Source organism: Sus scrofa, chromosome 6, assembly GCF_054392235.1.
Source record: "Sus scrofa isolate SSC_HxYL_T2T_F1_AM1 chromosome 6, Sscrofa_HxYL_maternal_Yorkshire_Landrace_v2.0, whole genome shotgun sequence".
NCBI classification, from domain to species: Eukaryota; Metazoa; Chordata; class Mammalia; order Artiodactyla; family Suidae; genus Sus; species Sus scrofa.
In genome coordinates this window covers 2,100,391-2,233,359 of record NC_139388.1, presented here as the reverse complement: position 1 = coordinate 2,233,359, position 132,969 = coordinate 2,100,391, and the positions used below count along the sequence as shown (strand labels likewise).

General features: G+C 60.7%; 3 long non-coding RNA genes and 1 other non-coding gene across 6 annotated transcripts; 1 reads left to right on the top strand and 3 right to left on the bottom strand.

Annotated features, from left to right (window-relative positions):
• The first annotated feature begins 12,220 nt into the window (after positions 1-12,220).
• On the top strand, positions 12,221-127,412 carry LOC146402139 (uncharacterized). Of its 3 annotated transcripts, none has more exons than XR_014805282.1 (3): positions 12,221-12,525; positions 56,541-56,590; positions 122,563-127,412. It is a non-coding gene; the product is annotated as an uncharacterized LOC146402139 (long non-coding RNA). The 3 variants fall into 3 exon arrangements; XR_014805284.1 differs by lacking the exon at positions 122,563-127,412 and adding an exon at positions 115,261-115,361 and having other exon boundaries at positions 56,541-60,817; XR_014805283.1 differs by lacking the exon at positions 122,563-127,412 and adding an exon at positions 61,498-64,499.
• On the bottom strand, positions 13,304-16,580 carry LOC146402142 (uncharacterized). The gene is made up of 3 exons (XR_014805286.1): positions 16,058-16,580; positions 15,128-15,472; positions 13,304-14,592 (listed from the first exon to the last, which is right to left on the bottom strand). It is a non-coding gene; the product is annotated as an uncharacterized LOC146402142 (long non-coding RNA).
• LOC146402141 (uncharacterized) lies at positions 20,886-32,350 on the bottom strand. Its single transcript, XR_014805301.1, has 2 exons — positions 26,123-32,350; positions 20,886-23,404 (listed from the first exon to the last, which is right to left on the bottom strand). It is a non-coding gene; the product is annotated as an uncharacterized LOC146402141 (long non-coding RNA).
• Positions 98,048-98,154, bottom strand: LOC146402140 (U6 spliceosomal RNA). Its single transcript, XR_014808774.1, has one exon. It is a non-coding gene; the product is annotated as a U6 spliceosomal RNA (small nuclear RNA).
• Positions 127,413-132,969: the final 5,557 nt, after the last annotated feature.

The window sequence follows — 132,969 nt, the reverse complement described above, 5'->3', positions numbered from 1 at the left end:
CAGTACCATGCTCTTTTGATGACTACAGCTTTGTAATATCTTAGGCAATGTTGTGCCTCCAGCTTTGTTCGTCCTCGGGAGTGCTTTGGCCATTCAGGCCTTCTGTGGGTCCACAGGAATTTTAGGATTGTTTTTTCTCTGTCTGTGAAAACACCATTGGAATTTTCATGGGGGTTTCATTGAATCTGTAGATGGTTTGTGTAATAGAGACATTTTAATCATATTAATGCTTCCAACCCATGTACACAGGGTATCTTTCCAATTATTTGTGTCTTGAGTTTCTGTCATCAATGTCTTACAATTTTTTAATGTATAGATCTCTCATTTGGTTCAGTTTCTTTCTTTCTTTTTCTTTTTCTTTTTTTTTTTTTTTTTTCTTTTGCTTTTTGGGGCTGCATCCATGGCATGTGGAAGTTCCCAGGCTAGGGGTCGAATTGTAGCTGCAGCCGCCGGCCTACGCCACAGCCACACAGGATGCAAGCCGTGCCTGCGACCTGCACCGCCGCTCACAGCAACCCCGGATCCTTAACCCACTGAGTGAGGCCAGGGATCGAACCCACATCCTCATGGTTCCTAGTCGGGTTCATGACCGCTGAGCCACGACGGGAACGCCAGCATCAACTTTCCTCTACATGTTTGGTAGAATTCAGCAGTAAATTCCTCTTGCTAGGGGCTGCTCCGAGGTGGGAGGTTTTCGTTTAAGGATTCAGTCTCTTTGCTTGTTACTGGTCTGTCCAGGCTGTCTGTCTGATGATGATGCAGTCTGTGTAGGTTGTATGTTTCTAGGAATTGGTCCATCTCGGCTACCCAGTTCGTTGGTGTGTGATTGCTCGTGGTAGTTGCCTACGATCCTTTGTATTTCTGTGGTATCAGCTGGATGTCTCCTTATATTTCTGGTTTTATTTATTCGAATCTTCTTTCCAATCTACTTGGTCTAGCTAAAGGTTTGTCAGTTTTGTTTTATCTTTTCAAAAAATCAGTGCCGTGAAGTCTTTATGCATTTCCAGTTGTTGTAGCCTCTTGAAAAACTGATGAGTTGACCCCTTCATCATGATGTAACGACCTTCTTTGCCTCTTGTTGCACTTTTGACTTAGAGTCTTTTAAAAATTTTAGTTACTCTTGCGGTCTTTGCTTTCCGCTTTGCATGGAGTGTCTCTCTTCCGTCCCTCCCTCTGAGCCTGTGTGTCCTTAACGTGCGGCCGAAGTGGATCTCTTTAGACAGCATACAGCTGAGTCTTGTTTTTTATCATTTTGTGCTTTTTTTTTTTTCCTTTTTATTCTGGCCATGCCTGTAACACACAGAAATCCCAATCCTGGGCCAGGGATTGAACCTGCGTCACTGCAGTAATCCAGCCACTGCAGTGGCAATGCTGGATCCTTAACCTGCTAGGTTACCAGGGAACTCCTAATCGCTTTATCTTTTGTGTATCGCCTGTAGGTTTTTGCTTTGTGGTTTTCATAAGGCTTACATAAAATACCTTAGAGATAAAATACAGTCTTTTTTAAGCTGACAGCGGTTTTGGCCATTTACAAAATCTCTGCCCTTTAGCACTCCCTCTTTATCTATTTGATGTCACAGTGTATATCTTTTTAATTTTTTTGGCTGCACCTGCAGCACACAGAAGTTCCTGGGCCGGGGATTGAACCTGCGCCACAGCAGCAACCTGAGCTGTTGCAATGACGATACCAGATCTTTAAGCCACTGCGCCGCAAGAGAACTCCCACGCCTCACAGTTTTTAATACTGTGCAGCCATTGACAGATTAGTCATAGGTACAAGGAGCTTGATGTAGCCTCAAGCTGAATGCCTCCCAAGCAGCGGGAGAGAAGGAAGCAGAGGCTTCAGGAGTGGAAAAGGAGACACAAAGCTGGCATGATTTGAGGGGATGCCATTGTGTTCCAGAATTTTCCAGTTTCTGAAGATAGGGATCTGAACTCTTAGGGAGCTTAGCAAGGTTTGGGGTTATTGCCTTTCAACGTTCCATCAGCAATCTCTTAAGAATAAAACTTTCAAACGGCTTCATTAAAGTAGCCATAAAATAGATAAATTATCAAGAAATGAATCCAGTTAAAGATGCGTGCGATATTCATGGGGGGATCGTGTGCCTTTCTGGAAAGACATAGGGGAGACCGAGAGAGGCCTGTCTCGGGTAACATGTCGCAAGGCCCCCTGTTACCTTGGTCCTGGGGTCTCCTGGGTCTGGACCTGCTGCCCTGAGCCCAGGACTCCTTCACCTGTCAGGAGCCTCGCCCTCAAACTCTTACTCACCTGGCAAAACCCCACCCTTAGAAAAGCCCAGCCTTCTCTTACCTGCGCCTGTCGGCTGGGACGACCCACTGTGGCCTGGCTGCGTGTTTGCTGCGTGTTTGCGGGGAGAGCCCGCGCTTCCGTCCCGTGACCCCTGCTCGCCCGACGGCTCCTCCCCACCCCCCTCCGCTGCGTCGTCATCGAGGGAGGCGCCCAGGCAGGCAATTCCTGCCGGCTGCCCCGCGGCCCATCCACCGCCTCCCGGCTCAGGCTCAGCACTGGGCTCCCGCCTGGGCCCCTCAGCAGGCAGCCGCGCACAGACGGGGAGCAAACCGTGGCCTGAGGCCGGAAGCCCAGCCCGAGGAGACGGGGACGAAGGTGCGGCCGCCTGGGTCGGTGCAGGCAGGCTCCCCTCAGCTCTGGGCCTGGGTCAGGCCCTGACCACCCCCCCGCTCTGGGTTGAGGCCGTGGCACGAGAGGTGGACGGCCACTCAGCCACCAACGCAAACAAACCAAGGCCAGTGTTCCCGACGAGAAAGATGACACGTTTAAAACTTTTCTCCATGTGGGAAGGAGGCCTGTCCTGCTCACGCCTCGGCCCGGCAGGAAGGCTGAGGGGGCCTGGCCTGGGGCAGCCGTGGCCTCTCGCTCTGTCCCACCCTGAGTGGCGCTGAGCCAGAGACCGAGGAGCTGCTCCCGTGCCCGCCCCTCTGTCACTTGGCAGCGTTCCCCGTCCACTCTTCACTGGTCCTGGGGCTGCTCCCTGCTGGACGTGGCCTGGGAGGCGCTGGAGAAGGGGTCGCAGTGCCTCTTCCCGGTCTGACGATGGCCTCACTGAGGCGCAGGGCTCCGCTCTTGGACCTCTGCCCTCGCTGGTCCCGGGGCGGCCAGACTCTCAGCTTTAATGGATGAATGTTGACCTTACGTTACGATTTCCAACCCACGGGGCTCCCCTGGGATCGTGGCACAGACTTCTGCTCAGAAGACAAGCGGTCATGCCCCAGGGGTCGCAGCCCAGGGGTCACCAGCAAGCACAGGTCAGAGCAAAGCCAGAAACCTGTGCTCGCAGTGGCTATCTGGGACTCGGGGCCCTGCACTGGAGGTGACCTTGCCATCAGCCACCGTTGCTCGGCCTCAGAGCCTGGCACGCGCAGAGCTTGGCATGCTGACCCCGTCTCCCAGGCTCAGAGACACCCCGCCCCCACCCCACCTGCCTTCCCTGGCCTCCTGGAGGCTCCGCCCCCTGGGCCTGGCTGGCCCGTCTCCTGACGTGGCCCGCATGTGGCCTGATGTCCACGCGTGGCCTGGTGTGGGTGTGCCCGGGCAGTGTGGCTCGGGGACCCTGCTTGCATAGTCGTCCGTGGGACCGCCTCCCTCTCCCTCCTTCTCCCCCACACACCCTCGGGTTGCAGCACAAGCGGATGAGCCAGGAGATTCTGAGGCCGCCCGCCGGGCCTGGGATGGGTGGGCTCAGAGCTCGACGCGCCTCACCTGGATGGGCCCCCTTGTCCCCCAGCAGGTCTCATCTTCTGAAGGGCTTGTCCCCTCCCGTCCCCCGCAGCCCAGCTGTTGGACGTCGCCGGCATAACCCTGGCCCGGGTTCTGTTTTCTAGGCTCCGCCAGGAAAGGGGAGGGGAAGCGGTGTTGGCCATGCAGGGTCCAGCCCCTCACCGGAGGTGGGGGACGCCTCCCGCTGCGTCCAGAGGTGGCGGGCTCGGGATGCCCGTTCGGGATGCCCAGGGCAGCCAGGGAGGAGCGGGCCCCCAGCGCCCCCGCCCAGGCCCAGCGCTGGCCGGTCAGACTCGAGGTTTCCTGATCCCCAGTTGGGCTGCGTGCAGGCGCCCTGGAGACCCTCCCCGGCAGAGTTGGGGGCGGCGCAGCCAGAAGCTGGTTCAGGGGACAGCGGCCACAGGGCCAGTCGGATGGGACAGGAGACTGAGCGGGGTCCCGGGTGAACCGCACCTCCTCTCGTCGTTTCCTCTTCCAAGAAATTCCTTTTCCCACCGGCAGCGTCAAAGACCCCCTGATCACAGAGCGCCTGTGCTCCACCCACCCTCGCTGCTGCCTCCCTGCTGCCTCCCTGCGGACCTGGGGGAGGGAGCCGCACTGTGGCTCTGCGAGGAGTGAGAGCCGCCCAGAGCAGCAGCTCAGGCCTGGCTCCTCCTCTTGGTCGCAGCTGCTGGGAGGGGAAGGGGAGGCGGAAGGCACAGGGTCTCTGTTGCGGCTGCTGCGGGGCGGTGGTGGTGCCTGGCATCGCCCTGCCGCTTTACCACAGGCTCGTTCTGTGCGGAGGCCTGGCCAGGTCTCTAGGTCAGCTGCCCTCTTGTGGGGAGCAGGGGCCGTGATGTGGAGAGCGCCAAGGGAGGGGAGGGCGGAGGAGAGAACTGGGGGGGGGGGGGCTGGCTCTCCTGCACAGCTGGACGCAGCCTCGGGTTCCTAGAGGACGCAGCTGTTCAGGGCCACCTTGGAACCAGGCTGCAGAACCAGCTGGGCAGCCGGGAGCACTGGCTGCAGATGGCCTTGCTGCCCAGCTGGACCGGAGCCTATGCCAGACCCCAGGAGGTGCCCACAGGGGCCCCTGCCCCCCAGCTCCAGCCCCCTGAGGCCCAGTGCAGAGGCCACGACCATGGGCACAGTTTGCATGGTGATGTCTTGACTAGGTTTAGTTACGACCCCCCCTCACACACACACACGCCCCCATTACCCCGCCCCCGCCACTGGCCCTGCCGCGGCTCCAGCACTTGGGGCCTGCTTAGGGCAGTGGGCAGGGGGTTCAGAGCGTTTGGTTGGGTGGGATGTGTTTATAGCATTTTTAAAATGTATGATTTTTATTTTTGCCTTTGTAGCTGGCAGTTTACCACTGTCTGTTTACAGGTTTGCTGTGTCTTCTAGTAGAAAACTCAGCACCCCTGGCTATCCTGGGAGACCCCCAGCGGCCCCGGACCCCACACACTCTCGAGGATGCTGCCGGCACCGCACCGCCTTGCAGAGCGGGAGCCAGGTGTTGACTGCTGTGGTGATCTGGTGTCTGTGACTTGCACAGTGCTTCCTGTAAAGGACGCCCCAAAGCGACACGAGCTGTTGGCCTCATGAACCCTGGCTTTGTCCTCCAGCTCGTCCCCAGCTCCCAAATTCGCAGGAGCCGGTGGCGGAAAGGCCCAGTGGAAGGCCGGGGAGGCTGGTCTGCGGCCCATTCCCTGAGCACTGGCCCCTGGGTCGCCGGCTCCTGACCCCCAGATCAGCCTGCCTCACCTCGCTGCACCCGGAGCCACACCAGCCCGCCCAGCAGCCCTCTTCCCTCAGCCCGCCTGCCGCCTGTCATGGGTCATGGACCCAGGAGGCTCCTGGAGACCCCAGCCCAGCACTTGACTGCCCGCGTGGCAGGTCTCCCAGCCCTACCCGGCCAGCCAGGCTGCGGGAGGAGGGACTGCGGGGCCCGGCCCCTCGCTACCCGGCGCTGGCCCTGCTCCCTGTGAGGTCCGCCGGGTGTGACCGCACAGGGCCCTGGCTCCCGGCCAGGCCGAGTGGGTGGGGGTCGAGGCCTCTCCGTGCCGTCCCAGGCCCTCTCTACCCGCCCCCGGGCGCGGCGTGCCTGCGGGAGGCCCTCGTGCCGGCTCCAGGACCCCGAGCTGGGACCTCTCCAGCTTCGCCCTTTCCAGGCTGATCTCAGTGCCGTGGGTGGAGCTGACTTCAGGCCTGTGTTTGCACTTTGCTGGGGTTGAGCACAGACCCTGGGCTGGGTCGCCTGGGTCCCCAGCACAGCTGGCTTCGTTCCCGTGCTTCTCTCTCCAGCCGGGACCAGGCATGAGGCCCCGGCCCAAGTGCCTGTGGGCGCTGCCAGCCCAGCCTCCTCCCACGCACAGTGGGGCTGCCCAAGAGGGTTCACCCACCAGACTCAGGAGCCAGAGCCTCCACAGAGGGGATGAGTCAGTTCCAAGGGGGGTCCTGACCCCCAGGGGATGTTGGTCTGGGTATAGATGGCGGCGGTCGCAGCTTGCGGGGGGTGCTCCTGGCGTCTAGCAGGCGGAGGCAGGACCCGGCACCTGCAGGTGAGGAGTCAGGTGGGCGGAGGGGGGAGAAAGCACCCAGGGCCCCGTTTCCCCGCACAGCTGGCTTCCCGCCACGTGGGACCCTTTTTTCCCTCAACAGCCATGGGGGTGGCAGGGCAGCCACCTAAGGGCAGCAGGAGGGGCGCCTGGAGGGAGGGGCGCCCGTGCTGCAGGCCCGCTCAGCCTGTGTCTGCACTCAGCCTCTTCGGAGGCGGGGGCCTCCTGTGGGTGCTCTGGGCTGGGGACATGCCCATCCCCTTGGGCCTTGCTCAGACCCCAGGTCCTGGGGCCCCCCCACTGACCACACCCTCTCCCTGGAGTGCCCTGTCGTCCGTCCAGCCTGGGCGCCTGTCAGGAGGGTTCAGGTTGGATCAGGCGTGGCAGTGAGAGCCGGGCCTGCGGACAGAGCAGCCCCCACACCCAAGGAGGGGGGGTGGGAGTGTTTCCATGCCACCGCGTCCCATCATGGACCCCGCGAGCCTCCAGAGAGCACGTGAACGTGAGCCGTTTGATGAGTGTGGGTCGGGCCGACCCCGGCCCTCACAGCCACTCCTTTACTCTTTATTATGGCAGCAGTTTCGTAGGAAAGCGCATTGCGCTTGGGTGCCCTTAGCAAAGGGCTCCTGCGAATTTGGGAGCTGGGGACGAGCTGGAGGACAAAGCCAGGGTTCATGAGGCCAACAGCTCCTGTCGCTCTGGGGAAACTGCTTACTGTTGGCTCCAGGGCAGTGGGGTGGGAGGGCCCCCTGACCAGGTGGCTGGGCCCCCTGTTTCCCGGGGTCGCTGTGGCACCCCCGGCCCTGCTCGTGGTCCGTGGCGCCTTCTGCTCATGGGCCGTGTGGAGGCTGGAGGAGAGGCCGAGCAGGCAGCGCACAGGCGGGCGTGCAGGAAGCCTTTCCGCAGCCCTGACTCCCCACCCGACCGCTGTCCGTGGGGAGGAAGGGCCGGGCGCCTGGCCCCTCGAGGGCAGTACTGTGGCTCCCAGCCTCTTGGTCAGCACAGCCTTCCTGCGTTGAATCGGGGCCAGTCCCTGTGAGCAGCAGAATACGGCGGAGCAGACGGGCTTGGCTTCTGAGGCTCCGAAAGGCACTGCAGCTTCTGCCTTGGTTGCTGGTGGCAGAACCAGGCGCTGTGTTGGGTGCTCAGGCAGCCCCATGGAGAGGGCCATCTGGAGACACACGGAGGTCTCTGGCCAGCAACACCAGACGGCCAGCCGTGTGATGGAGCCACCTTGGAAGTGACCCTCCCGCCCCAGCCAAGCCTTCAGACGAGACTCCAGCCCCGGCTGACAGCAGACACAGCTGCATGAGAGACCCCAACGAGGGCCCAGGGAAAGGGGGTCCTGCTTCTATAGTCCAGCTGTGCATTGCCTGCAATGACACAGGACTTGCAGCCAGTGGGCTGAAGGGTCAAGCCGGGGGTGTGTGAGGGTGGTTGCCTCTGGCTTCTGGCTGCTCAGGATACAAGGAGAGAAGGGGACTCCTAAGGGTAAAGGAGGCGCTGTCTGTGTTTGCAAACAATGTGTGTTCTCTTTCCCAGACCCTCACTGTAGGAGGATGTGGGTCCCGCGGGGACACAGGACAGACTCCGGGGCCAGCCTCCACGATGGCTGCAGGGACCCCCCTCACCTCTCGGTATTCACGCCCTTGTGCGCTGCCACCCCCTCGCCCCCCCCACACACACACTGAGCCAGGGCTGGGCCTGCGGCATCAGTGGAACAGCCTGTGACTTCCCCTGAGCCTGGATCCCTGAAGCCTTGGTCTGGTGGGCGCTGGATCGCAGAGGAGCCAGCCGCCGTGCTTCGAGGAAGCTCAGGCAGGTGTGTGCAGGAGCTGAGGCCCCAGCCAGCAGCAGCACCAGCTCGCCTCGGACGTGCCCCTCCAGCCCCAGTCCCGCCTTCAGATGAGGCCATCTCCCTGCTGACACAGGACCACAGCTGCATGTCGTAGGCAGACTGAGAACTGCCCAGAGGCCTGGCCAACTGAAAGTGAGAGAAACGGGTGATTTTGCTGTTGGAAGTTGCCGCGTCGGGGGGGATGTATTAAAGAGACGTGCCTCGCTGGAGCCCTCGGGCCTGCACTGGGCACACAGCTGTACCCGGGACCCTTCCTACTGGTCCTTAGTGGTTGCCCTCCCATGAGCACCAGTTACCTTCTTGGGGGGGGGGGTCCCACCCCACCCCACGGGGCCACGAGCCGGCCAGGCCACCCTCACCCTCCTGTGACAACCAGCTGAGCCGTTTCACCACACGGGAGGCCACGGGAGGGTCCTGGCTTCTCTCCAGACTTGGCCGTGCTGTTAGCAGGGGGCGTGCCCCGCGTCTCCCCCGAAGGAAAGGCCTCATCTGAGATGCCCGAACCTGATCCCCTGTGGGTACACCCGAGGCGCTGAGCCCCGGCCGTGTGCTGGGAGCAGCTGGGGGGCTTGCGGGCCTGTCCGGGACTCACCGGGCACCGGAGGCTCAGACCTGCCTGGGTGTTCTGAGCGCAGCCGCAGCTGAAACCGCTGGTGCCCATCAGCCAGATTGATGCTTGCAACGTGTTCTCAGTCTGTTTACAAAATAGAGCACTTGGTCGGAAAGGGGAATTCAGCACTTGAGGCGGCCCGCAGCTTAGGAAATCATTTTTCTGGACACAGCGGTCTAGCCTGAAAGGGCTTATGTTTAATCGCATTTTCCCGCAGGAGAAAGTGCCTCTGGAGACGCTGAGAGTGGGGCAGGGTGCCCAGCGGGGCTCTCCAAGTAGAAACAGCCGCAAGCAGCCTGGTCAACAGATTATGAAAATGACCACAGAGGCTCCACCTGCCCGGAGCCCAGCTCCCCGGGGTCGCACAATGCATCTGGCTCATGTGGGTCAGGGCTGTTCCAAGGGCGCAGCCGGTAGGAGGTTTTCACACCAAAGGAGATTTATTGCAGGAACTGGGTAGGAACTGGCCCACGTGGCTGTGCTGTTGGCAGCCAGGAGCTGCAGCTGCCGCCCAAGGCAGGGCTTCTCCCTCCTCGAGAAAACCTTCGTTTGCTCCAAAAGCCTTTCCGCTGCGTGGCTGAGGCCTCCCGACCCATGGAGGGGGATCCCCTTTACCTGAATCAGATGGCCGGGGTTACCCACATCCCACAGGCGCCCTCGCAGCAGCCCGGCTTGGTGACACAGACCCAACCAGGTCCCCCTCCTGCCCCTTCCTCAGAGGGGCCTTCCTTGGATGCTCCCCCGAAGGAGCCGCCGAGTTGGCGTTCTCCGCCAGGACGCAATGCTCTGGACGCTGTGACCTGGTCCCCTGCTCCCTGCCCAGGAGACTTTGTTGAGGGAGTGGGTGCTGGTGCCCCAGATGTCCTAGGGAAGCCAGTGACTGTGGCATGGGTCACGAGGTCACCACCCCAAGGGCAATGCCCACATAAGCCCTAAAAGGGAAGCCCTGGGTGGGACGCTGCAGCTCTGCCCTGGCCCCCCGGGTGGTGGCTGGGGGCAGACGGCGTTCTCGCCTTGAAGGCTAGGGGCTCAGGCTCAAGTCCCAGCCTTGCCACCTGTTAGCCATGGGCCTTGGGCTGGTCACTGAGCCTCTCTGAGCCTCAGGTCCCCCCTGAAAGTTGGGCAGTAACACCAGGAGACCCGGGGTTTGGGGTAAGCGTGACTGCAGGCTGCGATGCTGCAGCCCACAGACCAGCCAGGGAACAGCAGGTGGCCCTTTGGACAAGGGGGTGACTTGGGCAGGCAGAGGAGAACCGAGATGGAAAAGAGGGAGCTGCGAGCGAGACATTTCCAAGGAAGAGCTGGTGACTGGAGGCGAGGGTGAGGTTAGGAATCGGCTTCTTTATTTCATGAATGTCTGCTTCCTGATTATGAAAGCAGTGCTGCTCAGCGTAGGAAGTTCAAAAATATAGACAAGCAGAAAGAACCAGGTAAAATCTACCGATAACTCTGCCATCCAGACTCTCAAGATTAAAGTTCTGGGGTATTTTAGTTCATTCATTCTTTTCTCATCACTTTCCCTACCCTAGATTCAGACTTTAGCAGCTTAAACATCAGTTAAGATGATTTAAAAATTCTAATCATTTTATTTTAATGCATTGGCCCTGCATTTGGAGACCTTTGCCTAGATTGAAGTCTATATATATATATACATATTCATAGATATGAAACCTATTAGCATTATACCTAAAAATATATGTTCAGACATAAACCCCGCGAAGGTGCCAGCCTGTCACGGAGCATGTGAGCTGCACACTAAGCCCTGTCAGGGTGTTTCCCAATTCACCAGCCCCTCTGGGTCCTCCTGCTTCCACTCAGCTGGCATCTTTGCACCATGTTTCCGGATCTTGGGTTTTTTCCCTGGAGGAGTGACTGCAGCAAAGGTTCACAGCATCTTCAGGGCTGTGTATCGGCATTGGCGAGCTGACTGTCCTCACACCTGAGTGCCTGGGGCGGGCTGTTGCTCCGGCTCTCCCCAGGGAGCCCAGAGGCAGGACCAGCAGGTGGTGGAACCTCCACTCGGGACTTCAGTAACAGCGCTTCCGAGAGCTCTACGTGTGTCCAAAGTCACTTAATCCCAAGCGGCACCCCCAGAGAGAGGTCCTGTCCTCATCTGAATTTTGTGATGCATACCCAGAAGCTCAGAGAGGTTATGCAACTTGCTTCATGTGGCCCAGTAGCGGTGGAGTCAGAGTTGAACCCAGGCAGCTGACTCCAGGATCGGGGTCCCACCTGCATGGTCAGGCCCTTCGAGGTGGCTGTTCTCTTGCTCTCTGTACAGCCCCTTGGGGACCACTGCCCACTTCTCCTCCACCCACTCAGAGCACTGACCGGCCTCCGCCCTTGCCCCGGGCCCAGCTGGTGGTGGTTCTTATCAAGGGCGTTAGGGGCGTGCCCCTTGCTGGGGTCCCCGGTAACCGAGAGCCAACCTGAGGTCCATTCCTCCTATGCCTGGGAACCCAGCCCCGGGACCGCCGCCCTATCCCGCCCACCATCTCCCGACCCTGCTTCTGACAGGCAGGACCCCGGCCATTCGACCCCTGGTGTCTCTGTGTCCGACTCCGGCTCTTGGGTCATGAAGCGGGGCGAGCAGAGGGCTTGCGGGCCTGTGGGGAGCAGCCCGAGGCCCTTTCACCCTGCTGCCTCCCGCCCGAGCCCTGGGTGCTGAGGCTGTGGCCGCCCTCCGCCCGCGTGGGAGCCGGGGGCCTGCGGACCGGAGCGCCCCCGGGGCGTCGGCCGAGTTCCGGCCCAGGCCTCACAGCCGAGCCTGGGGTGTCTTTTCAGCCCCTTCTTAGGGCTCCTGAGGGTCCTTCTGAAGGGGTCTTAGTCCAGAGAGAGGGGCCCGAGGCCCGGGGACCGTGTCACCAGTGAGCGTGTTGACCGCGCTCTTGCGGCGTCCAGGTGGGCAGACGGGAGGCGGGGCGCGAGAGCCTGTGCGTGCGTGCGCGTGCGTGCGCGTGCGTGCGTGCGCGGGCTTCTTACCCACGGCCGCTGTCGCGGGTGGGGTCGCCCTCCCCTGCACTCCGTGGGCCCCGCCGTGTTTCTGGACTGAGGCCTGGGACCTCTCGGACTCCGTGTCCAGGCAGCTGGCGACAGCCGAGGTCACCATGGCGAGGGGACAGAGGGCAGCGCGGGGGCCGGGGTGCGTGTGGCTCAGAGGAGAGGCCCCCCGGCCCCACCCCGGGGTCCTTGAGCGCTGGGCGCTGTGGACGTTGGGCAGCGAGGACGCAGGGCTCCGGAGGGAGCACGGCCAGAGCCTCCCCGGAGAGGGGCGGCCCGGGTGCCCCGGGCTGCGCGTGGGCTCTGAGCCGCTCCAGCCGCGGAGACCGCCGGCTGGGGGCCAGGGCGGCTCCCAGGGCCTGCGGGCAGGTGCGCCCCTCCTGCCCAGGGAGCGGGCCGGCGGGTTGAGAAAGCCGCCCCGGCGCTGCGCTGCGGAGACGCGCCTTCCGGCTTCTTCCACACGTGTCCGGTGGACGGAGGAGGAGCAGGAGGGACGCCAGGCGGGACCGCGCCGCTTCTCTGCCTCCGGGACTGAGCCGGTTCCTTCGGTCCGTCCAAGGCGGCAAGAGCAGGGTTAAGTGTGTGCGGAGGGAGAGGGACTCCCAGGCGCCGGAACTCGAAACTTGCAGCCAGCAGCAGCGGCAGCGCAGCCACCCCGCGGTTTCCACAGGCACCTGGCCCGCGGTGTCCGGGAGGACGCGTCAGCAGCCCTCCGGCCGCAGCCCCGCAGGCAGGACGCGCGGACACGCCGGCCGCCCCCAAGGTAAGTGCTGGCTCCCCGCGCCCGCGGGCGCTGCCGCCGGAGCATCCGAGATGAAGTGCTTCTTTGCGGGTTGGGATGCGCTGCTCCGGGCGCCTGTGTCTTCCTGTTATTAATGCCGGCAGCCCTGCAGGGGAGTCCTGGCAGCAAGTCTTCAAGGCAAAACAAAGCCCCGTGCTTTCCTGTTGAAATTCAAAGGGCTGGCCCGAGAGCAGGAGCCCGGAGCAGATGCGTTTGGGTAGAGACCCCTCTGGTCTGAGGACCCAGGCAGGGGCTCCCCCCTTCTTTAGGGCCTTCTATTCACGGCCGGAATCACTCTTTCTTCCCCCGGTCTGTGTCCCCGGTGAGAGTCTTCTGTCTCGGCGCCCAGGCTCGGGTGTGCCTGGTTGAGCTTCCCTTTCTGCCCCATGTGCCAATCCTGACGTTTCCTGACCAAGTGTGGAGTTAGGACTGGGGGCCCCCGCCCCACACCCCACTGCTGAAATGGGGAGCTTGAGGCTCACGGCCCATCTCAAGGACGCGCTTTGGGGTGACAGGCGTTGCCCAGTCTGTGGGGACCCTGGTGTCTTCAGGATGGTTTCATTTGCTCAGGTTTCAAAGCAGGTCCCCTCTGTGCCAGCTGATGATGACGCCGGGCTGTTTCTCCTTGTAAAGTCAGTTGTGCAGTGAAAGTGACAGTCGTGGTTTCGCCGCACAGACGTCCTGACCCTCCCAAGGCGCACACCGCCCTCGCTCGTGGGCCTCTGCAGGGGTGAGGGGTGGCAGCTCCAGGTCGGTTTGGTTTTGTTTTGCTTTTTTTTTTTTCTGCTTGTTAGGGCCGCACCCACAGCATGTGGAGGTTCCCAGGCTAGGGGTGGAATCGGAGCTGCAGCCGCCGGCCTACACCACAGCCACCACCATCCGGGACCTGAGCCGCATCTGCCACCTACAGCACAGAACATGGGAATGCCAGATCTTTAACCCACTGAGCGAAGCCAGGGATTGAACCCACATCCTCATGGTTCCTAGTCAGGTTTGTTAACCACTGAGCTATGAAGGGAAGTCTTGTTTGGTTTGTTTTTAAAATACAAAGCCCAGCTCGTCAGTGGAAAAGGGGGGAGGAGGAGACTTGGAAATGCTGCCCCGTGCGGAGCTGGGACAGTGACAGAATGATGACACAGTGGGAGCAGTGATAGGATAACGCGCAGCATCCGGGGCCTCGGCCTTTGTGTTGCATGTTGTGCTTTTAGTTCTTATCTTCGCATTTGTCTGGCAGCCCCTTTTGCAGGTGAGAAAACTGAGGCTCCGGGGTTCAGGGTCTTGACCAAGAACACATCCCTGGTGAGAGGCAGAGTCCCTCCCTGGGCTCTGACAGCAAGGCCCCTGTTTCGCTGCACTTGTCTGCCCCTTCGCTGTGCTTGTTCGGCTCTGCTCCTGCAGGTGCTGACCGAGAAAACCCGGCCGGGGGTGGGGAAGGCCAGGCCCGGCTGGTGGTCTGGGTGTCTCGACCCAGCAGTTCACGGGTTAGGTACTGATCCACCGTGTTCGGTGACTGCAGGGGCCTGGATGATGAGGACATCAGCCGGATGAGATCTGGAAGCAAAGAGATGCGGGCGCGTCTCGAGGGAGCCTTTCTCAGCCCTTCTCCCCCAACCGTGTGTGCTTCCATGGGCCCTGTGTCCACTCGGCTCCGTTACAGAGAAGGCCCTGGACTGTTGAAGGGAGTTCCCAGCTGGGGCTTGAGTGGCTGGACAGGAAAGGAGATGGATGAGCTAGCTCTGCCAGCTTCAGGCACCGGTTCTCCCCGAGTGTCACTTCGCAGGATCTCGGGGTCCTGTCACCCTGCCTGGGCGACTTCTCAGGCCTCCCGTGTCCTGAGCTGTAACCAAGAGAGGGTGGAGGTGGCTGCTTGGTTGCTGAAACCATGGGCAGGATTTCACGCCCCACTGAGGATGGGGCGTCGGGACGTGGGGCTTCCTGGTGCCCCTGGGCTCTCGTGGGGTCTGTCCCTGCGCGTGGTCAGGCGTCGATGCGGAAATGCGACGGTCACACCCTTTGCTTCCCAGTGTTGGGCCTGGAGCTCAGCTTAAGCTGAAAAGACAGAAACGAGGAGCTGGCGGGTGACGCCCAGCGCCGGCCACCTTCTCCTAACGTGGTAGCTGCCAGGAGCTGCATGTTTGTCCCCATGTCCCTCTGCTGGGATCCTGTCCCCAGGTTTTGTGGCCATGGCGTGTGCCTGGTGGCCACGACCTCAAGAGGGGGAACCTGCCAGGCTCGGGGTGCTTGTCCCACGGCCCTAGGGTTTCGTGCCGAGGCGGGAAGGGCCGTCGACCCTCCTCAGACCGGCTGTGCTGCCGGCGTGTTCATGTGGCTCCGTCTCCTCGTCTGCGGTTCCTCAGCCCTGAGCACAGGCGGCTTCAGGTGCCAAAAGTGTCCGCTCGCAGCCACCGGGGCTGCGTTCGGGGTGGGCCCCGCCCCGCCCCCTTCTGCGGGGCCCCCTCCTTAGGTGGTGATGGGGGGCAGTAACACCTCCATGCAGACCCGACTGTGCCCCCCACTCCCAGGCTGCCCGAGCTCCCCTGCCCCCTCCCCCGCGACCAGCCCTCCACCCAGCGCCCTGCTGCACCTGCCAGGTGGGCCCTTGCCGACGGGGGCCTGGGGGTCCGCTTCCCTTCCTCCTGCGGCTACGTGGGCCAGGGGTGGGCACAGCCCTCAGCAGCCATCGGGGGGCCTTGGCTCTGGGCTCTGGGGGCCAGGCCTGCTCCTGAAGGACCACCAGCCCGTGCCCGCCAGGCCCTCCCGGCCGTGGTTCCTAACCCGCACCCGTTCAGCGGGGTGAGTCGTCCTAACCCCACATCACAGGCTCGGGAACGGGACTCGGAGGCTCGCCCAGACCACCTGGGCCGGAAGCTCCGAGCCTGCCGGCAACCTGGGGGAGCCGAGGGCGCCCATCTGCCTCCCAGATGCTGGCCTACGAGGAAACAGACAGATCTCTTGAGATAAAACGCACGTCCCGTGCGGCTCGCGCATCCGGAGGGCGTGCAGGGAGCGGGGCGGCCCTGGGCGCTGGCCCCCGGCCCGTCTCCGCCCCGCACGAACCCTGTCCCGGCGGCGGTCCCCCCCGGCCCGGCCCCGGGCCGCCCCGGCCCTCGCTGGGCCTCTGGGGCTTTGCCTCTTCCGGACGTGTCCCGGGAGCGGAACCAGGCGGCGTGTGGCCTTCGTGTCTGGCCTCTGTCCCTCTGCGTCACGTCGTCAAGGTGTGACGAGACCCCCGCTTCGCTGCCGGGGCCTCAGCAGACGGCCGGACACACGGGCGGAGGCTGTGGCTCCCCTCGGGCACCGCCTCATGAGGCCGTGGAGACCCCGCGTGCTGCCCACGCCCCGGGTCGTGGAACGTCGCCCGTGGAGCCCGGGCGGCCCCTGGCCAGCTTCGCCGAGTCGGCGGCCCAGGCTGCCGTCGCCTTCCCCGCACGGGCTCCGTGGCTTCCCTCGCTTGGGCGCGAAGGGGGGTTCCAACCCCCGAGAGCACGAGGCAGGCCCAGGGGAGCCGGGGCACCTTTTCACAACGGCGTACGAGGGGTGTCAGCGCGCAGGCGGCCGGGAGCGCGAGCGAGGTGTGCTCGTTGCTGTCGTTTCCGAGGGGCAGAGTCCCGGGACCTGAGGCGCCGTGCGGGAAGGGCTTCTGGAGCTGAGCTGGGCTTTCGGGGATTGACCCATGATGCCCGCCGTGGGCTGGGGAAGGGGTGGCGTCGGGTTGGTGCAGGTTTACTTCGGAGGCCGAGTCGGGACCCTGGAAGCCAGGGCTGGGCACGCTGAGAAGGCAAGTCCTCACTCAGCCCGTGTGTGCGCGTGTGCATGCGTGTGTGTGTGCGTGTGTGTGGATGGAACATGTCCTCAGGCCCAGCCCGGCGCTGCCCCGGCCACGTTTCAGGCAGGTGGGGTCTGGGCCAGGCCCAGCGGCTGGTCTCAGGGCGTCCACGAGGACGTCTTCTCCCAGGTCAGCCCCCTGAGTAATCGGGGATTCAACAACCAGCATCTCTTCTCCGGCCACATCTGGCAACATTCGGCCAGCCTTGTGCGTCTCCTTCTTGGCCGGCGGGTCCCCGCGGAGGGAGCGGCGTGGACAGGCGCCAGCGCCCGGGCCGGGTTCCAGCCCCCAGCACATGCCCCCACACCTCTGAAGTCAGCGCATTGCAGAGGGATGACGAGCCCCCCGCCTCCCCGGCTTGTCATTAGTGTCCAGCCCCTGGCAGATGAGGCTCCTGAGGAGCTTGCCCCCCAGGGGACGTTGGGGACACGCTCTGTGAGTCCCCTCAGTTGCTGCTCCCTTCATTTGTTTGCAACCCCCTGCCCAATTCATCCCTCTTGGAAGGTCGGCGTTTCCCCTGGAAAAGCAATCCAGATGGCCGACGTGACCAGAGAGGGGATGCAGGCTCGCTCTGTCCCTGTCTGGGTTGACCGGCTGCTGTCCTGGGATGTCACCCACCGTGTCCGCCTCGCCCACGGTGTCCTCCTCCTCTGCTCTGCAGCAGGGGGCAGGCAGGTGGGCAGAGCTGCTCCCAGGCTTCTCCTGGTCCTGGTGAAGGGCTTGGGGGGCACTCATCCCGAGCAGGCGGGGGGTGAGGGGTGCCAGCAGCCAAGAGAGTGGACCTCGGATGGCGCCCACACCCGATTCCCAGAACTGCAGGCTGCGGCCTGACTTGAGGAAGGATTTTGCGGGTGATCGAACCAAGGATTTGATGTGGGCTCGTGCAGGAGGGCCAGGTGGAGCCGTGGGGCCTCATGAGAGGCAGGTGGCCGCAGTGACCCAGCCACAAGCCAAGGATGGCCAGCAGCCACCAGGAGCCGAGTGGCAGGGACAGCCTCCCGCAGCCCTTGTCAGACTTCCCGCCTCCAGCCTGTGAGTGAAGAAACACGTTGCTTGGAGCCACTGAGCATGTGGTCACTCGTCACAGCAGCGACAGGACAGGCACACAGCGCCTGGGGCCGAGACGGTCAGCTAGCCGCCAGGATTTGACCCCAGGGCCCAGTGCAGGTCTCGCTGACCCGGGGCCCAGGCTCCTCCCCAGGGTTTGCGTCATTGGTGATCGATGGGCGGAGGGGGGGGGCCTGGTCTCAGGGTTTTTCTCCCTTTCTCGAGTGAGAAACGAGCCTCTTTGCTTCTTTAGAAAACTCCGTGCTTTTCCCATCCTCCACTTGTGAGGTCATTGCTGGTGGGGAGCCCTGGCCGCCCCCGCTCCGCTGGGCCGTGTGAGGGGGGCGCCTGTGCTCTCCAGCCCGCATCCCTCCGGCGGGCGTGGGAGGCCCAGGCGCCCTGCAGCCCCTCCCTGGCTTCCCAGGCGTCTTGGCCGCCTGCCCCGTCAGGGTGGGGCGCCCTGGTGAGGGGGGGGAGAGCGGGCGGACGAGCCTTGGGAGGCTTACGGTCGGTCCCCCTCACATGCTGGCTCAGCGAGCGCGGCTGTCACCACAGGGAACAGCGCTTCACCTTCCCCTTCAGATCCTGGGCTGTGTGAACCCTGGTGCTCGGGGCGGTACAAGCAGAAACCAGCACGGGCAGGGCCGTGCATGTGGAGCTGGGGTGGGGGGACAGCCGAGACCTCCTACCCCGTCGTCCCCGTCACCACACCCGGCTTCCCTGGTTTGACTCAGTTTCCCAACAACAAACCCCAGGCAAGTGCTGCTTCCCCACACTTGCCAGGCCCCGAGGGTCCCCCGACGTCTCCTGGCTCTGCTCCAAGCAGGCTGGCCCCGGAATGCCCGGCAGCCGTTCCAACTGACCATCCTGCCAAAGGGATGCTGGAAACGTCCTAGCAGCTGCGGCTGTGGCAGGCCACCCCACAGCAGAGGTGTTCTCCCAGGCTCCCGGAGCCACAGTCCAAGACCAAGGTGTCTGCAGGGCCGTGTGCCTCCCACTGGCTCCAGGAGAGGGCCCCTCCTGTGTCTTCCCGCTCCTGGGGGGCCCCAGGCGTCCCTTGTCTTGCGGCCGTGTCCTCGCGTGGCTTTCCTCTGCGCGTCTCTGTTTTCTCTTATGAGGAGACCAGTCGTTGGGTTTAGGACCAAACTAACCAGATTGATGTGGTCACAAGACCCTGAGCTTGACCACGTCAGCGTAGTCCCTTCTCCCGGATGAGGGCACAGGTTCTGGGGACTAGAGCATGGCTACATTTGGGGGGAGGTGCCTGCCCCCAAGCTTGGGGTGGGAGGCCAAGTCGGGGGTGGGAGAGCCAGTGGGGGACGGGAGGCCGGGTGGGGGACGGGAGGCCGAGTGGGGGACGGGAGGCCGAGTGGGGGACGGGAGGCCGAGTGGGGTGCAGTGAGTCACGGGGAGCAGAGACTGCAAAGCAGGGCCTGGCCAGGAGGCCTCCACCATCCATCAAGAAGGACGAAGAGGGGACGTTCAGAAGGGCACAGCCACTCCCTTCTGTGTGGGTCTGGGGTGTGGGCTGTTTGCAGCCTGTCCTGGGGGCCTCTCCCATTGAAGGCCCACCAGGCCCCCCTTTCTCTCTCCTGGGGACAGTGGGGACACGGCTTCTTGAGGCCGGAGATGGACCCTGTTCAGTCCTGGCCTGTGCTCTGGGTTTCCCGTCGGTGCCCAGCCCATGTGCTGATGGCTCCTACTGGCCGTGGCCAGGGGGTGGACACAGATGCCCCCAGGGCTGCGTGGTGAGGCTACTGGGCTTCTGCCCGAGCTCCAGTCTCCTCTGCGGAACAGGCAGTAATCACGCCCATGTGAGTGTTTCAGAGTCAGCGCCTTCATGGCTGATCACAGCGCTAGCGGTGCGGAGACTCGCCCACTGGGCTGCTCAGGGCTCTCGACTGCGGCCAGCAGACCCGGGAGCAGCCTGGGCCGCGGGGTCCATGTGCATCCTGGAAACAGCTGCGACAGGGGTCTGGAGAGGGGCCTCCCCGTGTGGCCCTGGGAGCACGTGCTGGCGCTGGGAATGGGCTTTCTGAGGTGTGGGGGTGGCCCTCGCGGATGTGCAGGCGTCCTGGGCTCCAGGTGACAGGTCCTAGCTTTGGGGTGCAGACTGTTCCAGAGCCTCGTCGGCGAGGTCAGCCTTACCTGCAGACACCGGGAGGACTAGGGCAGCTGGCCGCCCACGTGCGGCGAGGGAGCACACCCTGGGCTGTGCCGCAGGGCGGGGCCTGGACCCCGTGTGAACGGTCCTGTCTTGTCCTCACCACTGTCTGTGAGGAGCAGACCCTCCGAGGAGAGCACGGCCGCTACTGCCTTAGGGTGGGAAGCGGCTCTCACAGAGGCCCAGGGCCAGCGCCTCTGGAAACCGCCGGGGCAGCACCTTGGCTCTGGCACGTCAGGACCCGGGGCAGGAAGAGCAGCGCTCAGGCCCGCCTGGGCTCTGAATCATAAGGGTTCAGTAAGACAGGCAGGTGCCACGGGTGCTGTGAGTGTCCTGGCGGCCGAGCCAATCCCTGCGGTCCTGGGGGTGGCAGCCCCAAACGCGCTCCCACAGTTCTAGGGACCAGAAGCCCCACTTCGGCCTCACAGGACTGAAACCACGGTGTCGCAGGGCGCGTTCGCTCTGGAGGGTCCCGGGCAGGCTCCTTCCTGCCTCTTCAGCCCCTGGGGGTTCCAGGCATCTGGGGCTGAGGCCGCATGGCTCCAGCCTCTGCCTCAGTGGTCACTGGGCTCTCCCCTGTGTCTGTGCCAAAGCCGTCAGGACACTTGTGACCGCAGTCAGGGTCCCCTCGGAAAGTCAGTGGCCTCCCCACGGTCAGACCCTTGGCTCAGTCACACCTGCGCGGTTCCTTCCTCCAGGTGCGCTCATGGTCCCAGGTCCCGGCATGAGGCTGCGCTCCACCGCAGGTCGTACCGTGGGCGTTTTGCTAAGAGGAGCCCGGCTGCAGCCCCTTTGCGTTTCCTGCTGTTTCTTCCTTCGGGGAGAGTGTATCAGTCACCCACAGCCCGTTAACTTTAGAAGGACCTTGCCAAAAAGTGTTTTCTCATTTCTTTAAAATAAGAAGACAGTTGTTACTTAAAAAATGTAACAGGTTTCTCAAGTGGGGTCCCCAGGCCGGCAGCAGCCCTGGAAATGCAGAGTCTCGGACCCTCCGAGCCCTCCTGACTCAGGGGTCCGGGGCGAGCTGGCCATTCACAGCAGGGGTGGGGACCACTCCCTTCCCACAGCCCCGGGGACCAGCCACCCTGCAGGGACAGGTCCTTCCTGGTTTTGTGACTACGTGGGGGGAGGGACCAGCTTCAGGGAACAGGGGAGGCTGGCCCAAAGGAGGGCCACCCAGGAGGCCACTTACGAAGTGGTACACGCTGGCGGCCAAGGACACTGAGTTCATATCCACCCGGCCTTTGGGATGCTTTTGAAGCATTGCTGGCCGGGGCTTTGCAAAAATGCCCACACGAAGGCAGATCATTGCAAATGCTTTTTTTGAAAAAGGAGAAAATAAAAAACCCAGCTTGGATTTCTGCGATGCAGACAGTTTGCTGTAGAATCTGTGTGGAAGGTGAAGAGCCTGGGTCTTTCAAGCGGGAGAATCACCCTACCCAAGGCTGACAGCTGCCGGCACCGCCGCAGGGTCCAGGCGGGGGGGTCGGGGGGGCAAAAGAGTGGGGCGCAGCAGAAGGCCTAGAAGCAGACCCCTCCGCCGCGCCTACAGATCACTCACGGCCAGTGCTGGAGCCGCTGCACATCCAGCTGCCCTGCACCGTGTGCTCACATCAGCTCACAGGTCCGGGGTCGTGGTCTCCGGTGAAAAGCGGAAAACCGCAAGACTTTAGAAAAGAGTAACCTAGGAGGTTTTCAGGGTCTGGGCCGGGGAGACGTCTCAGACTCCGCCCACAAAGGGTGCTCACGACGGCACTGACGCCCGTGACCTGGGCTCGGTGAAAAGCCCTGGCTCGTTGACAGACCCGGGGCGGGGAGGGCGGGGAGCACAGATACAGGCTGCGCGGAGATGCTGCAAAGCGCAGAGCCAGCCGGCTGGACTTGGGTCTGGAGAACACAGGTCGACATGGCAAACCAGCGATTAGAAAGTGGGCAAAAGCCACCGTCACACACCTTGCTGGAGAGCAGGGACGGCTGGCAAACAGGACATGAAAACGCGGGCACTCCTGGCTGGTGGGGAAGTGCAGATTCAATCCAGTGGGACACTGCCCACACCTGCCAGCACGGCTGCAGTGGAGTGGGTACAGGGTAACACCAAGTGCCCCAGAACGCAGAGAAACCGCGTCTCCTGTGTTGGGGGGGAGAGCTGCATGGTGCGGCCCGCCTAGTGCTTTCTTCTAAAACAAAGCATGCGCTGCATCCGCGATGCCCTGGGGGCGTTTGCCCCAGAGCCCGGAGTGGTGAAGGCCTGCGCACGGGGTGTCCTGCCGTGGGCCGAGGCCAAAACCTGGTTAGAGGCTCTGCTCTGAAACTTCCTCCTCTGTGACCTCAGATAAGCCCCTCAACCTCTCTGAGCCCAAGTCTCCAACTGGCATGCTCTGATGGGCGGCAAGTTGGGGTCAGGGCCCCCCGCCTCCTCTGCCCGCGCGGCCTGCCTGGAGGTGAGCTCTGGCACCTTCTCCTCTTGGGGAGACAGCAGCCCTTCGGGAGGGAGTCTTGTCACCTGGTCGCCTGTCCCAGCATCACGAATGGTGAGCCACGGTCAGGAGGGGAGGACAAAGGACGTGGTGTGTGTTCAGGTACCGCCCACCCCCGCGTGCTGCCGGGATCATGGCAGGAGGGGGCTGCCTTGTTGGGGGCGCATGAGGGCACCTGTGCCGGGGCTCTCGTCCCCTGCCCGGGTAGTTAGCCCTCGGCTGTGCTGCTGGTGGCCTCGGCTCAGACCGGGGCCCCTCACCCTCAGGATGCCGTGCGCCCCTTCTCAGCGTAAGAACTTTTAATGTGTAAAGTAAACGCTCTATTCTGGTCATACGAAGGAGCCCAGTTTCCTGGTGAAACAAATGAGGTGGAGGGAGGTGCCTCTGCCGTGATGCCCGGGCCGGGGAGGTGTCTGCGTGCCCTGACCCCGCCGGGGACAAACGCTCAGGTGCCTCGATTGCCCCACACGTTGAGGCCGACGTTTGAACCTGAGGGACACGCTCCGGTTTAGCTCAAGTGTAGACAGCGGAACTGGCATTTTTTTCCACCCAAGGTCGTGGAGTCCTCTATTCTTCATGGGCTGACGGATGGACCCCAGGTCAGGCTGTTTCAACCAATGACTGGACCCCCTCAAGGGAGTCAGACCTGGAATCCCTCCGGGCGGAACCCAGGACTCTGCATTTTAACCCCAGGCCTTAGGTGGTGTTTGTACACAACGTCTGGGACTATCGCGAGGGTGCAGCGAGGGTCTGATAACCAGTCTGTGTGTTTCAGCGGCAGCCCAGGAACCAGACCCCCACGCCACCGAGCAGCGGCCGCGAGAGGCCCGCCTGCCTGCGTCTTTCTCTTCTAGGCGGCCGTCCCTCTGGAAGGGTTGTCTCTGTGGCTGGCTGGGGACCCACCCACCTGCTCCTCTGTATTCACAGGTTGCCCCAGAGCTTTGGAAGGTGTGTTTCTTCCAGATGGGGCTTCTGCCGAGTCCTGGGCGGTGCTTCCGGCCTTCGGGCCGTTCACAGCAGAGCCCAGACGGGCGAGGGTCTCTGGGCTGGAGCCTCCTGTCCGCTGCCACGGCGGAGAGCCGGGGAGCCCCGGGTCTGGCCCCTGGGGTGGAGGCCTGCCCGGGGGCCGGTGACGGGTGGAGGAGCCGAGCTGTGCTTGGCCGACTGTCTGCCTCGGCCCCGTGTGAGCCGAGCAGGAGCTTCCTCATCTGAAGAAGGAGGATTAAATGAGATGCAGATGTCAGACGCGGTACCAGTGCGCCAGGAGGCTCGCTTCCTCTTTCTTCTGCCCCGAGTGGGCTGATCTGGGCTCGGATCCACACCCGGCCTCTTCCTGGCAGTGAGACCCTGGTGGAAGAGGATCGTTTTAAACAGCAGATAAACTTGTGACTCTGACCAATACACAATGCACACGTTGGAGAGTCTGTTTAATGCCTGAACCAATGAGGGAACCGGGAAGCCGTTGAGGCGGTTTCAGAGAACCACACACGCGGGCAGCAAGGCAGCCGGCGGGTTGACGGGTGGCCTCGCCGCCCGCCGCGGCATTCTGCTGGCGATGCACGGGTCTCCCTGTGGCCGGGAGTCCCTGGGCCGTGACCACTGTCCTGCGGGCACAGAGCTGGCCCCGTGGGTGGAGTGGGAGCTGGACTCTGTCCACTTCAAGTCTTTGCACGTTTTCCTGACGCTGGTCACTGCTGAATTGCAATGACCTTCCCGCAACCCCCGAAGTGTCCTGAGAGTGAAGGAGAGAGATGGGGGCGGAGGCTTCTGTGCAGCGGGCTCACGGGCTGAGGGGCTTGAGGATGCGGCACAGGCTGTGGTTTCATGTCAGCTCCGTCTGTGGTGCTTCTCCCCCCTCCCATGGCATAGGCCTCCTCGGAGGCTCGCTCCCTGGCCCGGCCCACACCCTGGCACGTGGGCACCCTCGTTGGCCATCACAGTCCATCCCTGGTCCCTGGCTCCTCTCCAAGCCAACCACACACCCCTGTTTTCAGCTGAGTCCCTCCGTCCGTGTGCAGAGGGGGACACCACGTGTTGTTGGCAGGGCCCACAGCTTGGAGACCGTGTCCGCAGAGGGTGGCGGAGATGGGGAAACGCGTGGGGGAGCGGCTCCTGGCCGGCTGGCCATCGGGCCTGGACATTGGGGTAAACGTTCTGCTCCCAGCAGCCGGGAGCACTTTGCAGAAGGAGCTTCTACCCCCTGCCCACACCCCGGTCTCTGTTAGCTGGGGGACGTCAGGGTGCGTGAGGGCCTGTGGGTGCCTGCACCTGCTCTGACCTTGCTGTGAGGGGATGGGTTTGCAGGAGCGCAGCGGGCTTGGCGAAGCCGTGGTGGTTTCCCTGTCCTGACCACGCCGCTCCGCTGGCGGCTGGGGAAGTGGTTCCTGCCGGGGCGGGGGAGGGGCACTCACAGAGTCAGGGGCCTGGGTCTGCCACTGACAAAGGGGAGAAGCCCCCCCAGGTCCCCATGGGGTTCTGGAGAGAGAGCTGGCTCTGCTGGTGCCGGGCCCCCGCAGCCGGGCGTCTGCTCTGCGCTGTCCCCAGCTCCCTCCTCCAAGGGGCGCTAGGCTGGCCTGGCTTTCTGAGGATGGGAGGGCTTGGAGGGGGCGGCGCAGGCCCAGGGCCGGGGCCTCCACACAGAGCCTCGCTCCGGGTTCAGAAAGGAGGTCGAGCGTGCGTCCTTCTGCTCCGTGCAAGTCACAGAAACAGCAGATGATGAATTAATCTGTGCCTCTGAGCTTTGCTTCCATTTCACAGGGTGATGTCATCGGCCCTTTCGGGAGGGGCTGGGAAAGGCGGCCGAGGGGCTCCCCAGAACCCAGGCAGCCGGGGAGGCCGTGGGATGAGTCATGAGGTCATCTGAAAACTCATCAGTGGCAGGAGCGGGGCTGGAGGCTGGGCGTCCCCAGGCCTGAACCCCGAGGTGGGCGGCCGAGTGGAGGCGGGCGACCACTCCCAGGGGTGGGCACCGCCCAGGTCCAGGGAGCTCGGCTGGGCCGGCAGTGCTGGCGGCGCCTAACTCTCCAGGAAGCGTGAGTCACTGTGGCTCTGGTGGACCTCGCGGGCCAGGACAGATGGTTCCCACGCACCCGCTCCTGTGGCTCCGGCAGGCAGAGGGCACGGGCAGTGGAGCCCAGCCTTATCCAGGGTGACAGAGGCCAGACCTAAGGGCCAAGTCAGTCCCACAGCAGCCACGTGGCGTCAGCCTGGGCTGGAAGCTGGTGTGGCCCTTCCAGGACCTGACACAGGAGTTGGAAACTCTAGGTGAGGTGAAGGGTTTTGGTCCCTGGGCTTCACTGCTGCTCTGTGGCCAGACGCCTGCTGAGCGCTGCGCTGGGATCTGTGCGATGCTGCCCCACAGGACCCCCCGCTCATCAAGGCCCCTGAGAGGTTAAACCCAAACAAAGATTTAAAAAAGAGGCAGGAGTTCCCGTCCTGGCGCAGTGGTTAACGAATCTGACTAGGAACCATGAGGTTGTGGGTTCGATCCCTGGCCTCGCTCCGTGGGTTAGGGATCCGGAGTTGCCGTGAGCTGTGGTGTAGGTCGCAGATGCCGCTTGGATTCCGCGTTGCTGTGGCTGTGGTGTAGGCTGGCAGCTACAGCTCCGATTCGACCCTTAGCCTGGAAATCTCCATATGCTGTGGGTGCGGCTCTAAAAAGACAAAAAAAAAAAAAAAATAAAAATAAAAGATGAACTCAGAGAATTTGCAATCTGTCCAAATTCAGGCAGAAACCAGAAGCTAAGCTGGCACTTCCAAAGCCACACCACAGGCTGAAACTGTCAGAACTATCGATTACTGATGTGCTATGAAAGGCACTTACGGGAGTTCTCTGATGGCCTAGCGGGTTGAGGCTCCTGCGTTCTCACTGATGTGGCTCTGGTTGCTGCTGTGCAGCGTAGGTTCAATCCCTGGCCCAGGAATTCCCACATACTGCCTGTGTGGCAAAAAAGAAAAAAAAAAAAAAAAAAAAAAAAAAAAAAAACCCAAGAGAGAACCTGAAATAAACGTTGCAACTTTCATTAAAAAAAAAAAAAAAAAAAAAAAAAAAAGAAAGGCACTTACCGTTCGGAAGGACATTAGAAGAGAAATGAAATCGTCCTCGAAAGGAATTCAGCTTTGGCCGCGTGGCCCTTGACCTCGGCCGTCAGACGGCAGTGCCGGCTCGCCCGCCCCGATCTGGCCGTGGGCCCGCCTGAGAGTGAGTAGGTGAAATTCCACGAATATTTAAGCCTATCTATACTTTATTCCAATGACCTAAGAATAATAAATCATTTTGTCTGTTGTTCAGTAACCTTTAAGTCTCGCCGTCCTAATCCCTAATTGGCAAAGCCGTTGCAACACCAAATCGCATAGTTCTGATGTAACTGTGTAAATATGAACGTGCTAGGGCCCAGCTCTGGGCGAGTTTACTCCTTACAGTTCAGGCTTTGTTTTGTCCAAATACGCTCTCCTTTGGGGCGCACTGGCCGCCCGCGGTTCCTTAAGACGCGGAGAGAACGGGGGCGGGCTCTGTCCCCGCAGAGCCTCTGGCCTCCCACAGGGAAGCAGAGGAGCGGGTAAATGAACCCACAGCTTTGGCAGCATTTCGCAGCTTCGTTTCAATTCTTCCCACCCGAGCCCACCCCGCCCCCGCTGGCCGGGCACCTAAAGCCCAGGTGAGCAGGGTGGCCCGGGGCTTCGGCCCCTCCGCCTGCTGTCAGCGCCCCAGTTGCCTTCCGCCTGGGGCTTCCTCCGAGGCTGCCCGAGCCTGGGTGCGAGGCTGCGTCAGGACTGGCTGTGCTTCCTCCCCTTTCTCGGTGGTGCTTCTTTCCGGAAGGGGACTGTCCTGGTGCTCAGAAGGCTCACGGTGCTGAGTAAACCAGGGAGCGGGCACCCGAGCCCGCGTCCCGATGAAGCAGCAGCCCCCCAGGAGCCACGCACAGGTTTTCGTGAGATTCTGACGTGAGGGTTGCGCACAGGCTTCTGGGCTTTTCTCCCCGTGGTCAGGGTGCTCCTGACGGTCCCATTACTCCATCCCTGGCCGGAGCGCCACCGCCACGATGCCCCCGAGTCCTTTTCACTTCTGATTTGCTTTCTTCTCACGCGAGATACTTTTAATCGTTGGAATTTTACGTGGTGACGGGTTTGGACACGTTTGCATGGGCTTGTAGCCAACGTCACAGGGGAGAAGAACGGCCCAGTCTCACCACCCGCCTCACCGGCTTCCTCTCGCAGAGACGGGCCGTGTGTTTTCCAGCATTTCATCCAGAGGGGGTGGCGGAGTGTGTGCCTTCTGTGCCTCTGGCTGCACTCGCGGCGCGGGGTTACTGAGCGCCATCCGTGCGGTGGTGGGTGTTGGAGGTTCGCCCCTTCATGTCAGCAGGGGCTCGTGTTGGGTGTCCGGTGCTCCGCTTCTGTCCACACATGTTGGTGGGTTCTGGTTTGGGGCAGGTGTGAACAGAGCTCCTGCGCGTGGTCACAGGCCAGCCCTGGTATGCACCCGTCCTTCTGCTTTTTGGGGTGAGTGCCTCGGACTGGAATTGCTGGTCTCAGGTAAGGGTGGGTGCAACCTCAGAAGCGACTGCCGAGGCGTTTTCCAACCTGCCGCCCCTTGTGCACGCCGGCCAGCGAGGCTCCTGAGTTCCAGGGGGCAGGGCTGGGAGGAGGCTGAAGCGAGTGAGAGCCCCCCTCTCGGGTCCCCCAGGGCCTGGCCTGCGTGCCCCCTGGAGAGGGCACCCTCAGATGTTCCCCTGTGCGCCTCGTTCTCCTCCGCCCCCTCAGCACTTGGTGTTGGCTGCCTTTCTTTTTGGCCGTGGTAACAGGTGTGCAGCGGTACGTCTTGTGGTTTTCGTTTTCCCAGGGACCAATGATTTCGAGCATCTTTTCACGGGCCTATCTGCAATCTCTGAGGAAGTGTCTACTTCACTTTTTTAACCCATTTTTAAACTGGGGTATTTTTCTTCTTATGACTGAGTTTCGAGAGCTTTTAAATGTAGTCTGGACACAAGTCCTCTATGAGATATGTATTTTGTGAATATTTTTCCCCCTGTCTTGGCTTGCTTTTTCATTTTCTTAATAATGAAGTTCGTGAGGTTCATGTGTCAAATTTTGTTACGGCTCACGCTTTTTCTGTGTCCTCTCCAAGAACTATTCGTCCGTCCCGAGGTCGTGAATAATTTTCCTGACGTTTTCATCCAGAAGTCTTATTGCTTTAGTTCTTCCGTGTAGAGCATTGGTCCACATCAGGACAATGTTTGTACAGGGTCTGGAGTAAAGGTTGCAGTTCACATTTTTTTTCATGTGGACGCATACACACAGTGGAATATTACTAAGCCATGAAAAGAATGAAATGCTGCCCTTTGCCATGACGTGGGTGCACCCAGAAGTGATCACGCTAAGTGAAGAAAGTCAGGAGGGCAGATGCCATGTGTGCTCCCGCTGATACGTGGACTCTGAAACATGGCTGCGGTGAAGTAGGGACAGACCCACGGACACGGAGAGGGTGCCGAGGGGGGTCGGGGAGGGACGGACTGGGAATTTGGGGTTGGCAGAGGCGAGCTATTACACCCGGGCTGGATGGACAGCAAGGCAGCACCGTAGAGCACGGGGAACCGTGTTCCATGTCCTGTGACAAGACGTGATGGAAAAGGATATTTAAAAGAAAGTGTCATACGTATAATGGAATTTTTAAAAAAATGCCCGATTGGCTCATTCTGCCGGGAGCTTGCTGGCGTGACACCTGCGTCGTGCCCAGCTCTGCCACACCCCGAGCTCATCTGCACAAGTCCTCCACCCTCCCTGAGCCTCAGATCCCGCTCAGGCTGCCTGGGGACTCCAGCGGGGCTCGTAGGGTGAACGGTGGGTGGCGCCTGCTGGGGGCCCCCCCTCCGCCGCCCTTGTTCCTCGCCGCCTCTGTGAGCCTGGGACGCGGAGGGGGCCGGGGCCCTCCTCTGCACAGGCCTCCGCTGTTGAGGACGCTGCGCGGTGTTACACTGACTGATGCAGGCGCCTGTTTCTGTCTGGAGTCTGGTTTGGTTTGATGACGGCTGCTTAGAGACACAGCAGGTGACGAGTAGATTCTTGTTCAAGTGCTTGCTTAGCCAGCTGCTGAAGTGGCTCTGAGGGAACCTGAGGTCCTTTGGTCTTTGGGGCTGAGCTCCTGTGGTCAGAGCCCTGGCGTGCTGCAGGCGGACGTCTGGTGCGCGCCTCGTGGTCCCGCATGACCCGAACGCCAAACCCCAGGCGCAGTCGTTCTCGGCAGAGCTGAACGCACTGCCAGAGGGAGCCGTGTCTGCCTGCCCCCCGGAGATGGGCCCGGGCTGTTTGGGGTCTGGGGGAGGAAGCGAGGGCAGACGGGGGCCGCACAGTAGGCACAGGTGTCCTCCGGAAAAACTGCCCATCACAGGTAACGTGGGTGATTCCGCTGTGATGTAGTGTGTGTTCCCCAGAGTCACAGCACTGCGACTCAGTCACGCAAAACCGAAGGCTTGTGGGGCAGATGGGGCGAGGGGCACAGCCTCCCAAACTCCATCAGGGACCCGTGAAGAAAGGGCACTGTTTCCTGTGTTCAGTCGCACTGGTGACCCGGCGCCTGACGAGGACTGGAGTTTGCAGGGACTGGGGGGCAGGTGTGCCCAATGGGGGAGGGGTGGGTGTGCCCAGAGGGGGAGGGGCGGGTGTGCCCAACGCGGGGGCAGGGGCATGGTGGGCTGCGGGTGTCCGCCTGTCTGTGCTTCCGCATGGCTCGATTCAGCAGGGAGCCCCCGTTCACCAGAGGTTCTGGCAGATAACATGGCGCGTGGGGCAGCAGGCAGTTTGTCTTACGTTCAGGCCGTTTCCGCACACATCAATCGTGTTGAACAAATCCGTGTTTTCCCAAGGCGCATTGCTGTGGGGCTGTGCTGGGAGCTGTCTGGTGCCCGTGTGGTGTCTTGCAAAGTGAAAAGTCGGTGCGTGTAGTCGTACGCCATTGAATATATTAAAAAAGGACCACTTTCCTCGGCCAGAGACTGTTGGCAAAATGAAAAGCAAAACAAAAGAAGGCGAAACAAGCAGACTTGGTGCACCGGCTAAGTCCGTGGCCTGTCTGGATGCGGACGGAGGCCAGTGCGGGTCCCCAGCTCCCCCTCAGGCACAGTCCTTTCCTGAGCGGCCTCCTGGGTCTTCTAACTCTTGAGCAAGGAAGGAAGTGTGTTTTCACGTTTCTGCGGAGCACGCCAGGGCCCTGCCGGCACGAGTGTCCTCCAGATGCAGGAGAGCTCAAGCTGGTGAGACCGCGAGGAGGGGTAGTGGGGCACGCGTGCCCGGCGGGGCGTGGGAGGCAGAGCCGTCTTCATGGGGCGTCGTGGTGGGTGCTCCCTCCAGGAGGGGGCATGTGATGGGGTTGCCCCATCGACAGCTGATGGACACGTGTGCCCCTCTTGGACACAGCTGGGGGTGGCTTCACTTCTGTGACCTCCTGCGGGTGGCTTGGGGTCCCTGGTTGCCCACACAGGACGTGCCTCGGGCAGACAGGACGCAGTGGGCAGGGTCCCCCGTCTGTCACAGGGGTGCTTGCCCTCAGCCCCTGACCCAGGGGGATGGCCCAGCCTCTCCGCCGCTCAGCGTTGTGGCCTGGAGTCCGACGCGTCACTGTCGCCCTCGGCTCGTGTTTGGGAGCAGACCCTCCGCAGCCCAGCCTCGTGATGACGCCAGCGGCTCACACTCCCTTGCGGTCACACCACGGACCACGGCCGGCGTCCCGGCCCCCTCGGAGCTGGGCGGCTCTCGGGGACGGGGGCCTCTGGTCCTCACTTTGCCCTGACCTCCGGCCACCCCGGCTGGAGCAGCTGCCGCCTGTCACTCATTCCTTCAGGGGCTCGCGGCCTGCGTTGCGAAGAGGGCGGGGCCCGGCTGGCCTTCCGCCTCCATCCCCTGACCCCGACGGCCCCTGTGAACGGCGTGGCCTTTCCCCGGGGCTCTTTCTTGGTGAAAGCGGGCACAGCAGCGGTGGGCACTCGGGAGCTCGGTGAGTGTTACTGTTACGTCTAGTGTCTCCGTGTGCGTGCGTGCTCTTCCCCGACGGCCCCAGGGCGAGCTGGGGTCCGGTCCCGACCCAGCCTGGCACTGGGCTGTGGCCGACCTGGGCACTCGGGTGGGGCGGCAGCACCATGTCGGGGAAGACTGGGCTCTGGCCTCCTGGACGTGCCCACGCGCCCCGGACTTACCTGACTCTGCGGCTGGACCGGCACCTGGCGGGCAGCAGTTTGTGGACAGGTCTAATCCCTGCCTGGGGGTCCTGCTCCGGGGCTGGCAGAGTAATGAGCCCCAAAGATGTCTGCGTCCTGACCCCCGAAATCTGTGGGCATGCCGTGGGGTCTTTGCGGGTGTGGTTAAGTCAGATGGCGATGGCGGGTCCCCGCGGGCTCAGGTCCTCGCAGGCCTCACGGGAGGGCAGGTCAGACAGGAGAGGAGATGGGGTCGCAGGAGAAGGGGCATCCGAAGGAGACTGGGGGCTGCGGTGCTGCCGCGTGAGGGCGGAGGCGAGAACACGGCTCCCCACAGAGCCTCTAGCGGGGCAGCCCCGAGACGCCGGGCCCGACTTCTGAGCTCCTGTTCCGGGAGTCAGTGTGCGAGGCTTCATGTCACCAGGGTCCACGTTCACGGCTGTCTGTTGCGGCCGCCACGGGCCTCCAGACACCGCCGTGCCCTGCCCGTCCCTCCTCCGGGCGGCGCGAACTGACAAAGGCGAATCCTGCGAGGACTGGCCGGCTCCGCGCTGTGGCCGCGGGCTCGGCCGAGACTGGGCGCCCGCAGCCCGCTTGGGTGGACGGGTGGCAGCGCTGTGGCTGGTGCTGGGGTTGCTCCCAGGCCCCTGGAGCAGGGCCCGTCCCGTGGCATGGGCTCGCCAGTACTTGGGTCACCAGAGGATGCAGCCAGCCCGCGCTGGCTCTGCTGCCCCGTCTCAGAGTGTGTTTGGAGCGTCTGTGTCTCATCCGCTTGGACACTCTTGGTGGCGACAAACCTTTAACTTGCAAGAATGGATTCAAATTTCAGGACAAGAAGGGAGTTCCTGTTGTGCGCAGTGGAAACAAATCCAACCAGGAACCATGAGGTTGCGGGTTCGATCCCGGGCCTGGCTCAGTGGGTTAAGGATCTGGTGTTGCTGTGAGCTGTGGTGTAGGTCACAGACACGGCTCGGATTCCGCGTTGCTGTGGCTGTGGTGTAAGCTGGTGGCTACAGCTGCGATTAGACCTCTAGCCTGGGAACCTCCTTATGCCACAGGTGCAGCACTAAAAAGACCAAAAAAAAAAAAAAAAAAAAAAAAAAAAAAAAGAAAAGAAAGATGATAAATTTCACGACAAATGGAAGCGGCTGGAACGGAGACATGCTGTGTCCTTGACAAACGACTGTCCAGCCTGTTGGCCCAAGTTTCTCTGTAAGTGAGGCTGGAAGGCCACCCTGCTCACGCAGAGGCGGGAGGAAATGAGTTAGGCCACGTCAGCGGGGGTGGTCAGCGTGGATGCCTGGGCCTGGGCCTGTGGATGCCTCGAGAGGCCCCCGTGCGGTGGGCGCTCTGGGCAAACGCACAGAGGCCCTGAGCTGGGTTCCAGCCGAGGGCTCCTGGGCCTCTGGGTGGCGGCAATGCCCAGGAAGGCCACGCATGGCGTGTGTTCTCCCCGCGGAGCTCGCAGGAGGGTGCCGGGCACTGGGTGCCCCCTGTGGGGTTTCCCACCACACCCTGTCTTCACCTGCCCTCCTCTGTAACTGCTGTTCAGGCCCTGGGAGACGGCCTGGGGGTGAGGTCGCCCATCAGGAGAATCCGAGCAATTCCTGCAAAGCCTGCTGGCCCAGGTCCCTGCTGCCGCCAGGCGTCCCCAGGCCCCCACCCCCTGGGGCTCTATGCCCCCTCGGGCAGGGCTGCGGCTGCCTGCACTTCTCCTGGCTTTGCTTTGAGGGGCTACAGGGGCCCCGGGCCCCATGGGAGGTAGAGCGTGGGGTGGGGGGCTTGGCCATTCCCGAGGGCAGGGCTACAGAGGAACCTTCTAGACCCCCCCCCGGCGGTGTCCCCATTGCTCCCCCCCTTCACCTCCTTATCCTGAGACCACACCTGCTGGCGAATCCCCCAGCACATGCCGCCTACCACCCCTGCCGCAGGTTCCAGCTTGCTCACGTGGCACCTGGTCCGACTGCTGTCACTGTCACCGCTGGGGAGGTGACCAGGTGGGGTGCGGCTGGGAGGATCACAGGCCAGCCCGAGGCCTGCCGCTGATGGGAACTCTGCCCAGTGAGGGGTCCACGGGGCCGGGGCTGGGCTCCCCTGCTTCGGGTCTGCTTATTCCTGCCACTCAGAGCAGCTGACGCCACGTGGGACCACAGCCACGGAACCTACAGCCACATCATTGTAGGGGAGCTGGGACAGAGGCTGGAGCCCTCCTGGGCCACTCACAGCCTCAAGGAGCTTCGACACCACGAGACGTGGCCTGGAAACTTTTGACCTGGTCTGGAACAGTGAGGGAGCTGCGGCTTTCTGTCCAAGGATTTGAGCAGAGAAGGAAGTTTGCCCTGGAAAATAAGCTGAAGCCTTTACCACCTGTGGGTCTGGGGACTGCGTTTTTACTGTCTGCGAGGCACAGAGTCCAGCAGATGTGGCTTCAGGCCAGGACCAGGGGCTGGTGAATGCAGGGTGCCCAGACATGACCAGAAAAACAACTCCTGCCCTAGGTGTGCACGGAGCAGAAGACCGCATTCGGAAATAAGCTCTCCTGGGGGGTGATGACCACCTTAGAACGAGCCTCTGTCAACCAGAAGTAATAGGACAAAAACGAAACGTGCTTTTACTTAAAATTAGGAAAGGTATGAGTTCCCAATGTGGTGCAGCAGAAGCAAATCCGACTAGGATCCAAGAGGATGCGGGTTTGATCCCTGGCCTTGCTCCGTGGCTCAGGGATCCGGTGTTGCCGTGAACTGTGGTGTAGGTTGCAGGCATGGCTTGGATCCCCTGTTGCTGTGGCTGTGGTGTAGGCCGGCGGCTATGGCTCCGATTCAATCCCTAGCCTGGGAACTTCCATATCCCGCAGGTGCGGCCCTAAAAAAAGCAAAAAAAAAAAAAAAAAAAAAAAAAAAAGGCAAAAAATAAAGTAAAATTAGGAAATGAAAGGGAGGTTTGGGATGAAAGACCAGACAAGAGAGGGGTTAGGAATTAAACCTGCAGAGCTTACTGAAAGGAAACACGTGGCCTTTAAAATAAAAGGAATCACGGGATAAAGAGTGGATAAAACCTGACAAAACCAGTGAGAAAAGTAGCCCCTTGGAGAAAGGAAGAGGGAAAACCAGGGGGCAGAGAAAGGAGGAAACAGGCGGCAGCAGGCCCAGGGCCACCCCGGGCTCGCGGGGCGGCGGAGCGGAGCAGCTGGGAGAGAGGCGGCCGGCAAGGCGGGCAGAGCCGGGTGACCCCCCTCCTCGCGGAGGGACACGCTGTAAAGTGGGGGACAGGGATGGGCGAGTGACGGTCTGAATAAATGAGCAGTGTGGGCTTTACATGTGAATTAAGAAAGCTGGAAACCTTTCAAACAGAGGAAAGAAGCATTGAAAAGTATTATCAGTACATTTTTTTTTTATTTTTTAGGGCTGCACCTGCGGCATATGGAGGTTCCCAGCCTGGGGGTCGAATCAGAGCTGCAGCTCCTGGGCTACACCACAGCCACAGCAACGCGGGATCCTTAACCCACTGAGCAAGGCCGGGGGCTGAACCTGCATCCTCACAGAGACTCTGCTGGGTCCTTCACTCGCTGAGCCATGATGGGAACTCCATATTGTTGGTACAGTTAATTTAGTTTTGGAAAATAAAGCTAGAGCCCTACTTCATGTACAAAATAAAGCTTATGTGGACTGAATAGGAGAATGGCCAAACAGAAAGCACTGGAAGAGCACAGACTGTCTGCATTCTGGTGTAGGAAAGATTTTCACATCCACAAAGGACAAGATGGACAGAAGCAGTGACGTAAAAAGTCAGACTCTGGTAGAACACAGGCCTGAAAGCAGAGTGTCTTTCTTCTTGCAGCCCGTGGAGAAGGCAGCGTGGCGGACAGAGCAAGGGCCCCCGGAGAGCCCGCCCGCGCGCCGATGCCGGGGAGGCCCCCCCCGGGTCAGCAGCCCAGCCTCCCCTCAAAGGGACTCTGCAGGTGCAGCGAAGGCAGAGCTCCGGAGATGACATCACCCTGGGTCAGGGGGGACCTGGTGTCATCACCACGTCCCTGTGGGGGGCAGAGGGGAAGAGGAGGGTCCCCGTCAGAGCATATGACCAGGAGTGAAGGTCACGTTGACGCGGGGCCGTGGGCCAAGGGACGCGAGCGCCTCTGACAGCTGGAAAAGGAAGGAGACAGATTCTCCCTCAGAGCCTCCAGAAGGAACCAGCTGTGTGACCCCCTGACTTCAGCTCAGTGAGCCCCGTTTTGGACGCCTTTCCTCCGCAGCAGAGAGAACCTCCTCGTGCTGTGAGCTGATGAGTTTGTGGTGACTTGTTCCGGCAGCAGCAGCAGCACAGCCCTAGATGTTCAGGCCAGGTCTGAGGCCCAGAGGTCCGGCTGTGCGTTCAGATCAGACCTTCCACAGACTGTGGGAGAGGGACCCAAATGGGGGTGTCCGGGACCCGAAGGGAGGGCTTCTGGAAGAAGAAATGCGGGTGAGTCTGAGGGCGCCTTCTCAGCAGGGGACAAGGAGTCCGCCACTGAGAGTCTGAGGCCCAGGCCAGGGAGGGGCGGGGCGGGGGCACGGCCAGGCCGGGCGGAGGGGGACGTGCCAGCCCAGCCTGGCAGGTGTGTCAGCAGCCCTGCCTCCCCGCTTCCCCCCCATACCCCACCCCCGTTGCACCCTGACTGTGCCCGCCCCTCGTCATCCTTGCCCAGGACAGCTCTCTGAGCCAGCCTCACTGGGATGCCCTGTGACCAGAGCAGGCTCTGCCGCCTCTGGCAGGTTTGCGTCTCCACCTGATGCCAGGTGGCCTGGCGCGGGTCGCTGTGGGCGGGCTTCCTGCCTTACCTCGTGGGCTGTTCTGAGGGCTCCGGGCCCGGCCGACTCTGCCAGGGGCTCTTGCTCAGTGTGTTCTGGTGCGGGGAGCACCTGCCCCAGAGGGTGTGAAGTTTCCTTCTTTGGCAGAATGTGCCGACGGCCACCAGGCCGGATCACGTGCCGAGCGTGGGCAGGGCCACTCTCCCCGACGTGCGGCGTGACTCGGTTAGGAGACCACTGCTTTACCATCTCCAGGGCCGGGCGGCCTTTGATCAGAAGATCTCTGTTTATTCTGTGATATAAATATGGAAGAAGTCCATTTGTTCCAAAGTGGATGCAGTAAATCCAGCGGATGTGCTGCCCGCCAAGCTGCCAGGAGCTCAGAGGGGAGGGGCCCGGGCTGGTCGGGGCTGATGGTCCAGGTCACCCCGGAGCTGTGACTCCGAAAGGGCGCAGTTGGGGTCCGGACAGAGTCTGGGTCCTGGTTGGAGTGAGTACGCTGCTATTTCCCGGCGTGTGTGGCTGCCCTAGTCTTCCCAGGGCCTCCCATGCTCCTGGCTTCTTGCCTCCCATCGCAAACGTTTACCAAGAGCCAGCCGTGCCGCACGCTGGGGAAACCGCAGGGGGTTCCAAGCAGAGCCGGGCATCTGGGGAGAGAGGAGGCCACGCAGGAGGAGGAGATGCCAGGGGTGGAGCAGGGGCAGCCGAGGAGTGTCTGTCCCGCCTGTGGAGCAAGGGGCAGCAGCGGGCAGGGGGCTTCAGGGCGCAAAGGCAGAAGGGCAGACAGGAAGTGGGAACAGTTGCGCCCGAAGTGCCGCGTGAAGGACAGAGCAGGGACCTTGCAGGCTCCAGTGGCAGGACGCCCAGGCTTTGTCTGCTGGGCTCCGAGGACTTCGCTGTCTGTCACTCACGCTTCAGGGTGAGTTTAAGCCAGAGTCGTACTTCCTGGGGGCCGCGTCTAGTTTGACATTTGGTTTCTGTTTATGGAATGAAAGCTCTGTGCTCTCAGAAAGGGTTCCGACCCCTTGGGTCTGGAGGAGTGGCACTTGGAAGAAGGCGAGGGCGGGGGACCCACGCTTTGGACCGTGGGCCATGTGTCTGGGCTGGCGCACCTTCGGGGCACCGAGACCGCACCCAGCTCCCTGGGGTGGTCCAGGCCAGGCCTTCCCCCGGGGGGCTGCGTCTTTGTGAGGGGCTGTAAGTCCGGAACCCTGCACACAGAGGAAAGGGCTCTGAGGGCCTGTCGGGAGGCAGTGGGCAGCTGAGGGTCCCGTGGGACGGGTGCCGGCCGGCCGCGGTGGCTCTGACGAGGCGTCGGAAGTGCCCCTCTCCCTCCACCGCTGCCCTGGGCGTGTTTTAGGTTAATTTTTGTCTTTGACCCTAAGACGCTGAGGCCACGCGTGTGCTCAGCCCTCTTCCGAGGAGCTCGCCCGTGGGGCCAGGAAAACCTGCTCATTTTGATGAGCAGACAAAGGGCATAATGAAACCAGGAGGCCACACAGGGGCCTTCGCAGCCGTTGTCGTGTGACTTTCTGGCCGTGTCCCTGAATCTTGGGCTGGAGCCTGTCACCGGAGGCATTGGTTAAATGCCTTTGTTGCCTTTTCAAAGATCTGTAACCTCAAGCGACCTGAGTTGGGGTGTGTGAGTGTGTGTGTGTGTGTGTGTGTGTGTGTGTGTGTGTGTGACTTTGCAGGGGAGCAGGTGGCAGTGCCATCAATCCATCAGGGTCAGGAAGCAGTGATTCGGGTGAGTTTCAAATGTGTGCACCCAGACCGCATGCTCCCTCCGTCTGCTTGGCTGCTGGGCTGGCCCCTCGCACCCCCTCCCCACCTCAAGCCCCTCCCCCGCCCCCCCCCCAGCTCCTGTCCACTGGGCTGTTTGGAGGCAAGTCCCAGACACCCTTCCCAAAATAACTCACTGACATCCGGGCTTCTCGGGCAGCCCGGGGTTAGGGCTTCTGGCCTCCAGATCACGACGGCACAGATGTGAGGTGTCCTGAGCCACTGCATTGTGGTTGCCTGTGATGTCAGCCCCAGAAACTCCCACAGTGGAAAAATACCGCTGCCCCCAAGCCCCACACATGTGGGGTTCGTAGACCACCTATCAATTGAGCAGAAGAGGGGGTGCTGACCCCTCCAAGCTGGTGGTCTCCTGGGGACCTGGCCCCCGCTCTCCCAGGAGCACAGCCTTCCAGAGCAGAGCTGGGGATGGGGGGGTGCCCCGCCCACCCAGGCCTGGCATCGGGGCGGGAGCAGCGGCCGGCCCCCTGCACTGCCTCTTCCTCCTCCTCGCTGCCTCAGGTTGCACGCAGGGCCCGCTGGCTCCTGGCCGGCTGGGTCTCTGGGTGTGTTTCTCGCCACAGGGGAGGGGCAGCCCTTGGTGAGCAGCCTGCTGGCCAGCATCCCCCAGGTCTGGCCATGGGCCCCGAGGCTGACCGTGCCTGGCTGGCCGCCTCCCAACCTCCGGCCCACGTGTCCCCCTCCTGGGCGGGCGTGGGTGGACGGACGCGGAGCTGCATCGAGCAGAGACTCACATGGAAAGGAACGGGGGCCCTGGGGCCACCATGGTCCCGGCAGCAGGGCTGTGACCTGGGGTCGTCATTGGGCCCCAGCTCTGCACCGGCGGCCTGGGTGGCCGCCCCGGCCAGTGAGGGTGGGGCTTTATTGGTCCCTGCTGAAAACCCCAGCTTCTGTAACTTCTCCCGGTTCATGGCTGTTTGGGGGTCACCTCTAGATTAACACCTTTTTAAAAAGCTGGGGGAGATCTGGGGACTTGAAATATTACAAACCGTGCTTGTGAAAATCAGCGTCCCCCCTGGAATTCAGTCCAAGCTTTGAGCTGGGTTTTGTTTTTTCGGTCGTTTTGAAGGGCGATCTGAAGCCTCCCGGGGAAGGACCGACCTGGCTCCTGTGCTGGTCTGACGTTTCTGTGGGCGTGAGACTCGGGGTGGGGGGGGCAGGCTGCTAGGGTTCAAGTGACTGCACCCCCTCCCCTCGAGCTCTGTCCAGAGCCTGGACCAGTGCCCAGGAATCTGCATTGTGAATGGGCCCCCAGACGCCTCGCTGTAGGTGGGCTCCCGACCACACAGCGACCGCGCTGCCCGGAGCCACTGGGGGGGCGACTCTAAACGGCAGGGTGGACCCACGCGGGCTCAGGGGTCCAGGTTGGAACCCGCAGGACCCAGGAGAGGCCCAGGAGAGGCTTTGGGGGAAGGACTCCGTCTGGACTCTCGGTTTATTTACGTATTCGCTTTTATGGTTGTTAAATACACACACCGTAAAATTTACCATCCTAAGCGATTTTAAGTGCCCGGCTCCGAGGCACTGAGAATTTTTATATTGTTGTGCCACCACCACCTGCGCCACCGCAGAGCTTTCTCATCCCCCCGAACCGACACCCTGTCCCCATCGAGGCTCGCCCCCGCCCCCTCCCCACCCCTGGCGCCCACCCTCCCGTCCGGTCTGTGGCACTTTGTCTGCTCCGGGACCTCGTGTAAGCGGCGTCGCACGGGGTTTGTCCTTTGTGACCGGCTTCGTTCGCTCCACATCACAGCTTCCAGCCTCTTCTGTGGTGCAGCATGAGTCAATTTCCTTCCTTCATGAAGCCAAACACTGTTCCTCCCTGTGGAAGTGTCTGTCCGTCACCCACCGCGGGCCCGGGGCGCCCCCCACCTTGGCTCTTGCGAACAGCGCTTCTGTGAACATGGGGTACACATGTCTCCACAGGACCCTACTCTCACTCTTTTGGGGGCGGGTGTGTACCCCGAAGTGAAATGGCTGGATCTGATGGAAAGTCTGCTTGAATTTTTTTCACTTCGTTTTTTAAATTATAGTTGATTTACAGTGTTGTGCCAGTTGCTTCTGTACAGCAAAGTGACCTAGACACACACACACACACACACACACACACACACACACACACATTCTTTTTCTCGTATTGCCTTCCACCATGGTCTGTCCCAGGAGGCTGGGTGTAGTCCCCTGGGCTGTGCAGCAGGACCTCATTGCTTCCCCATCCTAAATGTAATAGTTGCATCTATGAACCCCCGGCCCCCGGGCACCAAGAGTCTGCTCTCCCTGTGTGGGATCTCTTTCTGTTTCGCAGAAGACTACTCGAATTTTTATTTTTCCTTTTTAGGACCGTAGCACGGCATATGGAGGTTCCCAGGCCAGGGGTCAAATCAGAGCTGTAGCCACTGGCCTACACCACAGCCACAGCAACGTGGGATCTGGACCACATCTGCGACCTACACCATAGCTCACACCACACCAGATCCTCAACCCACTGAGTGGGGCCAGGGATCGAACCTGTGTCCTCATGGATGCTAGTCAGGTTTGTACCACTGAGCCGCAACGGGAACTCCCAGACGACTACTTTAATTTCTGATGGAGCTGGATTCTTGCTTTATTCGACAGCACGCCCTGGACACAGCAGGCTTCCCTGCTCTGCGTCGGAGCAGCGCTTCCTGGATTCATAGCTAGTTCTTCATGTCCCTCTTGCCTCCGGGCCCCAGGTGTTAGGCTTTGAGGTTCAGAGCTGTGAGCACAGCCTCGGGCTCCCCAGGGTCCTCCCTGCCCCACCTCGGCAGACGTCCCTGGGAAGGGGTGGGGGGCTTAACACACCCTGCCCCGTGGATTTGGGTTGAGAGTGTGCGAAAACCAGACAAGCTGTCACATGCGCAGAGCGGGGCTAGAGGGAGTGCAGGAGGTTCCCTGTGGGGACAGGGAGGGGCTGCTTGTGTGGAAGTGACATGTGGGCCAGGATGTGAGGTGGGCTCACGTGCACAAGCGCCGGTTTTGGGGGGAGCGCTGGAGTCCCGCGCCCCAGAGCTGTGGGGCAGCTGCTAAGGGTCCGGATCTCGCAGGCCCCGGAGGCAGCTGCAGGAGGAAAGTGGTTTGCAAAGAGCTCGTGACTCATTCCAGGAGCGCGGACCTCGTGCTGCCTCCTGACCCAGCGTCCGGCAGCGGGAACCCAGATGGCAACTCAGCTGTCGGGCCTGGCGCAGACCCACAGGGACGCTGTGCTCCCTGGACGTGGCGTGCGGGGGACAGCGCCTGCCACCTGTGGCTGAGCTGCAAGTCAGGCTGAGCAGGGTCGCGTCACTGCCACCTCACTGCCAGCTTCAGTGCTTTTCTAAATAAGATAAAAAGGACACTCGTGGAGAAAAAACCAACTCATCTTCACGGTGTTTACAAAACTGATGGCTGTGAGTCTGGATGTTCTCGTAATCTAACGAGGAAAACGAGGAAGGAAGCGGAGGTCTCTTCTGCCCGAGTCCTTCACCCAGTCTCTCGGCCCCGCTCACCCTCCAGAGTTTTCCTGAGAACTGGCTCAGGGAGCCGTGGTCGCACGGAAGGGCCATGTGTCCCTCAGCCTGATTTATTCAGTTCCTTAGCAACAGCTCAGAACACAAAACCAGAGCGCTGGGAGTTGGGAAGTGTGTGTGTGTGTGTGTGTGTGTGTGTGTGTGTCCACGAAGGAGCCGTGACACAGACCTGGCCACACTCGGCCCTGCTTGCCTAGGTCTGGGCCGGCGCCGGGCGCCGGGCTCCGGGCTCCGGCGGGGCGACGCACAGTCCGTGGGGGCGTGTTTCCAAGTGGGCTCTGCCCAAGTCCCTTGGCAGCCGCGTCTGTCACACCAGAGCCCGAGCGGCCTCCCGGTGCTCGTGGGCGTCCACGCGAAGCCCCTGCGCCCCCCGCCCCCGGCTCGTGCCTCACAAACAAGACGTTACCCCGCTTGGGTCCGGCGCACGGTCCCAGGGCCCAGACCCGCTCTGGCCGAAGAACCCGCCTTCTGGCCGCTCCAGCGTCAGAGACGTGCGTTCACGGGAAACGGGTCCTCGTCGTCCTCCAGGCCCCGTCGCGGGGGTGTCCGTGCGGTCGTCACCGCCGAAGCACGGGAGCGGCTTCCGTAACGGAGCCGGGGGACCCTAGAAACGCGGGGTGGCTTTCGTCTCCCGGCGGGACTGCCGTCCCCGTCGCGCCCTCGTGCAGGGAAGAGGGAACATCTCTGCTTCCCCAGCTCGTGGGGCCGCGGGCGGGGGCGGCGAGGGCGAGCCCGGCCCGGCGCTGGCTTCACAGAAAGAAAGCTGGGGCCGAGCCGGGGAGCAGGCCGGGGCCCTGACGGGTGGGAGCAGCGGTTCTGGAGAGCTCAGGGAGGGGGTTCACTTCCAACTGGGTCGAAAAGAATGACCCCTTGGCTGAAATTCCGCACCAGGCACCGCTTCGCCCCAGAGCTCGCAGAGAAACGTCTTTGGCGATGGAAGAAGAGCCCGCTGCCCGCGAGCCGACCGCAGGCAGGGGCTCCAGTTTCCACGGGGTTTCCTCCCGTGGGCTCTGCCTTCCCGGGGCTGCCGGGGCTGGGCCTGGGCAGTGCTGGATGGCATCTGGCCGGCCGGGGGTCTCCTGGCCCGTGGCTGGTGCCAGCCCCACGGCGTCACAGGGTCACCCTCGGATACTTTCTCCCCCGCATCTGTGCTGATCGGAAAAAACCATTAATCTCTACTTGTGTCTCTGGCGGGAGTTTTTGTTTTTTTTTAAATGCCAGAATTACTTAGCAATTGGTAAATCCCTTCCCTCCTTGGAAGCAGCTTGATTTCCAGAGAAGGGATCCCAGAGACCCCCAGCAGCCCTGGGAACGGGCCTCGCGGTGCACCTCCGTCCCACGCTTCCTGCACGGAGGGCCTCCGAGGAGCTGCCGCAGTCAGGCTGTTTGTTTTTCACTGATGACTCCGGCTACGGGCAGCGTTCTGTCTAGAGGTTTGCCCCACATCCGGTCTCTCCACCCCTCTCGCTGGGAGGGCGCCCGGTGGGTACCTGCCCTGTGCTGGGGGGTGAGGGGGTCCAGGAGCCCCCAGCAGAGGGGGCTTCATCCCCGGGCTCCTGCTGCACCGAGCATAGAGGACACCTGTGCGTCAGCCAGCCGTCGGGGGACGAGTCCCTCACAGTCTGGTTCCTGCTCCCCCTTCCCCACCCCCGGGGACCTGGGCGAGGGCGCCGTGCCAGCCGGTCCAGGCTGGCCCTCTCCAGTGGGGCTCTCTCTCTGTCGCTGTCATGGGAGAGCCGCAAGCTCCTCCCTGAGCCCCATGGATGCCATCAGGCCAGACGAAGGGGTTCCCTGCTGTCTCTGGCACCAGCAGTGCCTTGGGGGTGGTGAGGCTGCCCGGGCTTTGCAGGCTGCGTTTCCTGAGTGGCCAGGGGGTGGCCTCCTGCCCAGGAAGGTCGGCCCCGCCAGGTGTGTGAATGACGCAGGCGGGGGTGGACGGTGACCAGGGCTGTGGACAGGTCCCAGACCAGAGGCTTAGGGACGCCTCCTCTTAGTGGCGGGGCTGCAAGCAGAGAACCCTGGGCTTCCATCCCAGGCAGTCCTGGAGGCGGGAGGTCGTCTCTGCGCGGCCGGAGCGCCGGCCCTGGGGTCTCTTCCTCTTCTTATGAAGACGCGGGTCCTGTGGGGTCAGGGCCCGACCCTCACAACCTCGATGAACCCGGATACCTCCGCGTGCCCAGGCCCAGATGCACACGTGGAGGCTTAGGGGTCACGTCCCGGACACAGGTCTGTCCCTGACACTCGAGAATTTGTGGCCCTCTCCTCTGTCCCATCCAGAGGCCAGGCTTTCTGCTTTTCTAAGTCTCCCGACAAAACCGTCCAAGCCGAGGTGCCCTGGAGAGATGGGCTTCTTTCCCCTGAGGCCTGGCAGCCTCCCCCAAGGATGCAAGGCGTGGGGACCCTTGTTCTTGGTTCCAATAGGTGTACACACCCAGAAGGAAGTCCTGGCACAGCGGAAGGGCACTGGGCGGAGGCGGGCACCCTCTCCTTCCGCAGCCCCTGCCCTCCCAGTCCTGTCTTGCAGCTCCGTGCACGCGCCGCCCTGCCCAGGGCAGACACGCTTGTTCCCCGTGCCGGCTGTGTGCCAGTCTGAGTCGTCCCATCAGAAGTGCAGCCAGGCCCCTTCTGGGAACAGCTGCACGGCCTCCCGGAGCGGGGGAGGCCGCCACGTAAGCTGTCCCCGCCAATGACAGACGCTGTTTCCCACGTCTGCGCCCACACCGCTCGGAGCGCGCTGCTGCGGCCGGTGCCCGTTAAGAGTGGGCGTGTGCGTTGAGATGCCCGCTTTCCAGGGACCCACACTTTGGCCGATGCTGTGTTAACGTTCCTTCTGCCCTCGTTCACCTGACGGCTCACGTGGCCCCTCCTGACCCTGGTTTGCTCAGCTCTGGTGCCTGGGGAAGGCGGAGTCCTGTCCTCACCGAGCTGGCTGCCCCTCCTGAGACTTACTCTCCAAGGAGGCTGAGGGCTGGCTGGCTGTGCCCAGGATCAGGGAGGCCTCCTTGCCCCACCTGTGCCAAGGGTCCTGCTCCAGGAGGCAGGAGAGCACGGGGGGCCTTCCTGGTCCAGGGAGAGCGGGACTGAGAGCTTCGTGGTCTAGTGACAAAGCAGGGCCTGGAGCGTGACAGCAGAGGGCGGCTCGGGGACCTGTGGACGCATGGACAGGGCAGCCTCTTCCTCTGTGGACGTGGAAGAGGCTGCTTCTGACCTTGAACTCCCCAGGGAGGTCAGACGCAGAGACACAGGAGGCAGGCCTGTGTTCAGGGGCGGTCACGTGGGCTCTCCAACCTCTCTGCTGCTGGTTTGTCCTTCCCTCTTCTGTTCCATTCATGTGATGCACAGACGGGGACCAAGCTTCTGCCATGTGTTAGGAACAGGGGCGGAGAGACGCCTCCCCTGGAATAGCCACTGGTTTCCAAGGAAAAGGGTGGAATCTGCTGGAAGAAACAGACTGATCCCTCTGTTTTCAAGGACTGTGAATGCCTGACACACAGCAGGGCCCCTGCCCAGCTAAGTTCCAGGTTGTAGGACACAGCTCTTTCTTTCCATCCTCTCCGGGCTCCACGGCTGTTCCTGCGCCGGAGCCAGCAGAGCGAGGCTGCGGGTGAGCAGGACGCGAGGGTTCTTGTCCTCACTCCGCCCCCCACCACCCGCGGTCTTTCTTCTTGGGGTTGGCCAGTCTCCTCCGAAAGGAAAGGCCTGAAGGCCACGCTGGCTTGTCCCCGTTGCTCTGGGTCCATCCTTCCCCCGGCCTGTGGGTCTCCACCTTCAGGGGGTAGGACTGCTGTCAGGGCTGTGCACCCAGCCTGTGTGCCCCACAAGGACAAAGGAAGGGTTTCCAAGAGGCACTGTGGCTATACAACTGCAGCTTCACAACTGTGACTCCGCACCTATGGCTACATAGCTGTGGCTTGACTTTAAGAGGCACTGTGGCTATACAACTGCAGCTTCACAACTGTGACTCCACACCTATGGCTACATAGCTGTGGCTTGACTTTAAAACCTCACGTGTAGGATGTGACTGTGGCTTTGGATCAAGGTGAGAGGAACAAAACGTCACCCGTTTCCTCTCTCACGTGTCTTTTGTTCTCCACGTGGGGTGAATTCAGTTCATGTAAACACCCATCTGCAGCACCCACCTCTGAGGGTCAGAGCTGTGCATTTGTGTGGGCGCGAGGTGGGTGCCTGGCCGGCACCAGGGGCACAGGATGGAATAGCTTCTGAATTGAGCCTTGAGAGGGGACCAGGAGGAACGGACCAGATCAAAAAGGGGATGAGCGAGCAGCACCGATCCAGTTCTCACATGGTGGTAACAGGAACACCCGCCGTTTATTGCCTGTTCGTTGTGCGTGATGTGCTTCCATTACTTTATCCCTCAACACCTCGTGGAGGTGGGGACCATTATCCCATTTTCCAGACGAGGAAACTGAAGTCCAGGGAGATGGAGGGAATGACTCCCCCTGAGTTGAGTCCCATACGTGTCAGGACTCCAACCTGGGCACCTCCAGAGTTTGGGACGTCATTCCAGAGGTGAGGGCGGACAAGCCCTGAGAACTGCAAAGGGAGACCGCAGTGGAATCAGACCTGACTTTACAAACACCGTATTTCAAGGATCTCGACAAGTAGAAGCGATAGCCTTTCTTTGCGGAGGGGAATCTGTCTGGCAGCATAAACTAACTTTTAAGTAGCACACCAGTCTGTCGGCAGTGATTAGCAGGCATCTCCAACTAAGGGAACGTGGATTTGCAGCTTGCCTCTCTCTGTGTCGTGACAATGGGAGATGGACAAATAGAAAGTCATTGGTTTGCATGAAAAGTTATATTTTCCCGTTGACGGAAGATGCCATTTTTATCTTTCAAAATGAATATTTAGTCTGCTTCCATTTAATGTGATGACTAATATATCTGGGTGTCATCTCACAGTCCCCTCTAGGGTACTGTGTGTTTTTTATTTATTCTGATTATTCTGTCACTTTTTCTCTCCTTTCTTGCCTTTGTAAAATGATTGTTTCTATTATTTTATACCCCCCTTGTTAGTTTGAAAGTTATAAATATGTTTGTTGTTGTTTTAGGTTACCATAGAAATTAAAATATGCATCTAGGAGTTGTCAAACTCTAATAAAGATGAGTAGTTCTAAAAATGATAGATAACCCAATATTCTAAATATGCAAAATTTTGGAATAGGCACTTCTTTAAAAAAAGTCTCCAGGAGTTCCCACTGTGGTGCAGTGGGTTCAGAATCTGGCATTATCTCTGAGGTGGCACAGGTTTGATCCCTGGCCTGGCACAGTGGGTTAAGGATCTGCAGCTGTGGCATAGGTTGCAGCTGCAGCTCGGATTCAATCCCTGGCCCCAGGAACTTTCATATGCCGTGAGTGTATCTAGAAAAAGAGAAAGAGAAATTCCTGATAGCGTGTAAGTGTATGAAAAGGTGTGCCACGTGATTAGTCATTAGGAAAATGCAAATTTAAACCACAAGGGCCAAATAGATTCCCCAGAATAGCTAAAGTAATGATTTTCATCGGCAAAATTTCTTTTGATTTATCTTCCAGTTTACTAATTCTTTCTTCAGTCAGATCTAATCCGTTAAGGTCTAAATTCCAGTTATTATATTTCTCAGTTCTAGAACTTTTCTCTGACTCCTTATTATAGTTTCCATTGTACCAAAATTCTCAATCTTGTCTTTCGTTTCACTGAATATTTTAGGGGGTTATTGAAAGTTCATATCCTGAAAAGTCCACGGCTCTGTTTCTGTTGTCTGTTGTTTCTCTTGAGTTTGGATCATGCCGTCCCATCTCCTTAGGTGCCCTGTCCGCTCTGGTGATGCGCCAGATACTGTTCCTGAAACAGTGTGGAGCTAACTCAAGGCCTAGGACAGTGTCGTCTTCCCCCCTGAGAGGATGTATGTGAGCTTCGGGCAGGCAGCTGGAGCGCTGGGGGTGCCGCTGTCCCTGTGACCCAGTCAGGGATTGAGCGCCACAGTGACAGGTCCCACCTAACAACGCAGCGAGACGGCGGGTGAGGTAAGGCGCCTGACTGGGGGAGATCGGATGGCCCTGTGGGGAAGTCGAGAGAGAGTCTCTGCTGGGAGGTGGAGGCTGGTTCGAGGGTTCTTACTGTCCTGTCTAACACAGTGCCTTGGCGTTGGTCTGCCTGCGACGCGGAGTTTCAGGTTCCACCCCAGACATGTGGCTCAGAGCCTGTGTTTTAACTAGATCCACCGGGAATTCATGTCTGCTTTAAGGCGCTGGGGTTCTGTCTCTGAAGGTGGCTGCTTCCGTGGTCCCGTGGGAGTGGGAGGGGGCGGCAGAGGCTGGCCTCCGGCTTTGGGAGTGAGAGGCAGCTGCTGCCCCAGTTCTGGGCTCCGACGGGAGCCCCTCGTCCATGTGGTGCGGGAGCTGGGGGCACAGGACGCATGTCCTACGCGGGAGCCAGAACCCCTGTGTTACTAACGAGCACCCAGCTGCCACTGATGCCGCCGGCTCCGGGGCCACACTTGGAGTAGCAGCGGGCCTCCGCAGTGAGGCCTCCAGAGGGGGGCGAGACATACCCAAGCTGGAAATCCAGAGGAGGTGACCGGACATGCAGGGAAGAGCTTCGACCTGAAGCTGCCGAGTTCAAGTCCTGCCTCTGCCCTTTAAGTGCAACACGACCCATCTGTTTCTGCCCCGGGCCTCGGCTGTTCTTAACACAGCCTTATTGAGATGTGATTCGTGTGCTGTGCAGTTCACTCATCTGAAGTGTACGACTACGTGTGTTTGGGGTGTTCACAGAATTGCACACCCACCGCCCTGGCAGATTTAGAGCTACGCTGTCCTCCCCAAAGGAGACCTGGTCCCGCTAGCAGTCCGTGTCGCTTCTCCCTCTTCCGGCCCCTGGGCCGTGCTGTCTCGGGCGCTTCCCTGACGGCTAAGGGTGGACAAGGGCTCCGTGCTTATGCTCATTTGTTTACCTTCCTTGTCATTTCATTATTGAATTTAGGATTTTTAAAATATATTCTTTTTTTTTTTTTTTTTTTTTTTTAAGGCCTCACCTGAGGCACATGGAAGTTTCCAGGCTAGCTGCCGCAATGCCAGATCTGAGCCACGTCTGTGACCTGCGCCACAGCTTGTGGCAATGCCAGATCCTTAGCCCACTGAGTGAGGCCAGGGGTTGGACCTGCATCCTCAGGGATGCTAGTCGGGTTCTTAGCCGTCTGCCCCACAGCAGGAGCTCCCTTTACATTCTAGACCAAGTCCTTTATCAGGGATGCGGTTTACAGGTATTTCCTCTCATTCTTTGTCTTTTCACTTTCTTTTTCTTTCTTTTGTTTCGTTTTTTCTTTCTTTTGCTGCACCTGCTTCATGTGGAAATTCCTGGGCCTAGGATTGAGCCTGAGCTGCAGCTGCAGCATGCTGGCTCCCTTAACTCCCTGCCAGGCCGGGTATCAAACCCACACCTCTATGGTGGCCTGAACCGCTGCAGCTGGATCCTTAACCCACCGAGCCACAGTGGACTCCCTCTTTTCACTTTCTTGATGATGTCTTTTGCATCACAAAAATTGTTAACTGTGATTAAGCACAGTTTATCCATTTGTGAATTTTCTTGCTGTGCCTTTGGTGTTAGAGCTGAGAAATCATTGTCTAATCTGAGGTCGCAAATCGTCGCCCTTTCACCGCCTGAGACTTACAGTTTTGGCTCTTGCACTTAGGTCTTTGAGCCTCTTGGAGTTAATTTCCGTGTAAGTGGCTTTGCAGGGGTCCGACTTCCTTCTTTTGCATGTGGGGGTCCAGTTGTTCTTCCCTCGGTGAAAGTCTTGGCACCTGGTTGAACACCCACCGACCACAGGTGCGGGTGTGTGGCGTGTCCGATTTTAATCTTTAGACTCGGGTTACCAGTGCCTGCTTCGTGTAGCTGCTGTGCGGGTTAAGTGAAGCAGGGCAGGTGAGGAGAGGCGCCCACGTGGCCTGGCACCTGACGGACGCGGGAAGGGGGTGTCCACCCTGGAAGGGCTGCCCTGCTGCAGAGGCACAGGCTGGGAGGGAGGGGGCAGCGCTTCCCTCCTCCCAGCCTCTCGTTGCCAGTGCGACCTGGCTGCGCGCGCCCAACCTGGCCAGCAGGGGTGGAAAGAATGATCTGACTTTTCCCGGAGATGGACCGAGATCCCAGGTGAGGGCAAGGAGTTGGAACAAAACGTCCCTGGTAACGAGGCGTCAAAGGCTTGGAGCAAACATGGCCCCAAACAGCAGTTTCCAGGGAGCTGCTTTGCCCAGATTTCCGGGCTGGGCCCCGCTGCCTGGGGAGCAGCTGCAGGAGGCTCCCTCCCCTGCAGGGCTGGCTTACCCTCCAGCTCTCAAGCCCCCTGTGAGGGGCCGGGGCACCCAGAGGTCAGCATGTGGGCGTTGACTGCAACTGGTGCCACTTGGGGCCACGTTGGTCTCACCCTGCAAGGGCTGGGTTTGAAGCGAAGACACCACCCCTGGGCTTGCCCAGCCGTGTCTGCCCAGAGGACCTGCTGGGGTGTTTTTTTTGTTGTGGCTTTTTTGTTTTTGTTTTTGTTTTTGTTTTTGCCTTTTTAGGGCCGTACTAGTGGCACATGGAGGTTCCCAGGCTAGGGGTCTAATCGGAGCTGCAGCCACAGCCACAGCCACAGCCACAGCCACGTGGGATCTGAGCCACATCTGCGACCTACACCACAGCTCACAGCAACGCCGGATCCCCAGCCCACTGAGTGAGGTCAGGGATTGAACCTGCGTCCTCATGGATGCTAGTCGGGTTCGTTGACCGCTGGGCTGCGCCGAGAGCTCTGAGGGTCTGCCCTTCGGGTATTCTTTCTACCGGCATGTTCTGTGCCACTGGCTCCAGCTTGGGTGTGCAGTGGGGCCTCGTCATTTCCAGGGCGCTCGGGGTGGACTGGGGTTCTGAGCTGCTCTCACACTCTGGCCCTGTGTGCCACTTTGAGACAAAATCCAGCAGAATCCGTCGACCGGCTGCTGCTGACAGTTCCTCTGCCTCAGTGGCTGCTCATGGGGCGGCCGTTCCCCTCAAGGGGCAGGTGCTGTCCCCTTCTGTCTCTCAGGCCTCCCCTCTCGGGGTCCCCAGAGCCCGCTGTCAGTGACCACGCCATGCAGCCCCACTGGGGGATTAGAAATGTGGAAGTGGGGGGTACTGTAGGGAAGGCTGATTTGGTCCAAAGTGGGGCTCACGAGGAGACGCCCAGATTCTCCCGTGGGCCGCCCTCCCCGACGGGAGCCCCCTGCGCCAGTGCCGGGCAGCGGCCATTCGGCTCAGGCCCTCTTCCCTGCTGCACCCTGCAGCCCCTGTCAGCATCTCCAGGCTCTTCTCATCATTGTGTGACCGTCCATTCCCTCCTGGTCACTGCTGAGTGCTGGCAGGCAGTGGACACTCCTAGGGCCTTGCTGGGTGACAGGCTGGTCAGTGGGAGGTGTGGCCCCAGACCCAGGTCCCCTGCTCACTCTGATCCCAGCCACCCTCCCTCTGCCACAAAGGACTTTTCCAGCACCTGCCCAGAGGCGCCTGGCTCCATCCTCCTCCAGGAGAAGGCACAGCCCTCTGCTGCCTCCCGCCAGCCTGACCCCCCCCCCACCAGCCCAGGAGCCACTCCTGCCGCCCCGTCCAGTCGGCCTGTCCCGGCTTCTCCGCAGGCTGGCCCCCCACCCTGCCCTGTCAGGAGGTGGGCCCTCGGCCTCGGCTTGGACTGGAGCTGAGAGCAAGGGTGCCCGCGTTCCAGTGTGATGCTGGGCCGGGCACTCGGGCACAGCAGTGCTGGCCTCCGGGAGGCCCGTTCTTGCTGGGGGAGGGCTGGGCTCTTCTTGAGCTCCTGGGTGGCAGGCCTGTTTACTGACTGTGTCCTCCACTGTCCGCGAAGCACTGGAGTCTGGGCGGGGGCTGGAGAGAGGCCGCCAGGGGAGGGGGTGCCTCGGGACCCTGGCACCCCGGGCCGCGGTACGAGACACAGTCTCCCCATGGGGTCTTGTATCTAACGCAGCTGGTGGAGGTGAAAACAGCAGTTGAGCCTGTGTTTCTGACCTTTCATGTTCCTTTGAAACAGCTGCATTCCTCTGAAGCCTCTAAAGGTTTGTCTTAACCGTCTTCCTATAATTTAAAATTATTTGCCATGTTCTAGGGATGTGTCATGTTTCCTGTTGTGCAAGCGCTTTCTCGTGCTCACAGACATGAGCCCAGTGGTCTCTGCACCTTGTCCCGGGCGGTGTGACCAGCAGGGAAGTGGAGCCCACGCCCTGCTCCCCCTTCTAAGCCAAGACAGCAGACGCCAGGCTGGAGGTTTCGGTGGGCAAGAGAATCGAGCTAGAATTTAAAAAGAGTTTAAAAATGGATTTATTTTTAAGACGTGGAGCCTGCTTCCCTGCCAGCCTCTGGCTTTCAGCCTCTGTGCCATCCCCACCTGCGGCCATCAGGACTCGCGGAGGCCCAGGCCACCAGCTGCCAGCAGGGCAGCGGGTGGTGTAGAATGTACCAGAAGGGCTTTCCCTGATTCAGTTTAAAAGTTCAAAGTTGAAGGTACAGTGGTTCGTTTTTGCAGTGATAACACAAATTCAGATTCTGGCGGAACATACATCATGCTACGAACAAGGTTTTTGCCAAATCGATGGAGCAGAAGTCTGCTTGGAATCCACAGTCTGCGCCGCGCAGCGCATCCTGAGCCTGGCAGAGCGTCCTGCCAGTCTCGTGAGGCCGCTGCCGTCCGGACGCACAGGGACGGGGTCGCAGGGCCAAGAGGCCACGTGATGAGGCAGGTGTCAGGTCAGAAAACGAAAGACACTTCAGCGGGGTGTCCCCAGAAGGGGGGGCCGCCTGCCATGGGCCCAACGGCTCAGGTGTGTGGCAGCCTTTGCAAATAGAGTGATCCTGGTGGCAGGAGACTGTCGTGCAAACAAAAGCCCCTTGGGGGTGAGATGCACTTAATTCACAGTCCATGGAAACGTTACATTTTCAGCAAATCCTGTGCCAGAGAACTTGAGTTTGTGAAGGCTTTGGTGAAGCACAGTTATCCCAGAGTAGGCTCAGGCTCAGAATGAAGCTGCCGGCCTGCCTGCAAAAGCCAGGGACGGCCCGGGTGTCGCAGGCCACGGTCCCGGTGCGGGGGACGGCAGGAACAATGCTGTCATGTTCCTGAGGAATGTTCTGGACTAGCGAAGAATCTCCTGATGAGCTCCACATTTTAAAATTGGATATATTTATATTCTCTACCCAGATGGAATGTACTTGAGACAGTCTAAGATTTTTGAAGCATTTAAATTTGGTGAAACAGTTGAAAAGCATCATAAAAAGAGACCATTTGTTTGATGAATTTCGGCTTGTAAAATATTCATTGATGAGAAGTTCCCTGACCAGAGGCAAAAACACAGACCCTGCCCAGAAATCCAGGCTGAAAGAGACACAATTTCCACATGGACAAATTAGAACCCAGAAAATCCTCCACGCGGCCAAGCTTGCTCCTGTTTTCCAGGTCTCACAGCACCTGTAGGAAGAGAATTTTCTTAATGAAATATTAACTTTACAGACTCAGTCAAAGGAGCCAACAGTTCTGAATTTTATCCGTCCTGAAGTTTGACACTGAGTGAGGATGATTTATAAACAAACAACACTAGTAACTAACGAAAAAAGACAGTCTTCACAAAGAAGTCCGTGACATTGTAGTAGAGCCAGAGGTACCTCAGAAACTAATTAAAGGCTGTGAATACGGAGCGGGGGCAGTGACTCTGCCTCGTTTTAAAGTTCAGATCATCAATATAGAGATTTTTTTAAGTTTGGAATAATTTATTTTGATAATAGATTTTAAACAGAACTATTTCGTAGACCCACCCTTAAAAAAGTAGAAACGAGAACTAGGTATTTCGAAGAAGAATGTATTTTAGAAATGATTTTCCACCCCCTCTCTTACTCGCTCCAGTGGCTCAGTCTGCTTGTTAAACTGTCACCCTGACAATATTTCATAACATCCCATTTTTGGCAATGACAGTTTTGTTTTCCTTGCTGCTTAAGGGGACAAATGATGTCCAGTTTGTTTTGTACAATTTCCTTAATCCAGCTGCACAAAATACTTAGTGCCTCTTCTATCTTCTTTAAAGTTGGACAGATGAATGCCTGAATGGGTGGGTGGAATGTTGGGGTAATGGATGATGGATGAATGATGGATGGATGAGAGGATGGACAGGTGGATGGGTGGGTAGATGGGTAGATGGATGAGCAGGTGGGTAGATGAATGGAGGGAGTGTGGTGGGTTAATCGATGGGTGGATGGTTGGGTGGCTGGATGGGTGAATGGGTGGGTGGAAGGATGGATGGGTGGATGGATGGGTGGGTAGATGGATGGATGGGTGGGTGAATGGTTGGGTGGGTGGATGGATGGGTGGGTGAATGGTTGGGTGGGTGGATGGATGGGTGGATGGATGGGTGGATAGAAGGGTGGATGGGTGGGTGGATGGATGGGTGGGTGGGTGGATGGGTGGGTGGAAGGATGGATGGGTGGATGGATGGGTGAATGGATGGGTGGATAGAAGGGTGGATGGGTGGGTGGATGGATGGGTGGGTGGGTGGATGAATAGGTGGGTGGATGGATGGATGGGTGGGCGGATGGGTGGATGGATGGGTGAATGGTTGGGTGGGTGGATGGATGGCTGGGTGGATGGGTAGGTGGATGGCTGGGTGGATGGGTGGATGAATAGGTGGGTGGATGGATGGGTGGGCGGATGGGTGGGTGGATGGCTGGGTGGATGGGTGGGTGGATGAATAGGTGGGTGGATGGATGGATGGGTGGGCGGATGAGTGGATGGATGGGTAGGTGGATGGGTAGGTGGATGGCTGGGTGGTTGGGTGAATGGATGGGTGGGTGGATGAATAGGTGGGTGGATGGCTGGATGGGTGGGCGGATGGGTGGATGGATGGATGGGTGAATGGATGGGTGGATGGATGAGTGGGTGGATGGGGGTAGTTTAAACTTCGCTGTAAATAAGAGCATTGCTGATTCTTTGGAGGTGAGTTTTCTTCCTTTCTCAGTCTGAAGCATGTTCCCTTGGTTCATTATAACACAGTCTCCTTATTGGCCATATCCTTTCATGCTATTTCCTGGCTCTGTGAGCCCCTGGTCATCAGGGGAAATGGCAAGAAAACAGGACTGGGTCAGTCCCTTGCTGGGAAGCAGCTAGACTTTGGGTTTCCAGGTGGTGGTTTATGGAAAATCCTTTCTGATTGGACCGTGCATTTGTCCCTTGGAGGCTGGGAGGGGCCAGAGACCCTTTTAGTGAGTCAGGACCACGTTCAGCACCCAGTGTGGCTTTCAGGATGGCTCGGGCCAGTTGGCTGGCCGACGAGACCTACCGCCCGTGTAGTCCTGTGGTCCACAGAGAACCACCGTGGACCAGAATGTTACATCAGAGGGCGTCTTTTATCCACCCTGAGGTCCATGTCCATCCGCTGGCGTCCTGCCCACTTGGAATACCTTCTCCAGGAGGCCTCCCATCTCCTCTCCACATAGAACTCCTCTCTGCCGGCTCCAGGCACCCTGTACACAGCCTGGAAAGATAAACTCATTTTACCACTGACACCCACATATCCCCCACCTGTTTCCCCCGTTAACACGCCACTGCGCACCCTTCGTCAGGCATCTGTCCCTCTCCCCACCCTCTTTTGTCTATTTTTGTATGCATTTCAAAAACAACTGCAAACAGCAGAATGCTTCACCCGCAAATACTCGTGCTCACGTTCCATCAGCTCGAGTTCAGTGTTTATGTTCTGCAGTAAACTTTCCAGGTACAAACTGAGGATGTACCATTTGCAGAATTTTAACGGCAGGGCGCACCTGTGAGCCCCTCCCATCGGGATGTGAAATTTCCCATCCCCCAGGCAGTCCCCGCTTCCCAGACAATCCTTGCCTGCTCCCCTTCAGACAAACACTGATTTTTTTCATCATGAATTAGCTTCTCCTCTTCCAGAATTTCGCATGAACCAGAGTCGGCATTTTTAACTACGGGTCTGTGCTGCTGCCGGGGTGAGGGGTTTTCAAGGGTGGGGCCCTCCGGACAATCGGAACCCACAGGGTATCCCTCCCCTGCCTCTCTGTTATCTATCAAATTGATCTACGGATCTGCAGAGAGAGGGGGTATTTTTAGTCCAAGCACTGTGCGGTTGACAGGTCTAAGCTCGCAGGGCAGGTGGCGGGCTGGAAAGCCAGCCCGGGGTCTGTTACGGTCACGAGGCAGAGTGGTTTCCTCTGGGAGAAGGAACTCGGACTGCTTAGGGGAGGCCACGCGCCTTAGAAGAGTGACCCTACTCCGAGCCAGCTAGCTGGTGGCACACGCCAGCCACATGGACGGAATTCATGGCAACACCCACGCTGGCTCTTGACCAGGCGGTGCGCACCAGGGCCCAGCCGAGCTGACACGCACAGCCAGCCTCGTGCTGAGACCTCCCGCTCCTGGCCTGGTTGAGGATGGGGAAGGCAGTGTCCACGCGTGGGGGAGACCCCCTGAAGGGAGGGCCAGGACCCGGGCTGAGCGCCTCGCCACGGTCACTGGGAGCCCTGCTGGCGGGGACCAGACTGGGGTGGTGGCGCCTGGGCCCCGGGCGCGGCCCGACTGCGTGCAACACCAGGGCTTCTCCGGGCCGCTCTCCTCCGTGAGCCTCCTCCCAGCAGACAATCTGATGATGTTTTAATGAGAATAATATTTGCTTCAAGGACGGACGAACCCAGCCGTGTTTTATATCAGCCCCATGTCTTCCACTGTCCCCCCTCGCTCCACGAGGAGTCTGACAAAACCTGTGATGCCTTTTGGCCCCAAAGGTCCCCCTCCCTGGGCCCCACCCCTCCCAGCCACTTTCATTCTCAGCCCCGTGGGTGTTCCCAGGGGCATGGCAGCCACGGGGAGCTGATTCATATCCAGGGCCAGCATCGAAATACAGTTTTGTAAAAGCAAATGGCCAGTGGGTCGTCTTTCAAATCTTTTTTATAAACCTCCTGCTGACCCTGTTGTTTGAGCCCAGGCTTAACAGAGCCTCGACTTCAAAAGACCAGTGTTTGGTCTGAGACGCAGAAGCTCTGGTGTTGAAGTGGGCACCAGACTTGGTCGAACCCTTCCTGCTGATTTTCAGCTGAGCAGAGCCAGGCGGTGGGGAGACTCAGCTCTGGCAAAGCCGTTAACCGTTTTTTCCCTTTTGTTTTTCAGGCTGACCACAAGCCCTTAGCTGGGACTCCGGGGACCTGCCACTGTGACAGGTAGGGCTCCATGCCTCCCTGCGCCTCCGCCAGTCTTCGATGGCCCAGGGTGTGGCCGTGTCACTTTGTCCAGGGTCCTTTCTCGTTGGTGTTTTCCTCTGCAAAAAAATGGGTGTTGAGAAGGTACTTTGTCTGTCTCCTTCTCCTAGAACTTCATTCATTCAGTCACTCATTCTCTTATTCAGTAGCATTTATTGGGCACCTGCTGTGTAACAGGCTTGTACCAAGGGTTGGGCATGGGAGATGCGAGAATGACACTGCCCCTCGTGGAGAGCCAGGCACACAGCTGTGAGAATACGACTGCAGCTTGTGCTGGAGGGAGGAGACTGTGGGCAGCACCCTGTGTGCTTCCTCTGGCAGGTGGTGGGGACGGAGGTCTGAAGCTTGAGAAGGAAGGGGTGGGGGTAGGGGGGCAGGGGGCGGGGCAGAAGGAAGAGCATCTGGGGCGAGGAACAGAGTGTGCGGGGTCCCTGAGGACCAGGAAGTCAGTGTGGGAGGGTCGACGGGGCGGGAAGACGAGGAGGGCAGGGCCGGCCCAAGCAGGGCTCAGAGGCCCAGGACAGGGCTTGGGTTCCATCTGAAGAGTCAGGAGAAGATGCTGGCCCGTCGGCAGGAGGAGAGGGGCCTGGTCCGGCCGTTGCTGGTGTTGTTGAAGTCAGGTTTGGGGCGTCGTCTCCGTCCGTTAAAGCCTCCCTTCGTGTTGCCCTGTCCTGGGTTGGGCCAGACGCGTGCAGTTGTGTAACCACCACAGCTGAGATACAGAATGGTCCCACTGCCACGCGTCTCTCCCAGAAGTCCCTTCCGACCGCCAGCCCCCGTCTGACTCCTGTCCCTGGAGACGAGTTGGGCCTTTTCCAGTGTCCCCAAAGTGGAAGCAGTGGATGTCCCTGTGTTCTCGTTTGTCCTGGTGCAGCTGACAGGCATGTTGTCACAGGTCCTGGTCGTGCTCCCTGCACGGCCGGGTGGCTTTCCGTCCACCTGCGGAGCATGTCCGGGCGATGCCAGTCCTGGGCGGCCCCCTGAGCGCTGCCAGGAGCCCTTGTGCAGCAGCTGGTCTGCCCCTCTCCCCCCAGCGCCCAGCTGGAGCTCCGTGCGTGTTCGTGGGGACTTCTGGGCTCTACCGTCAGAGCGGACGTGCCGTCGTCCGAAGAGGATCCGCAGCATGTGCACCGCGAGGTGCGGCGGCCCCGTCCGCGTGCGCAAGGCGACCTCGGCGGACCAGGCGGGCGTGCAGAGCCTCCCTGGGCTGGCGTCGCGTCCCTCAGGACAGCCTTGAGCGTCTTCCGTGGCGCAGGTGGCGGGGCCCGGGCTGGGCGCCGGGGCTCCGCGTCCTGCTTCAGCTCAGCTGCCAGCTCGCTGGCAGCCCTGGGCGGGGCCCTGCCCTCTCTTGCCTCCATTCCTGCGGCCGTCGGGGCGTCATGCCTCTGCTGGGCAGAGGGGGCTGAGGCCACAGGGGCAGGTGCCGTGGGGTCGCCGGTCCACCCCGTGGTCCCCGTCCTGGTTCCTGCGGGTTGAGCAACACGCCGTCCTCTTTCACTCTCCGCGCAGCCACCGCGCACCCGGCAGCCAGGCCGACCGTGGCGCATTCGCTGTGACCCCGTTGGTGAGCGGGTTGCTGTCACCCACGCGGCTGCCGTAGTTTCTGTGCTGAGGGCGGGCAGGCGGACGCACGTGCGTCCTTTCTGGAAGACAGGTTTCCAGTCGCCGTCCTCCCGTCCTGCCTCCGCCCGCCCGGCCCCTCCCACAAGCTCCCCGGAGCCTCCAGGCAGTGCTGTTCCCACTTTTTTGCACAAGAGCCTTCGCGTCGTCCTGCGCTCACTCCAGCCACCGGCTGGCCCGGGGCACCTCCTCAGACAGATGCACAGCCTTGCCGTCCCCCGCCACGTGCTCCGGGTCCAAGCCGCGCCTCTCTCACCTGGACAGCAGCAGCGTCTCCCCTTCCCCCTGCCCGGGCCTGAGGTTTATTCCCCAAAGAGTGGCCAGAGTCGTCCTGCGCCCCCTCTCGGAGCCGCCCGCCCCCTGCCCGCCCTGCGCCAGCATCCTGGCTCCCGCCACAGGACCTTCTGGCCCTGACCCCTCTGTGCCCGGCTCTGCTCTCCATGTGCCTCTGCCCCAAGGCCACCTCCTCGGTCGCCTCTGTCCCTGCGCCCTCGTGACCTCCCTTCATGGCACATTGTGCACGTGTTTAGCTTTTATGTCTGGCACCTCTGGAAGGTCACCCTGGGGTTGCAGCGGGTTTGTGGGTCTGGATCCCAGGACCTGGCCTTGGGTCTGCGGGTCTGTGAACCCCTGCTGGACGGAGGGCACGTGGCTGAGGGCGAGAGCTGCAGCGCTTCTGCCCAACCATGGAAAGTGGGTGGGAGGGCAGTGGGTTTTCTGAAACCCCCAGAGGCTCAGCGGGTGGCCCTGGAGGGCACATGTGTCCAGTGGTGAGTGGACTTATACGCGGCTTCTTGAGCCGGGGGCTCCACATGGGGTGGATGAGGGGACCCTTGGTGTGAGAAGAAAATCTGAAACTGCTATGGATTCCTGAATACCAGTCCTAAAATTTCAGGGTATGTGTGTTTAACAACATTGGCAATATAGTGACAGGACAACGTGTGCACTTTATCAAGCAAACGAAATTATTTACAGCTGGAGACGTGCAATGAGAAAAGCAGACTTACCCTAGAGCTGTGCTTCCTAACTGGGGGCGACTTTGCTGCCCAGCTAGGGGTGTCAGGAAAATCCAGAATGCCTGGTGACATAGGCATTTTGGAATTTTGGTTAAACAAATAGGGTTTTTTAAGAGTGTAACTATATCCCAAATATTACTTGGGACATACTTATATGGAAAAATTATTGATTGCTTATCTGAAATACAGTTGGCCTGGGCATTCCGTATTTTTATTTGCTGATTCTCGCAGCCCTGTCTCGGGGGGGGGGGGAGACAGGCCAGTGTCTGGAGCAGGTTTGCTGCCGGCCTGAGGGGGTGCTCCTGGCATCTAGTGGGAGGAGGGGTGCTGCTCAACCCCCCACAATGTTCAGGACGGCCCCTCCCAATACAGAAGGAGTCGCCCCAAGTGTCGTTTGTGTCCACATTGAGAATCCGGGGGGGTGTGGGGGGACTTGGTCGTGGTGCCGGTGGCCCCCCGATCCTTGGGATCCTGGTCTGCTCCGGAACCCCCGCCCGCGAGCACCCCCGGTCACAGTGTTCATGGAAAGTGGCATCAGGGACCCCTTGGTGAGTGGTCCCCACAGGCTGGCCAGGGGACCCAGGGTCTGGCGAGGCGACGGCCATCACAAGAGGCCATTCCGTCCTCTTCCTGTCTCTTAGTTTTCACCCTCCTTTCCCCCCAGAGCGCTCCGTCCACGAGGGTGGAGAGTCCGGGGGGACGCGTCGTCCCCCGAAGGCCGCCCTGCCTCTCCTCCCACCGCAGACCCTTCCGCCCAGACGGGCGCCTCCTCCCCTCGTCCTCGCAGCTTCTGAGTCTTTTTCACTCAATCTAAGTGTCCGGCTTTGATCGCTGCTGGGGTCTGATCTTCTCCACTCGAAGATGCATTTTGTCCGTCGTGCTCCCTGCCGTCGGGTCGCCCTCGGTCACAGCAGGGTCCGGCGTGGGAACGAACGGCGAGGGTTCGGGGCGGCGCCGGCGCTGTTCACATGGAGCCGCGCGGCGTGTTGGATTCCGTTTCTGTTCTGTTTGTTTTCTCTGGGAGTGCGGGGTTTTCTGTGGCTGGTCCCCTGCTTTCCCCCCGAGCCCGCTGTCTGCGTGGGGGGCATCCAGGCGGGAGACACCCCGTGGCCAGGGCTGCCCCCCCGGCCCCCTCCACGCCTCCCTCCGCTGCTCCCCGCGGCCCCTGCCTCGCCCCCCAGACGGAAGCGCCCTTTGTGGAGTCTCTTTCTCCCCTTGGTGCTGCCCTGCCCTTCGCAGCCGCCCAGGGAACAGCACACGGCAGGTAAGGCGCGGGGGCCGCGGGTCTGACCGTGTCCACCTGCCCTCGCGCCCTGCGGCGTGTCCGGCTCTGACACAGTTCCCCTCCAGAGGCTAAAGGCGCCTCCTCGTGGTGCCAGCAGCTGGGTTGCCCCTGTGCCAGACGCCGCCTGATTCCCCATCTTCGTGATGTTCTGGAAACCTCAAGGACCCGTCTTTTCTGACGCCTCACGTGCCAGGCTGCAGCCTGGGTCTCTTCTGAGGAACGCAGCTGCATCTTCCACTGCGACGATTCACAGCTCATTTCTGGGAAGTTAGTTCTAACTGTAACTTTAATTCTTTTTTTTTTTTTTTTTTTTTTTTTTTTTGCCTTTTTAAGGCTGCACCCGCGGCGTATGGAAGTTCCCAGGCCAGGGGTCGAATCGGAGCTACAGCCGCCGGCCTACACCACAGCCACGGCAACGGTGGATCCTTAACCCACTGAGCGAGGCCAGGGATCAAACCTGCGTCCTCATGGATGCCAGTCAGATTCATTTCTGCTGCGCCATGACAGGAACTCCTGTAAATTTAACTTAAAATGTCACTATTTTTGCCTCCGTCTTGTGTGTTCTTCTCTTGGTCAGATTTGGGGCTTTTTGGGTCTGTCCTTTGATTTTAGTATCTTTTCTCACTTTTGTATGTCAATCTCCTTATTTTTAATTCTCTCTTTCTCTTTAAGCTGTTCAACTTTTTGGGAAATTGGCTCAAACAATTTCTTCCTAATTTTCCAGGATACGTTTGGTTTTTGTCTTACAAATACATTTTAAATGTCCAAGTTTTTTTCTTATTATTTGAATAATTCTTCCTTTCTCATAGCAGCCTGTTCTTATCTCATTGATACATCCTTCCCTTCCTGGAAGATGTTAACACTTCCCTCTCTGGAGCGCTCTTCTCTTCCTCGAGTATTTTCCTTCTTGAGGAACCCCTTTTTTTTTTCCCCTTCTCGTCTTCCAGTTTTGGGGTTCGAGTTCCGTCTCTGTTGTGAGGATGTCCTCTCAGTGTTGGGGTTCGGCTGACCACCATTCTTAGGTGATCTGAGCCAGGCCTGGCAAGGATCTGCCCAGGAGGGCAGTGACCCAGGAGCCAGCTCTTTCACGGGAGGGGTCCCCACGTCAGCACCTGTCACCTGAGGTCACCTGGGGTGAGTGTTTTTCTGGAGGTGGGGGGTTCTCCGGTTTCCAGCTGGGTGAGGAGGCTGCCGGCCAGTGAGTGGGGGAAGGGCTGCAGGTCTTGAGCGGGGCAGGCAGCCCAGCACGCCCCTCGCGTTGGCTCTGGGTTCCCCGACTGGGGAACATCCCCTGCTCGTGCTGTGTCTCCACGGATGGGACGTTGGGAGGAAAGGGGACAGAGGGGCTCCCCATCTCCCCCCACACCCCCACCCTGGGAGGGGGGCTCCTGGGTCTTCACTTCCTGAGCCACTGGCAGGCTCCCTATGTGAGCGGTACCCCCTCTGTGGGCGCTGGAGGTTTGAGCCTCCCAGTGCCGTTCTCGGCTGCTCGCACCCCTGCCTTCTCTCTCGTGCTCCGTCTTCCGACGGCCGAACCGCCTCTTGCCTCTGCTGCTCCTGCCGGGCTCGAACCACCCTGTCCTCTGCCTGCGCTCTGCTCTCAGTAAAGGGCCGAGAAAGATGGTGTGCGTTTGGTCAGCCACGTGTAGCTGGACGCTGCAGAATGCTTTCCCGCATTCCCAGTTCCAGCTCAGAGAGGGTCTCATCAGTTCCGCTCGACTCCAGCACCTCCCGCAGCTGCTGGTGTCTGTCCGCTGGAGGAGGAGGAAGTCCTGGGCGGCAGCACCTAGCGTCGGACCACAGTGTGTCCTTGTCACCTTTAATCACAGTGTGTCCTTGTCACCTTTAGCCACAGTGTGTCCTTGTCACCTTTAGCCACAGTGTGTCCTTGTCACGTGTAACCACAGTGTGTCCTTGTCACGTTTAGCCACAGTGTGTCCTTGTCACGTGTAATCACCGTGTGTCCTTGTCACGTGTAATCACAGTGTGTCCTTTTCACGTGTAATCACCGTGTGTCCTTTTCACCTTTAATCACAGTGTGTCCTTTTCATGTGTAATCACCGTGTGTCCTTTTCACGTTTAGCCACAGTGTGTCCTTTCCACGTGTAATCACCGTGTGTCCTTTTCACGTGTAACCACAGTGTGTCCTTTTCACCTTTAATCACAGTGTGTCCTTTTCACGTGTAATCACCGTGTGTCCTTTTCACGTTTAGCCACAGTGTGTCCTTTCCACGTGTAATCACCGTGTGTCCTTTTCACGTGTAACCACAGTGTGTCCTTTTCACCTTTAATCACAGTGTGTCCTTTTCACGTGTAATCACAGTGTGTCCTTTTCACCTTTAATCACAGTGTGTCCTTTTCACGTATGATCTCATTGTGTCCTTTTCACGCTCCCTGAGGATGGGTTTTTTTGTTTGTTTGTTTGTTTGTTTTAAGCAAATGATACTGGTTTCCTACTGGAGGCAGTGATGCCAATTTCTTTTTAAAATAAATTTAGGTATTTTTAAGAAGTGAATTGATTCTGGAGAGGGAGGTTAAGGGAATGACAGGGTAGGTGTTGTGGAGGGTTGGCAGAGGTCACGAGGGAGGTCGTGACCAGCTGGTGTTCGGAAACCACCTTGACCAGAGGCTGGGCAGACCTGGCTCCTGCCCTGGCTCCACCTCTCAGGGTGGCGAGCCCACCTGCCTCCTGTCCCAGGGTCGCCATGAGAAGTAAGTACAGAATTGATACGAAGTGCTGAGCTGGGTGCATCTGGAGGTGTGGGGGTGAGTTTTAGCGATCACTGCCCTGCGAGCTTGGCGACAAGTACCCGTGCCCATGCCACCCCTGACTTCCGAAGCAGGACACCTGCCCAAACTCCCCAGGGGGAGGTCGGACTCACAGTGTCGGCTTCACATGCGCACACCTAATGATGCTCAGAGCAGTGTGCCCGACTCCTGTCACCAGGCACAGCGTCTCCATCACCCCTGCTCACTGTGGCCCTCAGGTGGGCCTCGGAAAAGCAGTCACCGTCTGTGGTTAAGGGAGCAATTGCAGGCCGTTTACAAGCTGGGGTAAGACCTGCAGCTGTCCTACTTCGGGGAAAAAGCCCCTTTATCCTGAGTTTGTGTCCCTTTTATTATTTGATGAAATGACAATGACAGTAGAAGGTCATGGATTTTAAGACTTTTATTTAAAGTGTAGAAATAAAAAATGATCAACTCTACATTAGACCAAAAAAAACCTCTCCTGAAAATGTTATTGACCCTTGGTCAGCATCTGATTCTGGCCCATGTAGAGTAAGAGGAAAGGGAAGGGCCTTCCTGCTGCAGACAACTTGGGAACTGGGTGGAGTGGAGCAAGCACAGCTCTCACACGCTGGCTGACAGATGGTGCAGGGACACACAGGGCCTGTGACAGCGGCAGCTCACGGCAGGGAGGGGACGGGAAGTAGAGGTGACGAGGGAGAGACCCTGGTGTTGGGGGAAGCCAAAGTGGCACGACGTTCAGGGCAGGGTCCTGGGGCAGAGAGAGCTGCCGAGCCCCGGGGTCGGGGCCGAGAGCGGGTGCGTGCGCGTGTGCAAGGGCGTGACAGGCGGCTGGGGGAAGATCTGCCCGAAGGAGCCGGCAGAACCGTCCTTGGCGCCCTTACCAGGCTGAGGACAGTTTGTGTTCACAACAGTCAGGGTGGAAAGACCTTAGAATACGCTGGGCGTCGGTGGAATCCTCCAAGTCCTTTCTGAATAATGGTGATATGTTAGTTTTAGCCTAAGTCCGTTCTGCACCCACCCTGACAACACTGAAGCCTAAGAAGAGCCTAACTGATTCCAAATAACTCAAAACAGCACACCAGAGTGAAATCCAAGACTGTTTAAAGGAGCCCCACAAAAGCCAGGAAGCAGCATTGAGCAGTCACAATGCCTGGCATTCAGTCAAAATTAACCATGCATGCAAAAAAAAAAAAAAAAATCAGAAAATTCAGACCCCAAATCGGGGGTGGGGGTGGGGCTCAATCCGTAGGAAGGTACCCAGACGTGGCAGAGATGATGGGATTCACAGACAAGGACGTTACAGTAGCTACTAAAAAGTGTTCCATACACTCAAGAGAGAAGGATGACAAATAAGAAGAGAAATGAAAGAAAGAAAAAAGTCACAAATGGAACTTTGAATTGAAAATTTTGCATCTGAAGGGAAACGTACGCTGGATAGAATTCACAGCGAACATTGCAGAATCAAAGACGAGTGAGCATGAAGCCATAGAAACGATTTAGCTCAGAGCACTGAGAGAAAAAGACAGAAAACAAAATAACAGAACCATGGTGACCCACGGGATAGCGTGCAGTCTGCTGGCCTCGGTGTCGGGGGAGTTCCAGAAGGACGAGAGGCGGGGACGAAACCTGTTTTGAAGCAATGCCCAAAAGCTTTCTGAATTTGGTGGAAATTAGAAGCCCACAGATCCAAGGAGCTAAATAAGCCCTCTGTGGAATAAACACTGAGAAAGCCACATCAAAGCTTATTATAAACAAATTGCTGGAAACCAGTAATAAAAAGAAATCTTAGAAACAGCCAGATAAAAATGACACATTGTGGACAAAGATCCAGAACCACGAGGGACAGCAGACCTCTTGCCAGAAACCATGCAATCCAGAAAACAGTGGGGAGGAGTTCCCGTCGTGGCGCAGTGGTTAATGCGTCCGACTAGGAACCATGAGGTTGTGGGTTTGATCCCTGGCCTTGCTCAGTGGATTGAGGATCAGGCGTTGCTGTGAGCTGTGGTGTAGGGTGCAGACACAACTCGGATCCCTTGTTGCTGTGGCTCTGGTGTAGGCCGGTGGCTACAGCTCCAGTTGGACCCCTGGCCTGGGAACCTCCATGTGCTGCGGGTGCAGCCCTAGAAAAGGCAAAAAGAAGGAAGGAAGGGAAGAAAGAAAACAATGGGGAAGCATCTTCTCAGTGCCGAAGGCGGGGCGGGGCTGTCAGCAGTGTTATTAGACAGTGGGAATATCGTTTGACGTTGGAAAAAAGTGGAGACTGTTTCAGACCAACAAAACTGGTAGAATTCATTGTCAGCAAATATGCTTTACAAGAAATGTGAAAGGAAGTTTTCCAGCAGAAAAAAAAAAAGGATCCCAGATGGAGATTTAGGTCTTCACAAAGCAAGGAAGAGGGCCAGAAATAGTAATTAAAGAGGAAAATGTAGAAGATAGTCTTCTCATTTTCACATCGCCTGCAATGGTATTTCACTGTATAGAGCAAGAAGAAGAAGAACATGGTTAGGGGAGTTCCCGTCGTGGCGCAGTGGTTAACGAATCCGACTAGGAACCATGAGGTTGCAGGTTCGATCCCTGGCCTCGCCCAGTGGGTCAGGGACCCGGCGTTGCCCTGAGCTGTGGTGTAGGTCACAGACGTGGCTCGGATCCCCGCGTGGCTGCGGCTCTGGCGTAGGCCAGTGGCTACAGCTCTGATTGGACCCCTGGCCTGGGAAGCTCCATATGCCACAGGTGCGGCTCTAGAAAAAGGCAAAAAGACCAAAAAAACAAAAAACAAACAAAAAAGAATATAGTTAGGGTTTATAGTTCACGTGGCAGAAAAACCCATGACAATAGTGGAGGAGAGAAGGGGGGTCCCAGGAGTATACGGTCGCGTGATTCTTCCAGCTCGTGTGACACGGGATCGCGTTATGGAAGGTGGCCAAGTGAAGAACATCCAGTGCAAACCGAACAGTTAAGGGGCGACTGACAAGCCCATAGTGGGGATCAAGGAGGGTAACTGGTACGAAACCCTCAACTCATCTGAAAGGAAGGCGCATTAAAGGGCACACGGGCAAGTCGGACCAACACGGAGGCAGCTCTGAGCAGCCGTAGCAAGATGACGTTAAATGTAGCCTAACGTTCGGAGTGAGGACGGAGACTGCGAGATCGCAGAGACGCGAGGCCAGGGAAGTGCTGCCCGAAAGGAGCTCAGTTTAAACAGAGAGCCGCAAGCAGGCTGACGTGAAGAGGGTGGGAAGAGATGGGCCCCAACCAAGGGAGAGGGCAGAGGCTGTACCAACACCAGACAAAGCAGATGTCACAGGTAAGAGGAGTTCCAGGGACACAGACGTCTGCTCACCCAGATAACGGCACCAGTTCATCAGGAGGACACGCGTTCTGAAGGTGTGTGCCCCCACAGCCGCGTCCGGGCACAGGGCGGAAGAACTGGCACAGCCAAAAGGAAGATGCAGACATGGCAGTTGTTGCTGGCGGCTTCCTTCTGGGGCCCTCGGGGTCCAGCCCCAGCAGAACCCACAGGAGGTGTGTTCTTAGCGTGAGGATGAGACGTCCATTCATGCAGCTGTGGGGGCTGCAAAGCAAGGGTGGCAACAGGTGGACGGGGGCGCAGGCAGTGCTGCCCCTCACGGGACGGATTCCTTCTCTCCCTGGGGACGGCTCCGCCCAGCTTTTACGGTCTTCTACGTCAGGAATCATCTGGAAGTCAGCTGATTAGGGACCGTGAGCCCTTGTGCACCATGCACCCCAGCAGCATGCAGAGGAGTGTTTGACTGGTTGGCTGGGGAGTGAATCCCAGCAACGCAGACGTGCCAGGAAGAAGCATCACAACCCTCCCCCAACAACCAAGCAAACAAGTAGAAAATCAGGGACACGGAGCCCTTGGGAAACGTCATTGGTTACTTTCACCTAGTTGGCACCTGCAAAACTCTGTACCCAACGGTGGTAGAGCGCAGCTGGACCACATGCTGGGCCGTAAAATAGATCTCAAGACATTTAAGAGGATTAAAACCAGGACTCCCGTCATAGCGCAGTGGAAACGAATCTGACTAGGAACCATGAGGTTGCAGGTTCGATCCCTGGCCTCGTTCAGTGGGTTAAGGATCCGGTGTCGGTGTGGCTGTGGCTGTGGTGTAGGCCGGTGGCTACAGCTCCGATTAGACTCCTAGCCTGGGAACCCCCATATGCCGCTGGTGTGGCCCTAAAAGGACAAAAGACAAAAAAAATTTTTTTTTAATTAAGATTAAAACCATACAAAGTATGTTTTCTGATCACGAGGGGTTAGTTGCAGAGGGGTCAGGAGACTTCGCCAAGACCAGGCAGCTGGGAAGTGGTGGAGGGAGGGTTTGAACAGAGCCCTTTCTCGCTTTTAACGATGCTCCACTTCCTACTAACCCAGGCTGCCTACTCAGCCCCGGGGATGCCAGAAACGCTGGCACCTAGCACCGATTGCGTCGCGTCAAATGCTTGCGGTTGCTGAACAGAGTTCAGACCCACGTCTGTCACCACACGGGGCCTTGTGTGCTCCACCCCTGGAGGTTTTGTCTGCAGAGGCGCCAGGATGAACTGACCCGGCTGGCGTGTCTCTCCGAGAACACGGTCGATTAGACCTGGCACCTCACAGGGGCTGGCTGGGGAGCCGGTGTCCTGTCCATCAAGCTTCAGAGGCGTCAGAGACTTTGTTCCGAGATGCCGAGGAGCAAGTCCCAGGGCCGTCCTGTCCCCTCCCGGCACTGCCACAACCTCTCCAACAGAACCTGGGTCGGTGGAGGCGGCAGTGCCCGAGCCAGGCAGGGAGGTTCCCACATGTCCGTCCCTTACGGAGTAACAGAGCACGTCCTGCTCCAGAAGGTCCTGGGCTTGGCCCTCACAGCCAGAGCTGAGGGAGGAGGGAGACGGGGAGACTGACTGTTGTCACTGCGTCCCTGAGCCCTGGCCGGCTTCTGAGCTGCCTGCTGGCGGTCCAGCCGTGAGCTACCAGTCCAAAGTCTGGCACGCATCTCCAGCCTCACCGTCTTGCTTACACTCCTCTGCTTTTGTAGTGAGCTTGGGGCAGGAGCAGCTTTGGAGAAAAGAGTCGATTAAATCCAAACAGATGTGACGTGCAGTACACATCTGACCCGTGGGCGATGAGATGGTGGGTTGCCAGGCGCTGCCCTGAAAGTGCTGGCGCATCGGGGCCTAGCTCGTGCCCATGCAGCCTGTGGCAAAGGAGGTCTAATTTTGGAACCGTGCGAGCGTTTCCGAGGCCACAGAAGTGGCAAAGCAAAGGAGAGGCCTTCCTGGTGCTTATCTGGTGATTGACAGGTGATAATGTTTTGCTGGAGCAGAAACATTTCCGGACTAATTTATTCCTCCAGTCATCTGGGTTAAAAGGGGGGCGCGGGCCGAGGGCGAGAAGGGAGCCCACCGAGAGGGCTCCGCTGAGCTCGTTCGCCAAACCGCACACGCCGTGTGCCCAGCTCTCACAGCGAAAACGAGACGTTGAACAAATCACAACAAATGCTCACACTGTTTACTGGGCGATGGAGGGTCCGACTCGGTGTAACTCGTGGAATTTCCTCTCTCCCTCCTGTCTCCCTCTCCCGCTCCCCAGCCTCCTCCCCGCTGGCAGACGAGCTTGTTTTTCTTGCCATGTGAGTCCATCGAAATCAGAACGCTGCTCGCTCGCTCGAGACAGGAAGCCACGTGTTCCCGGGGGCCTCCGGGGGCGGGGAGGTGTCGTGGCCGTGCTGGCTCTCGGCACCCAGCGGCGGGCTGTGCCCCCACACCCCGCTTTCACGCCTCCCGCCAAGGCGGGGCTTTTTCATTCCAGGGACGCGAACCCACTCGCTGAATCCTTTCGGCACTTAAACCGAGTTTAAACTGCTGCCTGGCGCGCGCCTCACGGAGACGGGCTCAATGGTTGGCATCCTCCACTTCTGCGGCACCACAGTCTATCACCTGGGCCGCAGGGGAACTCGATGCTGTCTCTTCTCTCGGAGGAATCTGCGACGTTTCGGTCCTGTTCCGTGGACCGAGCCCTCCCCCCGCCACCCCTCCCTGAGCCGCGGGACGCAGCAGTGGAGATGGGGGGGGTGCAGGATGGGCCTCCGGCCTGGGCGGGAGGAGGGAGGGACTTGGGGGAGACAGCCGGGGGAGGGATGGGGAAGTCTGGGGGGGTTCTGGGGGGTGGGCTGTGACCCCCGGGCAGGGAGAGGCGGCCAGTTGTGGCTCTGAAGGCTGGGGGGAAGGAGCTGTGCCCCGGGCGGCACCAGCTCCCAGGACGGGTGGGCCCCGCACGAGGGCACCACCGTGGCACAGGAGCACCATGGCCTGCTTCCCACCCTTAAGCGGGCGCCCCAGTTCACCACCAGCGGGTAGAGTGTGAGATGAGCTTCTCCTTCCGCCTGTGTTCAGCTGACCCGGCGCCTGGTTTCTCAGGAAGCGCATAGACCTGCCGAGTCACAGAAGCAGACACAGTGACGTCTTGTAAAACACTCTCGACAGTGTTTCGTGTGGACGGGTTTTCCCGCGTGTTGGGTTTGCCTGGAACGGAGATGGACCACGAGAAGCGGTGTTGGGCCAGACCTGCCGGCTCGGCTTGGCCCAACGGGGGCGCTGACCGCTGTCATCAGACGCCACCTTGCCGCGGTCACACCCAGGTGGCCTCTGTCTCCGCAGACCCGCTCGCTCAGACGCTTGCGGTGCGTCAGGGCTGCTCCTTGAAGCCCACCCCCCACCGTGGCACATCCACCTGAGTGTTAGCTCCATGGCCTCGTTGGCAGGTGTGTTCACGGCAGCGGTTCTTGGCGCGGTGGGCATCACCTGGGAACTTGTTGGGAATGCAGATTCTCAGGCTCTGCCCCAGATTGGCTGAGTCGGAAACTCGAGGGGGGAGGGGCCAGGCCGCCTGCCTTTTAACGAGGCCCCCATGTGACTCCGACACCGTTCGGGAACCTCTGAGGGCTTTTGGAGCCCTCGGCTTGAGGTGGGTGAGTTTTATGGAGGTGAATTACATCTCGATAAAGATCTCAGACATACGCACACGGAAACAGACGACGTGAAGCAAAAACTGTAACTGTCTGTGGGGTTTATAGCATGTCGAAGTCAAAATGTGACAACAGAGCAACAAGGACAGAGGAGGAAATGGGAGCATCTCTGTTTCAGTGAAGTCACTCCACTGCGTGTGACAGGATCCGAAGACAGACTCTAACAAGTTCAAACGACGTGTTTTAAGCCCTAGTGCAACCACTTGACAATAGAAGAAGGGGCATAAACAGTAAGGCTGTAGCAGAGATAAAACAGGATCGTAAAAATTACTCAGTTCTGTAGAGCGAGGAAAATGGCCGCAGAGTTTTAAGAACAGATAAGACAAATTGGAAAATTAGTCGTGAGACGATAGATTTAAGGTCAACTTCCCAATGAAGAGGCAGACATTATAAGACTGCCCAAGAAGTTCCCTTGTGGCTCAGTGGTTAACAAACCCAGCTAGTATCCAAGAGGACACGGGTTCCATCCCTGGCCTCACTCAGTGGGTTGAGGATCTGGCATTGCTGTGGGCTGTGGTGTAGTTTGCAGATGTGGCTCGGATCCACATCGCTGTGGCTGTGGCTGTGGTGGAGGCCAGGAGCTGTATCTCCAATTTGACCCCTCGCCTGGGAACCTCCATATGCTGCACATGTTGCCCCAAATAAGCAAAAAACAAAGAAAGAAAGAAAGAGTTTAACATAACGTAGGTGGAATGAAAGTACATACAGACAGAGCTATACATGAAAATGCAAATCAAAAGCCGGCCAGCGTAAAGAGGTCAGCCTCGAGTGAAGCGGACAGCAGAACAGGGAGTGTGAGCAGAGGTGAAGACGGACATTTGATGGTGATTCACGGGTCACCTGCAGGAAGACGTCGCACCTGGACGTGCACACACACAAGGAAGGACAAGTAAAGCAGGACGAGAGGGGCCCGGAGGCTGGGGGACCCGGCATGGTCATCGCTGCAGTGCGGCCTCAGTTCCGGGCCTGGGAACCTCCGCATGCCGTGGGCACAGCCAAAAATAATAACAATAAAACATTTAAGAAATAAAAGCGAAAAGCATACGGTAGAAATAGAACAGCCCACAAGTGTAGTTGGAAACTTCAGCGTGTGCGTCTGTGAGTTCTGGAGCAAGTAGACAGAACATCCGTCCGGCCCCGAAATCCCCCGAAATCCCGGTCACAGCGTCATCCGCGCTGATCGGGTCGACACTTACCCAACAGTCTCCCCGGCGCCAGCAGAAGACACCTTTTTTTTTTTACGTACACACGTAAATATACGGGTGGATATTAGACAACTCCTAGAGCAAATCATAGGCTGAACAAAGTTTGACGTAAATCACAGCGGTATCTTTTTGGATCCATCTCCTGAGTAATGTAAATAAAAACAAAAATTAACCAATGGGACCTAATGAAACTTAAAAGCTTTTGCACAGCTAAGGAAACCATAAGCAAAATGAAAAGACTGCCTATGGACTGGGGGACAATATTTGCAAGCAATTAATTTCCAAAATATACAAACAGCTCATGTGGCTTAATATCAAAAAACCAAACAACCCAATCAAAAAATAGGCAGAAGACCTCCGTGTCCAAAGAAGACAAAGAAGTGGCCAAAAAGCACATGAAAAGATGCTCAGCATCACTAGTGATTAGAGAGATGCCAATTAAAACCACCGTAAGGGGCCCCGTGACACCGGCCAGCATGGCCGTCATCAAAAAGTCCACACACAATAAATGCTGGAGAGGGTGTGGGGAAAAGGGAACCCTCCTACTCTGCTGGTGGGAACGTCATCTGGTGCAGCCACTACGGGAAGCAGTATGGAGGTCCCTTAAAAATCTAAGTACCGAGTTGCCATGTGATCCTGCAATCCCACTGCCAGGCGTCTGTCTGGAGAAAACCATTCAAAAGGATGCAGGCACCCCCGCATCGACAGCTGCACTCTCTACAGTGGGCAGAGCTGGAAAGAGCCTCAGCGCCCACCTGTGGAGGGCCACACAAGACGTGGTCCATGCACACACTGCGAAGTGAGCCGCTTCGACCCGCTCTCCTAGTCACATGTACACTTAACATGGGATCCAGCAGCTCTGCCTCTTGACGGCTGCTGGGGAGAAACGGAAACTTATCTTCCTGCAAAACCTGCGCAGATGTTTATAACAGCTTTGTTCGTACTTGGCGGAGACTGGAACCGACCCAGTGCCCATCAGCTGGTGCCCAGATGACCATGGAAGTAGGAGGGACGGCACGTGGGTGTGCCCGCGTGGGTCTCAGGGGTGCTGTGCCGCGTGGCCCAGACCAGAATTCCCACACCAGAGCGTCTCACCTGGGACGGTGAGAGCCCAGGGACGGCAGAGAGGGACCTGAAGTCCCCCAGGTGGCAGGGCCCGTGTGCCAGGGGCAGGTGTTCTATGTCCGGGCTGCGGCGGGATAGCCTCGCCATGCACACTCGGTGAAATTTACCGTATGCGGATCCACCTCGTGAGACCTGGGTTTAATCACGGCATGTAGTGTTAGCAGAGGACCTGGCTGTAGGTGTTTGGTCAAAAGGGGCCCAGCCCTGCAGCCCACCTGTCTGTTTGGGGAGGAGGGAGAGTCGTCCCTCAGGAGGCGGGGACCCGTGGGCTTGGCTGGAAGGGGGCACGCCGGGCAGAAGCCCTGCCTCCCCCAGGTGCTTGCGCTGCTGCCTGGAGCCGGCGCTCTGCCCCAGGCCCTGTGCCCCAGAACTTCCTTCTGCAGGTGCCACCCCTCTGCCCTGCCTGCGAGGCTGCACGAGGCGCCAAGAGCGAAGGGGCCCAGCTCCTGAGCCTGTCGTCGCAGGCAGCATGGAGGTCGGAGGCTGGCGGCGTTGGGGGAGGGACTGAGTGTTTGAGGTTTTGTCCACCTGCCTGCCCCTGAGGGCTCACCTGTTATCATGCCAACTTGTTTTCCCAAAAGTGCCAGCCCTTCTCCCCTCCTGCCCAACTCTGGGGCATACACGGTGCCATGTGGGAAGCAGGGCTCGCCCTGTACCACCGTCAGACCACCATGTCACGTGTCCACAGGGGGACAAGCCCGTGCCAGGTGGCCGTCCTCCCTGCCCACCAGGGGGAGCCGCAGGCCTCCATGCCCCACTCCCTCCTGGGACCCAGGCCATTCTATGGTGGCCCTGCCACCTCGTGGGGCCCCAGCCCGGCAGCGGGGGGAAAAGGGCCCCGTCTCCCTGCCATGCAGGATCGGAGGGTTGACATCCCCAGTGGAGCCGCGGTCCCACTGGAAGCTCCCTTTGGAAAGTGGGAGGCATCAGCTCTTGAACGTATGCTCTCTGCCACCCCCCAGAGGTGCAGCCACCTAGAGAGCTCTTCTAGCAGGAGCCTGGAAAGAAAAGGGCAGTTTTCCTTGGCCGTGAGCTCTCAGTTTCCTCTGCTTTGGCTTCGGCGGGTCTCCCTGCCCTCCACTCGCTGCCCAGCCCGGTGTGGGTGCTCAGGCCGTGGTCCTGCTGCAGCAGGCAGGGCTGGCACCCCTGTCACCTCCCCAGCTCAGGTTGCAGGCACCTCTCACATCTGCAATAAAGCGCCACTGTTTACACAAACAAAATGACCAGTGATGAAAGAAAAACCCCTGCCAGCACACAGACAGCATTTCTGAGCGTGTGCAGAGCGCCCGAGGCCTCCTTCAGCGATGCTGTGAACAGAATCTTGTCCTTAAGCAAGAGCTGCTGATGGCGTGTGGAGGGGACGCCTCTCTCGCTGGCCCTCGGCTCCTGCCTGCCTGGGGCTGGGTTTGTGCCAGGTGTGCATGCGTGCGCGCACACACACACATGCACAGTGCCCGATGCTCATGCATACACACGACACACACACACAGACCTGTGGACACACACTCGCTCCCACGCCCACTCTCGCTGGAGTGGCCCTCGGATTGGAGGAGCCCTGCAAGCCGCCTGGACTCAGAAGCGGCTCCGCCCACGGCAGATGCAGTTGTGCTTGTTTTCTGCTGTTGAGATGGTGATGATGAAAGCGGATCAGACTCCAGGGCCCAGAGGCAGGAGTCCGGGCTGGCCGGGGACCCCCTCCTGCGAGGACCAGCTCCCACTCCAGGCCCCTCGGGGTTCCACATCCCAGGGCGTCTCTCCGGGTGGGATGCGGGATCTGCCAGACTGGGTCATGCTGACCGGTGTCCAAGCTTGGCCTCTGCCCCGTCCTTATGAATCAGCCCGTAATGGGAGGCCCTGTGCTTCACCACAAGCCCCTGGAAACCAGAGCTGCGGTTCCCTGGTGGCCCGGGAGCCAGCATGTTTGCAGGGAGGTGAGCCAGGCGTGTGTCACGTGCCACAGAGCCGTTTCTGGCCCCGACCGCTCGTGGAGTGCTTGCCGTGGGCTTGCCGGCTGCCTTTCTCCCAAAGCGCACTGGGTGAAGAGGCAATGGCTCTGAAATGTAAGGGCGAGCCCCGCCACACCGCAGACACGCCAGGGGCCCCTTCTACCAGTGCAAAGGCATGGGCTCCTGGCAGTGCCTGCCGGGGTGCAGGGGCTGCGTGCAGCCGGGGCCCCTGCTGGCAAGAGCAGCAGTGGAATGCACTCCTCCCTGGTCGGGCTGGCCATGCGGTGGCCCGAGGACTGCAGGAAGCGGCTGTGACAGAGTCCAGGGGAGCTGCTGGTCCCACCAGCTGTGGGGGAGCCTGGACTTTGGACATGCAGTGTGACTGCCCAGGGCAGGGTGGGGGCTCCCGGGGGGGCAGGGCGTGGGAGGCGCCCTCCGTCGTGGGGAGGAACCCGTGGATGTCTGGCCCAAGCTCAGCTCCAGCTGAGGCCTCTGCGTGAGGCGCCCGGGCGCCCGGCCCTCCCTGTAGGAGAGCCATCACAAGGGGCGGGTGTGGGCGCCCCGTGGGCTCGCGCTGGCCTGGCGTTGCCCGGGGGGTGCAGGCCTCAAAGCTGGGAGCCTCTCCGTGCTTTCTGGGCTCCCCGGAATCCCAGCATGCTTGGTGCCCCTGGGGCACATGGAGCCTGGCATCGCTGCAGGCGCCCGTGCAGCCTGAGAGCCCACGCGCTCTGTTAGCAGCCAAGCTGTCTTCGGTGCGACCAGGTCGCGTGAGCGCGGGAGGAATCTCCAGGTCTCCTAAGGGCAGGGCCAGGTCATGCCAGTTAAAGGCACGCCTGCCTCACTCGGTCGGGCGAGGCTTTCCGTGGAAGCTGATTACCTATCATCACCCCAACAAGGACCCCCCGAGTTTATTGAGGGTTTTTTGGTCTTGAAGACGTCTCTGTAAATTGAACCTCAGAAATGCTGAGCGAATCCCAAATGTGGTTTATAGAAGTTTGAAGTAGTCCAGCTTAATTCCAGATTGCCTGCGCTGTTTTTTTTTTAATGTCTGTGAAATTAAAACCAGACAGATGCTTTATTAAAATGCAGTGCCCAGTGCTCATTTTTTTCCCAGGGCTGGTGTAAGCGGTCCCGACCCTGCTGGTTTCCCCGCGTGTTTGTCTTGGAGCGCCTCGGATCCGCGCATCCTCTTCCCTCCCCCCCCCCCGGGGCCCGGCCCCCTTCTCCCCAGCAGGGTCTCGGGAGGGGGCCTGGGCCGGGAGGCAGGGGCGGGGGTGCCGCTGGGGTCTGTTTCCCAGACCGTCCTGCCGGGGCCGCGGCCTCCAGCCCGCTGGGCTCTGCCTCTCGCCGTCCCACGTGGTAGCGCCGGTCGGCTGATTCCCTCTCACTGTGGCCGAGCAAACCCTGAGGGCTCGCAACCCCGCTCCCCTGCCTTGGTGCAGCTGCTGCCTGTCCCCACCGGCCCCAGGCCCCCGCCCCGCCCTCGCGAGGCCTGTTCCTGTCGCAGGGCTTCTGGGACACTGCCCCCACCCCGGACACCGAGGCTCGCCGGCTCCCCGAGCTCCCGTGTCTCTGTGTGGCTTCGGTCTCTTCCCCGGGGGACCATCTGTTGCCTGTTTGGTGCAGACCTGGGGGTCAGGCCGTCGTCCTGAGCGCTGACTCGGGGGCTGCTGTGCCGACAAGGATGCGGGGGCCTGAGCGCTGACTCACGGGGACCGGCATTCCTGTGTGGGGGTGTCATCGTGTGCAGGAAGGGGGAGGGCCAGCTCCTGGCAGGCGTCTGCCAAACATGGCCCGGTCCCCTCGGCGGCAGAAAACTGCTCGAGCCTCAGAACCCCTGGGGGCTCGTTAGGCATGGGCCCCGACCTGGAGCTCCTGACGGGAGGTGGGGACACACGGAGGCAGCCTCGGCCTTGCTGGGACCCATTGTCCATGCGGACCCCGCGCTGCCCAGTCCTGTGGCGTGAGGATCTGCGTGAGAAGGACCCCCGGGGCCCTGGGTGCCGACGTTGGAGAGGTCTGGTCCGTCGCAGCTTCCTGGAGCCGGGACCCCACGTCCTGTGCCGCTGGCAGCCTCTGCACGTGCTCGTAGCACGAGTGCTTGGTGAGCCAGGTCGTGCCGCGTTATTCTCACCTGCAAAGGAAGATGCTTCTTTCCCAACCTTGTCCCCAGAGAGGGGAGGGTACCCTGTTGAAAGCCCTGGGATGGTGTCCCATACACAGCAGCCCTTCATGGAGCTTCTGGAGGTTCCAGGACACTCACCTGCAGCAAACACACGTGACGAGGGGCTGTACCCGTCCCCTCGTGCCTTCGTGTGACTGCCCTGCGCTTCTGACAGCCGCTGCATCTGAGCGCGTCTCACAGCAGCCCCGGGGAGCAGAGCCAGCAGGTCTGGACGCGCATTTGGGGAGGAGCGGGAGTTGGAGGGGCTGGGCCACGGGCATCTGCGTGCCTGCAGCCTGGGGTCCTCTCTGGAAAGCGGGGCGCACGCCCAGCGTCTCCGCACGTGTCACCTGTTCTCCTGCCACGTGCGGGGTGCTGGCCAGTCTAGGGGAAGTGCTGCCCCAGGACAGGCGGTTCCCGTGCTGGTCGCCACTGCAGAGAAAGGCACAGGGACACTACCGAGCAGGACAAAGCAGACTCCGGGAACTTTCGAGAGCCTCGCGCAGCTCCTGACCCCCACCCTGAAGCCGACGTTGTTGCGAGATGGCGCCTCACACCTGGGGCTTTGGGCTTTGGATTGGCTGGTGGGTCTGAATCCACATACACAGCTAATGCAGGTCCCTCAGACCAAAGCCATCCCCCTTTTCTGAGTATCTCTTTTTTTCCCGTGGTCCGAATCACTCTAACTAGTGTAGACTCACGAGTGGGCGAGACCTCGGAAGGCTGGCCTCAGGTCCAGCACGGCCGTGTCTTAGAGGAGAAAAGAGCGATCCTTGGGCACCTGCCCAGGTCGTGGCTGAACCAGCACCCACACCTTTCCATCCGTGGCCCCACCCCAGGCATACAGGGCGTTTGCGTGCCTCTCACTCCTTTTCTCGTGGAGTAGAAGCAGTGACAGCCTCGTGAGGTGAACAGAGGCTCGTGCTACCTGGAGGTGGGAGAAGGTGGCAGAGACTGAGCTGCAGGAGTGGGGCGGGACGAGATCACAGAGCCCTGTGGTGCGGGCTGGGGACTCGTCTTTGTTCTGGGGGCCATAGGGAGCCACTGAAGACTCCAGGTCGGGAGCAGCACAAGCAAAACTGTGCTTTATAAGCCTCCCCGTTGGGTTTGGCAGGGCTGCGTGGAGGCTGAGGGAGCTGGCGGCAGACCCAGAAGGATGGTGCAGCCCGAACAAGGCAGCGTGGGTACAGATGCGCACGTGGGGTTTTGTAAATTGTTGCAGTCGTAACTCCCAGTTGCCTCGTGTGGAATGTTAACTTCCTGTTGCCTCTGCCTCTGCGGAGGACCACAGACTCGGGGCTTTAAGCAATGCAAGTGTGTCCTCTCCCAAACCTGGAGGAGCCCCCAGATCTCGGCGTCGCAGGGCCACGTCCCTCTGGAGGTTCCCGGGGAGGGTGCTTCCTGCCTCTTCCGGCTCCTGGGGCTCCAGGCCTCCCTGGGCTGGTGGCCGCCTCCCTCCCCCTCTGCCTCCCCTGTGTCTGTCACCTTGTCTCAGGAGCGGATCCCCAACTCACACCTGTCTGCACGTAGAATGGTGTTTATAGGTTTTGGGGATCAGGACCCGGCATCTCTGGGGTCACGGTCAGCGCCTCACACGTGGCCAAGGGCTCACCTCCATTTGCTGGCTCGCCGCCAGCTGCACGTGGCATCCATGGTCTCAGGCCTTATCTGGACCTGCCCTGGGGAATTGCTTCATTATCCGTGACCTCTGACCCTCCCAGGAACGCGCAGTGGGGCAGGCAGCTGCACTCCTGCCAGACAGAGGAAGGACAGGCTCAGAGAGAGTGAGTGGCTTGCCCCAGGCTGCCCAGCCAGAGCTGCTTACGGCGGTGGAGGAAGAGGCTAAAGCCAGGAGGACGGGCAGGCCCAGCCAAGCGGGGAGGCATTGCAAGGAGCCAGGCAGCCCCCTGTGTTGTGGAAGCTGGAGAAGCTTACACCTGGGGTCCTTTTGCTGCAAGGACAGAAACCGAGCCTGGCTGCCCTACGCGAGTGAAAGTGCTGGCTGGACCCGGACCTCGGACCTCAGAGGCCGAGCCTGCTGGAGGCCCCGCGTCCTTTCTCTCGGGGGCTGGCCCTCACAGCAGCAGGGGGGTCTCCGGAAGGTTCTGGCGGGGCACACGTGCCTTTCTCCAAGGCTCCCAGCCACATCCCAGGACCTCACCTCAGGGCCCTGACTCAGCCTACTGCCCCCTGGACCCGTCCCTGAAACCAAGTGAGGGACGTGCTGGTGGGCTGGATCCTAGGGCCCTTCTGGGTGCTGGCCAGCTCTGCCCAGACCCCCTGACCTGCGGAGGGACAGGGCGGGGTGGGGTGGGGACAGCTAAGACGCCGTCACCGGGAGTCGAGGCCTGGACCCCGGCCAGCAGGCCATCCAACGGACGTCGGGTCCTGAGACCCAGGTTGGCGGAGCCTGTGCAGAACCCGCCTCTGACCACGGCACAGGGCGACTCCCCGGCCTGCCATGGCGTCAGCACGAAGCTGCCGGCAGGGTGCACGAAGCTGCCGGCAGGGTGCATGCGAAGCCGGGGCCGCAGGCTCAGCTTCCCTTTAGCCCTCCCTCCTAAGCCTGGGGACAGAAGCACGTTTGCAAACAGCTGTAAACATTCACGTCTCCAGGGACCACATCACACGTGCACTGGGGGAAAAGGGAGAAGGCGCTTCGTGCGAGTAGAACGGCCCGTCCGCCCTCGGCTCGTGTGTCTCCCTGAGACCAGGGACGTCCTGAGCCTGACGGGGAGAAGCCCCAGCTGTTGGCACTGTCCTTGCTGCCCCGCACGCGGCCGTTCACGCCCTCACATCACACGCAGGGCGGGATGTTGCCGGGGCCTCGACTACGTGCTGGGCGCTGCGCTCAGCCCCAGATGCCTGCTCTGCAGGCCTCCCTCCCCCGCCCTGAGGAGGACACCGGGGCTCGGAGGGGTCCAGAGACGTGTCCCAGGATGCCCAGCGGGGGGCGCCAGGGCGGGGCCGAGTCCAGGGGACGCGTGCGAGCATTTGGGGTGTCTCTTCTTGATGGAGAGGTTTTCTTTTCTGTGTCCTCACGTGCTGGTCGGTTGGAATGTCGTCGTGTTCCAGACAAGGTCCCATGTGCAGAGGGGACCGCGGGCAGGACGGACGAGCCTCCGGCTTCCCGTGGACGCTGGCGGGAGCTGCGGGCTCAGCTCACGGCGGCTTTGAGGCGCTCTCCCGCGTGACAGGTCTGGATCGCCCGGACCTGTCCCCAGAGGCTTCGGGGAGGATCGTCACGCGCGGAGTCCGTGCGCCGTCACAGCCGCGGCGAGGGCGGGAGGACCGCGTGCCCTGCACCCGCTCTGGCCGGGCCCACCTCGGTTCCCTGCTAGGTTCACAGAACGGGGGATGGGAGCGGCGGGCCCACCATCCCTCACAGCGGGTGCCGGCCGCTCCGTTTCCCACGTGCTGACCCCGAAGTCAGGTCCCAGCACTGGAAGGGCTCAGATCCGAAGCCAGGTCCTCCAGTCCCTGGGTCGCCCCCCGTTGCTAACGCGCGTGGCGTCAGGTCTGCGTGTCTGCTTTGCTGTGTAGTCCCAGGCGGAGATCGCCTCCTCCCCCGTGTAATCAGCGCCCTCGCACCAGGCCTGGGCCCCCGGCGGCTCTGTGGGCCCCGGAGGGCAGAGGAAGTGAGGTTAGAGGCTGGCTTGCCGTGCACACGCCCTGGACCCGCACCCTTTAAGGGCCGGCACCCTTACCTCCAGTGCAGGCGGGACCCCGAGGCCCGGAGAGCTCAGGCCCAGCCCCTCACCCGGGCCACGCCGCTCCTGCTCCTTTCCAGGCCCTGCGCGGTCCATGGCCTGGACCCCCCTGTGCTGCGTGGGGCTGCTGTCTGGACCCCGGCTTCCGGGCAGGGTCTCCGTGCCCTCCAGGTGTTTAGCGGCCCTGGGCAGGTGGGCACAGGTCACACCGGGGTCGTTGCTGGAGGCGGCTGTGTCATCACCCGAGCAGACACGCCGTTGTGACCCCCCACCCCGGGCCCCCCACCCCGAGGACAAGGGGCGGGTCCCTGCTTGCAGGGGGTGAGTGTGCCCTGGCAGGTTGTCCTGTTGTGAAATCCGCTTGCTTGGCAACGGTGCGGCTGCTGCTGTCCAGCTCATCCTTCATGACGTCAGGGTTTGCGCCAAGCCCGGCGTGGCGCTGGCAGTCCTGCAGAGCGAGAGAGCCGCGGACAGCTGGGTGGTGTGGGTCCGAGAGGCATCAGGGCAAGGAGTTGGTGGGGCTGTCTGCTGCTGGGCGAGCGCACCGCCTGCCTGGACATGGGGTTCTGCGGACTGTGTCTGCTCGTGCTGGGAAGCCGTTGCGAGTGGACTGGGGACAGTGAGCAAGTCACCAGCCCTGGCCCTGAGAGGTCATTGGCTTTTGCTCTGGGTCCTTCTCTCCACCTGACTGCAAGCCCCTGAGGGCTCCTGTCCTCTGAAGTCTCCTGTCCTGACTTCCCCAGGGCTCCTGTCCGGCTTCCCCTGAGCCAGTAGGGCAGTGTTCGGGAGCCGCTTTAAGAAGAGGTTTCAGGAGTTCCCATCGTGGAGCAGTGGTTAACGAATCCGACTAGGAACCATGAGGTTGCGGGTTCGGTCCCTGCCCTTGCTCAGTGGGTTAACGATCCGGCGTTGCCGTGAGCTGTGATGTAGGTTGCAGACACGGCTCGGATCCCGCGTTGCTGTGGCCCTGGCGTAGGTCAGTGGCTACAGCTCCAATTCGACCCCTAGCCTGGGAACCTCCATGTGCCGCAGGAGCGGCCCAAGAAATAGCAAAAAGACAAAAAAAAAAAAAAAAAAAAAAAAAAAAAAGAAGAGGTTTCAGACAGGATGAGTGAGGACTGCCCACTGTACGGCGAGAGTCGGTGTCTCAGCTGCCCTCCCTGAGTTCTTGCTATTCTGAAAGGATGTCTCTTCACAGGTACCAGGTCACCAGCAGGACTCATGAAACCCAGTCCAGTCCTGGGACCTGCAGGTGCCGGGGCCTTGAGAGTCGCTCCCTCTCAGCTCGAACACTCAGCTGTGGTTGGACCCTGGGTGTGGGGAATGGGACCGAGACGGGGGCTCTGGGCAGGTTGGACCATAATGAAGGATCCTGAATGCCCCCCTAGAGCCTCCATCCTGCTGAAAACCCAGCGCCCAACAGAAGCTGCTTGACCCTCAGGATGCCCGTGGTCTCGGGAGAGGCACGAAGGCGCGCAGTCCTAGGGTTGGCCAGCAGCCCCCCAGAGGCACTGGGCCCGGCTTGTCCCCTGAGTCCTTAGCAGCTCCTGTAGCCGCGTTCTGTGGACTCCGGGCAGCAGGCCAGCTGCTTTCTGGAGAACACAGCGGCGGCCGGAGTTCCAGCGGGTCTGTGAACACACCGGAGGCATCCTGCAGTCGGGCGGCCCGGGCTCCACCGCGTCTGGGGCTCCCAGGCGGGGGACCCACCGGAGGCATCCTGCAGTCGGCAGGCGCTGGACTCCGGTTCTGAAAATTGGACTTGAGATCGCAAACCGCCACGACAGCGCGACCTCGCCTGACTTCTGGCAGATGTGGCCGTGATGTCACCGCCCTGAGGGCTTCGGGAGGATCACAGACAAGCTGCATCTGAAGGTACCTTGAAGGCGTCTGCGTGTGTTTGTTTCTCTTGGGTCCGTCAGAGAAGAGAGAGATCGCAGAGGTCCAGGGGGCGGAGAGACAGGGAGGAAGGCAGGCCGGCCGAGGAGGCGAGGCGGGGAGTGGGGCCAAGGCCGGAACCCACCCATGCGGCCCGGGCGCCACGTGACGGGCCTCGCGCATTCGTTTGTCTGTCTGTCTGCCCCCCAAGTGCCAAGACGTGGCCGTGGGCCCTGTCGACAATTTTAAAAGGAGTAGTGATCCCTGCTCTCTCGGATGGGAGAGCCGATGGGAAGGAAGGGTTGTGTCTGAGGCGAGTTCCCGGTCAGTTTTGTGAGGACTTGTGGCGGGGAAGGCGGGTGTGGGGCGCAGCTCCTGTCTCAGGCCGCCTGTTACGGATTGAATGTTCGCAACCCCCAGAGGTCACACGCGGAAGCCGTCAGCCTTCGCGGGATGGGTTCGGAGTGGGGGCTCTGGAAGCTGGCGCGAGCTGGTCATGGTGATGCTGACGATGCTGACGATGCTGGTGGCGCTGAGGGCGTGGGTGGCGGTGGTCCTGGAGATGGTAGCACTGCTGGTGAGGTGGGCACCTGCAGAGCCTCTCAAGCTCCTGACCGCGACTATCTGGTTATCTCCCTCACAGATGAGCAAGGGTGGGGAACTGGCCCTCCTCCTCTCCAGGGAGGCATGAGGGACCCGGAGAGGAAGAGACGTGCCCAGGCCAGTGGCCAGCAGATGGCACACAGTGGCCAGCGGCAGAGCTCCCTCTCACGCCCCTCAGCATCCTGAAAGGAGGACGGAGCTGGCCTCACGGCGCGGGGCCTGCAGTGCCGCACGCTCCCCTTCCCTGGCCTGCTGTGATTTGCTCTGGGGCAGCGCGCAGCCGTTCTTCGTGCTTCAGGCCGGTGGGCTGCCAACGTTTCAGCAGACGTGCCTAAGTCCACCTTCCGGTGCCAGCCCAGCGTGGCCGACAGGGACACGCAGGCTCCTCCGTCCTTTGCAAGGCGGTGAAAGGACACAGCGGGTCGGGTTTCTCGAGTCAGAGGGAGCCTGCGGAGCGCCGACGCGCACAGAAGCCTTGGTCGGGAAGCCACGGCTGCTCTGCGGGGAGGTGCTGGCCTCTAGCTTGAGCCCTGGTGGGGCCGGCTCGGCGGGCGAGGGGGCCCGGCTTCCGGGCGTGGCGGTCTTGTTGCCAACTGTCTGTTCTCGGAACACAGCTGGGCTGCGTTGTGGTCACCCACAGGCCTCGGCAATGACTGCCACGGGCGAGGATGTGCTTTGAGATGAGAGTGGACTCCCGCGAGTGTGCAAACAAGCCTTGGGAAAGTGGGGGGGAGCCGAGAGAGAGAGGGGCAGGCCCGCCTCCCTGGTCCCGGGCCACGGGTGGCATGGGGACCAGGCGGTGTGGCTGCTGTGGGGCCCCGGGGAGTGCCTTTTGAAGATCCGCGATTTGGTTCACACTGATGGTTTAGTAGGAGGGTGGGGAGAGTGGATTTGTGGCCGCTGCTCACCGTGGTCCAGCCGTGAGGCTGCAGGTTCATTCTGAAGGCAGGCCTGCTTCCCTGCGTCCCTGGCCCGTCCCCAGGGCTTGGCATACAGCGGGTGACTGTGAGTGGCGAGCCCAGCAGGCAGTGGCGGCGTGTGGAATTTCATTTAGAAGAAGGGTAGAAATGAGCAGTTGCTCTGAGACTTGGGGCGTCTGGAGCCGGGGAGTGACGGAAGGGCCCAGCGGCTCGCCTCCCAGTTTTCCTGCCCTGAGTTGTCGAAGAGGAAACCTCTCCCGCAGCGATTTAAATTCTGAGCCAGCTGGCCGGGGACCCGCTGTGGGTTTGGGAAGACGGGATGGAGCTCCCGAGAGGGTGATCTGGCGTCCAGATAGCTGGTCCCACGACGGCTGGCCTGGGACGCTGGAACGGTCCCACCAGAGGAAGCAGTGGCGCCGTCCCCAGCGTCTCCAGGCGGCTCGAGCTAGATCCGCAGCATGCTGTTTGCACCTGAGCTCTGTGCTCTGCCTCACTCCCGTGTGCCCAGCTGCATCTGCAGTGTTGGCACCTCCAGGGCCAGCCCTACCCTTTCAGGCTGGGGGACACTGAGGCCCAGCACAGGCTGGGGCTTGGACGCCAAGCACCCTGACTCGAGCCATGGTTCGTCTCGAGGGCGCCCAGCCTTGTCGGCCGCCAGCCCAGCGGGGCTGCCCAGGGTTGGGGCCACTGCCTGGACCAGGTGAGGGGCTGGCAGAGGAGCAGCCTTTGTGACTCCGGGGCAGGGCCACCCACCCAGCTCTCCCTGGGCCACCAGTGCCATGACTGTGAAGCACCAGCTCTGCCCATGGCTTTAAACAGGAGAAGGAGGGCTTGGTGGAGTGGCGTCCACTGAGAATTAGCTGGACAGAGGCCACAGCGGCGGCAGGGAGGGAGGCAGTCACCTGCTCTGGACCCCGAGCTGTCTTCTCTTCCTGGGTTTTCATGACGGCCTTTTGCCTCCTGGTGTCACCCACCCGTCCTAGAGAGGCAGGTGAGGCTCAGAGAGGGCAGCCAGTCCCCCGAGGCCACACAGTGGGAAGGCAGGCTCGGGACTTGAGCTCTGCCCCTGGGTCTCTGCCACCCCCATGGCCATCCGCCCTGCCTGCGCCTCTGGCGGGACATCTCGGAAGGGACACATCGGAAGGGACATCTCCGGAGGGACAGCTGGCTCTTGAGCAACACTTCTCATTTGGGTCACAGTCCACATGCTTCTCCAGGGGAGACACGGCTCGTTCATAATTTGCCTCCGGTGTCTGCCTCGCGGCTGCCGCCCATCTCATCCTAAGGCCCAGGCCTTGCACGGCAGCAGCGCGGGTCCAGTGGAGGAGGCAGGCTGTTCCCTCGCCCGAGGCCTCGGGGCGGGCCGTGCTGGGGGAGAGCTGCCTGGGCCCTGCAGGGAGCGGACATGTCAGGGAGAGGCTGCAGGGATGGGGAGAAGGTGGCCCAGACCGGACCTCGGCCTCGGGGGCCCTGCCTCCTGTGCAGAGAGCCGGGGAGGGCTGGGCCCTGGGCAGAAGCTGGGGAGACGGCCCCCTCACGCTGACCGCCCGCGTCTGGACACTCCTCTTCCTGTGTTCGGTGCCGGGGACACAGCCGGTGCTCAGTGGACGGCTGTCGCGGCAGCAAGGTGCAAAGCCAGTGTCTTTCCCAAGGGTGCGCGGGCCAGTGTTCTGGGGTGACGTGACCAGCTTTGCTTTTCAGAGAAACCTCTCCCATTGTGTTAGTTGTCACTGCTGTGTAACAAATGACCTGGGACCGTGATGGCTGGGCGCCATCTCAGTTTCTGCCCAGGAATTGGGGGCCACTGAGCAGGCTGGCGCTGGCTTCGCGGGCTCTCGGTCACACTCTGGGCTTGGGCCGCAGTCGCCTGGGGAGTTCAGGCTGGCTGCAGTCCGGGACCTTGGTTGCCTGGCCCGCGGGCCTCCCTGCAGGGCTGCTCGGGCTTCCTCACAGCCTGGCTGCTGACAGGCCCCAGAGCTGTGGTTTGGGGGCAGGCTGGTGCCTGCCGTGCCTTTTGACCTGGTAAGGGGTACGTCGCCCCGTCTACAGCCTCAATCCGTGAGAACCGAGTCTCCAAGCCCAGCCCCCACCTGAAGGGCAGGGACGTAGGCTCCCCCTTGCGAAGGGAGGAGTGTCCACAAATTCAGAGCATCTTTTAAAACCAGCATGTCCATCAGAGCTGGGTAGGCCCGGTGTTCAGTCCCTTGAGACGTATTTAGTGAGCGCCGGCCGTGTCCTGAGCTCCGGCGACAGAGTCGATGCAAGTGGCCTTCGTGCACGGACTTGCCAGTGGGTGACGGGCAGCACGTGGGTGTGTCCGCCGTGTGGGCTTCAGAGGATCAAGACGAGGTGGGATTCCGTCCCGGGAGGGGAAGGCAGGGCGCCCCTGACAGGTGACCTCAGGGCAAGAGCCTCGGCAGGTCTCTCAGCGGCCCGCTCTGGCTGCCGGTGGAGGGGAGGCTGGGAGGGGCTCCGTGCGCCCCTGGCAGCGGCAGCAGGCGGGGGGCGTCCAGACCGGCCCGTCCGGCAGCAGGTTCTGTTGGCGGCGATGCTCTGCCTGTGTGGCCACCAGGCACGTGTGGCCTTGACCACTTGAGATGGTCTCGTGCAGTCAAGGAGCTGGACTTTAAATACATTCTATCACTTTCCTTTCAGAGAGCGCCTGTGGCCAGCAGTGACCATAGAGGGCAGTCGGGCCCAGACGGCAGTGGCTCGGGCACAGGCCCAGCACAGCAGGAGGGGAGTGGCCAGGGCCTGTGTGTATTTTGAGGGTGGGACTGACGGGTATCTTGATGGATTTGGTCATGAGCAGGTGGTTGCCAGGTGCCCAGGCCGGTTGTGAAACCCGGGTTCCAGTTTGGGCTTTGCGGGCCAGGTCCAGTCCCCAAACTCGCCAAGTCTCAGTCTCCTGAAGCTAGGGTCTCTCCCAGTGCTGGCTTCGTGGGGGCGCCGTGAGCGCAGCCGTGACAGCGATGAGCCCGTGTGGCTGGGATCCTGAAAGAGTCACCTTGGGGCGCGCACGTGGCCGAGGAGAGAGCGCCCTCTTTTTTGCTCATTCTGCTCAGCGAGGAGAACCGCTGCCTCCCAGCCTCCTCTGGGTGACCGACCGGGGTTGACCAAGACTCTGCCGGGGCGGCCTGAGTGTGTTTGTGGCTCAGCGAGTGCTTCACTGGGGTCCTGATGGCCCAGCTCTGGCCTCAGCCTCCCCGAAAGTACCTCCCAGGGTTCCTGCTCTGGCTTCTTGGGGGACGTGCAGGCTGCACATGGAAGCCTCTCGGCAGCGGCTGCAGTTAAGTCAGCGGCTGAGCACCTGCTGGTCACGTAGACAGGCCCAGGTTGCACACCCCGTGGGTTCGTGGTCACAGCACAGCGGCCCCGGGGCCCCATGGTCTGGCAGTCTCCCTGCCCCGGCAGCTCTGCGTCTGTGACCTTGTCCCCAGCGGCCTCCCTGGCAGCCGGCTGCCCCAGGATGGACGGCCCACGCGACTGTGCGCAGTGGAGCTTTTCGTTATGAAAAAAGGTGTTTTCAGAGGAAAAATTCGGCCAGCACCAGGCAAGCATCTGACAGAGGAGAGCAGGTCAGGACTCCGGTGGCGGCTGGAATCCGCCCAGCCCCTCGGTGCCCGGTCTCTGGTGGGGGCGGACTGACTGGGACAGACCCGCCTGAGCCTCAGGCCTCCGAGGCTGCCGGGAGGCTGTGGAGCTGGGCCACCGTCCCAGGCCTCCGGTGCCAGCTGCGAGCGAGTGCAGGCGGGCTGGCCCCCCGGACAGCCTTCCGTGAGCCACCCGTCTCGTTCTCAGGCCCCCTGGACCACCCAGCTTGTCACAGCAGAGCAGGGGCTGCCTGCAGGGGCCCTGCCTCCCACCAGAGGCACAGGGGTCGGGGTGTCTGCAGAGGGGACGGTGGCCCCAGCAAGGTGCAGGCGGTGGAGCAGGAGGCGCCCGCAGGCCCTGGAAACCCTCCGGCACCCCGTCCCTCCTGCTGCTTCGCCAACCCTCGGAAACCGCGGAGGCCCAGGAGCGCAGAGGAGCCGCGTGGCCCTGGGTCAGCGGGGCGGCCGCGAGCCAGCCCACGGGCTTGTTCTCGGCTGCCCAGCGTGAGCTCTCAGAGGCCTCGTGTCTCGTTGGAAAACCCACGAGGGAGACGGGCAGAGGGTGCGAGGGGCCAGGCTGAATCGCCAGGGGAGGGCGCTTCTGGCCCCCGCAGCTCTTCGGTCTCCACGAGGCTGATCCAGGACAATGCATACGCGGGGCTCACCCCGCAGCCTCTTCCCTGTCACTCTCGGCCGGCTGCTCCCCCAGCCCCTCCAGGTCCCAGCCCCAGCACTGGGGACTGCTTGCAAGCAGGGGAGGTGTTTCCATCCTGTGGGGAGGGTGACGATGAAGGGACACGTGTTCACTGTCAGTGGGGGGTCAGTAATGGGGCAGCCGTGCAGTGGTAGCACCACCGAACCCTGGCGGGCTTCCCGGAGGAGATGGCATAGGGGGACAGGTAGAAGGAGCAGGCCCGTGCCTGGTTCTCAATGGAGTCCCGGGAAGAGGGACACCTTTGTGTCCAGGAACTGTCCCCGGGGCTTGGGAAAAGCCTTCCCGGGGGTGGGGTGCCGCTAAGAAACCACAACCCTGACTCCCAGATGAGAGGGCAGCCACCTGCCTCTGCCACCTGCCCTGAAGGCCAGCACGGGCAAGAGAGCGCCCCGCGTTCCCAGGTCCCCCGTCTCCCAGCTGAGCTGGCAGGAAGACGGACCACTCCCTGTCCCTGGACTGGGGTCTACGAGACAGATGAGTCGTTTTGAACGGCCCATCATCTGCATGGGCCTGGGTGGGTGTCACAAGCACGGCTGGGTGAGGGCAGCTTGGACGGGTGGCCGGTAGCTGGCTCATGTTGCCCGGCCTCATGGTCAAAGCCGCTGCCTTGAATGAAGCGGCCTCAACAAGACGCCCTAGGAGCCTGACCGCACATGTGAACCGCCACCCGCTCCTCACGCCTCCCTCGGAGGCCCGTCCCCGCGCCTGGGCCGCACCCGTGACGTGGCCTTCAGCAGCTCCAGATGCAGGAGCGGGACAGGTGGCTCTGGCCTTGGGGACAGAGTAACCCCCTCGTGTGTGTGTGGTGAGGTGGCCGGGCCCCCCGAGCACTGTCACGGGGCCTGCACAGTTCTGTGCGGCAGGGGAGGTAGGCTCAGACCCAGCCCTGTGTCGTGGGAGCCCAGCTCCCCTGGCCCCTCCGCACCCCGGCCTGCCCGTCCGGACCCAGGCAGCAGCTCCTTTCTGAAAAGAGCCGGATGGCAACCGTGTGATTGCTGCCCGTTCTTGCTTTGCGGCGTCTCTTCTACCCCTTCGGGAGCGCAGGGCTGAGGACCAGCCTCGGCACTCAGGGCGGAGGCCTGCAGGCGGCGGTTTGCAGGCCCTGGAGTGGACCATGGGGGTGGAAGCGGCGCCTGCCTCGGGGGCGCCCAGAGAGGCCCCGGGCCGCACTGGGTGCCTGGCGGGCCTGGCGGGTGTTGGCTCCCGTCATCACTTGCACGGGCCCCACATTTTGGCAAAAAGGACACTGAGGCTCGGAAACCTGAGAACCTCCCCAGCGCTGGCGCCCTGGCTGCTGGTCGGCGGGGGCTCTCCGTGAGCCCAGCCCGCTCCCCTCACAGCGGGCTCATGACCGACCCACCGGCCAGGTCGTGCAGGGCCTGCCCGCCGCACTCGCCCCTCCCCCTCCCCTCCAGAAGGAACCCAGTCCCCAAACCAGTGGCCCCCAGAGGGCGACGCCTGACACAGGGAAGGGTGTCCTCAGGGAGCCCCAGAGGGCGCAAGTCCCGGGGCCAAAGGGGCCACAGGGTGCACTGGCTGCTTCTCACTCAGAGCTGAGGGTCAGGTGGCATTGTCCCTATGCGCGCCCTTGGAGCCACCCGGAAGCTCGGCGCCCACAGCCCCGTGTTCCTGGAGGGCCTAAGCTCCCTGAACCGCTGGAGGCACACAGCCTGTCCAGCTCTGCGCAGGCACCAGGGCCCCAAGGGAGCCCTGCCCACCGTCCTTCAGGTTCCTGGGGTCAGGTCAGGTCGGCCGTGCGGGCGAGCTGGGCTGGGTCCCTGGTGTACCTGGCTCAGGTGGCTTCTCGTCCTCCGCCTGGTCGCCCTTGTCCCAGATGGAGCCACCGGCAGGACATATTTGCTGCTGCAGCAAGGGTCCAGGATCATCTCTTAGAACTGGGGCTCTGGGTGCAGAACGGGCTTTGTGGCTCTGGGGGGAGCTTGGGGTGTGTGGCCAAGCTGGCAGCTCAGGTGCCCTGTCATTCCTCACCTCCTGCCACTCACAAGTCCTCAGGCCCCACACTGTCCCTAGGGAGTCCCTCTGGGCCCACGCCTGGGGTACAGAGCTGGCGGGGGCTGGGGTGTGAGGCACGGAAGGGCTCAGGTCCAGAAACTTCGGTGTGATGACGGCCCTGGTGGGCTCAGCGCCGGAGAGGATCTGTGTCCAGGCCGCCTGTGGTGGGCAGCATGTGGCCACATGGCCTGTCCTGCCACAGCCTCGCTGAGCAGAGTGGACAGCGTGGGACACTTTGGGGACAAAAAGAGGGTTCAAATCAGCCACCAGGAAGTTGGAGCTGAGCGGGAGAGCAGAGGTGGGCAGCTGCCCGGGGATGGAGCCCCCAGCCCACGGGCCCTCAGCCTCGGGGTCACGGAGAGCTGGGCGCCGGAGACGGGGTCCTCAGGACCTCCCGCCTGCTCTGTTCCCTGGAGCCTCCCCCACAGCCTGCTGTCCAGGCGGGCAGGTCCTCCGTGTCGGGACCAACGGAGCAGGTCCTGGGGCTGCGGTAAAACGACCGTGAGCCGGCGCTAAGCGTCAGTCCGGCGTCTCACGGTCCCGCGGCCGGAGTCCAGAGTCACAGCGTGTGCGGGGCCGAGGGTGCGCTGCAGGCCAGGGGGAGGTCCCTGCTGCCCCTGCCAGCCCCCGGGGGCGCTCGGTCGTGGCCGCTTCCCTCCCGCCTGCAGCCCATCCTCACGAGGCCTCCTTGTCCACGTCTGTGTGTGTCACGCCGTCTCCGGGTCTCCTCCCATAAGGACACCGGTCCTGGGTGGGCCTCCTCACGACCTCATCTTCCTCCCTCACGTCCTCAGAGGCCCTGTTCCAAACCAGGCCACAGACAAGGGCGCTGGGCCCAGGTCGTCCGCATCTGTGTGGGGGGGGATTCAACCCACAGTAGGCATGCGTTTTGCAGTAAGAAGCGTCCCGGCCCTTCCCGTGGCCACAAGTGACCCGAGCAGGGTTTGGTTGGCCCGCGTGCCGGGCGCCGCCCCTCCGTGCCCCACTCTGCTCCTTCCACGGCATCCATCGGGCCCCTCCCCCTCGTCCAGGGGGAGGAGGGGAGGGCAAAGGTGCCCAGCCTGGGGCTCCTGAGGGGTTTTCTCCGGCAGACCCAGGAGGCACGGGAGGGGCTGGAGGCCGTGTTGTCCGGAACTCTGGGTGACCTTTGTAAGAGGAAACCAGGGGCCAGGTGCAGACACAGCAGGGGTGGCCCGGCCACCTCGGGCGGGGGGTTGGGGAGGGTCGGACAGCTCCGCTCCCGCTGCCCCAGACTCCCGATTGCATGTGGCGGCCCAGCAGCTGGCGCTTGTGGGGCATGGCGTGCCCTGGGTTTTCCTTGAGAAGCCTGCATCTGGTCGTCATCACCCTGCAGGCCTGGGCCTCGGACGGTGGGGACGGGGTGGCTGCTGTGACGCGGAGCTGGGGCTCCCGCTTGGGCGCCGGCAGCCTGGCTCCCAGCATCCAGGATGCTGGCAGGCGGCAGGCGGCAGGCGTCCAGCCGAGACTGGAGCGGGGCCAGCACGTCACTCCTGCTGCTGAAAGTGGCGAGCATGCTCAGAGGGCTCGTAGGGCCCAGAGCCCTGCTGTGTCCTACTGAGGGTGACATGCCACCAGGCCAGCGCCCGATGTGGCTCCTGGAAGCTCCGCCCCAAGAGTCCGAGGGAGCTCGCTGTTTTAGGGACGCGGTGAGGGAGGGGAATGAGCGTGCAGCTCAGACCCAGAGGGAGCCGTTTCCCGACGCACCTGCTCCCGCTTCCTCGAGATTCTGGGCCCCCAGGGAGGGGCGAGCCGAGGAAGCGTTCCTGAGACTGTCTCCGGGATTCTGGCTCCAAGCACACGTCCCATTTGCGCTGCGTCGAAAGCGCCGTTTTTCAGGATTCTGATCCTCAGGTCAGACGCAATCAGCAGCCGACCAGCTACCTGGCAGGCTTCCTAGCACCAGCTTAATGGGCTGCGCTGCCACGGGGCGACCCCAGAGGTGGACTGGAGGCCCGGGTGTCACGCTGGAATGCCCCGTAAAGCTTGCACAAGCAGAGGACAGGCCCGGAGCCAGCTCCACGAGTCACATGGAGCGAGCCACCGACAGGTGGTCACGACGGCCACTCCCTTGACAGCGCCGGCCCCCGGGGAGAGTCAGGGCTGCACAGTCACGCAGCCTCGGTGAAGAGGGAGCTGCCTTTCCCAGCCGTCTTGGAGGGAAGGGTGTGTGTGAGGGTGCCCAAGGCCAGAAAAATGACGGGTTTAACAGGGACCTGGAAAGAAATCCTGAAAGCCAAGGAAAGCCGCGGCAGGGCCAGGCCTGGAGCATTCCAGGAGGAAGGGGGCCGGGCTGTGGAGGGTTGTGGGGGCAGGAAGACACGGGGTGGCCGAGGGGCACCAGCCCCCACAGCCCGAGGGACGGCGGGGGGGCGGGGGGGCGGGGGGCTGGGATCTGTAAGAGGCCCCGGGGAGCATCCGCTGCCATCGGATGCAGAGGCCCAGTGGAGACGGTTCTCCTTCAGGCTGCGAAGAAGGACCCAGACTCGCGTCGGCCGTGACCCCAGCTCTGGTGCTGGCGGGCGGCGGGCTGGGGACGGCGTCCCAGGCAGCGGGACAAGAGTCACGTCGGGCCTCCTCTGGGACTTTTCCTGTACTTACTGATTTTCACCCCCAAATACTTGAGGTGTGTTTCCTTGTCCTTGGCCACAGCTCAACTTTTGAGACCAGAAAATTAACGTGAATGCACTATTATTACCTATAGACTGAATTCAATTTCTGCCTATTTTCCCAATAAGATACTTTGCAGCAAAAAAAAAGGTTACTCCTGGTGCAGGAACCAGCCTGGAGCTTGTTGGGTTCTTTGGCCTCTGTCAGCCTCGGTCTGCCCTTGACCCCTCGGGGCAGCCGGGGGCTGCGGGCCAGCCATCTGGCAGGACGCCCCTCGCTGGGCTGCTTGGCGCCTCCTGGAGCTGAAGTTGCAATGGGGCAGCAGTGGCAGGAACAGCAGGTGCGGCAGGAACAGCAGGTGTGGCAGGCGGTGCCCTCCATGCCTCTGGACCAGAGGCGCCAGAAGCCAGTGGGCCCCTCGCCTGATGGAAACTGACCACCTGGGGGGCCCGGGGGCAGCAGCTGGTTGTACTAGATTCCTGCAGCTGCTGTAACAAAGCACCATGGACAGGGTGGGGGTGTCCCAAACAACCGAAGTGTCCCCCTGAGTCCTGGAGGCCCAGGGAGGGGCCTTCTTGCCCCTTCCGGCTCCCAGTCCAGGTGTCCCTGGGCGTGAGGCCGCATCTCCCTGGCCTGCCCCACCTGCCCCTGGCTGCCGCCTCTTCTGTCTGAAACGTGCTTCTGCCTCCTTCTCACAGGGATGCACGTGACTGCGGGCAGTGCCAAGAAACTCGCCTGGTCTCCAGGTCACTCGCTCAGCCACATGGCAAAGACCCTCCTGGGTGAGGGTGTTCGGGGCCTGTGTGTGTCTCTGGAGCCAGTCTTGTCGCCCACGGTGACTGCAGCGGTCGCTAACGCTCCGTGCGTGCCCGGGAATGTGCAGGGTCCTGCACATCGTTGGGCTCCAGTTACCACACTGCCTTGGTCCGCCGCTGTCATTTCTCCTGCCCGGACCCGTGGGAATTCTGCCTCGGAGAGTGGTTCTTTGCTTCTCCCGTTTACTTACGGGGTGTGTGTGTGTGTGTGCACGCGCACGTGCCTCGGAGAGTGTTTCTTTGCTTCTCCCATTTACTTACAGGGTGTGTGTGTGTGTGTGTGTGTGTGTGTGGCCTTTTAGGGCTGTACCTGTGGCACATGGAAGTTCCCAGGCTAGAGGTTGAATCGGAGCTACAGCTGCCGGTCTACACCACAGCCACAGCAACATGGGATCCATGCAGTGTCTGTGACCTACACCACAGCTCACGGCAACGCCGGATCCTTCGCCCACTGAGCGAGGCCAGGGATCGAACCCACATCCTCATGGCTACGGGTCAGACTCGTTCCGACTGAGCCACAGTGGGAGCCCCTGTTTTCCTGTGTATGTTTGTGTCAGCTGACCTCATGGGTCTTTTTATTTGTGGGTTGGAATCACTGCTGTCGTTAGATATTCCGATGCCCTAATTGTCCCACATTTGGCCGGTGGGACCCCTTCCACCTGACTTCCCCTGTCCTTTTGACATGGCCCCGTCTTTCTTCGAGCGCTCCTGTGCTTCTGTCAGAAAGGGAACTTCCAGGCTCATCCTATGCATCCTGCAACCCGGCGCTTTGCCCAAGAAGCCCCTTTTACTGGTGAAAGGACCGGTGCTCCCAGGCCCAGTGCTCCCAGGACCTTTCGGGGGCAGGGGCGGCCGGGGGCGGGGAGCAGCGTGGAGGAGAGGGAGGAAGGCAAACACCAGACACGCCCACCTCCGGGGCTCCCCGAGCTGATGCGCACACGTCCCGTGGACCACCTGCGCTCCCACCGCCTGCTCCGTCCCCGAGCGCCCGGCTCACACCTGTTCCCCGCTTTCCACGCTCGCTGCTCCCTCCTCCCACAGCGAGAAACCTGGCTTCCAGAGCTCCCGTCGTGGCTCAAAGGCTAAGGAACCCAACTAGCATCTGTGAGGATGCGGGTTCAACCCCTGGCCTCGCTCCGTGGGTCAAGGATCCGGCGTGACTGTGGCTGTGGTGTCGGCAGCTGCATCTCCGATTTGACCCTTAGCCTGGGAACTTCCATATGCTTTGAGTGCAGCCCTGAAAAGGCAAAAGACGACAAAGGAGGAAACCTGGCTGCCCTTCTCTTCCGCGTTCCCTTATTTGCTCAACCCTCGAATAAACAGAAAATAGTTTCAGACGCGCTAACGCAGGGCGCGCGGGAAACAGACCTATTAACCGGGTGTTACAGGCTTACGCGTCCCCTTGCCTTTGATCACACTGCTGTCCCCAAGGACGGGCGTGCGTCCTCTCTCCCCAGCTGTTCCGCCTGCGAGGTACAGTTAGGGTCCTTTGTTTCTGTCTGTGACCCGTTGGGAGTCCCCCCCTCTGTCTTGTTTGTTGAGGGTGCAAAATACCACCGTGGGTCCGCCAAAGTGCAGGTGCCGTGCTGGGGGACGTTGCCGAGGGGGCGCTGCCCGGCCCAGGCCAGCCGTCATGTCCCCAGAGCCCGCAGCGGCGGGACGGCGTCTCGGGACTGTGCATCCGCCGGGTTCTGGTACACGTGTAATGACGTGTGTCCCTCGTGACAGGGCGTGCAGAGCGGTTTCACGGCCCTCAGGTCCTCGGGACTCCGCCTGCTCTTCCTCCCTCCCCGCGCCCTCAACCCGACCTTTTCGCCGCCTGCCTCCACAGCTCTGCCTTTTCCAGAATGTCCTGTGGTTGGAGTCAGGACGGAGCCGTTTCGCACCAGCGTCTGTCACGTGGTAACACGCGTGTAAGGTGCTTCCACATCTTTTCATGGCTCGACAGCTCATTTTTTTTGTCTTTTCTCTTCTTTTTTTGGTCTTTTTAGGGCCGCACCTGCAGCCTATGGAGGTTCCCAGGCGAGGGGTCCAATCAGAGCTGCGGCTGCCGGCCTCCCCCACAGCCACGGCCACGGCCACGGCCACGGCCACGCCGGATCCTTAACCCACCGAGCAAGGCCAGGGATTAAACCCGCATCTTCATGGATACTAGTTGGGTTCTTAGCCCACTGAGCCACGACGGGAACTCCCACAGCTCATTTCTTTTGAGTGGCGAATAATATTCCGCTGCCTGGAGGTTCGGTGTTTCTTCACTTTCTGCAGGACCTCCGGTGGCTTACAGGTTTTAGCCGTGATGTCCACAGCGGCTGCAGACATCCAAGTGCAGGGTTTTCTGTGGGTCTTTTCACCTCCCTTGAGTCAGCCCCGAGGCGCGCAGCTGAGCCCCTCGGAGGATGTGCGCATCTGTAAGAAGTGGCCAGACTGTCCCCCAAAGTGGCCTCCCTGCTGCATCTGAGCAGCGGGAGGAGAGCTCCCGCGTCCTCCCAGCCTCGCCCGCACTGGGTGACGTGGGTGTGCTGGGGGGGGCCGTTCTGATGGGAGTGTGGTGGTGTCTCGTTGTGGTTCTAACGAGCACTTGCCTGATGCCGTGATGGTGGATGATGGAGGCCTTTTCAGATGCTTATTTGCCATCCACACATCTTCTTGGGGGGGGGGCGTCTGTTCAGGTCTTTTTGCCAATTTTTAGTTGAATTATCTTCTTATCGCTGAATTGTGAGGCTCCTTGTATGTTTTGAATAACAGGCCTTTGTCAGAGGAGCCTTTTGCCCATCTTTTGTCCCAATCCGGGCTTGTCGCCTTCTGCGACGGTGTCTTTCACAGAACAGAGGTTCCTGATGCCATGAAGTCCAGCTGGTGATTGTATTTCTCGTGGGTCGTTCCTTTGGTGTCGCATCGGGATCATCTGGGTTTTCTCCCGTGTCATCTTCAAGAAGGTCTTGAGTTCTGTATGTTGCATTTGGGTCTGTGATCCAGCACGAGCTAATTCTTGCAAAGAGTGTAAGGTTTGTGTCCAGGTTGCTCTTTTGCGTGTGGACGTCCAGGTGTTCCAGCACCGCGTGCTGAAGAGACTCTCTTTGCTGCCGGGCGTTGCCTTTGCTCCTTGGCTAGAGGCCAGTTGACCGTATTTATGGGGCCTGATTTGGGTCTCTGTTTTATCCGTTGATCCCTTTGTCTGTTCTTTTGCCAGTACCGCACTGTCTTGATGACTGTAGCCTTATCGCGAGTCATAAATTGGGGCAAGCTCAGCTTTTTGTTCCCCTTCATATGGAGCTGGCTATTCTGGGTCTTTTGCCTTTCCGTATTAACGTTATTATTAGTTTTTCAATATCCATAAAATAACTTTCTAGGATTTTTTTCCCCTCTTTTTATGCTCACATCTGCAACATATGGAAGTTCCTAGGCTGGGGATCGAATTGGAGTTGCAGCCGAGGCCTGCACCACAGCTTGCAGCAACAGCAGATCCTTAACCCACCGAGTGAGGCCAGGTGTGAGACCACATCTTCATGGCGACTACGTCGGGTCCTTAACCGCCGAGCCGCAGTGGAAACTCCAGCCTTCTAGGATTTTAGTTGGAATTGCATTGAATCTATACATCAACTTGGGAAGAACTGACAGCTTTACTGTATTGAGTTCCCTATCCATGAACATGGAATATCTTTTCATTTATTTAGTTCTTTCATTTGGTTCATCAGAGTTTTGTGGTTTTTCTCAGAGCATATACGAATTTTGTTAGATTTATACCTCAGTATTTCATTTTGGGGGTGCTAATGTAAATTGCATTGTGTTTTTAATTTCAAATTCCACTTGTTTGTTGCTAGTTTCTTCTTGTTTTGCTTTTAATTTCCATGGGATCTGATTCACTCCTCATACTGTAAATTGCGTTCTCTCTCTTTTCCTTAGTTAGCTTGACTATGATTTTATTGATCTTTATAAGCAATGATCATGCTTTTGATTTGTTGATTTTTCTCTGTTGATGTCGTTTCCAATTTCATTGATTTCTGCTGAATTCTTATTATTTCTTTTCTTCTGTTTCCTTTGGGTTTAATGTACTTTTCCTTTTCTAGCTTCCTAAGGTGGAAACATAAATGATCGATTTTAGGCCTTTCTTCAAATCTATAAATTTCCGTCCAAGCATTGCTTTTGCTGCCTCCTACAGTTTTTTTTTGTTTGTTTTCATTTTCATTTAGTTCAAAATATTTTAAAATTTCTCTTGAGATTTCTTTGTTGACCCACGTGTTATTTAGAAGTGTGTCGTTCTTTTTGAACTTTTTAAAAAATTATTTTTAGGGCCACGCCCACAGCATATGGATGTTCTCAGGCTAGGGGTCGAATCAGAGCTACAGCTGTTGGCCCGCGCCATAGCCACAGCAACTCCAGATTCGAGCCGCATCTGCGACCTACACAAAAATATGAAACGTGTTACGAATTTGCGTGTCATCCTTGCACAGGGGCCATGCTAATCTTCTCTGCATCATTCCAATTTTCGTGTATGTGCTGCCGAAGCGAGCCCTAGAAGTATGTTGTTTAATCTCCATATATCTTTGAATCATCAAGTTATCTTTCTGTTCCTGATTCCTGGTTTAATTCCATTGTGGGCTGTATTTTTAAATTTTTGAAATATTTAAAATGTGACTGCTCGGGAGTTCTCTGCTGGCCTAGTGGGTTAAGGATCCGGTGTTATCACTGCTGTGGCACGGGGTCCTGCCATGGTGCAGGTTTAATTGCTGGCCTGGGAACTTCCCCATGCCACAGATGAGGCCAAAAAAAAATGTGACTACTCTGCCGTATAGCTTTTGGATTCTGTAATGTTCCTTTGGTATGTATTGATTTCGTGTGTGTGTGTGTGTCTGTTTTATTGGCCAATTCACTTAGCTTAATAAATGCATGCGCAGTTCAAAGTCAGATAGGATTTGGGCAGAGTTTCTGCAGAGAATTTTGTCTTCTCAGTTTTACCTCTTCCTGACTTACCTCCTTCTTTCCGGCTCTGTGACCTCCACAAGTGCTGTCCTTGGCTTCTTCAGCTCAGTGGGATCGGCCGTCTCCTGTTAAAATGTTAGCCGTGTATTTGGTCTTGGCCCCAAGACAGAACACCATCAAGATGGGAATATACCCGGCGTCATATTCTTTTTCTGTCTGTAGACACGCTTCCATTTTCTGCCTGCTTTTAGATGCTTTCGTGTTCCTTCGGGCATTGTTTTTTCGTATTTTGTCTCGGGTTTATGTTACTTGTAGGGGAACCAACTTTCCAGGGATTAATTCTCCATTACTGTAAAAGGAACTTCAGTTGCCTTGCTTTGCATATTGGTCGGTGTTCGTCTAATTTACTTATTTGTTTAGCCTTTTCAGGCTCTCTGCTGCTTTTGCCCAGAGGACCGGAGGAGTTGATCTGCAAGGTCTCAGAGTTTCACTGAGCTGTGTCTCCGAGCTCTTTACCCAAGTGCACGTTCTCAGGTCGCCGCTGGTGCCATCCAGGTGTGGGGACCCAGATCTTCTGCTCCTGGAAGGTTTGGTCGCGTCTCCGTCTTTCTTTCCGCGCCTCTCACTGCACAGCCTTGGCTCTCTTTGCCTGTCTCCGATTTCCGTCTCCTTTCCTCTGAGGTTTTGCGTTTTTCCCTTGGTCTTACGTTCAGTCCCGCGCGTGCTTTTCTGCCTTCTTCAGGAGCGTCATCACATTTTCATTCAAGCCATTTCTCTGGGGCAGCTTTTAGTTTAGTCTTCACTTTTCAGCACACTTTTGTCTCTCTGTTTCTTTCTCGAGTCCAAGCAGTGTTAATTTATTTCTTCCTGGGGTTGTGTGTGCGTGCGGGCGCGGGCGTGTGTCCCTTTCTGTTCTTAGTCTTTGAATGCACATTTCAAGGCGACTCTTATTGGCGAAAGGGAGTGTTTGGGACTCTGATGGGTTGGGGGCGTTATGTTCCTGGGGTCCTCTGCTCGTGTGGATTGGAGGTGGAGGGTCACAGTTCTTAGGGACCGGAAGTGTTTGGATCCTCATGTTCTGTTTGTCTTTTACAGCAGCTCCTCCCTCTTCGGCTGCGTCCTCCCTCAGTCCCAGGCCCTCCATCTCATAGTGTGTGTGTGTGTGTGTGCGCGCGCGCGCACGTGTACGTACACATGTGGTCACACACACACAGACACAACCCATGAAGAGAGAGAGCTGTATTTCTGTTTGATGGCTCTGAACGTAGCTGAGCCAGGAGGAGACTGGAAAATCGAGAAGCTTGGACGATTCCTGTTTTGTTTTTTTGACCCCCTTCAGAGCTGGCAAATCCTTTATTTTGTAGATGAAGACTTCGTATGTGTCTGTGTTTCGTGGGCAGGGTTGGCAAGTGGAGGGGTTTGCAGAGCTCCAAGCCCGGGAGTGCTCTCTGTTCAGGAAGGCAGGAGCCTGTGGGGTGAGGGTGGCCCTTTTCCATGGGTTCGTGTCTCGGGTCCCACACTTCTCTCCTGATTCTCTCCCTGTCACCCTCACTCTCGAAGAGCGCCTTCTCTTCTCCCCCAGAAGAGCCGTCTTCCCGAGACGGCCTCCCGCAAGGCCACGTGCACGTCTAAGAGCCTTGCCTGTAGGCAGCGTTCTGGTTTCTTAGGACTCGTCTTCTATTTTCGTATTTGCAATAGATGTTCCCTTTCTGGGAGTGCTCTTAGCTCGGTCTCTGCTTCTATTTTCCAGACTTTTTGTACTTCCCCCCGGATTGCTGCAGTGGGAGCTCAAGAAATAGCTCTGTCTGAAATTATTGTTTATTTTTTCTATCAACAGACAATGTACCATTTTTAGCATTCTTTGTCATGTAGCTATGTGGAAGGCATGGCATTTGTGTGGTTTTTCTCCTGTTGATCTGCATAATTTTATTTTATTTTAAACATTTTTTTAATTTATTTTTTGCTTTTTAAGGTCACAACGCCTACGGCATATGGAGGTTCCCAGGCTAGGGGTCGAATCGGAGCTACAGCTGCCGGCCTACACCACAGCCACAGCCACGCCGGATCCTTAACCCATTGAGTGAGGCCAGGAATGCAGGGATCGAACCTGCAACCTCATGGTCAGATTCATTTCCACTGTGCCACAATGGGAACTCCTGATCTGCATCATTTTAAGGTATGTTTGGAAAGAGCCCACATCAGGTGCCACTATTATCTTGGCTGCTGGGAAGGCCCAGCCTCTGCCCCACGGCTTTTTAATAGGGAACTGTTCATACATTGAAATGAGTTACCTTGAGGACATACTGAGGTTACTTTTGAATGACAAGAGCCAAGAATTTGGGCAGAGGAATTAAATACAAGGGAGCATGTGTCCACTCAGAACTGGCCTGCTCCAGAGAGGCTGTGCTCCCTCCGAAAGGATGCACTGCTCGGCTCGTGACGAGAGTGCGCCCAGGACTCTCTGTGATCCTGTCTGGACTTGGCCGCTGGTCGGGGTTTGGACAAAGCGGGTGCTTTCCCAAAGGCCCGGTTAGCCTTTTGCTTAGTCTTTTTAGACATTTTTTTTTTTTAAAGCCACACCCACGGCATATGGAGGTTCCCAGGCGAGGGGCCAAATCGGAGCTGTAGCTGCCGGCCTACACCGCAGCCACAGCCATGCGGGATCTGAGCCACATCTGCGACCTACACCACAGCTCATGGCAACGCCAGATCCTTAACCCACTGGGCGAGGCCAGGGGTTAGACCTGCATCCTCCTGGATCCTAGTCGGGTTTGTTACGGCTGCACCCTAGCGGGCACTCCTGCCTCCTTAGACCTTTTGATGTGCATTTCTACGTGAAAGCAACCAGGCCCACTCTCGCGATCCTGAAAGCGGTGTGTTACTGTCCCCCACTGTGACTGTAGGTTTTTTTTACCCTCTGCTTTTAGTTCTGTTGACTTTTTAAGGAATAAACGTGATCTTAGGAGTCTAATATTTTTCTGATGCATTAACCATTTCATCATTAGGAAACCTCTCTGTGTCTCTGGTAATGCTTCCTTTTCGGAAGTTTCATTTATGTGATGTTAGTGTAGCTTTTGTTTTGGCTGCTGTGTGAATGGTTTCGTACTCCATATTTTGGTTTTTCCGACTTCCTCCCTGTGATTAAGACACGTCTGTTGTCATCAGCATTTAGGTGGGTTTAGGTGTTTGTACCTGGTCTCTAATCATCGTGAAGGACAGCAGCCTGTCTGCGTTTAATGCATGGCTGAGGTGTCTGGACATATACCTACCGTAATTCTTCTATTTGACCATGTCTTACATGTTCTTTCTTTCGTGGTTTGCTCTTTTGGGGGGGTCAATAAAAATTGTTACTATTTCTCTACTTCCGCTAACTTTGCTGTCTTCCCGTGGTCCCTCCAGAGATTAAATCAGGCGCCCGGATCTGCCGCAGTCGCATACAAATCATTCCCTCTCCACGGCCTGGTGACGCAGGAGACGTGGAGCGCTTGAGGCCTCAGTCAGCGCTCCTGCCTCCTGTGTCTCTGCGGCCCTGCCTCTTCCCCCTGCGTGTGCTCCAAACCCTGCAGCCCACGCCCGGGGCTGCCGTGCGTCAGTGCCCAGGGGGCCTCACGGCCGTTTCCCCACAGAGGCACCTGGCTCTGGCGTCTCTGTTGCTTTCTGCGGTCCTGTCTCTCTCTCTGTGGTCCCGGCCCGTCTGTGGGAAGGCCTCTCTTTCTTTTCCTGCCCGCACGTGTCTGTCTTTCGCCCTCGCTTCCGAAGGGACTTCAGGCGGGCACAGAGCTCTGGGCTGGCGGGTGCTCGCTTTCACAGCTGTCACCTTGTCGCCCAGGCGCCTGCGTCGTTTCTGCTGAGAAGTCGGCGCTCGGTCTCACTGCTCCTTGGCTGTAGGAGATGCGTTTTCCGCTGGCTACTTCCCAGGTTTCGTCTTGGGTTTAAGAGGTCCTTCTTACTGTTCTGTGCCAGGTGGGACTTTTCTGGTTATTCGTTGTGGTTCTGATTTCGTGAGGTTTGGAGTGTTGATTCCTTTTCGTATCTTTTCAGATAATGAAAATAAGGGTTTGCGTTGGCCTTTGTTAGCGCTTCTCCTGAGGCTCCAATGACGCCTCTTAACGTTTCGGCCATCGCCCACTTGTGGTCTGCAGGCTTTTCTGTATTTCATTGCTTTTTCTCTGGCCTCAATCTGGTTGTGTCCTCGAGGCCTGTCTTCCAGTCTGCCACTCTGCCTCCCGCTTCGTCCAGCAGGTGTTCTTCCTTTTCCGATATTTTCCCCATATTTTCCCCTTCGGTTCTAGAACGCTGTCTGGGGAATTTCCCCATCGCTCCATTTTTTGTAACTTAGTCAGCGTGGTTATTTTTAAAGTCTTTGCCTGATAAATCTGATACCCGGCCCCTCCTGGGTCTCTTTCTGAGACCGGTGTTTCCTCCCGTCTTGGGCTGTGTGGCCCTGTCCTTTGTCATGACAAGGAGTTTGACTGAAAAGCGAACACTGCATAAAGCACATTGTGAGGCCCCTGTTGGTGTGAACTCCTCTGGGAGGGTCAACCTTCCCTTCTCCCGGAAGCTCTGTGTCCCCCTAGATGCCCTCTGGTCCTTTAGGGTGTCAGCAGAGACCCTGATGTGCTCCTTGGCTTTCCCTTTCGTGGGTCCTAAAGTCTAAACTTTGCCGTGACTTTTCTTTTCGTGGGCCGTCTGTAAATCCCTTTGCCACCTAACCCCAGAATTCACCCCATGACCCCAAGGGGAAACTGGTCAGGCCCTGAGACACCCCCTCCAAGTCGCTACCAAGAGCTCTGCTGATGCTCTGCCCCCCGCAGTGGCCCCTGGGTAGAAAGCCACGTAATTCTCAGCCTCCTCCAAGTGCCTGCCATCACAGAGCCCCCCCCCAAGAAAAAGGAGCTTTAGGAGGGAGCCCACCTTCATGGCCCGCCCTCCCCAAAGTCTTCTTCCCGCTTGGCAGTTCCTGATGCCTCCCCAAAGGCAGCTGCGTGTCTCGAGGTTTCTAGTCATTCTCAGTGGGAGCGATGGTCTCGTGCTGGCTCCTGTTCCTCCTGGAGTCTGTTGGAATCCGCCGCAGGCCGGCTCGTGGGCTCCCTCCGATGGGTGCGTCCTCCGGCAAGAGCAGGAAGACACCTGCTCGTGGCCAGATGCCAGCCCCTCCCCACCTGCGCTGCAAGACCTGGGGCAGGGCTCGAACGTGGAAAGCCCACGGGGCCTTGGCTCTGCTGCGATGCTCTGGGGATTTGCATAGGGAAGCAAGCACCACACATACAACTTCCACTGTAAGAGCAGCACGGCCGCTTCCCGTCCGGCCAGGGTGCGCTAGAGGCAAACGGCAAGCAGAGGAAAGAATTTGCCATTCATGACTCGGGGAAGCGGGGTTCCTGGTCAGTGCAGGGGCCCCGAGAGTCCTTGATTTGTGTGACTCACCTCGTTAGCCCCCAGGACAGCCCAGCCGTCAGGCCATTCCTTTGCGGCCCCATCTCATGGAGAGGAGATGAGCGCGGGGCCGCATGGCCACCGTCAGGGCGAGGCTGGACTCGCAAGCAGGTCTGCTGTTCCAGGGCCCAAGTTCTGAACCCCTGCAGCGCACGCCTCCTGGCTCCATGTGGGCCACGAGCTGCCCGCGACCTGTCCACCGGGAGCCCTTCCTGCCTGCCCCACCCCGAGGGCAGCTCTTGCCTCCTCCGCCTCCAAAGCTCTGCTGGGATCTGGCCCTGGTGCAGCCCTGTCCCCGCCTGTCCGGGCCCGACTCCTGGGGAGGGTATCCGTCTGGGGTCCAGACTTGCCGAGTACCCGCTGGGTGTGGCCCTGGGACACGCAGACACAGTGCCCAGGCCCGGACCCCCTCCTGCGCTGTGGATAAAGCGGGGTCACGGCAGGGCACTGGGGCTTTGTGTGGGGGGGAGGCTGACTCGAGGACGCCGTCTCCTTCTCCTCCTGGCCTTGGTTTCTTCGTCCTGGGATCTATCAAACCAGCTTCCCGTGGCTGCAGGGGCCCCCGTGAGATGACTGAGAGGAAATGCTGTGTCACTTGGACAGCGCTTCCCGGGCTACTCTCTGCTCTGGCCGCTGGGCCTCCCCTCTGCCCAGCACAGGCCCCCTGGTCACATGGGTAGTTCCCCTGACCGGCTGGTCAGCCAAGAGCCAGGGCTTCGCTGAAGAGCCGGGCGGGGGGCAGTCTTGGAGGGAAGGGACGCCTCCAGACTGTGGAACAGAAGGGGCCTTGCCGGCCCTCTGCCCAGGCGATGGCCACTGTCCAGCCCGCTGCGTGCCAGCCGGTACCCTCCGAGGTCACCTAGTGTCCAGGCAGCCCTTTCCCGTGCCGAGCACAAGCTGGGGGCTTAAACAACAGGAGGACCCCTCTCCCAGCCCTGGAGGCCAGTCTGAGGTCCAGACGTGCCGTCTCGGCTGTGGTCCCGCGGGAGGACGGCTCGGGCCTCTCCGGGCCCTGGGGGCTGTGGTGCAGCTTGGCGTAGACACCTCTCTCCACTGTCGGCTCCATCGTCGCGGGGCCTCTGTCCCTCCCCTGCCCACTCTTCTGAGGGCCCCCCTTGCTCCGACGGCCCTTCCCAGCAGCCTTGGCTAAGCACCCTGCACAGACCCTTTCAGGGTCACATTGACCCCTTCTGGGCGTGGGCTTTTCTTTAGGGGGGGGGTCACTCCTCAATGCCCGCCAAGGTTTTTGTTTTTGTCCTTTTAGGGCCACACCCGCGGCACGTGGAGGTTCCCAGGCTAGGGGTCGAATCGGAGCTACAGCTGCCGGCCTGCAGCACAGCCACGGCGACACGGAGTCCGAGCCGCGTCTGCAACCTGCACCACAGCTCACGGCAGCGTCCCATCCTTAACCCACTGAGCGAGGCCAGGGACCTAACCCGCAACCTCATGGTCGGTAGCTGGATTTGTTTTCACTGCGCCACAGTGGGAACTCCTCTCCAAGCTTTTTGACTGAGTCCACAGCCAGGACTCTGTTCTTTCCATCTTGATCCTAGACACACACTCAGACACACACACACATAGATACACACAGTCACACACTCACACTCACATTGAGTTAAAACAGCTTCACACCAGCCTGTTTTGTGTGATGCAGGGTTCTCTCCCACTCCTGCTCCTCTTCCATCCGGTTGCAAACTCCCAGAATGATTCCTGCTGAACCAGTGAACCAGAGGCTCTGCCTGTGGCTCCCCGGCTCTTGGCTGCATCGGGGGTCACACTGGGGAGAAGGGGGGAGCTGGCTGCAGAGACCTCGTGAGGCTGGTAAACCCCTCAGCACGAAGCTTCCAGGCAGTGGTCGTTGTACCAGGGCCGGGCTGGAGGCCGAGTCAGCAGGGGCTTGTTCCCGTAGAGACGCCACCGCCAGGACGACCGCAGTTAGAAATGGGTTAGAAACGCAGAGAAGCGTCAGACATGGCTGCGTGGACAACTTGGCAGAGGAGGTTGGCTAGAGCCAGGCCGTGGCTGCGGTGGAGGGTCTCTGTGTCTGCTGATGACCGAGGGGACAGCTCAGGGAAGGGTGGAGGGGCCCCCGCGTTTCCCGGCCAGGGCTCTGCGCCCCGCCCTTCTCCCCCGCCCCTCTGGGGCTCAGTTCCCCGCACGTGGGCGCCTGAATGTGCCAGGCTGGTGTGTCCTCGGGGGCCACACCAGAACCCTGCACATGCCCAGACCAGAAGCAGTGCCCGGAGGGGGGTGTCTGTAGAGGGCGTGTCTGTAGATGGGGGGTGTCTCTAGATGGCGAGTGAGGGATGGCGGGGTGCCCCTGCCCCAGGCAAATGCGGGGGGTTACTGTCCCTGGGGGCACCTGTCCTCATGCACTCACTCACCAGCAGTGATACACAAGCCGACCTTGGGGAAGGGGCCTCCCGGGGGGCATGGGGTGGGGCGAGTGGCAGGTGACACTGAGGCGGGGGCCTGCAGCTGCCCCTGCCCAGCCCAGCGTCTCAGCCGTTCAGTCCAGGCTGCAGACAATGCAGCCTGTGGCCCAGCCACACCTCGCCTGAAAGCAGAGGCCGTGCGCGGCGCGCCCGAGATCCAGTGCGCCTGCACCCCGTCCTTAAACCCACCAGCCCGCACCACAGGCAGCCATTCTGGCGGGACTGGGACGGGCAAGGGACAAGGACAGTCTGCGGCTCCTGGAGGGTTCGGTTCCACCCCTGGAACTCAGCCTGCAGCTGTACCAGGAGAGGAGAAAAGAGGGCATTTTAGGAAAAATGGGCAGCGTTGCAGGGACAATCGTAACGATGGGACAGGTGGGGGCAGGAGAGAGCCTCTGTTCATGTGCACGTGTGTGAATGTTTGTGTGCAGATGCCTGCACGTGTGTGACCACGCATGTCTGTACATGTGTGTGTGACCATGTATGCATGTGTGCATATGTGTGACTGACTGTGCATGTGTCTGAACACGTGTGTGTGACTGTGCGTGCATGCCTGCACATGTGTGTGTGTGTGTGTGTGTGTGTGTGTGTGTGTGTGTGTGTGTGTGGTCCTCAGGCCTTCTGCCTCCTCCTCTGGCCGTGGTCACTTCCAGGAGCTGGGCTGAGAGCAGGTAGCTCCACCGTCAGTACCGCTGGCCCCCTTGGCGCCCGCTTGCAAGCCGCACCTCAGGGCCCAGGGCTGTCATGGAGGGGCCCTGACTCCTGGCAGTGTCACCCCCACTCCCACTCCCTGCTGGCTTCCCCTTACCCCAGACCTCTGGAGTTCCTTTAAATGTTTTTAAAATCGCTTTTGATGGCAGCCTGGCGAGGCTCTGCTCCAGGACTCTGTGCCCACAGAGGCCAGACTCAGATTTCCCCGAGGCCTGAACTGGAGCCTCATTCTTCACCCTTATCCTAGGATCTCGCACCGTGTAGGCGCTTCAAGGGAGCGCTCAGATAAAAGGCCCGTTTCTAGTTGAAAGAAGAAATTGCGGGCAGGGAGGGTCAGGGATGAGCTGGGAGAGTCCCTGGGCAGGGGCCGGCGTCCGCTCCGGCCTTTGGGGGATGAGATGAGTGGAAGGGGTGAGGACGGCGGCCGTGCTCTCCCTGAGGGGCACGGGGGCCTCTGGGAGGCAGAGCGGGCTGCTCTCCGGCCTGGCGATGGGGCGCCCAGAGCTGTAGCGCCTCTGCTGCGGGTCCTCCTTCAGGGGCGGCGATACGCCTGTGGACCCAGGACCAGAGGGTCTCCCGGCAAGGGTGTGTGGGTGCGTGAGCGTGCTCGTGCGTGTGCAGGCTTCTTCCAGCCTGTTAGAGTCTGGGCTCCTTCGGGACAGTGGTTGTGGGTCGATCTGTGTCCCTGAAGGTCAAGTCCCAGCAGCCCCTTCCTGTGCCCGAGACTGTGTTTGGGAAGAGGGTCCTGCAGGCGTTCCTCCCTCAAGGAAAGGAGACCATCACGGGGCGGGGGCGTCGATGCAGAGGGTGGGGCGCTGGGTCTACCAGCCCCGGGTCCCAGGGTCCCACCACCACTGCCCACCGGCTTTCTTCCTGTTGCTGCTCCTTCCTCTGGCCTTTGGTTACTTCACGTCCTCACTTCTCATCCCTGCTCACCTCACCTTTTTGGTCAGAAGTGTGCTTTTCAGAGCAAAGGAGCTTTGGGAAGCAGTTCCTCTGTGGGCTGCAAGTTGGGATCCAGGCCCTCAGACTCTGGAGGGGTCCCCTCACCAGCCCCTCCCTTGTCCCTGGGGCCCCCACACTTTGCCGTGACAGCCCGGGAGACAGTAGCCAGGTCGTGTTGTGGGTGTTTCTCAAACCCACTTGTGTTCTTCACCACTAAGGCCTGGGACGGCACCCAACCCACAGCTGGAGGGGTGCGGGTGCCCGTGGGCCAGGGAGGCTGCCGTGGGCCCCTGGACTCTGGGCTGCCCCTTCCTGGCTGTCCCCATCGCATGCAGCCCAGGTATCCACGCGGGCCCCAGTCTCCCACCTGCCTGAGGTCCCTCCCTCCCAGATGCCCAGAGATGTGGGGAGTGTGCGTTTCCTGGGGCACCGGGAACAAAGGCCCCCGTATTCCCTCCCAGTTCTGGGGCAGAAATCGAAAATCAGGGTGCCGGTGGGGGGCGCTGTTCCCTGGGGATTTCCCCGGGAGGGTCCTCCTGTCGCTCCCGCTCCTGTGACCCCATCCCCTGGTCTTGGGCTCCGCAGCCTGGCCCCGGCACGCGGGAGCCCTGCGAGTTCGGCGATGTGCCTTGGCGCCGCACTTTCCGATTATGAAGCTGAGGCTCAACCGCGTGAATGTCGCAGGATTCCCGGGGGCAGGGCCACGGTGGGACGGGCCCCAGGCAGGGGGTGGAGCCAAGTGGGATGGACACCAGGGAGGAGGCGGGGCAAATAGGGCGCGCCCCGGGCATGGGTGGGGCCACGGTGGGGCGGGGTCCCGGCGGGGGTGGGGCCAAGGTGGGCGGGGCCCAGGCGGGGTGCGGCCACGGTGGGGCGGGGCCCAGGCGGGGGTGGGGCCAAGGTGGGGTGGGGCCCAGGCGGGGCAGGGCTGAGACCTTATGACTCTTACTCTCTCAGCGGAGGGTCTGAGCAGAGAACTGCTCTCTGGGAACAGACATTTTGTAGCACGTTTTGGAGGCTGACCCTGAACTTTCTGAATCTGCAGCTTCTGTTGTTGTTTTTTTTTTTTGGTAACATTCTCATCAAGAAATTTTGAAAACACAGAAAAGTAGATAAATGAGCAAAAAGACACCCAAAGGCAACTATTACTCATGTTTTGGCATATTTATTTTACCCCTTTTTTTTCCTCCTATAAATTGTTTTAATAGTTGAGATTGACCTGGAAAACAATTTTTATCAAGCCCGCGGGCGGCTTGGCTGGGTCAGATATCCTAAGTGGGCCTTATTTTCAGCGTAGGATGTGAGAGTTTGGCAGTGAGTACCGGTGAGCTGAGGGACAGGGTCTGAGTTTGCCCTGAGGACGGGTGTGCACGTGGGCCGCCCTGTCTGGGTGCGAGCTGCCTGTGCCCAGGTGTCTGCGGGGATGCATTCGTCTCCAAGACTCACACACAGACTGACTGCGGCTCCCTGAAATGAATCAGCCAAGAGAGGGACGCAGAGTCCACCAGGACGGAGAGGGAGTGGACGTACATTCTCTCCAGTGTCCCCCAAGAGGACAAGACTTGCGAGACTCTGCTGAGGGCCTTGACTGGACAGCGTTTGCCCAAGTCCCCAGCCCTTCCTAAGACCACCGACCTGTGGACAAGTGGCCCTTGAAGCCAGTGCCCTGCCGGTGGGAACGGCCAGCTTCTGCGGACCCAGGGCCGCTGCCTCGCCCGGCAGGGACTGGGACGAGTAGGATGCAGAAGGCGGGCCGGGCAGTTTGCTTCCCCTCCTGCCCAGACGGGAGGCGAGCGGACACCCATCCACAGAACAGCGGCGGCGGCGGCACACGCAGTTCCCGCTGCTGGTTCTGACTGAGCTGTCTTTGCGTGAAAGGAGTTGATCCTGCACGAGCCGCGGCCGCTCCGCGTGGGGCTGGCGGGAACGCTCCCAGGTGGATGGTGGGGCTCCAGGCGCCTCTGGGGGCAGAGCCTGTGCCCGAGTGGGGGGGAGCGTGTGCACGAGGCAGGGGTGCTGCGAGGCAGGGTTTCAGGCTCCCCTCCCCCCGCCCCCAACACACGGCTTCCTGCAACCGTGGCGTCTGTACATTTTCCCTGTCACTGTGGGGGCCAAGGGGTCCTGTCCGGTCACACCCGCCCTGATGTGCCGTCCGTGGTGGGTCCCTGGTGGGAGCGGGTAGGCTGGGGCCCTTTCCCCAGTGGCATGCTGTTCTGGAGGCTCTGGGCTGTGCTGGTTGACTGTGGGACCCAGAGCCACAGCTGTGCTTTTCGGGGCCCCTCCACCCTGTCCTGCTCTGCTCCTCCCATCTGTGCTTCCAGGTTCCAGGTGCCGTCCGTGGTGACAGGGCGGCGGTTCTGGTTTCAGTCCCACTGTTTTTCCCCACGGTCGCCGCAGAGAGGGGAGTGCAGCAGCGTTGTGGTCACGCTTCCCACGGGAACCTGGAGGTGGTCAGGCGAGGGCTGTCGGCCCTTTGCAGGAGCTGGCCCCAGGCAGGCCCCGGGATGAGGACTGGGAGCGAGGTGTATTTGGGAAGGTGGCTCTGGGAAGAGAAGGAGCCAGCACAGCCGAGGGGACGCCCAGGATCTGGGGGTGGCCGCTGGGGACCCCAAGGTGGTGCAGAGCGTTTGTCCTCAACTCCCCTCCTTGCAGACAGGACGGCCTGTCCTGTGGGGAGCACCGCAGGGGCAGCCCAGATCCCGGAGGCCTGCCTTCCTCCCGGCACCAGCGAGGGGTGGGGTTTAAGCCCTGCTCCTGTGGCCGTCGCGTCTGTGTCGGTTGTTATCGGGATGCTTAAAACGCAGAGTTTGAGACCCCACGATCTGTCGACCGGTGGGAGGGTCGGATCAGAACCTTGTCCTCCTTTCACGAGGCCTCTGCGCCCCTTGACCAGCGCCCGGGTCCCAGGACATCGGGGTGCCCAGGCCGCGTCCCCACCGTGTCGGGAAGGAGCGCCGTGAACCCATAGCCACCCTCAGTCTTCGCAAAGAGTAAGAACGGTCCCTGTCCGCAGTCCTCGCCATGACAAGAGGGGACCCTGGGTGCGACCACATGCCCCTTGCCGGCCGGCCGGTGCCTCTCCCCAGTGGGGCGTGGGTTGGCCTCTCAACTTCTCAGGCCCTTTGGGGGATCACAGCGCTTTCCAGAGCATGGACAGGGCACGGCGGTTTGTGTTGGCCCCTGAGCAGGCCCTTCTCAGCAGTAGGGCATGACCTCGGGCAAGGGAATCGGGGTTTGCCCCGCTGACCTCTTGACGTGTGACCGGAGCTGCTTCTCTGCGCTCTAGGCAACTCACTGACGGGTGTCCAAGCCCTTCTGAGATCGGTGATAGCCAGGAGCTGGGGGCACAGGGCTCAGGGTCTGGCCTCCCGGCAGGCGGGGTGGCCCCTCCCAGCCAAGGGCAGGATGGCTGGAGCTGGACCTGGCCTCCATCCTGTCCTCTGCTGGACCCGAGAGGTGCTGGCCTCCTGAAGCCCTGCCTCTCCAGCCATCCAAGGAGGAGGCTGCTGGCCCGTCCCAGAAGCCTGGACAGGCCACTCATGCTGCCAGGCAACAGAGTGGCAGAGGGTGTGTGGAGCTGCAGCCTGGGGAGCCTGGCCCTTTGCCTGCAGTGTCCCCCCCAACCCCTTACCTGGAGCCCGGCTGCTCCTGTTCCCATCGTGTGGCCTCGGGAGAAGCCCCAACCTTCTCTTCTTACTGGGACGACCCCACGAGGTGAGCCGTCGGTTAACCCCTTCTCTCCCTGCCTGTGTCCCGACGATGAGGCTGCCTGGGGCCGAGTCCACCAGTAGCTTGGCCTCACTCTCTGCCCAGCCTGGGTCTTGGGATATCCTTGGAAAGCCTTTTGGAAAATTGGTCACAGCCACCTTGGAAGGGCCCCTCAGCAGTGGGAGGCGCTGAACGCCTCGTTCCGGAGGTTTCTGCGGGAGGGAGGGCCGTGTGCACAGGCGTGCAGTACAGCGGGCAGGCGCCCCAGTGACCAGTGACTTCAGAGTCTGGTGCGATGAGAGAGTTTGCTTAGGCTTTAAAAATCCACCAGGCCACACATGAAATCGGAGTGCACCCCGAGCCTCTGACGGGCCCCTCCTCCCCGGGGAATGTGGGCTTGTGAGCCCAGACACTGGGGACACAAAGCAGCTTTCGGGGAACGGCTCCACCGACTCTGGGATGGTGCCTGACGTGGAGGTGGGACGCAGAGCGAGCCTGGCGTTGGGGGCGCTGCCCCGCTGTCACCTGCGTTTTGGGGGTCCCTCCGCCTCCACGCCCTGTTCTCTGCCACCCACCCCCAAGCCCCCTGAGAATCCTCAGCAGTTTTGAACCTTGGTTTGGAGATTTGGCCCCATTGGTCAGTGGGTTTCCACGTGTGGTTTCTGCAGGAACTTTGCTGTTTAAGTGATTTTTCTGAAATATGAAATTATCTTTTTCCTTTCCGAGTGAGCTCACCCACTGGTTTTGGTGGGGGCGGGTTCAAGGCGGGGTGGTGGGGGTACCCCTGAACCGAGAGGAGAACGCTGGGACCCGCCATGGACACGGGCTGCTGAGTCTCGGGTGCCTCAGTGACAGAGGGTCCCGCCCCCTCCCGTCCCCCGTGAGCCAAAGGATTTCAGAACATCTTCTTTCATCAGCACCCCCGGGCCGGGCTTACCTCCCTCGGGACCAGCTGTCCCGGGAGCCAGGAGCCCTGTGACGCGGGGCAGGGAGCCCGCTGGTCCCAGGGGCGCCGAGGAGCCCGGCGGGGGCTGGGCCCAGCTCGGGGCATCTACTGGGGCCACCGGAGGGCCTCGCCTCGCAGGCCCCGCGCTCCTGTGTTGGGAGGAGGTGGGAGGAAGCCCCGCTGGCTGACTTGGCGGTTGTTTTCTGAGGAACCGCAGCCTGGACGGGAGGTCGAGCCGTGTCCGGATGGTGTTTATCTTTCCCGTGTCCTGGAGCCTCAGAATCCCTACCTGGCTGGAAGCAGAGCCCCGTTCCGCACAGGCTGGGGCGGGCTGGACGGAGGGCACTCCGCCGCCTGACTCACGAGGTGGGCGTGAGGCAGGGCTGCTCCCCTCCCGCCTCCGGGGCCTGGGAGAGGGTTTACCACGCGGCCCTGGGCAAGCCTGCCTCAGGCCGTGCACCTGCCCTCCCTCCCCTGCCCCAGCCCGGACCCTGGGAGGGAAAGAGGGTCAGCCAGGGTCCCAGGTCCCCACTTGGCCCAGGGACACGGGTGAGTGGTGGGGGTGGGGGGAGCACCTAGGGTGACACGTTGCTGCCCTGCCTCCAAAATCCTGGTCTTCAGGGGCCCAGGTGCTCAGCCTGCACCATAGGTGACAGCGCTGCCCCCGAGGCCCCCTGGCCTCAGAACTGGGGTTTAACGGCTTGTTTCTGGGGGTTTGCCTCTCATCACCACCGGCTTCCAAGCAGGCCTGGTACCCCAGGTCCCTCCTTTTCCACAGACACCCTCGTGTGAGTTACACGATCCCCCCAGCACACACTGGGGCTGGGAGGTGGTGCCCGCAGACCTGCCCCAGCAGCCTCCCCTGCCGGGCCAGGCCTCTCCTGGGACCCCGACCCACCTCAAAGCTGGCTTTGCAACCAGCCCTGCTGGCTTCCAACGCAGCTGTTCCTTCCACTGTGTCGTGAGGTTTTCAGCCGAGGGGGCGCTCGCCCCGACCTGAACTTCTACCCCCTGCGCTGGCGTCCTGGCGAGCAGCCTCTCCCGCCACCTGGGGCTGAGGCGGAACGACCCCAGTTCGCCCTTCGGACTCGTGAGATGAGGCGGTCTACGTCGGCTTCCCTCGTCAGGGCACGTTTAGGTTTCCAGAAAAGCGAGCCGTGAGGACAGCGGTGACCCTCTGCCGCCGCGTCCCCCATTGTTAGCGTTGGGCCGTGTGGCGCGGGTTCGGGCCCGGGGCCCTCACCATCCTCCCTGCCCCCTCCCCCCCATCCTTTTCCTGTCTCCCTCCTCCTGCCTTTTCCAGAAGGTCCCGTGGCTCACGCAGCCTTCTCGGGCCCTTCCACCTAGCAGTGTGTGTTGCAGGCCCCCATGTCTTTTCACGTTTTCACATCATTTCTCGTGCTGAGTGCCGTCCACTGTCCGGTGTGAATTTACTCACCCGTCCTGCCTGGAGGGCGTCTCAGTCGCTTCAGGTTTGGGACAGGTATGCAGGAAGCTCCCCCGCCGCCCCCAGTGTCCATCCATCTGCCCCCGTGGTCCACTCCAGGCCACTTGGCATCCACGAGCCCAGCAGTGCCCGCAGGTGGGGAGGGAAGGAGAGGGCAGAGTGAGGAGGGAGAGGATTCGGCCCTGTGTCCCCACGTGGGGACAGAGCCGCATGGGTGACGCGTGCTGGGGAGGCGGGGGAGGCTGCCCTGGCCCACCTCAGGCAGCTGCCAGGGCCTCTGGAGGCCCAAACCGCCCCTGGAGATGCCAGGTCCACCCAATTTAAACTCTTAAAAATGCACATATCTGAACAGTTGGGGCCCACGGGGTGCAAAGTGAGGTTGGTATTTCCTGTTGTCCCCTCAGACCCCTCAGACCCCAGTCTTCTCCAGGAACGGGGCAGGGCCATGGCCTGGATGGGACTGGGGCAGCCTTTGCTGTTTCCACCCCCCCAGAGCCTCTACAAGCCCATTGTCCTTTGTCGAGAGAAGCCAGCCGCTCTGCTTTGTAGCAGAATTGTTGGGTAAAGACCCCTCGGCCGAGGGATCATGTGGTCGGTCTTCCACAGACCTGGCACCACACCCCCTGCAGCCCTCGCCCTTGGCTGGGCATCAGGAGTCAGGTCCAGCCCCTTGCAGTGAGTCCCCTTCCCTTCCTGCCCTGGGTTGACTCTGGACCAAATGATGCATGAGTGACAGTTTCCATCTTGCAAGTCAGCTGGGATTGATTGGTAATGGCTGCCTGGAGTGCTGGATCCATACTCCGTGGTGGATTGGGCAGGTCTGACCGGGTGCGGTAGTGGGGAGTGGCGTTGCATTCAAGACTCTGCCATCTTGGAGTTCCCGTCGTGGCGCAGTGGTTAACGAATCCGACTAGGAACCATGAGGTTGCGGGTTCGGTCCCTGCCCTTGCTCAGTGGGTTAACGATCTGGCGTTGCCGTGAGCTGTGGTGTAGGTTGCAGACGCGGCTCGGATCCCGCGTTGCTGTGGCTCTGGCATAGGCCGGTGGCTACAGCTCCGATTGGACCCCTAGCCTGGGAACCTCCATATGCCGCGGGAGCAGTCCAAGAAATAGCAACAACAACAAAAAGACAAAAGACAAAAAAAAAAAAAAAAAAAAAAAAAAGACTCTGCCATCTGGTGCTCCAGGTCTTGGGGCCTTTCTACGCATCTCTGTGATTTTTGTACGTAATCCAGAATTATGAGTTGGTTGAACAGGCCAGGGAAAGATTGAAGACTGGTCGGGTTGATTTCATTTTTTCCTTTTATGTGGCTAAGAAGAGGAAGAGAATTCTTTAGGTTTTTGACCCTGACCTGTGACACAGGTGTGCAGGGAACTGCAGGGTTCTTTGGTCTGCTGCTTTGCCTTTGGAGAAGGCCTGGAATGGGCCAGGGTGTCCTGGCCTAGAAAGGCCAGGTGGGCGGCAGGGGCTGAGGAGGCACCAGTTCTGGAGCCATGGCCCCCTGTCCCACCCTCCCAGCCACCTGCTCCCCTGCACAGTGGAGCTGAAGGCCGGTGCCCGCTGCCCACCTGGCCCGGCGGTCTGGTTGGAGGGGCGGGTCTCAGCAGCTGGCCCGCCCAGCCTGTCCCAGTGCCCGGAGGAGGCACTGACGCTGAGGACCCTGAGGGCAGATTCGTCGTTCCTCTACCACCTGTGACGGCAGAGGAAGGGTTGCAGCTGGCAGTGGGCGGGGGGCGGGCTGGGTTTTCCATGTGCAGCTCAGGCGTGGAGGGCGTGCTGACCACCTGGCCCCCACATCCATGCCCGCTGCAGGGGACCCAGGGGCCTGTAGTGATGAGGGCTGCTCGGAACTTGGGGTCTGTGTAGAGACACCAACCGGGAAGCGTAAGGAAGTGTCTTCAGAGCTGAGACAGGCCAGCAACGAGGGGCAGCCCGGGGGTGGGGGTGGGGTCTCTGCAGACACAGAGCCCTCGGCGGAGGGGGCTCTCTGCCTTTAGGGGGCACTGCCATGCCCGGACCTGGCTCGGGGCTGTCGGAACCAAAAGGGCACTGGTGGTGTGAAAAGCCCCCAGGCCTCGGCCCCTCCCGAGTCTGCACCTGGGACCCTCAGCATGTCCGTGGCAGGGGACCCCTCCTCCTGCGGCCCCAGCTGGCCGCAGCGTCCTCACGGCCTCGGCACAGCTGTCCCCACGCACATGCACACCCACACTTCCCACGCACGCGGCACGCACACACTCCCGTGCACACACGCCTCACCCATGCTCACGTCCACGTCCACATCTGCACACCACATGTCGGCTCACACGCTCAGCTGGTGGACGGGCATGGTGGGGCCGTGGTGGGGGTTAAAGGCGCTTCCGTGGCTTTGTGAGCGGTTCCTGTGCTGGGCCCTGAGCGGCCCAGGAGACGGGGCCCCCGAGGTCGTGCATCCTCTGCCTGAGGCCGAGTCCGTGGCGACAGCGGTGAGCGGGTCCTCTCGTCAGGGCCCAGGGGCGCGACCGGAGGACGGACGTGTCCGGCACAGTGGTCTCTGTGTTGCGCTGTGCGGACTGGGGCTCCCAGAGGGTCTGTGCCCGAGCCCCCAGGGCAGGGACGGGTGGCACCAGGTCACCCTGATCTCCTGGCTGGCATCCCACTGGGCAGCCCGGGAGCCAGGGCAGGGCCCGGGGAGGACGCTGTTCCTGAGGTGGATGAGGTGACATGGAGGGCGTGCTGGGGCACATCCACCACTGACCAGGAGCCCGGCCACCCCCACCTGCCCCCGGGAGGCAGGCCAGTAAGGGACCTGGAGCCACAGGCTACCCGCTTCATTTGGAGGGTGGCGAGGCCAGGGTGAGGGCGCCCAGCAAGCCCACCCAGACGCTGCCGGCAGGGGAGGACGGGCTGCCATCGTGCCCTAGAACTGCCCGGGAGTGGGAACCCGGGGACTTTCACATGCCAGGCCCTTCCGTGCCGCGTCCACACGGCCTATAGAAGGGGAGCTGTCTGCGTGTTTTCAGATCCCAGCCGCCCTAAGCCCCAGCAACTCCCTCCCCGTGTCCTTCTGCCTGTCCACTCAGGGTGGATCCACCTGGGTGGACGACACAGACTCAGGGGCTAAGCCCTGCCCCCGCCCCCGCTCCGGGCCAGCCCACCGCCTCAGCTCCCCAGACCCCCCTCGAAGGCTCCCTTCTTACCCCAGGCCCCGAGTGACACCCGGGAGGTGAGCACAAGGGCTTTCAGAGCTCTTGTTCGACTGCATGGACGTGCAGACACACTCACAGCCACACTCGCATGTGCACAGGCTTAATACACACACTGACGCACACACACCCTCACCCACACGATACACTCAGACCACGCAGAGTCCGCAGCCCGACCAGTAGGAGCGTTAGGAGGGCTGTTGGCACGGTGTTGGGCGGGCAGCGTGGAGATGAGGCGCGCACGCCTGGCGGAGCCCGGGGCTTCGGAGGAGGCCGCCGTTCGCGTGGGTTTGGGAGGATGAGTAGGAGTTTGCTGGGCAGCGAGCAGGGGACGGCCAGAGCAGGATGTGCGCGGCGAAGGTGAGCAGCTTGTTCTGGCTGGTGCCTGGGGCGTGTCGCCCCGGCCTGCACGGGCGCAGGGATGCCGGGGGAGCTTGCTGAATGCAAGTTCAAGGTCAGTTCCCCCACTGGGGTGACTGAGGTGGGACCCCGGAGTCAGCACCTGGGCAGCTGTGATACAGGGTGTGCCCTGAGCACACGAGAGACAGGCCTGGGGGGGCCGGGAGGGCTGAGGGAGAGGAGGGGCTGGAAGGCCGTGGGCAGGCCTGACCCGCCACCTGCCCTGAGGGCTGTGCACCCCTTCTGCGGCCACAGGGAAGAGGGGGACACGGGCCTGCCACTGCCGGGATGACCACCTGGACCAGGTGGCCAGACCCCCATAGCAGGCGCTGCCCAAGGGTGGAGCGAGAGCAGGACATGTGTCCTCAGGGAGCCCAGTCTGGGCACAGGTGTCCCCAGATCCATGTGCTGTCACCCTAGGACAGAGGGCTCTTCACAGAAAGCGGGGGCCCAGCACTGGGCTCGACCTGCCCTGGAGGAGGTGGGCTGGTCCAGACCTTGAAAGATGGCGCCCGTGCTGGCAGGCGGCTTTCTTCTCTGCCCGGGGGTCCCCACCCAGGGGCAGCTTTGCCCCCAGGACACTTGGCGATGTCTGGACACGTTTCTATTGTCACACCTTGGCAGGGGAGGCGGCACTGGCATCTAACAGGTGGGGCCAGGGATGCCGCTGAGCACTCCCAGTGCGAGGACGCCCCCCAGGGGGTTACGCATTTCCTGCAGCTGCTGCAAAGGACCACGACCTGGGGCTTCAAACCGCAGAATTTATCCCCACCCTGGAGGCCAGAGTCGAGTGCGGGCGGGTCCACCATCCGGGCAGAGGCCCTGCGGGAGGCTCCTTCCTTTGTCTTCCCCAAGTTCAGTGCCTGTCTTCTGGGGACACGGTTTATGTCGGGCCCCAAATGGTGGTAGCGCCGAGGGTGGGAAGCCCTGCACCATGTGCAAAGCCTGTCGCCGGGTCGACCCGGATGGCCACCCCTGGGCGCCTGCCCTCCTGGGGCTGCAGACCCTGCCCTGACCCGCAGGGCCCCCACCCGCAGCTCCCCCGCCGCGGAGGGCCTGCCAGCCCTCCCTCTGTGGCTTTCACCAGGAGGGTTAGGGGACACCAGTTCGGCTGTCTGGGCTTCGTGGCTGTCACAGCCGTGGGCCGCGTCCTGGCGGGGAGGGTGCTGTGTTCTCCTCGTGGAGCGCCTCACCCTGGGCCGGGTGACCGGCCGAGCCAGAGCCGGGAGGGTCCCTCCGGGGGCGGGCCCCACGCAGCAGGTGGGCCGGTGGCCGGCGCCTGTTCTCGTGGGGGCTGCGCTGGGCCCCGGCCTCCTGCGCCCTCTGCTCCTCCTGGCCCCGCCGCAGAGCTGTCTGAACCGAGTGCAGGGGCCACTCGGGGGTCGGTGGCCATGGGCACAGAGGCGGGGAGGCGGGCGCGGGGCTCTGCTCACGGCGGTTCTGAGGCTGGGAGGCAGCTCCGGGGGTGGGCAGGGCCGGGCTCTCCCGCGGCCGCTCTCTGGCCGTGCGGACGGCCGCTGTCTCTGTGTCCTCGCGTGGCTGTCCCTCTGTGTCCGTGTCCTGACCTGGTCTTAGGAGGTCGCCAGCCATGTTGGGTCGGGGCCCGCCCGTGACCTCATGAACGGCCTCTCTCAAGACCACAGGTCCAGTAACAGGCACACGAGGTCCCGGAGCTTAGGGCTCCAACACAGGCATTTGGGAGGGTCGCAGTTCATCTGTATGAGATGGATCCGAGGTTCCAGCGTGGGCGCCCCCCTCTCCCCGGCCAGGGTCCGGGACGGCTTGCTGAGGGTCGGCCTCCCGAAAGGGTCAGCCCGGTTCCCCGGCGAGGATGCCAGCCATTGCCCGAAAGCATGAGCCGTCTGTCACACACGAGGCTTGGCAACTCGTCTGAAGACTCGGGGTGTTTACACGTTCCCGGGATGAAGGGCAAAGCCAAGAGGCAGAAAGCCGCGCAGCTCTTCCCTCCTGCTCTCTCAAGCTGCGGCCGGGCCGGCTGGGAATCATGAGTCAGGGAAAATCCTTTCTGAAGGAGCAAAACAAAAGGAACAAAGGCCATTTGACTTGCTGGCTGAGCCCCGGGGGAGACGCCGACTGTCTGCGCTGAGAATGTTTACTGTCCTCGCCCCCAGCTCGGGGCCCCCTGGCCAGCGTCTGCATTCCCCTGTGTCCGCTCCCCAGATGCTGAAGTCACTGCTTATAATGGCACAGGATGTCAGGAGGTGGCTCTCAGAAGCTGGAAAAACAGTGACGCGGCCTCAGCCGGCACTGACTCATTGGCTCCACGCGGAAGCTCCATCCCCGGGCACCCACCTGAGGCGGTCTGCTGGTTCCCTGGACACCAGTGTGGGCCCGTCCATTCACAGCCTGCCAACAACACTGAGCGGTCCTGTGCCCTCCAGACGGCATCCAGGCCCTGTCTGCAAACGGCTTCAGACCTCAGTGGGGAAGCAAGGCAAACACAACACCTGGATATTTCTCTCTGGGCAGAGTGGGCGCCCCTCAATGGTGGTCACACTTGGTGCTTGTCCCCTCCTCTGTAGCTGTCTGCTGATGGACCCCCAAAGGCTGCACTTCTCAGGGAAAGTCATACCTCATGCCACCTGTGTTTCAGGTGAACATGGGAGAAGGAGCATTTCAGAACCTCACGCTCCTCGGAGAGGTTGTAGGGGGTGCTAGAGAGTAGCTGCTGCACTGCGTTTTTGGATGGATGGGTGGATGGATGGATGGGTGGATGGATGGTTGGGTGGATGGATGGGTGGATGGATGGATAGTGGATGGGTGGATTGGTGGATGGATGGGTGGATGGATGGATGGTGGATGGTCGATGGGTGGATGGGTGAATGGATGGTGGATGGGTGAATGGATGGATGGATGGATGGATGGGTGGTGGATGGGTGGATGGGTGAACAGGTAGTGGACGGATAGTGGATGATGGGATGGGTGGATGGGCAGGTGATGGATGAATGGATGACGGATGGTGGATGGGTGGATGGATTGTTGGGTGGATGGGTGGATGGATGGTGGATGGGTGGATGGTGGATGGATGGATGGATGGATAGATGGGTGGATGGGTGGATGGATGGATGGATAGATGGGTGGTTGGGTGAATGGATGGTGGATGGGTGGATGGATGGTTGGGTGGATGGGTGAATGGTGGTGGATGGATGGATGGATGGGTGGATGGATGGATAGATGGGTGGATGGTGGTGGATGGATGGATGGATGGTGGATGGGTGGATGGATGGATGGATGGGTGGATGGTGGATGGTCGATGGATGGATGGATGGTGGATGGTGGATGGGTGGATGGTGGTGGGTGGATGGATGGATGAACAGATAAGGTGTGGGTGGATGGACGTGTGATGAGGGGTGAGCCTAAAGTAGCACCTACCTGTGACATCAGGGTCATGTCATGTGCTCAGGGATGTGGCTCAGAAAGCCCAAGATGGGAAAAGTGGAGAAACGGGTCTTCCCCGGGAGACCTGGAGTTTGTTGCCATGACCAGAAGAGGTGCCCTGCCAGCCCGCCACTGCCAAAGGGAAGACGCAGACCACCGAGGACCCCCCGGAGACTAGGCTTGCCCTCCCGCCCCAGGCTCTTGGTCTCTGGGCTGCCTCACCGAGCCTTGCTGCTGTGAGGGAGGAGCAGGCGGGGCGCGCCCGGGGCGGTGCCTTTCTGATGAGGATGTCCCCGGGTCGGCAGAGGCGCGGTCGTGGGCACAGGCCGCCACAGCACGAGGCACGCAGGGCAGACCCCGTCAGGATGTCAGCAGCAGGGTGACTCAGCGGCAGGGACAACTGCGACCGTCTCTGCAGGTTCGCAGGCCGCGCGGGTTCTCTGGCCCAGAAGCGGGGAGGATGTGTCAGCTCCGGGCCTTTCCCACCCCGGTCCAGCCCCTCCCACGCTCCCCGCGGCTCATGGAACCGTGACTGAGGCTGGGAGGTCAGTGGCCTGGGACAGTCAAAGGCCGACTGGCAGTGGTCACCGCTGAGCGTTCCCAGATGAGTCACCGCGTGACGGTCCCCTTCCTCACCCCCGCACCCTCCCGTGAGTCAGGCCTCCTGGCCTCTTTTCAGGCCTTGTCTCGGGATTGTTGCGGCTTGTTTACCCCAGAGAGGCCGCTCCAGGAACCCCCCATCCAACCACCAGCCAAGACGAGCGCAGAGTCCGCCTGCTCGGTGACCATGACACCGGGCTGGGTGGGAGCAGTGTGCGACGGCTGGACGTCCTCCAGCCTGTCCACAGGCCAGGTGGTGGCTCTGGCTCACACAGCAAAAGCGGTCGGGGGGGAAGACCACTGGGCGCGGAGGGTCAGTGCTGCTCGTGGCCTGCCCTCTGCGCCATCAGCCGGGCCTGCAGCCCCCCAGGCCCGTCCCATCCCATCCTCCTGGGCCTCCCGCGGGACTGTGAGCTCCACCTCGCTTACACCTACAGCCCCGCGGCTGCACCCTAAGAGGTTCGGAAAGGTGTGCGTTCGTCTCCTCGCTGCTTCCTCCAGCATCCCTTGTGTAGCTGCAGGGCCGGGTACAGCGTCCACCTTCAGACGAGCAGAAGCAGGAGCCACAGGGATGGGGGAGGCAGGCACGGCCGGGGCAGTGGTCATGGAGGACTGCCTGGAGGAGGGGAGTGTGGCGGTGAGACGTGTCGGCTGGCAGAGGAGCCGGGAGGAGATGTCTGGCACTGGGGTCCCCACTTCAGCGTGTATCCGATTCTGCTGGAGCCACTGTTAACACACAGGCGGCTGGGCCCCCCACCAAAGCTTCTGATCACGAATTACGTTTCTAACCAGTTTCCCATGGTGCTGATGCTGCGTCTCCGTGTGAGGACTGCTGCTCTGGGGAGAGCGAGCTGCCCCTTCAAAGGATGGAGGTGACCGTGTGAGTGAGTGAGGCCTGCCTGGCGTCGCTTTCCCTGGCGGAGCTGGGCCGACGTGGACGAATCTCTGGTGTACCCGGTGGACGAGGACACGTCGGCCGGGCCCGAGGCTGACTCCGCGTCGGTCCTGCACTTGAAGATCAGCGCTGACTGGGTCCCCGGACGCCGTGGCTAAGGCCGGGCGGCTCCGCAGGAGGAGGAGCGGGAAGGAGCACGCCTGTCTGTGGCACCCGGAGAGGACCACAGTGGGGTGACCCTGCAGACACGCGGCCTTGCTGGGTCTCCTTCCTCCCGACTCTGGCCCCTGTTCATCCGTCGCCCACCGAAGGCTCCGCTCGCAGCTGCTGCCCCTGGGCCTTGGTTCCCCTCCCAGGTCGCTCGATGAGGGTCCCCAGAACCAAGGGGACCCCACCAGCGGGGGAGGAGCTGCTCGTCTCTGTGGAGGATCAGGCCTGGACTGACGCGTTCCTGCCTCTGTCTACCCCCTGCACCTGCAGGCTCATGGGGAAGGGAGCCAGGGAGAACCCCATCACCTGCCAGCCGCAGCGGCCACTCCGAGGCCCACGATTCTGAGCTGGGACTCCGCTCGTCAGGACACAGGGTCTCAGCACATCAGCTGAGACCTGGAGGGGGAGCAGGAGGGGGTGAAAGTGGAGGGGGGGGAGCATCTGCGGAGCTGGGCATGTTGTCATGGACGTGCAGCCTGGAGCTGTCTGGGACGTGTTGCAGGGTCCCTGGGTGGCGGGGGAGCCGGGCAGTTAGTCTGGGCGCTTTCTGTAGCCTCAAGAGGAAGCCGCCAGTCAGATGCCCCACTTGCTTTCCCCAGCCTGGCCGTCTGGCTCTCCCCCCTTGACCCTGAAAGAGCGCCTTTCCCCTTCAGCAGAATACAGCGGGAAAGCCGCAGCTGGCCCCTGAGGCTGGGCAGAAAGGCTGCATTCTCCCGCTTGCTGGAGGTCTTGGGCGGGGCTGCACGTGCCGGTGTGGGAGCACGGCTGGCCTACTCGCTGCCCTAGTGGGCGAGGGTCCAGGTCCAGCTCCAGACGCAGAAAAGGGACCCCACCCCGATGATACCAGCCCCACCCCAGTCGAGGCCCAGACACCCACCTCTTGACGTCAGCATCCATGGGCCTCTTTCGGGGCAGGTTCCAGACCGTGACGTAGCGTGGACAGAGCACCACTGCAGCTGTAGAGTCTTGACCAGTGGGGAGGCCACTTGCCCTGCCCAGGGGGATCAGAACTGTCCATTCAACGGCCGGGTCCAAGTCCAGATGAGGCCCGGTGCTGGATGCGGCAGCTTATGGGCAGAAGAGAATATGATTGGCCACTTCTCGGGGGTCAGAGAAAGCCCTTTCTGGGGGAGGAACATCACTGAGATAAGGAGAAGCACTTAGAAGCCACCGCGGACATTGTCAAGAAAATGAGTCGGTCAGGCCAGCCGAGGCCAAATGTGGACGCGTGGGCTCCTGGATTTGCGTCTGAGCCAAGCCTGGCGGGGAGGATGTCCTTGGATCCTCAGCATCCCTCCCGCCGCGCCCGCTTCAAATCTAGAGGCGCTGTGACAGCATGGAAGTCCCCCCAGTTAGTTGTAGTGGATGTTAAAGCCGGGAGTGCGCTCGAGGGCCGGGGCGGGGTGGGGTGGGGAGAGGGGTCGGCTGTGAAGCCGGATGAGAGAGAGAGTGCTGCTGTAGCAAGTTTATGAACTGAGTACAGCAGATCTTTGGAGCTGGGGACGTTTGTGGTCGTTTCCCTCAACTCCTGCAGGTCACAGATGAGGAAACTCAAGAGCCTGGAGACACGGCTACTCGCGTAAGCAACTCAGCTGAGCTGGTGGAGCTGGGACTGCAGCCGGGCTGCGTGGGGGGGCCACGGTCTTCCCTCCGTGTTAGGATCCTGAGTGGGTTTCCTTCTCGCCACGATCTTGCCAGGGGCCCGCACAGGCCCCGCACAGGCCCCGCCCTCTTTCCCTGTGTGTGTGAGTCTGCATTCTCCACTCTGGTTTTACTGCATCATTTGCCCCTCTGTGCTCCGAGACGACACTCCTGTCGATTGCTGCGGGTTCTAGGAAGACGCGTCGGACGGTGCAGCCCTCTGTGCCCCTTTCTAGCCTCTCCGGCTGCTCCAGACCCTCTGCCTTTCCACATCCCTGTCAGACACAGCTTTTCCATTTCCGCCCCAAGACGGAGTCTTCGGGGCTTTGACTGCCTCGAACCTGAAGGTAAATTGTGCCGCACATCGACGTCGTGAGGGCATTCACCGACGGTTCGTAGAGTCCATGAACATGGCACACCTCTCCGTTTAGTCCTTCCAAGAGTGCTTTGCAGTTTTACTTGTAATTCTTCAGCAGCTCTTTAAGACGCAGACATACCAGATGTGGGTCCTGTTCTCGCTTCGTGAGTGTCTGGTGTCTGGAAGGGGCCGAACACGTGGACGTCAACCCCGAGCAGTGGAAGACAAGTTGTCATTCACAGCCAAGGGGCCAGACGCCCTTATTAGCATGTTGCCTTGTTTGTTCTCCAAACGTTTATCAAGCATCAACAATGCGTCCAAACACCGAGAACGTGGTGCTAAACCGGGTGCCCCCCACGAGCAGGAAAGTCGCTAGTGATGCTAAACGCCGTCTGGCCTCCTTTGTGGGCCTGCGCTTGCTACACGCTCCCCGTGTTCCCTGATTCCATCTGCACAGCCGTAAGGCGAGTGCTGTTTGAGGCCTGTTTTACCCTCGAGGTCTTCGGGGTTAAACGTCTTGGACAAAGTCCCCAGCTGATCGGCAAAGGAGCCCCAAACCCCGCAGCCCATCCATGGGCTAAGGCCTGGGGAAACGGAGCTGCGTAACTGAGCTGCGTGTGAGACGCCAAGGAAAGCTCTCGATTCACTTCCCTTGTCTTAACACCCCCTCTTCCCCAGCTCCGGGAATGAGATAAACAGAATGGATGGGCCGGCGGCTCCTTTTCAGCCTGCAGATTCGGACCACTCTTCTCAAATGCTGCGTGGGCTCTGCTGCCCTCTGTGCAGTGGAAGGAAACACTCGTAAAATAAACGAGCAGGTTTGGAGCCACCCGAGGCTACTGCAGCTGAGTCTAGCACACGCCAATGGAAAAGGCTTTGGTAGCTTAAAGGAAAAGATGCAGGAGTCAAAGAAAACAGCAGAACCAAGTTGGCTTCCGTGTGTGGGGCTCGGGGAAGAGCCCCCGAGGGCTACGTCTGAGTTGCTGCGTCAAGGAGGAAGGAGGGGGCTTCAGGACTGCTTGGACGATGTTTGATTATTTTGTTCAAGGAGGATTTCCTGGAAGGAAAGCGCCCGCTCAGCCCAGCTCAGGAGCTCAGAACCCCCAACCTCGCGGCCTGGGGCGCCATCCCCCACCACCGGTCAGCTTTCACAGATGCGGGGGCGCCCTGGAGCCACGGCTGGAGGAGGTCCCGCCCAGAAGGGGTCCGAGTTCACGCGAGGAGCTGGGCTCGCAGTTTCAGGCGGGAGCGCGGGCGGGCACACTTGCTCGGGTGGAGCTGCTTGGGAGATGCTAAGGGGTGTAGCGTTTGGCACCCACCCTCTGTTTCTGTAGAGGCTCAGAATGGAAGAGCTTGGGTTGACTACAGTACTAACAGGCGTTCCGTGGTAGCAAAGCACCCACGGCGCGGCAGCCTTGCAGCTGGGATCGCGGAGCTGGGCCCCAGGAGAGGAAGGTGGACACAAGGACACGGCCTTTGTCCCGAGCTGCCCACGATGCAGGTGTGACTCCGGTTCCTACTCTACGCTCGGGGAGCCGGGTCTCAGAGGTGCCGTCACCCCCCGGGGTCATCAGCACACCACGGGGAGCCCCTGCCTGTGGGGCCCTGCGGGGCACGTGAGGACCCACCGGCCTCGCCCGGGCTCACGGGCACACGTCCTTCCGCAGGCCTGACTGAGCCACTTCTTCTCGACCCCGCTTAGCTCAGCCCTTCAGAAGACCGGGGACGGTGTATTTGGTTCTTCCTCCGCCAGCAAGCCTGACTTTTAAGAAAGTTGTGCCCACAAAGCAGAAGAAAGTTTGGGAGTAGAGCTGTTGCCTTCAGGGCTCGTGGGCACCTGCCGGCTTGTGGAGAAGAAATTCAGAGACGTCTGCCTGGAGCGGCGGCGGCGAGCAGGCCTTGCCAGGGGGAAGCCTCGCAGCGGTGCCCTCGGCAGGGTCGGGGCCTGGCTGTGGCGGCCCCTCACCTTCCGGGAAGCAGCGCACTCGGGAGACAGTGACACAAGAGCGCCGTCGTCCCAGGCGAGCAGCTCTCAGGAGGACACAGGCTCTCCTACCGTGTGGGCCTCGTAGCTGGAGATACGGAGATGACACTGCAGGATCTTGTCACCAGACCCACCTGGGTCTGCTCCCCCGACAGGTGCTGGAACCAGTCTGCCGACCCCGGGTGGTGGTGAAGGAGACGCAGGTGTGCAGGGTCCGGCAAGGAGAGAGGGGAGCTCCCTGCGGCTGCGGGGGAGGGAGGGGCGCAGGTGCACACGCCGCCGGTTGGTTGGGGGTGATGTTCGGGAACCTCAGGCATCATTCGGGTTCCAGCCGGCCTGGGGTCTCCGTGCCGGTGGGCAGCGTGCCGTCCGCATCCTCTGCCTGGTGGGGTTTCAGCATCGAGCAGGGACGCGGCCCAGGCGCTGGGGGAGGAACCCAGTGGCCTGGACTTCGTCCTGTGGCCGGACTGTGGTTGCTTTCTCTCGCTTGACCGCTTTCCTTTGTGTCTGCATCTTCCCATTTCTCTGATTAAATTTGCTCTTTGGACCTCGGGGAGGCCTAGGAGGCCAAAGCTCTTCTCCAAACAGGAGGCGGGGCACGCGAGGTGTGGGGGGCGGCCCTGGGCGGCCCTGGGGGTCCCGCCAGGCTTCACGCCCGCCTCCTCACCGGGTAGCTGGGGTCTTTGCTCTCTTGGTGGGGGAAATACTCCTGCAACCTGGGATGGCAGGACTCTGGACCCCGGCCCCCAAGGTGACCGCGGGCCATGGCCGCTGGGGACCCACCTGCCTCCAAACAGCCCTGCTCCCCCGCCCCCAGGATGGCCCCAGGGTCCCTCCTCTGTGGCCCCCAGCACCTCCTGGTGCCGATAAAGCACATCGGGGAAAGCTAAGGCAACGTGAATGACGGCGGAGGTCACAGGTGGTCGCCGATGCGTTAGCTCATGAGCCGTGACAGATGCGCCACCCTCGGTAAGAGGTCCAGGGGGGCACGGGGGGGGGGGGGCTATGTGGGAAGCCTGTGCTGTCTCCCCTATAAATCTAACGGTGTTCTCAAATCAGAAACTGGGTCAAGAAGGCGCTGCGCCCGGTGAAGAAACGGGCGTTGATGTGACCTGATAGCCTCGGGCTCCAGGGCTGTCCGGGGGTGTTTGTGACGGTGAGCTGACCAGGTAACTGGACTTCCGACTCCCGTCTCCGCCGCCGTCGTCTTCGCGGGACTGAACCGAAGGCGGGGGCCGCTCCCCTGCGCGCAGCGGAGCCGACGGGCGGCGCCTGGGCTGTGTTGAAGCGCCGTGTGGCCTTTGAGGCGGCGGCAGCGAGAAGCACAGGCAGCTGGGCTTTCCCACGGGGCGAGGGAGGGCGGCGCTGTGTGCTCGGCTCGCGGACCAGCGTCTTGCGACGACGGGCTTGCAGGGCGGGGTCCGCCTCCTCCCCCCGGTTCCAGCCCGTCTGGGGTCTGCGTGCGGGTGGGCCGCACACAGTTGGCTTCTGCACCTGGTGGGGGCTTCAGTCTGGCAAACAGCTCACAGGGCACGGCTCAGAGTATCGGCTGCCACCCTGGAGGAGGAGCCAAAGGCCCTGGACCCTGTCGAGCGGCTCAGCTGCTACCGTTTTGTCTTCCAGGCTGCTTCCCTTTCTCTCTGCATTTGCTCGCTTCTCTGATGGAGCAGCGTCTCTGGAACTCGGGGAAGGCCTGGGGGCTGCAGGCCCACAGACGCGAGGCAGGCGGAGGGCGCGGGCTGGAAGGTCTGTCCCAGGAGCTCCCCACGGGGTCCTGCAGCTGGGATGGCACCTCTGCACAGACGTCACAGGGGCAGGGGGCAGCTTCGCTGTGCTCAGGGGCCACAGCTGCCCCTGGCCCCTCGCCAGCACGTGGACCCCAGACCTCTGCCCTTATTTAGGGTGACGGCCTCATGGCCAAGGCCCGGGGAGCCCACAGGCCTCTCCACCCTGCACTCTTCCTGGAGAACCTCCTGCTCAGAGGGGCAGCCCCGTGTTCTGAGAGACTGGCCGGAGTTAGGGCAGAGAAGAGGGCCTCGGCTGGAACTGCCTGACGTGCTGTTTTTCCCTTCTGCCGGGTTCTGTGTTACTGTGACATTGATTAAATGCGATGCTTTCTGTCTCCTTCACCAAACTCACATCCGCCTGCAGTGGTCCCCACGACGACGGGGCCTCCTCCCTGAGCTGTGACCTGATAAAGGCCACTTTGCAGATGGGACCTCGTTAAGGGCCTTGAGATGGAGATGAGGCTGAAGGGCCGGGGGAGGGGAGGGTCCTTAGGAGGAGGCAGAGATCTGAGACAAATTGAGGGGCGAGGCCAAGGCTCGCCTGCCGCCTCTGGAAGGGGACGGGTCCAGCCCCAGGCCTCCTGGTTCTGGAGCCGGGAGGGGTCTGTGACCGGTCGCAGGAGGGCAGAGTTGTCCCCTGTCCCTTGGCCTCCTGGGCGCCATGGCAACCCAGGGGATGGCTGACTAGGCCTCACTCGGGGACCAGGGAGCCCAGAAAGGTGCGTGGGCCACAGGCCCGAGTCCCTCCTGAGACGAGCCCCGCTTGGCCTGGTGGGCTCAGGACCCTCCTGCAGGGTGGAGGCCAGGGCTGCGCATGTCCAGCTCCTGTAGTCCTGGCGCTGCGAACGATGGGGTGCGGAGCCCGAGGATAAATGACAAGCCGTCTGCGTCCAGGTGTTGCCCCCATCCCGCCCGCCTGTGTCCAGCCTGCAGGACCCCACCGCATGCTGTGCGCCCACCAGGGCAAGCCTGTTTGGGGTGGGGGCTGCTGCGGTCACTGTTCCCATGGGCTGGGGGGGGGACCCAGAACAACAAAGGCCACGCACTCGTGGGGTCCTCGGGCAGGCAGTGCCTTCTTGGCGGTTCCCTCCTGGCCGGAAGAAGGCCTTCATGGGCGTCCTGAAGGCCACTGGTGCGTGAGGACGCGGGGCTGCCTGCTTTCCGGGTCAAAGAGAAGCACAGAACCAAAGCCGGGACACCACTTCCGGCCTGAAACCCACGCAGGACAGGTGCCCGGAACCGGCTCCCAGAGCTGCCAGCCGCTGGGCAGGTGACACAGGCCCATCACAGCCACACACAACTGCCACGCTCGCCTCTGCCCCAGACTGCAAGGCTTCTTAAGGGAATCTTGAGAGGGGATCAGGCTTTTCCCTCCCGGCGGGAAGGGAAGGCACATCTGTGCTGGAGGCAAACGGACCCGAAATAACAGCACTGGGCGCCTTCCAGAGGCTTCCGGAGAGGACGGGGCACACGGAGAGCAGGGACTGGGCCCCGGGAGCTGGGCACTCGTTCAGGGGGATGGACCGGCCACTGCCTCAAACTCCGGGGCTGTCCGAGCGGCAGGGAGCGGACCCTCCCCGAGCTGCTCCTGTGGAGGGAACGTGGCCCAGGGGCTCTGTTCTGGAGAAGGCGGCCACCAGGCTGTAGGGTCCCTGCAAGGGTGCAGCCTCCACCCTGAGGACAAAGGCTCCCAGCCAGGGGGTTCTCTCCTGGGGTCTGGGCCCCTCCAGCCCAGCACAGGCCCATGACCCCCCCCCCCCGCCCACCGAGCCCCCTCCCCTGCCGTGGCGGTGGTGGCGGGGAGACGCCTCAGTGAGTCCTAAGCACTCTTAGGGGATCAGAGATTCTCATAAACAGAGGCCTAAGTGCTGACAACGGACCTCTCACGGGTTGATCTTGGGAATTATTCAAAGTGCAATAAAACGGAGACTCTGGCAAACCAGGCTGGTACCGTGTAGTGGCCGGACCAGCATAGGGAGCCCACGTGGCCGGGCTTTGACCCACCACGGCTGGGGTCCTGCCCGTGGATGGGTGGCCTCAGGGACAGCTGAGGCTCTCCTCCACCGAGACTTCGGCTTGGCCCCTGACAGCCCTGTGCAACCCCAGCCTCACAGATGGAGAAGGAGCAGGGCGGCCTGGGCGCCGTCTCAGAATCATGGGGGGGACGGTGCCCTGCTTTACTGCAGTTTGCAGAGTTGGGCATCAGCTGCTCGTCCACCCCATCATGGAGCAGGACCCTCCAGGGGGCCCGAGAAGAGGCTGACTCGGGACACCGACCCCGCTCCCCTGCTGCGGGGCTCTGCCAGCCCGCCACGCAGGGGCAGGCGTGACTGTCAGGCATCTTCCCAGAGGGCTGGTCCTTGGCCTGGTCCTCGGCGGGAGCTTCCCGGGGAGAGGACGAGGCGAGGCTGCCGAGGGAGGAAGCGGAGGAGCCTGTCGTCTGGGGGCCTGGGTTTCGAGCTCTCGGCCACTGACGTCCCCCAGGGTTCAGGGAGACAGCCCGCTCACCCATCACATCCCAGGAGCAGGCCTGGCATCCGCCGGATGCCCCCCACCCAGCAGAGAGGAGCTGTCCACCTGCCAGCAGGCAGGTCCCAGGCCTCCAGCCGCGGGAAAGCCCTCCTGCAGGGAGCCTGGCGGGACCCAGCGTCCTTCCTGCTCAGCGACCTGGACCCACAGCTCATGGCCAGGAGGCGTGGGGCCGCCGGGGAAGGCTCTGGACCTTGGCCACTCCCTACGAGGCCTTCTCGTCCATTTACCCGGCACGCATTTCGCCCGGAGCTTGGGGGCCCTCGTTTTCCCCAAAGCTGCACGGTGGGCAAGCTTTGCCCCTGAGCCCCGTGTCCTGTGGTGACGTGAGAGCCCCGGGACCTGGGGCTGGGGACAAGCAGCAGGTGGGGGGAGCCAGAGGGCCCTGGAGGCCGGGGAGGGTGAGTGGGGGGCTTACGGGGAGGCCTGGCCGCCTGGGCCTCCCGCTTCCAGGGGCCTGCCAGTCTCCCCCCACCCCCCACCCCACTGACAACACCTCCTTCCAAGAGGAGCCGGGCATCCATGCCACCTGCTCACACCGCTCAGGCCCTGCCCGTGGCCCTCGCGTGCCCCAGGCTCCTCCCAGTGCGGGTTCAGCCGCCAGGGGGCCCTCTCACTAGACGCCACTGCCCGGTGGTCCCTCTGCTTCTTGGGGACGGCCTGATTCTCCTGCTCCCACACAAGGGCCACCAGAGGGGAGGGGACGCTCCAAGGTCCCCTCTCCCCTTCCTCGCCCCTGCCCCCTTGGAACCTACGGCAGCCTCCTGTCTCCTCGCTCCAGCCTCCACCAGCCTCCCCACGGCCGATTGAGTCCGGCCCCAATGCCCAGCTCAGGCCCCATCTTTCTCACCCCAACCCTCCCGGGAGCCCTGGCCGGTTCCCTCAACAGGCCACAGGCCACCCAGCCTGTCCCGGCCTCTCAGCCCTGCATCCTTGAGGCCCTGCAGTGCCCGCCTCCCCGGCCTCCCCTGGGTCCCGGCTCTCACTTCCCTGCACCCTCTAGCACTTGGTGCCCAGCGTGGCCTGGACCCCCGGCTCTCGAGCTACAGGCTCTGGGGCTTCCCCAGTGCGTTTCCAGTGGGTTTATGGGAAGTGGGCCCCCCAGGGGCATCGGGGGGCAGGGGCCTAGCCCAGGTGATGGGACCTTCCTCTCGGAGAGGCCAAGGGCAGAGGGGACTGTCCTTCGACAGACGGTCACAAGGGCGGGAGTCAAGGATTCGAGGAGGACAGGGAGAGACCCGCACCTCAGCGGCCACCACGTCGCCTCTGTCCCTGCGCAGGACACCGCAGGCCGAGGCACTGCCTTGGATTCCCCGGGCCTGGGAGGCACGCATCGCCTCTCCTGCGGCTGAGTCACCGGCTCTGTCCTCCAGTCTCCCCGAGCGTGATGTCCCTGGGTGGCCCTGAGACCAACACCTCCTGAGAACGCGAGACGAGAGCCCAGAAAGGCGGCTGGGTCGCCGGGGAGCCTGCGGGGGCTTCCAGGGACCCTCGCAGGACCCTCCCTGGGGAGGCAGCCCACCCACGCGGCAGAGCAGTGCCGTCCTGGGTCGGCTCCCCTGTGCGGGAGGCCTGAACGGTGGCTCCGGGTTGTGGAGCCGGAAAGTACGGCCTGCTGCAGGGCGTCCAACCCGGGGTCAAGCAAGGAGACCAGCGGCTCCCGTTTAAAAGGCCCAAACTCCCGACGGCGTTCAGGGAAGGCTTTTTAAGGGCAGGGGTGAGGGAGAGGGTTGCGGGGTGCAGAGCCGTTCGGGAACATTCTTTTGATGGGTTGCGGGTGAGGTCACAGTCTGCT